The 144179-nt window shown below is 41.9% G+C and overlaps 2 protein-coding genes and 2 long non-coding RNA genes across 7 annotated transcripts in view; 2 read left to right on the plus strand and 2 right to left on the minus strand.

Moving 5' to 3' along the window:
- Positions 1 to 23203: 23203 nt before the first annotated feature.
- On the plus strand, positions 23204 to 89000 carry LOC106593699 (globoside alpha-1,3-N-acetylgalactosaminyltransferase 1). Of its 3 annotated transcripts, XM_045690175.1 has the most exons (12): positions 23205 to 23490; positions 26849 to 26903; positions 27005 to 27040; positions 30237 to 30242; positions 66551 to 66628; positions 66921 to 66956; positions 79601 to 79735; positions 82536 to 82587; positions 82858 to 83013; positions 83411 to 83535; positions 87756 to 87918; positions 88123 to 89000. In XM_045690175.1, exons 1-12 carry the CDS (start codon positions 23481 to 23483, stop codon positions 88321 to 88323), a joined length of 1053 nt encoding a protein of 350 aa, XP_045546131.1. In that variant the 5' UTR covers positions 23205 to 23480; the 3' UTR covers positions 88324 to 89000. The 3 variants fall into 3 exon arrangements, with proteins under 3 accessions (XP_045546130.1, XP_045546131.1, XP_045546132.1); XM_045690176.1 differs by lacking the exons at positions 23205 to 23490; positions 26849 to 26903; positions 27005 to 27040; positions 30237 to 30242 and adding exons at positions 48120 to 48414; positions 63407 to 63461; positions 63559 to 63594 and having other exon boundaries at positions 66557 to 66628; XM_045690174.1 differs by lacking the exons at positions 26849 to 26903; positions 27005 to 27040 and having other exon boundaries at positions 23204 to 23490.
- Positions 89001 to 108997: 19997 nt separating this feature from the next.
- LOC106563764 (uncharacterized) lies at positions 108998 to 114277 on the minus strand. Its single transcript, XR_001319312.2, has 2 exons — positions 114034 to 114277; positions 108998 to 109951 (listed from the first exon to the last, which is right to left on the minus strand). It is a non-coding gene; the product is annotated as an uncharacterized lncRNA (long non-coding RNA).
- A 15-nt stretch (positions 114278 to 114292) lies between these two features.
- LOC106593431 (globoside alpha-1,3-N-acetylgalactosaminyltransferase 1) overlaps positions 114293 to 144179 on the plus strand; it is a 43527-nt gene continuing 13640 nt past the window's right edge. For both annotated transcript variants that reach the window (XM_045690177.1, XM_045690178.1), the window contains exons 1-9: positions 114293 to 114592; positions 123792 to 123846; positions 123950 to 123985; positions 131667 to 131738; positions 132026 to 132061; positions 136882 to 137016; positions 139356 to 139407; positions 141221 to 141376; positions 141998 to 142122. In XM_045690177.1, the coding sequence (XP_045546133.1) occupies positions 114583 to 114592; positions 123792 to 123846; positions 123950 to 123985; positions 131667 to 131738; positions 132026 to 132061; positions 136882 to 137016; positions 139356 to 139407; positions 141221 to 141376; positions 141998 to 142122 (677 nt within the window). In that variant the 5' untranslated portion in view covers positions 114293 to 114582. The remainder of the gene's footprint in view (positions 114593 to 123791; positions 123847 to 123949; positions 123986 to 131666; positions 131739 to 132025; positions 132062 to 136881; positions 137017 to 139355; positions 139408 to 141220; positions 141377 to 141997; positions 142123 to 144179) is intronic.
- On the minus strand, positions 125470 to 130033 carry LOC106563766 (uncharacterized). The gene is made up of 3 exons (XR_006757716.1): positions 129485 to 130033; positions 126527 to 126584; positions 125470 to 126416 (listed from the first exon to the last, which is right to left on the minus strand). It is a non-coding gene; the product is annotated as an uncharacterized lncRNA (long non-coding RNA).

Genomic DNA, 144179 nt, shown 5'->3' on the forward strand with positions numbered 1-144179 from the left:
CACACACGCAAACTGGGGTAAAAATGTGGGGGTGAAATGGTTTTCATTCATGTTTTGTATTATGTTTTAATCTCCAAATCTCTGTTGGAATCCAGTCTGTCTGCTCACTTTTGATAATGGTGTTTTCCTGCTAATTGATTGCATTTTGGAACATTTGCGCTTATAGCCTAGTGCCATGTAGTCAAGTCTACACATGAACTAGTGTAGCCTACAGCCATATGGCCTAGCCAGATCAGGACCTAACATAAGGATAACTCAGAGTATGCTATTCTGTTCTTCTGAAATAGACTACATTTTCTTTATATCATGTTTCTTTAGACCTGTCTAAAATAAATAATGGATTTATTGTGACGGTGTAGGCTATATTACATGGATTTATTAGACTTTTTTAAAATGTAGATGTTCCGAAGGTCTGCATCAGTGGTGTCACGGGTACTTAGGGCAGGAGGAAGGAGTAGAGTCAAATGCAGGAGATATCGTCCAGTAGCTCGAAGTTTATTCACACCCACACACTAGGTGATCAAAAGGCACTGGGAGTGCACAATACCCAAAAGGGAAACAGGTAATCCACAAAGGGAAAATCACGCACACTAGTTCATTTAGCAGACAAGATTTGCTTAGAATTCCTGGGCATTATTTTATATTATTGTATAGTATGAAGAATACAATTGAACAAAGCTGAATAAAATAGAAAGGATATTTTCTCCAAATGACTTGAGGGAGGGCTCACATACGATCTATTCTCTGTTGAGCGGTTAACAAAGAAACTGGTCCTCCTATATGCTTAATTTAGAGTTATTAATGCAACTGTAGTTGTGATACAAACATTGGGCTAGATGTTTTGATTTTTAATACATTCTTAGTCTGCATGAATTGACTCTAAAAATGATTTGAAAAAAGTTGCATAAAAGGCATGAGCTCTGCTTAGTTTTTTTGCGCAGGCTGTACACACTTCATCAGTCTCTCATTCACAATTTGACAAGCACTTGATAATGCCTAGCATTTCCCGGTGGCATCCCCTTTGTGTGGCCGTAATGCCCCCTAATAAAAGGTATGCCTTTTGCTACCAGTGGCTGTTGTGCCCTTGGGCTGAATATAATAATTATAAACCCCTTCTCTCGCCTGCGTGCTCCGAACCATCTCGCACTCACATGGCTCTCTGTCACATCTTTTCACAGGCTAGAAGGGAAGACAGACACATTGGATATTGAAGATATAGGAAGAACTGTCCACATTTACTTTCCCTCAGCCAACAAAATGAGTAGGCCTAACAAACAGCAAAAGCACTAGCCTATGTCAATCTACTATCCCCCATAGTACAAAAGTTCACCTATTCTATTCTGTGCAAAAATAAATATTCCAAATATAGTCTGGGACAGTTGTGGAATGCGATAGATACCAAATTAATACCACCACTAGCATCAAAAAAACTTTTTAAGCAATGAGGGTGATGCAACAGTTTAGCTTAAAATGTTGATAAACTATTAGGCAATTTTTCACATTATAAGCAGAGCAAAGCATGGCACTAGGCTATAAGCGCAAATGTTCCAAAATGCAATCAATTAGCAGGAAAACACCATTATCAAAAGTGAGCAGACAGACTGGATTCCAACAGAGATTTGAAGATTTAAACATAATACAAAACATGAATGAAAACCATTTCACCCCCACATTTTTACCCAAGTTTGTGTGTGTGTGTGTGTGTGTGTGTGTCTGGCTGTGTGTGTTTAGAGCTGTGGCAGTCATGAAATTTTGTCAGATGGTGATTGTCACGCAAATAACTGCCAGTCTCACGGTTATTGACCGTTAATTAACATAAACACGTTTAACACACGCAAACTGGGGTAAAAATGTGGGGGTGAAATGGTTTTCATTCATGTTTTGTATTATGTTTTAATCTCCAAATCTCTGTTGGAATCCAGTCTGTCTGCTCACTTTTGATAATGGTGTTTTCCTGCTAATTGATTGCATTTTGGAACATTTGCGCTTATAGCCTAGTGCCATGTAGTCAAGTCTACACATGAACTAGTGTAGCCTACAGCCATATGGCCTAGCCAGATCAGGACCTAACATAAGGATAACTCAGAGTATGCTATTCTGTTCTTCTGAAATAGACTACATTTTCTTTATATCATGTTTCTTTAGACCTGTCTAAAATAAATAATGGATTTATTGTGACGGTGTAGGCTATATTACATGGATTTATTAGACTTTTTAAAATGTAGATGTTCCGAAGGTCTGCATCAGTGGTGTCACGGGTACTTAGGGCAGGAGGAAGGAGTAGAGTCAAATGCAGGAGATATCGTCCAGTAGCTCGAAGTTTATTCACACCCACACACTAGGTGATCAAAAGGCACTGGGAGTGCACAATACCCAAAAGGGAAACAGGTAATCCACAAAGGGAAAATCACGCACACTAGTTCATTTAGCAGACAAGATTTGCTTAGAATTCCTGGGCATTATTTTATATTATTGTATAGTATGAAGAATACAATTGAACAAAGCTGAATAAAATAGAAAGGATATTTTCTCCAAATGACTTGAGGGAGGGCTCACATACGATCTATTCTCTGTTGAGCGGTTAACAAAGAAACTGGTCCTCCTATATGCTTAATTTAGAGTTATTAATGCAACTGTAGTTGTGATACAAACATTGGGCTAGATGTTTTGATTTTTAATACATTCTTAGTCTGCATGAATTGACTCTAAAAATGATTTAAAAAAAGTTGCATAAAAGGCATGAGCTCTGCTTAGTTTTTTTGCGCAGGCTGTACACACTTCATCAGTCTCTCATTCACAATTTGACAAGCACTTGATAATGCCTAGCATTTCCCGGTGGCATCCCCTTTGTGTGGCCGTAATGCCCCCTAATAAAAGGTATGCCTTTTGCTACCAGTGGCTGTTGTGCCCTTGGGCTGAATATAATAATTATAAACCCCTTCTCTCGCCTGCGTGCTCCGAACCATCTCGCACTCACATGGCTCTCTGTCACATCTTTTCACAGGCTAGAAGTGAAGACAGACACATTGGATATTGAAGATATAGGAAGAACTGTCCACATTTACTTTCCCTCAGCCAACAAAATGAGTAGGCCTAACAAACAGCAAAAGCACTAGCCTATGTCAATCTACTATCCCCCATAGTACAAAAGTTCACCTATTCTATTCTGTGCAAAAATAAATATTCCAAATATAGTCTGGGACAGTTGTGGGATGCGATAGATACCAAATTAATACCACCACTAGCATCAAAAAAACTTTTTAAGCAATGAGGGTGATGCAACAGTTTAGCTTAAAATGTTGATAAACTATTAGGCAATTTTTCACATTATAAGCAGAGCAAAGCATGGCACTAGGCTATAAGCGCAAATGTTCCAAAATGCAATCAATTAGCAGGAAAACACCATTATCAAAAGTGAGCAGACAGACTGGATTCCAACAGAGATTTGGAGATTAAAACATAATACAAAACATGAATGAAAACCATTTCACCCCCACATTTTTACCCCAGTTTGCGTGTGTGTTAAACGTGTTTATGTTAATTAACGGTCAATAACCGTGAGACTGGCAGTTATTTGCGTGACAATCACCATCTGACAAAATTTCATGACTGCCACAGCTCTAAACACACAGCCAGACACACACCCGCAGCCCAGCGAGAAAATAAATCCTCCAATATAAAAACGATAGAGAAGAAACAGCCACAGCGTAAACCCGCTGACAAACAAACAATCCCGCACAACACACAACCCCAAAGGAACAAACTAAATACCCCCCCACTAATGACAGAAATGACAACAGGTGCGGACCTAGACAGACAAAACACAATGAACACAGAAACACAGATCGGTGGCAGCTAGTAGACCGGCGACGACGACCGGCGAGTGCCGCCCGGCCGAGGAGGGGCACCGTTTTCTGTGGATACTGTGACAAGTGGCTTGTAGGCTATGGGTGGAAGCCACGAGATGCTAAATGCGTTTATGTTAATTACACTACATATTACGTTCTCCCCTCGGGTGTAGCTCGTCTGAGGAGGAGACGTAAATGCCTGGGCCTAAACACACCAGGTAATACAGATGAAAAGGGAAGAAATGTGGGGTGCAATGAGCGATAAATAAATCAGACCACAACCAGAACTCAATTTTAACCCTCAGGGGATGTTTAGTGAATTAGTTAAATAAACAATATAACACACCCATAAATAATTAATAAGAAACAAAACAACCACAACCAGGGAAGGTAAGAGAAGGGAAATGTTTGGGATCGGGGTCCAAGTAATGAAAATAAACAAAAGGTCCCTCCTCTTCTACACACCTAATCCTTCCTAACACATTCTAAACCCTAACCCACTGTCCTACCTGGTTCCAAGAAAAATACAAGGGTGACACCCGCCCGGCTAACCTAGTGTATAAAACAATGGGTTATCTACGTGAGAATGTACACCCATGGGCAGATCTACCTTTTCCCTTCTCCAGGACCTAGGTAGGGTGGAGCGCCTCAGGAGGACAGGCTGAAACACAAGGAAATTAACACAAATAATCAAACAAAAAACAAGTGTCCTCTCTCTCTCTCTCCCTCCTCTTCTCTCACGGCAAACAGATATCCTCTCTGTAATCAGCTACAGCCACGCCCACCATCGTTAGCCGCAACTCGGTACACCTGTAATGCCCAAGACAAACACACTAGCAGGGGAAAAAATGGGGAACAAGAAAAACGTAACACGTAACACGCCCCCCCCAAAAAGAGTAAACCCCTGGGTTTATGATAAAACCCTTACATACATATATATATTTTTTTACAACAGCAAAGTTATCAATGCCTGGTGCTATTAGTATTTTTTTAATTTTTTACTAGGCACGGGACAAAGCATCCGCAACGATGTTTTCCGAACCCTTTATGTGCTGAATTTGTAAATTATAACCCTGTATAACCAACGCCCAACGCATAAGACGTTGGTTGTGGTTATACATGCGGCTCAAGAAAGTTAAAGGGTTGTGGTCTGTGTATACCACAACAGGCAACACACTGGAGCCAACATAAACTTCAAAAAATTGTAGGGCAAATAACAGCGCCAGGGTCTCCTGTTCGATAGTGGAATACCTTGACTGACAGCTGTTGAATTTTCGAGAGAAGTAGCAAACTGGGTGATCTAGACCATCGTGTTCCTGTAATAGTACAGCACCTGCACCCACTGAACTGGCATCCACCTCCAACTTAAATGGTTTCTGGAAATCAGGGGCAGAAAGAACAGGAGAAGTACACAATAGTGCTTTTACAGAGTCAAAAGCAGATTGACACTCAGCGGTCCACTCAAAGGATACTGAAGGACTGAGTAACCTAGTCAGTGGGGCTACAACTGTTGAGAAATTCCTACAAAATGTACGATAATAACCCGTCATGCCTAAAAATCTGCGTAATTCTCGGCGAGTGGCAGGGGCAGGAAACCGGGTGATAGCATCCACCTTAGCTGCTACGGTACGCACCTGACCCCGACCTACCTCTTTACCCAAATATGTAACAGTTGCCTTTCCAAACTCACATTTGGCTAAGTTAAGGGTCAAAGAAGCGTTGGCCAAGCGTGCAAACACAGCCCTCAATGTGCTCAGGTGATCAAGCCAGGTAGTCGAATGAACAACCAGGTCATCCAGATATGCAGTACAATCAGGAACATCAGCCAACACAATATTTACCAAACGTTGAAACGTGGCTGGAGCATTCCTCATTCCAAAAGCCATCACTGTGTACTGACAGAAACTGTCAGGAGTTACAAAAGCAGACACCTCAGAGGCACGAAGGGTTAAAGGCACCTGCCAATAACCTTTTAACAAGTCAAGCTTAGTAACATACGCAGCCGATCCAATGGTGTCTATACAGTCATCCATGCGAGGTAAAGGGAATGAGTCAGGTATAGTAACATTATTCACTTTCCTGTAGTCAGTGCAAAATCTTTGAGTCCCGTCAGGCTTTGGAATCAGCAGACAGGGGGAACTCCAAGGACTGCCACTGGGGATTGCCATCTCATTTTCCAGTAAATAAGTTACCTCTTTCTTCATCACTCCTCTCTTGATTGAATTCACACGATAAGGGTGCTGTTTGATTGGAGCAGCATCACCTACATTTATATCATGTTTCAACACATTGGTACGACTGGGAACATCCTGAAAGAGACTTGGAAAATCAGTGATTAGTAACTCAATATCAGATCTCTGCTGATCATTCAAATGCAACAAATGGGTTGGGAGAGACGCCACCATCTCAGAATTACACAAACGAGCACACTGCTCAGGAGTATTCCGCATCACCAAACCGTCCTCATCATTTAGGCTGACTCCTGGGTGAGTAACCAGGCTCACAGAAGCAACAGAGGATACAACAGGTTTTTCACTGGTAATGGGAGACTCGGTACCACCTCTAACAAGATAGGCTTTAATCATGTTAATGTGACATACCCTAAATGGTCGTCTACGGTCTGGCGTTTTGATAACATAATCAGTATCACTGAGTTTTCGGTCCACTACATATGGGCCAGAGAAACTGGAAGAGAGACACGAGCCGGGTACCGGCAACAACACCAAGACTTGGTCACCTGGTTGAAAAGAACGAAACACAGATTTAACATCAAAATGACGTTTCATTTTCTTTTGTGTGGAAGACAGATTTTCTCTGGCTACAGCACAGGCGTCATGCAACCGCTCCCGGACTTGACTAACATAGTCTAGTACATTAGTAGAGGACCCAACTGAATCATCAGCCATAAGTTGTTCTTTCAGTACCTTGAGAGGGCCTCTCACGGTATGACCAAAGATTAGCTCAGCTGGGCTAAACCCAAGAGACTCCTGTACGGTCTCCCGAATAGCAAACAGCACGTAGGGCACCCCCTCATCACAATCTTTTCCTGTGTCCATACAGTATTTACGCAACATAGCTTTTAGCGTCTGATGCCAACGTTCCAGCGCCCCTGACTCTCCGGGTGATAAGCGCTAGACATCTGATGGGACACTGACAAGGACTTCAACACACTTCCAAACAATTTTGATGTAAAATTTGTGCCTTGATCTGTCTGTACAATTTTTGGAAATCCAAAGGTAGAGAAATACTTAATCAGCGCCTTCACAATTGCCTTACTTGTGATTTTACGCATAGGAATCGCCTCTGGGTACCTTGTAGCAGTGCACATTATTGTTAACAAGAATTGATTACCCGACTTAGTCCTGGGCAAGGGACCAACACAATCAATGATTACCTTCTCAAACGGCTCTCCCATGACCGGAATAGGGCAGCGAGGAGCCGGGGAAATTACCTGGTTAGGCTTCCCCACCACCTGGCAAGTACTACATGTACGGCAATAGCGAGCCACATCCCGTTTCATTCCCGGCCAGAAGAAATGACGGAGGAGTCGGTCGTAGGTTTTAGTCACCCCTAGATGACCAGACCAGGGAATATCATGAGCTAGGGACAACACCTTTGTCTGAAACGGGGCAGGAACTACAATCTGGCTAACGGAACTCCAATCATTTTCTAGGTCAGCACGGGGAGTCCATTTTCTCATCAGAAGCCCCTTCTCAAGGAAATACGTGACACCTTTCCTGTTTTTGTCACTCAAAGGTAACATGGAGGAAAAACATTTGGCCAAGCCCACATCCTCTATCTGGGCAGCTATTAGCTCCTCCCGAGTAACTGGCAACCTTAAACAGTCCACCGAGGAAGCCATTGTCTTGTCTTTATTTCCATCATCATGATCAGAACTCACTGGGAACACAGGAGTAGAACACTGAATATCTTCCCCATTCAACATAGGTGCAAGCACAGAGTCAGCTAAGTCTACCATGGTACCTAAGCAACGTGACTGCGCCCGCGTAATGGCACACGCTGGAAATGCGTCGGGAAACGTAGTTCCCAAAACATCAGCACTTAACTGAGCATCAGGCTTGTCTAGTACTTCTAACACAGGCACAACTTTGCCTCCTGCTAGATCGTTACCCATGATTAGGTCAACCCCATGTACGGGAAGCTCGGACTGTACACCGATTCTGAAATATCCACTCACTAGATCAGAAGTCAAATGGACAGTATGTAACGGAACAGGCACACAACCCATTTCGATCCCCCTCAATAATACACTAGAGCCACAATAAGACTCTTCTGACCAAGGCAGAACACTCGAGAGAATTACAGACTGAGCCGCACCAGTATCTCTCAATATCAAAACTGGCTTTTGGTCTCCAGAATCATCTGTCAGGGAAACAAAGCCTTTAAATATGAACGGGTCGTACGTTTGATCAGGACGACTTAGTACAACTTCAGGACTCTCCTTTACAGAGCTCTTATTGGTTACTTTAATCAAACCCACACTTTTATGGAGTTTAGGGGTTGAAGCTGGTGACTTGTGTTTTAGAGACATACATTCTGAAATTACGTGTCCTACTTTATGACAGTAAAAACATGCGCGTTCCTCCTTTTGATTCAGCCGTGTACTTCCTGAGTAACGGGGTGAATAGTAGACAGAAGAGGATACAACCGGTCTAGTCTCACTACGGTGTGTGGGAAACACCGTTTTATGTGTTAACACAAATTCATCTGCAAGCACCGCGGCGTCAGATAACTTTAACACTTTCTGTTCATTAATGTATACAACCAACCGCTCTGGGAGGCTGTTTTTAAATTCTTCCAATAACATTAATTCACGAAGACCTTCAAAGTCATTGATTTTACTCGCTGAGCACCATTTGTCAAAGAGAGACTCCTTCTCTCTAGCGAATTCAACAAAAGTTTTTATAGAGGATTTGGAGTGCTTTCTAAACTTTTGTTTATAAGCCTCTGGCACAAGCTCATACCCACGGAGCACAGTAGCCTTAACTATGTCGTAATTAAGACTATCAGCGAGAGAAAGAGTACCCAATACCGCCTGCGCTTTACCGGACAATTTACATTGGAGTAGAAGCGGCCACACGTCCCTAGGCCAATTCAAAGCCACTGCTATGCGTTCGAATGCACAAAAGTAAGAGTCAACCTCAGACTCACGGAATTGTGGAACTAAAGCAATATGCCGGCTAATGTCAAAGGTAGAGGCAGATCCTGGGGTGGAAAACACACCATTGGAAATGGCAGGGACAGCGGCCAGCCTCGCCATCTCCGCCTCTAATTCCAATTTGCGCATTTCGAAGTCCATCTGCCTTATCTTAAGGTCCTTTTCTGCTTCCAACTCCAGTCGGCGCATCTCCAACTTGAGATGTAGCTCATCCTTTCGGATTTGTGCTCGCTCTTCTGCCTCCATCTGCAAATGTATAGCCGTAGGCACAGGAGAAAGAGGGTCAAATCGAGGCAAGGTGTCCGGGGATTTATACTCGACCTCATCGTCGGGCCTAGTCGGGGTACCCAGAGCATCCACCACCTCTCCAACCGTAGGCCGAGGCAAAACCAACACCTGCTTTTCCATCAGTGCCGCTAATACCAATGCCTTTACCTCCGCCTTAACAAAACCCCTAGGCACGGAGATATCGAAATGGTCTGCCAAAGTCTCTAAATCCACTCTCCTACAATTCTCAAAACCCTCCCACGTTGGGTTATCCAGAAAAAACTTCAGGTTAAAGTTGGCCATATTCTAAATCCAGCACCTAACTACTACACAGCACTAAACACTACACCAAACACAACAACCACCCAATCCACCTTTACTACCCTAGTGTGCAGGCACAAGCTGGATCAAAAATATCCCGGATGAGCCCCCCATATTACGTTCTCCCCTCGGGTGTAGCTCGTCTGAGGAGGAGACGTAAATGCCTGGGCCTAAACACACCAGGTAATACAGATGAAAAGGGAAGAAATGTGGGGTGCAATGAGCGATAAATAAATCAGACCACAACCAGAACTCAATTTTAACCCTCAGGGGATGTTTAGTGAATTAGTTAAATAAACAATATAACACACCCATAAATAATTAATAAGAAACAAAACAACCACAACAAGGGAAGGTAAGAGAAGGAAATGTTTGGGATCGGGGTCCAAGTAATGAAAATAAACAAAAGGTCCCTCCTCTTCTACACACCTAATCCTTCCTAACACATTCTAAACCCTAACCCACTGTCCTACCTGGTTCCAAGAAAAATACAAGGGTGACACCCGCCCGGCTAACCTAGTGTATAAAACAATGGGTTATCTACGTGAGAATGTACACCCATGAGATCTACCTTTTCCCTTCTCCAGGACCTAGGTAGGGTGGAGCGCCTCAGGAGGACAGGCTGAAACACAAGGAAATTAACACAAATAATCAAACAAAAAACAAGTGTGTGTTTCTTTCTTTCTTTCTTTCTTTCTTTCTTTCTCTTTTTCTCTCTCTCTCTCTCTCTCTCTCTCTCTCTCTCTCTCTCCTCACACGGCAAACAGATATCCTCTCTGTAATCAGCTACAGCCACGCCCACCATCGTTAGCCGCAACTCGGTACACCTGTAATGCCCAAGACAAACACACTAGCAGGGGAAAAATGGGGAACAAGAAAAACGTAACACGTAACATAGGCTATGGGTGGAAGCCACGAGATGCTAAATGCGTTTATGTTAATTACGGTCAATTACCGTGAGACTGGTAGATATTTGCTTGACAATCACCATCCGACAAAATGTCATGACCCCACAGCCCTAAACACACAGCCACACACACACACCACAAACTAGTTTAAATGTTTTAAATTCACCCTGCATGTTTTAAATTCACCCTGCATGTTTTAAATTCACCCTGCATGTTTTAAATTCACCCTGCATGTTTTAAATTCACCCTGCATGTTTTAAATGAACCCTCCATGTTTTAAATTCACCTTGCATGTTTTAAATGAACCCTGCATGTTTTAAATGATCCCTGCATGTTTTAAATGAACCCTGCATGTTTTAAATGAACCCTGCTTTTTTAAAATTAACCCTGCATGTTTTAAATTAATCCTGCATGTTTTAGAGTTGCAGCTCTGGTTATTAATACAGTTTTTTACAATCACGTTGGCACTAATTTCAGAACCTTGTTGTCATTTTTCAAAACTCTTGACACAAAACTGAAAACGGCCATCACTTGTAACACAGGCTGTCCAATGTTAAAAACATTGCATTGTGCATTTATATCTTTAAAGAAACCTTGCACTTGCAGAATCATTGGTTCAAATAACAAATGTATCATGAAATATCATAGGAACATTTATTTAGATCACCCACACACAAGATACCAATAGTTTCACTGTGTAATTGTTCGTACAGTCATTAAATATTGTAGTATAAAATATGTGATACATGTTTCATTATGGTACTACACATAAATACATCACTGTAAAAGGACTAGTAAAGAGAATACTACAGACACGTGGAATCATTGAATAAAATCTGACATTTATTGATGAAATACAATAAAATCACAAAATCGGTTTCTTTGAATCAAAGCAAAAATATTTAGCTACAAAAAAGAAAAAACTACAGTAAAACATCAACTGCAGTGTTCCTCACCTGGCTTACGGTAAAAAGCAAAACAAAGGCTGGTTACTGTACTTCTATATTTTCATCAAACCCGTCTTGTGGATTTGGCCATAGGTTCTCATCCACATCACAATGGATGTTTTCATTAGCCAAACATCTTGGGAAGAATCTTCGGGCATGGCGAATCCAGGCCTGACACTGGTCTGCCGTGATGTCATTGCATGCGTCATCCATGGTCTGGAGAAGGGTGGCTTGTTCATATACCTTCCACCTCCACGTGGAGAAAAAATCCTAAATTGGGTTAAGGAAAGAGTATGGGGGTAAGTACAGGGTGATAAATTGTGGATGGGCCTGAAACCATGCTTGCACCATTTGAGCATGGTGAAACCTGACATTATCCCACACAATGACATAGGTCATGCCATCAGCTCTACAGACCTGATTTAGCTCATCAAGGAAGGTTACAAGGAGAGCTGCATTATATGATCCAATACGAGGTCTGTGTCCCACCACACCATCTTCTGATATAGCCGCACACATGGTGATGTAATAGCCTCCAACACTCTACTCAGCAAATTGGATGTAGTCTATCACAGTGCCATCCGTTTTGTCACCAAAGCCCCATATACTACCCACCACTGCGACCTGTATGCTCTCGTTGGCTGGCCCTCACTACATATTCGTCGCCAAACCCACTGGCTCCAGGTCATCTAGTAGTCTTTGCTAGGTAAAGCTCCGCCTTATCTCAGCTCACTGGTCACCATAGCAACACCCACCCGTAGCACGCGCTCCAGCAGATATATTTCACTGGTCATCCCCAAAGTCAACACTTCCTTTGGCCGCCTTTCCTTCCAGTTCTCTAATGCCAATGACTGGAACGAATTGGAAAAAAAATAAAAAAATAAAATAAAATAAAAATAAAATAAAATAAATCACTGAAGCTGGAGTCTTATATCTCCCTCTCTAACTTTAAGCATCAGCTTTAAGAGCAGCTTACCGATCACTGTACCTGTACACAGCCAATCTGTAAATAGCACACCCAACTACCTCATCCCCATATTATTACTTATCCTCTTGCTCTTTTGCACCCCAGTATCTCTACTTGCACATCATCATCTGCACATCTATCCCTCCAGTGTTAATGCTAAATTGTAATTTTTCGCCTCTATGGCCTATTTATTGCCTACTGCCTTACTCTTCTACATTTGCACACACTGTACATAGATTTTTCTATTGTGTTATTGACTGTACGTTTGTTTATGTGTAACTCTGTGTTGTTTTTGTCACACTGCTTTGCTTTATCTTGGCCAGGTCGCAGTTGTAAATGAGAACTTGTTCTCAACTGGCCTACCTGGTTAAATAAAGGCGAAATAAATTAAAAAAATAAAAAAAATGTTGGCCCCACGTTGTCCAGGTCCTTGGATGGTTACCCGCTGGCCAATAAAATTCCGACCTCTCCTCCTTGTCTGGGCCAGGTTGAAGCCTGCCTCATCCAAAAAGAGGAATTTGTGATGGTTTTTGTCAGCATCCAGCTCCATCACCCTCTAAAAGTACATTTTGGAAAGAGAATTACTGATTGCAACGATGTAGAATTTTGTGGGAATTTTTCACAACAGGCATCTTGAAACTGAACATACCTGAACGTACTCAGTCGCTTCACTCTGTCTGCATCTCTTTCAAAAGGCACACGGTATAGCTGTTTTAGAGACACCTGGTGCCTTTTCAGCATGCGTGCAATAGTCGGCAAACTTATGGCTTCCACATTGTTGAACATGTCGTCATTGTCCAAGATGTGCTGCCGAATTTCTGTAAGGCAAATATAATTTCTGACCCGAACCAAATTGGCCACAGCACGCTCTTGTTGGTCATACAGAATTTTGCCTCTGCCTAGTCTCAATTCTGCAGGGAAAATTACAGTAAGAACACATTTAGTCACATCACCTACTCTGTGGTACACATTGGCATGCATTTGACAATTAAGAGTAGCCTAATGTTTAGTGCATGCTGAAGACTTACCGGTTCTCATTGAGGAAAGTTCTGATGATTGAGGCCACGGTTGATCTTCTGAGGTTTGGTTGAATCATTGTGGCTGCCTCAGTCATTGTCATGCCATGATTTACGACATGGTCTACAACTATTGCTCGGATTTCATTGGACTCTTTGCTGTTGCTGCCACTGTCTTGGTCCGTGGCCTTGTCCTCTACCACGTTCCCCCACATCTCTCAAACGAGGTCCACGACCACCTCTCAAAAGGGGTGCTTGTCCCCTGCATTCCTTTGACCACCACATCTTCCTCGTCTTCCTCCTCCCACTGCTTGACCTCTATTGTGACCTGGATCACCTGCCCGCTCCATGTTATCGCTATGTTGTTGTAGGTGGATACCACTCATTTCACTATATACTCGTACCACAATGTGAAATCAATCACCAGTAACGAGTTGGCAGTATTGGAAAAGCAATTACAAGGGCCTGCATACATACCCTCACCAGCCACTTCATTAGGGAGACCTGCGTGTCAACACACATAGCCTGCTCCTTTGAACAGCAAATCATGTGGCTGCCTGCAACTCAATACATAAAGTATATAGAGTAGAGAACTTTAGTTGTTGTTAGACCAAACATTAGAACAGGCAAGATGCGTAATCTAAGCAACTTTGACCGTGGTATGAATGTTGATGCCACACATGGTTGTTCCAGCGTCTCAGAAACAGCTGCCTTCCTGGGATTTTTACACACTACAGTCTCGAGAGTTTACAGAGAATGGTGCAATAAACAAAACACATTCAGTGAGCGGCAGTTCTGTGGGCAAAAACACCTTGTTAATGAGAGAGGTCAGAGGAGAATATCCAGACTCATTCAAGCTAACAGAAAGGCCACAAATGCTCAAATAACAGCTGTTTAAAACAGTGGTGTGCAGAAGGGCATCTGTTAACGTACAACACCGTCAATAATTCAGGCTGTTGTGGAGATAGGTGTTCCTAATTAAGTGGCTGGTGAGTGTACAGTAATGTCAAATCTGAAAACATGGTCTGGAAAAATGGTACATGGGACCATAGAAACAGTGTCTGATAAAGAAGGATGATGAAATATTACATCCATAGATAATGTAACCCAATTGGTTCACGTTCCATGGTAATTGGTGTCAATTGATCTCGTTATCCTGAAACTTTCATGATCTAAACATGGAATATTGTTCATCAGTTTCCATAAAACTATGCATTAAGAGTAATGCAACAGTTACTTATCATTTTGAGCAGTTGTATCAATTCATAGTAATGTAATGAATAGACAGTCATCTCAGGCACTCAATCCTAATTGCTCTGGATAAGAAGCTTCTGTTTAATGACAAAAATGTAAAAAAATGCCCACAGACACATTGCATGTGGAAATACATATATTGACTACCCCATCCTGACTACCCCATCACAACTTCAAGCATTCTCACTGGTTATACTGTAGATGTCATGCCCAGACATGGACTTCTCATCCTAACTAACCCATCACATAAACGCCCACCGTTTAACCATAGACCCCAATACAATAGCCCCTTGATCAACACAACAGTCTCTGTCACCCCACCAACACCTTTCACAACCCCCCTGATTTGATTGGTTAAGGAAAATGGTATAGGCTTCATGCCCAGACGCAACCCTGATCTTGCATGTCCAGACCTGGAGCCCACATCAGCTGGCCTCCCCACCAATACAGGGGCGGCATATCTACACACAGACACTAGGACCCCTTATCACATCCACAATACTGTAATCAGAACAGTGGGGTGTGATGTTTACATAAAACAATGTGATATGCCCCGGCCACTCACTGGGTGTGAAATTAAAATCCTAGCCACTCAGAACGATGGGTGTGATATTTACATACAACAATGTGGTAATGCCCCGGCCACTCAAATCAAATGTTATTTGTCACATGTGCCGAATTCAAGGTGTAGTAGACCTTACAGTGAAATGCTGAATACAACAGGTGTAGACCTTACAGTGAAATGCTGAATACAACAGGTGTAGACCTTACAGTGAAATGCTTACTTACAAGCCCTTAACCAACAATGCAGTTTTAAGAAAATACAAAAAAAGGTACGAGATAAGAATAACAAATAATTAAAGAGCAGCAGTAAATAACAATAGCGAGGCTAAATACAGGGGGTACCAGTACAGAGTCAATGTGCGGGGGGCACCGGTGTGGAGGTAATTGAGGTAGTATGTACATGTAGGTAGAGTTATTAAAGTGACTATGCATAGATATTATCAGAGAGTAGCAGCGTAGAAGGGGGAGAGGGGCAATGCAAATAGTCTGGTATTAAAGTCCTAGCCACTCAACAAGGGGAGTGGTGTTCATCAATCAACGAGGTGTGAAAAATAGTTTGACATAAACCACTCTATAATAACTACTGACCTGTATGTGCCACAACATTCCGGGCATCTGGGCTAAGGTAGTGGCCTACAGTGCTCACATATCCTGTCTGCGTGCCAAATGTCACCCTTTTCCCTAGTGCCCGACTTTTGACCGGGGCCCATAGGGCTAGGTATGGAATAGGGTGTAATTTGGGATATCCGCACTGTTTTGAAGCATCCTCCCTCTCTCTCCCACACACCAAAACACGCTGTGAGAATGTTTCCCACCACATGACGTGAGACCATATGACGCAAACTGGTCCCATAGACTAGATGTAACATAGTAAATGTAAATCTGGGACATTGAAATTAGTATGATATGTTACGTTTGGTATGGTTACATAAGACAGAGGGTTACTAAAGGCAAAAACGAAAGTATGGTGGTTGGTCGGGGTGGGAGTATAACGCAAACTTCTAGCGGTTGCGAGTTTGAGTCTCATCACAGGATAATTTTTGCATTTTAGCTAATTCGCTTTTCAACTACTTACTGCTTTTTAGCTACTTCGCAACTACTTAGCATGTTAGCTAACCCTTCCCCTAACTCTAACCTTAAAGGGGAATTTCACCCTGGCTCTGCCACGGCATATAGTCATTACTATATTAATAACATTACGTTTTTATCATAAACATCACAATTATCCAAACCGCATGCTAGAACTAAAACATTTTAATTTCACTGGTAGAATCTGGAAGTTTTGATCCCTGTGTATTCATCTGCTCATAGTGAACCACAACGTCCGGCATTCATAGCGAATGCTGATGCCTCCCGCTAAGTAGAGGGGTCGTGCCCACAAACTTGAATAATGGCATTAAATACTTCAGAACATCTCTAGGCTTGATTTCTTTGAAGTGTTTGTTTTTCACTAATGTTTGTCATCATAATTACAAACAAGTACGAAAATAAGTTATTGTTCACCGTTCTACCTACCAAAGATTCACCTCGATTCTGCCAGTGGTTTACAATTATCAAGATTGATGCGGTGACAAAAGATTATCAGAGGGATTTTCAGGCTGAACTGATGGGGAATCCATTTTGACGACAGCTGAGAAGTGACGCAATACCATAGATTATTTTCCTTTTTTTTCTCCAAAAATAAATAAATTTAAAAAAATGCTATTTTTTTGTCCATTAAAATAACATCAAATTGATCATAAATACAGATAAGACATTGTTAATGTTGTAAATGACTATTGTAGCTGGAAACAGCAGATTTTTTATGGAATATCTACATAGGCGTACAGAGACCCCTTATCAGCAACCATCACTCCTGTGTTCCAATGACACATTGTGTTAGCTAAGCCAAGTTTATAATTTTGAAAGGCTAATTAATCATTAGAAAACCCTTTCGCAATTATGTTAGCACAGCTGAAAACAGTTGTTCTGATTAAAGAAGCAATAAAACTGGCCTTCTTTAGACTAGTTGAGTATCTGGAGCATCAGCATTTGTGGGTTCAATTACAGGCTCAAAATGGCCAGAAACAAAGACTTTTCTTCTGAAACTCATCAGTCTATTCTTGATCTGAGAAATGAAGGCTATTCCATGCGAGCAATTGCCAAGAAACTGAAGATCGCGTACAACGCTGTGTACTACTCCCTTCACAGAACAGTGCAAACTGTCTCTAACCAGAATAGAAAGAGGAGTGGGAGGCCCCGGTGCACAAGTGAGCAAGAGGACAAGTGCATTAGTTTGAGAAACAGACGCCTCAAAAGTCCTCAACTGGCAGATTCATTAAATAGTACCCGCAAAAAAACAGTCTCAACGTCAACAGTGAAGAGGCATCTCCGGGATGCTGGCCTTCTAGGCAAAGTTGCAAAGAAAAAGCCATATCTCAGATTGGCCAATAAAAAGAAAAGATTAAGATGGCAAAAGAACACAGACACTGGACAGAGGAACTCTGCCTAGAAGGCCAGCATCCCGGAGTCGCCTCTTCACTGTTGACTTTGAGACTGGTGTTTTGTGGGTACTATTTAATGAAGCTGCCAGTTGAGGAATTGTGAGGCGTCTGTTTCCGGACCGGTGATTAGTATTCCGGCGACGTCGCGAGCCGGAGGGGGAGGAGCAGGAGTAGACGTGACAGTACCCTCCCTATGAGGTGCGGCTCCTGCCGCAGGACGACGCCGACCAGGAGGGTGACCCCGGGGACGAGGAGCGGGTCGATCTGGGCAGCGAAGGTGGAAATCTACAGATGATGTTGGGATCCAGAATGTCCTCCACCGGAACCCAACACAGCTCCTCAGGGCCATACCCCTCCCAGTCCATCAGATACTGGAGCCAACCCCCACGATGTCAGGAGTCCAGCAGAGATCTGACAGCATACGCTGGACTGCCCTCCATGTCCAGGGGGGGTGGCGGGGTGTCGTGGGTGACAGCATCAGCTAGGGGACCAGGAACCACCGGCCTGAGAAGGGAGACTTGAAACGAGGGTGAGATACTGTAGTGACTGGGCAGTTGTAACCTGTACGTCACCTCTTTGACCCTCCGGAGAACCTTGAACGGCCCCACAAACCGGGGGCTCAGTTTCTTGCAGGGCAGGCAGAGTGGGAGGTTCCTGGTAGAGAGCCAGACACGATCCCCAGGGTGGAACACAGGGGTCTCACTGCGATGGCGGTCTGCATGTTCTTTTCGACGATGGACGGCGCGCTGGAGTCTCACATGAGCGTCACTCCACACTTCTGGAACATCAACCGCAAGAGCCTCGGTCTGGCCCAGAGTCCACAGAGTCAGGGCCGGCTGAAAACCCAGAACACACTGGAAGGGAGTCAAACTTCCGCCTGCCCTGCAAGAAGTTGAGCCCCCGGTTTGTGGGGCCATTCAAGGTTCTCCATATAGGTTACAGCTTCCCAGTGACTACCGTATCTCATGTCGAGGGAGGTGCTGTCTGATCCCTACTGGACTCCCAACGTCATGGGGGTCGGCTCCAGAACGTGGTGGACTGGGAGGCGTACGACCCAGAGGAGTGGTGTTGGGTTCCGGTGGAGGACATTCTGGACCCCAACATCATCCGTGATTTCCATCTTCGCCCCCCAGACCGGCACGCTCCTTGTCCTCGGGGCTGTCCCTCTGGCCGGTGTCGTCCTGCGGCTGTAATACCCAAGAAGGCTCGAGGCTGTAATCGCTGCCAAAAGTACTGAGTAAAGGGTCTGAATACTTATGTAAATGTGTTTTGTTTTTTTTACTGTTTTTGCTTTGTCATTATGGAGTATTGTGTGTAGATTGATGATAAAAAATGTTTTACATACATTTTAGAAGAAGGCTGTAACGTAACAAAACGTGGAAAAAGTCAAGGGGGTTGAATGTACTGTATACTAGCAGACAAGGCCGTGGTTTTGGTTGGAAAGCTTGCTGATGACAGTTTGAGGGAGTTGGAGATTGGCCCTTCTGTGGGGATAGGGGATGTTCCTCTGTGGTTACTCCTGGGTCCTGTTGTTAATCTAACGAAAAGATTGGTCAGATGTCAGTGATATAGGTTAACAACAGAGAATTTGAGAGGTTGGAAATCCTGCTCATCGCTCATGGAGCGGAGCACACTGGTGCTGCGTGTGTTTCCTACCACTCCTCACAGGAAAAAACACTGCTGCTCCAAATTCGCTCCATTCATTAAAATCACAATTTAACCAACACCCATCTATTTCTGTGACTACCTGGGCCTACCAATTTGTTTTTAAGTGTTGAAACCAATGAAAAGTATTTGAATAAACATGAAAAGGTGAATGTAAGAAGCGAACATCATTTCAAATAGGCTACATGTAACATTATACAGCATATAAACACTCTAAATAGGTCAGGAGCCAGACAGGGAGCCCAAGAAGGAATGGAAATGAATTATTTAGGCTATATTATTTACATTATTTTAAGTCTAGAGCCTACAAAGGATTACATTGTGAAGGATTTGAGAGTGCGACACAATAGGCTGGTAGGGACTTAAAGCACTCAGCATTTAAACAACATTCCTTTGTATTAAATCATAATATTATATAAATTAAGCATATAGGCTGTGACTTACTTAGAATTAAATACAAATTAAACGAAAAATGTCTTATTAGTGCCTTTTGAATTCATTTTTAGAAACACGAGTTTGGCCAATCTGTGGCTTCAGGCTCTTGCATTTAGTTCATGGATGTCATGTCTTGACCAGTAAAGGGGTTATTTGTTATTGTAGTTTGGTCAGGACGTGGCAGGGGGTATTTGTTTTATATGGTTCGGGTTGTGTGTTTATGTAGAGGGGTGTTTGGTTTATGTATTCCGTTTTTTTTTGTAATTGTTCTATGTTAGTATATTTCTATGTTCTGTGTAGTCTATTGTAGTTCTATGTTTAGTTTATTGGGGTTGGACCTTCAATTGGAGGCAGCTGGTTATCGTTGCTTCTGATTGAAGGTCCTATAATTAGGAGTTTGTTTTCATGGGGTTTTGTGGGAGGTTGTTCGTTGCATAGCTGTGTGTTGCATGCAAGGCTGTCGGTCGGTCGGTCGGTCGGTCGGTCGGTCGGTCGGTCGGTCGGTCGGTCGGTCGGTCGGTCGGTCGGTCGGTCGGTCGGTCGGTCGGTCGGTCGGTCGGTCGGTCGGTCGTTTTTCTTGTTTTGTTCAATAGTGTTCAAATAAAGTGAATATGAGCACTCAACCCGCTGCGCCTTGGTCCATCCACCACAACGAATGTTACAATGGAGAGCCGGGCAGCAGTGGAAAAGATCCTCTCCACACTTGCAGAGCCACTGGGGATGCTAAACACCCTTTTGGCCACTCTTGCCAGGCTGGGCAGAGATGCAGAGTTGTTTTTTTGTTACTCTATAGGTAGGCCTAAAGGTTTTTAGGAAAAATAACCCAATCAAAACAGAAAGCTCCTTGAACTTGGGAATATGCCAGGCCTATTGGGCTAAAATCAATAAAAACGTTTTGTATAGATAATAGAACGAAAATGAACTAAACGTTTAAGATATCATATGTTTTGTTTATAAATACTTTGCTACAATGACACATTTAGTTATCTACCCACCTCGTTCCTTTATTTTAGCATGTGCATGTAGCAGGCTTTTGAGATACGTGTCTTTTCAGATTCCACAATGATTCTTTAGTTGTGGACACTAAATCACTGCACTCTGTCTCTTGCTCTTGGTCCTCAGTTTGTAAGTCAACTTCATTTAGCACCTGCGTGCTTTTATCAGTTCCTTAATGAAAATATTTAGCGAACTCCATGACTGTAGCTAAAGGAAGGGTCTATAGCAGCACACAAGTAGACTACACATGCATGCTTGGACAAGGATTGCCCTGAACTCATGAAGTGAGCGCCACTGCAGCAAAATTGGAACAGGCGAGAAAGCAGATGCTCCAGCCTTTGGGAATCTCGCTCCAGTCAAATTGGGCACGGTCACATACTCTGGTTGACAATTACATTGGTATAAGTTTTTATGCATTTTTACTGCTTTTCACAGATGGATCCAAGGACCCAGATAGTAGGTGCACAGGAGCAGATGTTTATGTTCCTGAATTTTATGTGCAGATATGTAGAATTCTAGCAGATGTATAGTCAGTTGAACTGTTGGTGATAGTAGTTGCCCTCCAACGGTGGAGGACGTACAACCTGTCAGAATTATAGTATGCTCAGATTCCCTGTCTGTATTGAATATATAATCTGGTAAATCTAATAGGAGTGACCTACTATAGGCATACTGGAGGTATTCATGTTATTATGTATATATCAACGAGCTCTTGCTGCGGGTGATTCCCTGATCCACCTCTACGCAGATGACACCATTCTGTATACATCTGGCCCTTCTTCGGACACTGTGTTAACAAACTTACAAACGAGCTTCAATGCCATACAACACTCCTTCCGTGGCCTCCAACTGTTCTTAAACACTAGTAAAACTAAATGCATGCTTTCAACCGTTCGCTGCCCGCATCCGCCCGCCCGACTAGCATCACTACTCTGGACGGTTCTGACTTAGAATATGTGGACAACTACAAATACCTAGGTGTCTGGCTAGACTGTGAACTCTCCTTCCAGACTCATGTTAAACATCTCCAATCCAAAATTAAATCTATAATTGGCTTCCTATTCTGCAACAAAGCCTCCTTCACCCACGCCGCTAAACATACCCTCGTAAAACTGACCATCCTACCGATCCTCGACTTCGGCGATGTCATTTACAAAATAGCCTCCAACACTCTACTCAGCAAACTGGATGCAGTCTATCACAGTGCCATCTGTTTTGTCACCAAAGTCCCATATACCACCCACCACTGCGACCTGTATGCTCTAATCAACTGGCCCTTGCTACATATTCGTTGCCAGACCAATTGGCTCCAGGTCATCTATAAGTCTTTGCTAAGTAAAGCTCCGCCTTATCTCAGCTCACTGGTCACGATAACAACACCCACCCGTAGCACGCCTCCAGCAGGAATATCTCACTGGTCATCCCCAAAGCCAACACCTCCGCCTTTCCTTCCAGTTCTCTGCAGCCAATGACTGGAACGATTTGCAAAAATCGCTGAAGCTGGAGACTTATATTTCCCTCACTAACTTTAAACATCAGCTATCCGAGCAGCTAACCGATCGCTGCAGCTGTACATAGCCCATCTGTAAATAGCCCATTCAATCTACCTACCTCATCCCCATATTGTTTTTATTTACTTTTCTGCTCTTTAGCGCACCAGTATTTCTACTTGCACATCATCATCTGCATATCTATCACTCCAGTGTTAATTTATTGCCTTACCTCCTCACACCATTTGCACACACTGTATATAGACTTTCTTTTTTTTTAACTGTACATTTGTTTATTCCATGTGTAACTCTGTATTGTTGTTTGTGTCGCACTGCTTTGCTTTATCTTTGCCAGGTCGCAGTTGTAAATGAGAACTTGTTCTCAACTGGCCTACCTGGTTAAATAAAGGTGAAATAAAAAAATGTTAACAAATTATTGAGAATTGAGAGACTGGGTGTAGTAGTGAGATTCTGCTGGGTCCCAGACCATTAAGGTGTGGAAGGTAATGAAAATGTGGACCAGTTAGCCAAAAGAGCTTAGATTTAATTGATATTAATGTTCCACTGGGTAGAGGTGAGGCCAAATGTAAGATCAGAGCCTTTTTGACAGATGTGTGGCAGAAGACATGGGACTCTGAGCACACGGGATGGCATTTATATGCCCTCCAAAAAAAGGTTGGTGGACCAAGATTCAAAGGTCAGTTAGTAGGGCTCTTTTTAGTTCCTCAGAAGCATTGAGTTAGGTGGGAGGATTTAGAAATGTGGAGCTTATGTTGTAAACAGTGATGACCTCACACTCCAGCACAGTAGGTGGCGTCATACACCTTTTAACATTTGGTTGCAGACTGCCATTATATCATAGAAGAAGAAGAAGAAGAAGAAGAAGAAGAAGAAGAATCATCATCATCATCATCGTCATCAGAGGAACGTGAAGGAACCTCCCTCCAACCGTGCTTGCACCAATCCAATGCTTCCTACAGTGCCCGAGGGGGACTGAACAAGTGCACACTTCGGGAGAGATGAAACGGTGGGAGCTCATTGGAAATATTTATTTGTATAAAGTGACAGTTATAGATAGCCGCTGTAGATTTTTCTATAGAGAAAACTGGGACCACTTGATTCTCAGGAGCATCAGTAAAAATGATACAAAGTGAGTACAAATCAATTGAAAAATAAATACTTAATGTCCTTACATGTAGATATTACTCGCCCAGATCTGCTAGGGCGAGTAAAATGGTCAGAGTGAGGTGTTCTCTCATTTGTGTCTGGAAGTAGCTAGCAACTGGCCAACTTTAGACAGTTAGCTTGGGTGCTTGACTGCCGTTGTGAAGTCAGAACGCTCGGATCAACCCTTCTCCTCGACCGGAGCGTCCGGTGCCCTCTGAACGCTCAGAGAGCAAAACGCTCTTAATTTACGAATGATCTAGAGTGCACTCTGACACACTGGAGGCAATTTACGAACGTACCCTTAGCTATGACCAGAGTTGTGCATTTGTAAATTGCCTCCAGTGTGTCAGAGTGCGCTCTGGGTTGTTCGTCGGTTGTGTTCCCTAAATCTAATCTGGAGTGCCAGAGTGCGCTCTGGGTTGTTCGTACATTCAGAGCGTTGTCAGATTGTCCATTAGTAAATTCAGAGTGTTTCTGTGCTTCTACATCCACATTGCTTGCTCTTGGGGTTTGGGGCTGGGTTTCTGTATAAGCACTTTGTGACATCTGCTGATGTAACAAGGGCTTTATAAATACATTTGATTGCTTTGATTGGTTTCGCTCTCGTAGCGTTCACATGTTCCAGAAGCCATTTCTGGGCAAAAAATGCATTTTGATTTAAAACAAAATTACATTCAAATGCCTCTCGTGTGAAGTGACATACGGTTAGTTTCCTGAATCGAGTCACACATGTACTTAAGCTTTTATGTACCAAATACAAATCTAAAGTTCAATGAGTTTCCATTATTTATAAACACATCAACATTAATTTGGATGCTACCATGATTAAGGATAGTCCTGAATTAATCGTGAATAATGATGAGTGAGAAAGTTAGACACACAAATACACTACCTGACCAAATGTTTGTGGACACCTGCTCATTCAACATTTCATTCCAAAAATCATGGGCCTTACTATGGAGTCGCCCCCCCTTTGCTGCTATAACAGCCTCCACTTTCCTGGGAAGGCTTTCCTCTAGATGTTGGAACATTTGTTGTGGGGACTTGCTTCCATTCAGCCACAAGAGCGTTAGTGAGGTCTGGCACTGATGTTGGGCAATTAGGCCTGGCTCACAGACGGCGTTCCAATTCATCTCAAAGTTGTTTGATGGGGCTGAGGTCAGGGCTCTGAGCAGGCCAGTCAAGTTCTTCCACACTAATCTTGACAAAGCATTTCTATTTGGACCTCGCTTTGTGCACGGGGGCATTGTCATGGAAAGGGCCTTCCCTAAACTGTTGCCACAAAGTTTGAAGCACAGAAACTGTCTTGAATGTCATTGTATGCTGTAGCGTTAAGATTTCCCTTCACTGGAACTAAGGGGCCTAGCCCGAACCATGAAAAACAGCCCCAGGCCACTATTCCTGCTCCACCAAACTTTACAGTTGGCACTATGCATTTGGCAAGTAGCGTTCTCCTGGCATCCACCAAACCCAGATTTGTCCGTCGGACTGGCAGATGGTGAAGCGTGATTCGTCACTCCAGAGAACGCATTTCCACTGCCCCACTGAGTCCAATGGCAGTCCGACTGACTGTGACGTTTCTATTGGCCACAAAATAATCAGAAACTTTTGTGACTACATTAATACACATATAAGAGAATTTTTCCCCAATACTTTTGGTCCCCTAAAATGGTGTGACTATGTACAAAAAGTGCTGTAATTTCTAAACGGTTGACCTGATATGGATGAAAATGACCTGATATGGATGAAAATATCCTCAAACTAAAGCTGACAGTCAGCACTTTGTCCTCACTGTTTTATTTCAAGTGCTGGATTAAAGAGCCCCCCACAAAGAAATGATCAGTCTATAATTTTAATGGTAGGTTTATTTGAACAATGAGAGACAGAATAACAACAAAAAAATCCAGAAAACGCATGTCAAAAATGTTATAAATTGATTTGCATTTATTATTTAACGTTTATTTAACTAGGCAAGTCAGTTAAGAACAAATTCTTATTTACAAGGACGGCCTACACCGGCCAAACCCAGACGACGCTGGGCCAATTGTGCGCCGCCCTATGGGACTCCCAATCACGGCCGGTTGTGATACAGCCTGGATCATGTCCAATCAATTGAATTTACCACAGGTGGACTCCAATCAAGTTGTAGAAACATCTCAAGGATGATCAATGGAAACAGGATGCACCTGAGCTCAATTTCGAGTCTTATAGCAAAGGGTCTGAATACTTACGGAAATACAATTTCTAAAAACCTGTTTTCGCTTTGTCACTATGGGGTATTGTGTGTAGATTGATGAGATAAAAAAACCCTGATTTAATCAATTTTAGAATAAGGCTGTAACGTAACAAAATGTGGAAAAAGTCAAGGGGTTTGAATACTTTCCGAATGCATTGTATATGGCTCTGGCTATGTGAAACAAGTGTTGGACGTGCCTCACATGACTAAGCATTTAAGAAATTTTTACGCCTAACTGGTTCCAACGGCCCCAGGGGCATGCGTGGGTTAGGTGTTGAATGTCATAAGACAGGACAGCATGTTCAGGATGTTGCTTGTCTCAAGAAAATAATCATAAAAAAACTCAAAGTTAAAGTTTCTTGTTATTTTCATATTGAAATATGTGTAAAAATCTATATTCCCTGTGGTGAATCTGTAGATCTCCCTGTACATGTAAAGTGAGGCCTTTTGGGCAGCACTCGGCTTCAGTATGCTGTTCATTCAGAGAGTAACCAGGTTTCCATCCAACCTTTTTTATGTGAGTAAAGGCAGGCACAATGTAAACAGAAACATTTTCAGTAAACTTTCCTAATTTCGACAACCAAATATGCTAGAAAGCTGTTGTGGTCTATTCCGTGCCTGCACTCATTAAAAGCATTAAAATATTATGAAAATCCTGAACACCTAATAAGGCTATCAATCAATGTTGTTTTTGTTCTCCTGCTCTTGATTTAGGGAATCAAATATCTTCAAATAATATTTTTGCAGGAATCTCCTTTGTTTTATAGATGTGTGGATACCCTAGTTCAATAAGACATTATACCATCTCATTGTTGAATAGTCGTTTCTGATTGGCTTGAAGAGCATTCTAGTCAGCTGTACAACTGAATGCATTCAACTGAAATGTGTCTTCCACTTTAACCCAACTTTCAGTTACTGGCCCAACCTCCTACCCACCAGGCTACCTGGCTGTGTGTGTGTGTGTGTGTGTGTCTATCTGCATTACATTGTATTGCATTATAATTACTATAAAATATAGTTACAGTACTTCTTATTTAGCAGAAATTACTTTCCCTTCATCTCATATTGTTGGTGGTTAATGACAGTTTTTTTTCTTCTTCTCCAGAACGTGAACACTTGCTACTTGCTTTAGTAATGGCTGGGGGAATGGTTCTCTGCTGGTAATGACATTTTAGAAGCTGTAGCCTACACTGGAACCTTTTTTGTTTTTCTTGTCATCGCTATTGTTGTTGTTTCATTTTTTTTATTCTCCTCATCAAAGGCTTGCGCATCGTGAGAAGACATCTGTCTCTCTCAAGTAAGAAAACATGTATTACGATGCTGGGTGAAAGCTGTGCTGTAAGGTGTGGCTAAAGCTGTGCTGTAAGGTGTGGCTAAAGCTGGGTGAATGCTGTGCTGTAAGGTGTGGCTAATGCTGGGTGAAAGCTGTGCTGTAAGGTGTGGCTAAAGCTGGGTGAATGCTGTGCTGTAAGGTGTGGCTAAAGCTGGGTGAATGCTGTGCTGTAAGGTGTGGCTAAAGCTGGGTGAAAGCTGTGCTGTAAGGTGTGGCTGAAGCTAGGTGTGCTCTACCAACTGAGTCACATAGGTGTTCCTGTGGTATGGTAACCCAGATGACACCCCTTTCTCTTAATTATTTATTTAGTTTCATATACAGCACTAATTTAACATAGTGGTGGTCCTGTGTTGCTTAGTTGGTAGAACATGGTGCTTGCAACGCCGAGTATCATGGATTTGATTCCCGCTGGGCCACCCATACAAAAAAATAAATGCATGCATGATTGTTGTCGGTTTGGATAAAAGTGTCTGCTAAATGGCATATATATTATTTAAATTTTAGTCATTTAGCAGACGCTCTTATCCAGAGCAACTTACAGTACTGAATGCATACATTTTTCCATACTGGTCCCTGTGGGAATCGAACCCACAACCCTGGCATGGCAAACACCATGCTCTACCAACTGAGCCACACGGGACCATCCTGGTCTTATCCATTTACATGGATAAGACCAGGATTACTCAACTATGGACTGGAATACTCCACTCTGCCTCTAAGATGTCTACTTAGACACAGTCTTCTGCTTAAACAGAATTATCTCTGTTTTATTACATTTGTTGTCATTTAGCAGACACTCTTATCCAGAGCAACTTACATAATTATTTTTTTCATCTCTCTGTGTTTCAAACATTTCCTTAAATTTGCAAGAGGCTGAATGTATCTCACCGGAGAAAGCATCGGAGCAAACGAAACAGCAGAGCTCTGTCTCAGTATGTGTAGAGCATCTATCTGATGCTGTCTGGTCAGAAAGAGAATGACATTGTTGCCGCCCATAGCATTGAATGCAAGCATTTGAGCCAATCAGCGTTGAGCTAAACTGAGTGAGCACCAAAAAAATTAAAAAGTGTAAAGGAAAGCCAGTTTGGATTTGTCTTCAGACACAAGCCAAATGTCAGAAAAAAACGTAAATTGTTATATCTTGTTGTGTTGTCCTCTGGTGGCTAGCTAGCTATAAATCGGCCCTTTCCTGCATTAGCCATGGATGGAGATAGGGATTTGGACTTCTGGTTTTACTTAATTCTCTGTACGGGCCAATAATTATTACGGTGATTTTGATCCAACCATAAATTAATACATTGTGCCCCTGGCCTAAGAGGATGGAAGTTCAACATGTAGTTACATGTAGAATCCTAATGTTGACTAGCTGGCCTGGTGTATCGTTGCCCCTGAAAGGAAGTTAGGCTAGCAAGCAAGTATTTTAGCCAGGTAGCCTAGGACAACAAAAACTAAAAGTGTGTACTGTATGACAGAGTTATAGAACATTTAGGCAACATGAAAGAGAGGATGGCATTGGCATTTCTCTACAAGTAGGGTGAGTCAACATGTTTATTCTACTTGCACGAATGCACACACACAGACAGAAATCAGTCCCAAGGACAGCCACATCATATTTAGCTAACGTTGATCGGACTAAATAGTTTTTGGTATATTTTAGTTGTCACTGTATTGGACTAAGCAGAGGTGATTAGATGATGTTGAAATGTTGAAGTTGAAATAGTGGAGGCAGCGTGTTTTCTTCGCGACTCTCCGTGGTTTTAAATCAATTGTCACGCCCTGATCTGTTTCACCTGTCCTTGTGATCGTCTCCACCCCCTCCAGGTGTCACTTATTTTCCCCAGTGTATTTATCTCTGTGTTTCCTGTCTCTCTGTGACAGTTCGTCTTGTATGTTTCCAAGTCAACCAGCGTTTTCCCGTTCTCCAGCTTTTTGCATTCTCCTTTTTCTAGTCCTCCCAGTTTTGACCATTGCCTATTTCTGGACTTTGTACCCGCCTGCCTGACCATTCTGCCTGCATTGACCACGAGCCTGTCTGCCACTCTGTACCTCCTGGACTCTGATCTGGTTTTGACCTTTTGCCTGTCCACGACCATTCTCTTGCCTACCCTTTTGGATTAATAAACATTGTAAGACTCCAACCATCTGCCTCTTGTGTCTGCATTTGGGTCTCACCTTGTGCCTTGATATCAATAATTGTTTAGTAGTCCGAAAACGTTGGAAACATTACCTTGCTTGACAATAATGTAGGTAACAGGCCTACATTTCCGTTCCAATTTTCTGGAAGCTTGCTTCAGGGCTGGGGTATTTTCTGTATACCAGGGAGCTAGTTTCTTATGACAAATGTTTTTTGTTTTTATGGGTGCGACTGCACCCATAAACTGGTTAAATTTGGTTAAATTGGTTAAAACTGGTTAAATTTAGTTCCTCAGTCAGGTGGTTAACTGATTTTTGTACTCTGACGTCCTTGGATAGGTGGAGGGTGTCTGGAAGGGCATCTAGGAATCTTTGGGTTGTCCGAGAATTTATAGCTTGGCTTTTGATGATCCTTGGTTGGGGTCGAAGCAGATTATTTGTTGCGATTACAAACGTAATAAAATTGTGGTCCGATAGTCCAGGGTTATGAGGAAAAACATTAAGATCCACAATATTTATTCCACGGGACAAAACTCGGTCCAGAGTATGACTGTGGCAGTGAGTAGGTCCGGAGACATGTTGGACAAAACCCACTGAGTCGATGATGGCTCTGAAAGCTCTTTCGGAGTGACTTTTCCATGTGAAGTCACCAAAAATGTGAATATTATATGCTATGACTACAAGGTCCGATAGGAATTCAGGGAACTCAGTGAGGAACACTGCATATGGCCCAGGAGGCCTGTAAACAGTAGCTATTAAAAGTGAGTGAGTAGCTGCATAGATTTCATGACTAGAAGCTCAAAAGATGAAAACGCAGTCTTTTCTTTTTTGTGAATTGAAATTTTCTAGCGTAAATGTTAGCAACACCTCCGCCTTTGCCGGATGCACGGGGGGTATGGTCACTAATGTAACCAGGAGAGGCCTCATTTAACACAGTAAATTCATCAGGCTTAAGCCATGTTTCAGTCAGGCCAATCACATCAAGATAATGATCAGTGATTAGTATTGACTATAACTTCCCTGGAAGTGAGGGATCTAACATTAAGTAGCCCTATTTTGAGATGTGAGATATCTCAATCTCTTTCAATAATGACAGGAATGGAGGAGGTCCTTATTCTAGTGAGATTGCTAAGGCGAACACCGCCATGTTTAGTTTTGCCAAACCTAGATCGAGGCACAGACCCGGTCTCAATGGGGATAGCTGACTCCACTAAGACTCCACTAAGCTGGCAGGCTGGCTAACAGCCTGCTGCCTGGCCTGCACCCTATTATCATAACACATAGGTTGTAATATGGCTTTTTTAATGGATTGGCTTCCCCAGTTATTTTACCCATGTGCTGCTACTGCTGCTCACCCAGGACCAGGCCCTAATCCCCGAGACTCGGAAAAGAAAAAGGCAGCATAAGAGAGGCCGACGTGCGGGCACCCTGACCAAACTACTTCGGCAAGTTAATAAAGTGCCTCCACCCTCCATTTTATTGGCAAACGTACAATCACTGGAAAACAAATTGGACAAGCTCCGTTCAAGACTATCCTATAAACCGGACCTGAAGAACTGTAATATCCTATGTTTCTTTTCTGAGTCGTGGCTGAACAGGGACATGGATAATATACACTGAGTGTAAAAAACATTAGCAGCACCTTCCTAATGTTGCACCCCGTTTTGCCCTCAGAACAGCCTCAATTCGTCAGGAGATGGGCTCTACAAGGTGTCGAATGCGTTCCACAGGGATGCTGACTCCAATGCTTCCTACAGTTGTTTTAAGTTGGCTAGATGTTCTTTAGGTGGTGGACACTATTGATCGTGAAAATCCTAGTAGCGTTTTTGACACACTCAAACCGGTGCGCCTGGCACTTACTACCATACCCCGTTCCGCCCTAATTATTAATTTACAAAGTATACAGGACTCTTATTCCAAAAATATGTGACCCGGAAGTACGTAGTTATTCTTGCCTGCATCATAGCGGTAAGTGATACATAGATCGAGCTGTAAGAACATCTCTAATGTTTGTTTGCGGATGGCGATAATATTATAGAAGAGCCACAATAACAACACAGCTCACTTGCCTTCACAGCAAAGAAGTAAGTTCACTTCATTGTATTACTCAATACGTTGCAAGTGTAAGCTACATGTGTTACAAACAATACGTCAAGAAACAATAATGAAGCAGCAAGTAAGTGCTTGTTTGAGTTAGCAGCGAAACTCACCTGAAAGTTTGTCTGTAGGGTACTAGCGGGTAGTTAGCTCCGCTGTGGTAACTGGCCTCCACCCTGTAATTCACAGTAAGACCACAAGATGTCACCAAATTATTTCCCCAACACTTTCCCTGGCTGCCACTGCTCTTGCTCAACAAAAAATGTCCTCTGTGTCATCACAACTTTTGGAGATATTTCAACAAAAGATTTTTGAAAATTTGAAAAAGTTGTAGTTATATTCCAATGAAGTTAGAGCTATAATTGTTTTTTAAATATACAAGTAGGAAATCCTTAAGATAAATAATACACTTGTTAAGAGAGAAAAATGTAGATAATTGTTTTGTAAAGTAGTAATATGTTGGATGAGGGTGTCGCAGAGCATAAGAGAGTTGCCAAATCAATGTTACACTGAATTAATTAAATAGGTTATTGTTATTAAATGTTGTATTCCAATGTTATTTAATGTTATTAGTTATATTCCATTCTAATTTTATATTCCAATTAATATATATTTTTTAATGAAGTAAAAACAACTATTAAAAACCTTTGGCTCCTGAATGTCATTTTAAAGAATGCTGGGATTTCATATTTAGTGCAATTGTACATAATGGATTGTATGGAAAAGGAACAACAAAGAAATAACAAAGAAAATGAATGTGCAGGTGAGTTAAAAAGAGGGACTTTACATCAGATCTTCTCATAGTGCTAATATTAATGGTGACATGTACAACACCATCTCCCCCCCCATATTTTATATAAATAATTAAAATAAGACAACTAGATCAAGAATTTCTTAATCCCCCATTATTATTAATGAGAATAGTACACATAACAATAACACAATATTTTAGTTGTCAGTGTTTATTATGATTTTAGTGGCAAAGCAGAATTTAAAAAAATCCAAGTATGAGTTAAACTCCCAGCAGAGCCCCAAGTATAATGGCTATATCCTCTGGCGTGTTGATGTTGATGTGTTAATGTTCTCCATATTCACAGCCATAATGACTTTGCAGTACATGGTGATTGAACAGTTTTCCTGTTATATTCATCAGAGGTGTAGGGAGGGTGAAGTCTGTTAATCCCCAAAATTGTAATTAAACAGATGATTAACAAAACATGCACATGATAGTATTCAAACCTTGGTTTTTGTGGTGAATGTGAATTAAAAATAAAACTGTTTTATTAATGGGTTTCATACACATACCTTGTTGATAATGTAGAGGCCTTGAAGAGGTAATGGAGGAGGATGGTAAATGTGATCTGAAAACATACCAATACCAATTGACATACATTTGTATGCCTCTTCTGTATAGGTACAGACACAAACTTGAGCAGTTCAGTCATCTGCACCCAATACAGCTAGCCTTCAACATATTGTTATAGCCTACATATCATTACCTCTTTGTTGATTCATGTCCATTGAATTGTGTCCATTTTCGTTTTTCAGTTAAGTGCCTGCACCTGCTGTTCTTTCAAATTCAAATCCAAATGTTTCAGTTGGGCAGTTAGCTTCCTGCAAGAACCCCCACCAACTAAGGAGGTTCCTCGATGAAATTCACCTCCTATGGGGTTCTTGGAAGAACATTTTGGGGGCCATTTTCAGTGCCAAGAACCCTAATGTTCTTCGAATAACTTTGAGGATCTTAGAAGAACCCTTGTTGAACCCCTCATTTTTAAGTGTAGGCTACCCCAGAGTCCCCCAGGTCACTCCCTTCTCGGGCTCACATTTTGTTCTGGCACCTTCCATTTTACAAATATAGCAGTGGGAAAATAATCTAAAAAGAAAGGTCCATCTGAAGACCTCTTGTATTGCCAAACTTCCCACAATGGCAGTAAATATTTTAATGAATTCAACAACACATAATTTACATTTACATTTACATTTAAGTCATTTAGCAGACGCTCTTATCCAAAGCGACTTACAAATTGGTGCATTCACCTTATGATATCCAGTGGAACAACCACTTTACAACAACCCAGACCACTGCCAAGTCGGATGCTACAGTGAGGGAAAAAAGTATTTGATCCCCTGCTTATTTTGTACGTTTGCCCACTGACAAAGAAATTATCAGTCTATAATTTTAATGGTAGGTTTATTTGAACAGTGAGAGACAGAACAACATTAAAAAAAACAGGAAAAATGCATATAACATTTTTTATAAATTGATTTGTATTTTAATGAGGGAAATTAGTATTTGACCCCTCTCAATCAGAAAGATTTCTGGCTCCCAGGTGTCTTTTATATAGGTAACGAGCTGAGATTAGGAGCACACTCTTAAAGGGAGTGCTCCTAATCTCAGTTTGTTACCTGTATAAAAGACACCTGTCCACAGAAGCAATCAATCAATCAGATTCCAAACTCTCCACCATGGCCAAGACCAAAGAGCTCTCCAAGGACGTCAGGGACAAGATTGTAGACCTACACAAGGCTGGAATGTGCTACAAGACCATCGCCAAGCAGCTTGGTGAGAAGGTGACAACAGTTGGTGCAATTATTCGCAAATGGAAGAAACACAAAAGAACTGTCAATCTCCCTCGGCCTGGGGCTCCATGCAAGATCTCACCTCGTGGAGTTGCAATGATCATGAGAACGGTGAGGAATCAGCCCAGAACTACACGGGAGGATCTTGTCAATGATCTCAAGGCAGCTGGGACCATAGTCACCAAGAAAACAATTGGTAACACACTACGCCGTGAAGGACTGAAATCCTGCAGCGCCCGCAAGGTCCCCCTGCTCAAGAAAGCACATTTACATGCCCGTCTGAAGATTGCCAATGGACATCTGAATGATTCAGAGGACAACTGGGTGAAAGTGTTATGGTCAGATGAGACCAAAATGGAGCTCTTTGGCATCAACTCAACTCGCCGTGTTTGGAGGAGGAGGAATGCTGTCTATGACCCCAAGATTACCATCCCCACCGTCAAACATGGAGGTGGAAACATTATGCTTTGGGGGTGTCTTTCTGCTAAGGGGACAGGACAACTTCACCGCATCAAAGGGACGATGGGCGGGGCCATGTACCGTCAAATCTTGGGTGAGAACCGCCTTCCCTCAGCCAGGGCATTGAAAACGGGTCGTGGATGGGTATTCCAGCATGACAATGACCCAAAACACACGGCCAAGGCAACAAAGGAGTGGCTCAAGAAGAGGCACATTAAGGTCCTGGAGTGGCCTAGCCAGTCTCCAGACCTTAATCCCATTGAAAATCTGTGGAGGGAGCTGAAGGTTTGAGTTGCCAAACGTCAGCCTCGAAACCTTAATGACTTGGAGAAGATCTGCAAAGAGGAGTGGGACAAAATCCCTCCTGAGATGTGTGCAAACCTGGTGGCCAACTACAAGAAACGTCTGACCTCTGCAGTCAGAGTAAATAAGGTACCAATTTGGACACACCCATAATATGGGCTCAAGGTCCAGACCTATGATAGGCTAACGGCAAAGATTGTCTTTTATACTGACAAGATAGTGACCTCTCTAACAATGGAAATACATGTCCACAAAGATGGAAGGCAGGTGGGAGGAGGCAAGATCAGGTGACTAAATTCAACAGGCTTTCAATGATCTCCATACAAAAAATTATCACTTTGTGGACTTATTTTCGTGGACAGATATTGGGTGGGTACACCCTCTCGCTTCACCTCTTCATCTCTGCTAAAGGCAGTAAAACACAAACTTTCTTGTATTCACGCGTCCTGTTTCCTATTAATATGTTAACTATTAAAGGTTCCGAGGGATGAGTCACAGATCCCTATCTGCTGTTCTGGAACAAAAGATCACAGTTCAGGGTACAATTTTCTTCCTGATGTTTTCTCCTTCAGGCAGTACAATAGAAAATATGTCAGTATGCGGTAGATAAGGAGGTCTTTTGAACATACTAAATTGGACATTTATGGTCCAATTTGCAAACAACAGCACAAAATACTGAATCTATAAGATCTATTATTATTATTATTTTGATTATTACTTAGAACAAACATTTTGAATGTATTACCGGAGTGTGCTTATTAAAGTACTGCGTCTAACTTCACTCACTATTACAGAGAAGGGATGGTGGCTGAATGAGGAAATGGGTAATATTGGCCATACATTACACCATTTTAAACTGCGATTTTGCAACAATTTGGGATCCACAACAAATTTCTGGCATCGCAGGTAAATCGTATAGTCATAGGCTCCGACCAAGACGTCGTAAGTCACAATGTGAGCAGGTGAAAGACTTGTGTTACAATGAGCCCGTTCTCCTTTAGGTCCTCCCACCAGCCGCCTCTGGTCTAAAGACAGGTCTCAATGTGAGCATATCAGGATGACAACATTATGTAGACAATTCGCATAATGTGAGTGCTCCCAAGATGTCAATATTTTTGTTGTTGTCTAATGTATGCCTAGCATAAGTCAATTTGTCAAAATGATACAGCTCAATTGCAAACATCTTTGTGGTGGACTGCATGTTGTCCACATCGTAGGGTTACACCTTTAACCTCATACTAAATTAGTCCACCTCGTAGTAAATTGGATGCTGGATGAGTTGATGTCAATGCATAAATCACATCAGAAGACCATTTTTGAGGTCTGGATTTTGTAGGGCCTGGACCACAACATATGCATGAAGGAATAGCCTACTGGAAACAGACTTTGTCTCAATTCCAATAACCCCCCCCTCCGCCCCCATGTTCCATTTCGGCAATCCCGCGAGCCCTTTGGAGTGGAAGTTCTGTTCCAATTCAACTTTGAATTCAAGAATTCAACGTAGTGCGTTTTCAATAGATTTTATTTTTATTCAACTATAGAATTTACACATCGTATAATGAAAACTAGGTGCAATTAATGGGCTGTGTCAAGTTACAAATAACAAACACACCTCGAATGTCAAAATCGCAATGATTGTATTGAGCACTGGAGCTGAGTACCGGCACCCAGTAATGCTGCGTAGGTAAACAGACTGGGGAAGCCAAGCCAGAAATAAATATCATACCACAACCTATGTGTTGTGATCATTTAGTTGTTTGCTCTATAACCTGTTAGTTCATATGCCTTGCGACCGTGATATATATATTTGAAAAAAATTAAATGTTACCTTTATTTAACTAGGCAAGTCATATAAGTCCACAAAGCATATTGTATGTAACAAACAGTTACATGATCTACAGCATGGTCAAGCAAGTGAATGTTTCTGACTTTTCTGGACTACTAAACAACAAATGATTTAGAACCATGGAGGGTTATCGCAAGTCACAAAGAAAACAGGAGCTGCTTCCACTATTCCAGCACCATTTCAACTTCAAGATTTCAACATCATCTAATCACCTATGCTTAGTCCAATACAGTGACATCTAAAATATAGGCAAAATGATTTAGTCCGATCAACGTTAGCTAAATATGATGTAGCTGTCTATGGTTCTGATTTCTCTCTCTCTCTGTGTGTGTGTGTGTGTGTGTGTGTGTGTGTGTGTTACGTGTGTTTGTGCAAGTAGAAAAAACATGTTGACTCACCTTACTTGTAGCGAATAGCCAATACCATCCTCTTTCATGTTGACGGAATGCTCTATGACTCTGTCGTACAGTGCACGCTTTTAATTGTTGTTGTCCTTGGCTACCTGGCTAAAATGCTTGCTCGCAACCTTAACTTCCTTTCACAGGCAGCGTTAGCTAGCTACATACTGAACTTCCATCCTCTCAGGCCAGGGGCACAATGTATGAATCGGCGTTATAATCATTGGCCAGTACGGAGAATTTTCAAAAAGTCCAAATCCATATCTCCATCCATGGTTAATTTAGGAAAGGGCCTATTATAGCTAGTTAGCTAGCCATCGGAGGACAACAACACAACAAGATGCAACAATTCAAGTTGTTTCTGTCAATGATGTATTCATCTCCATGTGATGTGGTTGGAGTGAAGCCAAATCCAAACTGGCTTCCCTTGACACTTTTTTTTTTTTGGTTCGCCAGGACCATTTACAGTTGAGCTCACTCAGTTTAGCTCAATGCTGATTGGCTATTATTTTATACTTTTTTTTATCAAGGGAGGCCAAATTCCCTTGCATTCAGTGTGTCCAAACTTTTGACTGGTACTGCATATCTATAAAAATGTACACTTTAATACCGTAGTAGTTGTATATGTTCGGTGAAAATCCCTGCAATAACTGTTCTCTGCTCTCACTGCTCTCACCCTGATATTGGCTACACTAGCAATCTGCTTCCCTTGCTGTCCTGCGGTACACACACTGTGCCCTGGCTTATAGCGCATATTCCCCCCATTGAGCCGTAGAGTATCACAGTGACATCCAGATTGTTACTACCAATATTACAAGTTATTTTTCATGTAGGCTGCTTTCCTTCTTCAAATAAAATCGAGTGGTCTGGAAACAACTACGACGCTAATATTTGCGTAAACTTTTCATAATTGTTATCTGTGGGTGTCACTGAATAGGCTGATACCCAATTTCATGGACCCAAGATTCATAGGTAAGGCTGTACAGTGCATATTGTTATGCCCCCAATACAATTATGTAGTCTAATTACATCCACAGTGCAATTCTGAAGTCTAATTACATCCACAGTGCGATGGTGGACGGGACACCGATCCCGAAGAAGTTTTCAAGGTGTCATCTCTGGTGTTTCGTTGGACATAGAGGCTGTGTGGTTAAAGGTATCATTTAGACCCTTTACTCAGTACTTTGTTGAAGCACCTTTGGCAGCGATTACAGCCTAGAGTCTTCTTGGGTATGACGCTAAAAGCTTGGCACACCTGTATTTGGGGAGTTTCTCCCATTCTTCTCTGCAGATCCTCTCAAGCTCTGTCAGGTTAGATGGGGAGCGTTGCTGCACAGCTATTTTCAGGTCTTTCCAGAAATGTTCAATCGGGTTCAAGTCCGGCCTCTGGCTGGGCCACTCAAGGACATTCAAAGACTTCTCCCAAAGCCACTCCTGCATTGTTTTGGCTGTGTGCTTAGGGTCATTGTCTTGTTGGAAAGTGAACGTTAGCCCCAATCTGAGGTCCTGAGCACTCTGGAGCAGGTTTTTATCAAGGATCTCTCTGTACTTTGCTCCGTTCATCTTTGCCTTGATCCTGACTAGTCTCCAAGTCCCTGCTGCTGAGAAACATCCCCACAGCATGATGCTGCCACCATCATGCTTCACCGTAGGGATGTTGCCAGGTTTCCTCTAGATGTGACGCTTGGCATTCAGGCCAAAGAGTTCAATCATGGTTTTATCAGACCAAGGAATCTTGTTTCTAATGGTCTGAGAGGCTTTAGGTGCCTTTTGGCAAACTCCAAGCGGGCTGTAAGGTGCCTTTTACTGAGGAGTGGCTTCCGTCTAGCCACTCTACCATAAAGGCCTGATTGGTGGAGTGCTGCAGAGATGGTTATCCTTCTGGAAGTTTCTCCCATCTCCACAAAGGATGCTGCAGAATGTTTTTGGTACCCTTCCCCAGCTTCTTTCGACAACATGACATGGTTTTTGCTCTGACATGCACTGTCAGCTGTAGGACTTTATATAGACAGCTGTGTGCCTTTCCAAATCATGTCCAATCAATTGAATTTACCACAGGTGGACTCCAGTCAAGTTGTAGAAACATCTCAAGGATGATCAATGGTAACAGGATGCACCTGAGCTTAATTTCGATTATTTTCAATACTTATGTAATTCATTTATTTCAGTTTTTTATTTGTAATACATTTGCAAATATTTCTAAAAACCTGTTTTTGCTTTTTCATTATAGGTATTGTGTGTAGATTGATGAGGAAAAATGTAATTTAATACATTTTAGAACAAGGCTGTAATGTAACACAATGTGGAAAAGGGGAAGGTGCATGAATACTTTCCCGAAGGCACTGTATTCACTACATGGAACAACAGATAGTCCCCCCCAAAAAATCTACAGGAAGTTTTTTCTGAAGTGTCTGGTTTGATATCTGAGAGATATAAGAAAGATCAGGAAACATTTTCTTATTACCATTTTTTTTTTACATGTACAGTATTTAAGTAGTTGAACATGTTATTACTCCAACCTCATAAAAGTGACAAACTGACACGTTTTCATTATCGTAAAAAACAACTTTATATGGAAGGAGTGCCTTTGATTTGATGGCCTGCACATGCGCAGCTCGGCGCAAGACGATGACGTGATTCTGCGCATGAGCTTAGGGATATCTGGGATTTCTATTGGAGAATCAGATTCTGCCTATATTCATACTGTACTGTCTTTTGGTTTAAAATTGCTTCAGGGTAGATGGATGCCAAAAATACTAGGATGGAAGTAAATGTAAGTAATTATAACTCCATAATAAATCATCCCAAAAATGTACTGTTTAGAGGAATATATTAGTTGATGTAGAGAAAAACGATTCTGCATATTTTTTTCCCCACAAAGTTAATTTATGAAAATGTCTATAGATGGGTTGGTTCTTTAGCAACATGCGCAACTATGGAGTAAAACAGATGGGGTTGGCTTAGATGAACATGTACACTATATTTTGTATCCAATGTTTGTTGAAATCATACATACATTTGCACAATGAGCACTTGTTGTCTCTCAAATACATTGTTACAGTTGTTGGTTAGCTAACTAGAGATTTTTTGTCGTATTGGCATCGGCGTGGCATCAGTCAAAACACCTAAAAACAAGACATGGTATCAAGAACAAGATGAAACTAGCTGAAACGAGTCACTTACAATTCCCCACATGGAAGTTTATTGTCATTGTTGGTAGCTATCTGGCCATCCAGAATCCCAACAACTCAAAGACTTCTGCCCCATTGAAGCGTGCTTCTGCCCCATTGAAGCTAGCTGACTAGCTAATTTTAGCCAGCTAGCTATATTTAGCTCGTTTTTATGGGAGTTTTGACATTTGTATAAATTGTAATTCATGTTGTTTCATGTTTTAGGGACTCCTGAGCAAACCAGGCTGTCATCTTGTGAAACCCAGTGGATGTAAAGAATCTAGCTAAAGCATTTACTGCGAATTGAATGTACGGTTTTCTTGCGGTTCATTAAAAACCTCTTGAACTGAATGGGAAAATGTAGATTTCTGCCTAAATAGACATACCCAAAAGTAATTATTTTTTCATGAGATGGCCATAAACTATATCTAGTAATGCTGCATAGTTCTAGAAACATCTGGAACTCCCCTTTCTGGAATGTTTTTTTTATTATAAATGGCTGAGGTTTGTCCCCATTTCATATAACGAATAAAATAATATTTTCTGCCAAGTCTATTCTGAGTGACACAGAGACACCATTGGAATGTCTACAGACTCGTTACAACTTTAGCTTTACGTACAACGGGATTTCGTACCTCTGTGACCAAAAGAAAGTGGCCATGTTTAACTTCCACTAAATCATTTATATTTTTCATGTTTCACCTGAGAATATTACAGCGAGATGAAACCATGATTGCTGGAATCACTAGATTGTCCCCTTTAATATGCTTTATCCCAGGCTGTGCTCAGTCACTCAGAGGGATAGAAAATCTATTGTTTGTCGGGATGGGACAGAAATGTGACACATCACTCCTAGAGCGTTTGTACACCAAAATGCCATTCAGAACCGATCCAGAACCACTCAAAGTCCCCTAAATAGGAGATTTAACATCTAAGAGATTTAAAAAATATATTTCAAGTCAATCACTTGTCATTGTTCTTTATTGTAGTAACGTTATAGATTGACGATATTTGCCATGCAATGCAGCTGAAGTAAAGTTGCTCAGGGATTCTTGAAAGTCGAGACAATCCTTGTTCAGCAGGGAAACTTTTTTTATATTTTGAATATTATTAATTCCCATGATGACCCGGGTATGTCCTTGTCTGGAGCAAAATATCACAATTTCAAACTCTCAGAAAAGGGTTTAAAATTGTAAAAAATAGCCAATAATTGATATTAACTAAAAAGGAATGTTATGTAGTTTGAAATAGCCCTATGTGACTTCAAATAATATTTCTCTGAAAACTGTGATTCCAAAATGTTTTTTCTAAAATCCCAAATTAATCAGGAATGAGCAGGGTCGGCTATTCCATAAGGACCCTTCTTCAAGCCCTCTTGCCTAGGCAAGTCAGTTAAGAACAAATTAGAATTTACAATTACGGCCTACCCAGGCCAAACCCTAAGCCGAATGACATTGGGCCAATTGTGCGCCGCCCTACGGGACTCCCGATCATGGCCGGTTGTGATACAGCCTGTGATCGAACCAGGGTCTGTAGTGATGTCTCTAGCACTATGATGCAGTGCCTTAGACCGCTGCCTCTTGGGAGTCCCTTACATGTAGTGTAACAAGACTACTCCTGGTTTGTAAAGTTCTCTAATTTTGATAGATTTACAAACAATATTGAAGCCACCATGGTCACAACCATAAACTGTCAAGTCAATCTTCCTGATAGATTAAAAGAGAAAATGAATTTTGGTTAAAATATGTTCTTTTTACTTTGCTGTTAGAGTCTGAGGAAAAACAAAATTGCTACTTTGTATACCACTTGAATGAAGAATAAAAATACATTTTGTTAACTCTGTAAAACATACATTCTGTACGATTTTTGTCTAACAGCGTTGAACGTTCTGACAGAATGGTTAGGTTTTTATTGGGGATTTTCAAATGAATAATTTCCCATATTTTACAATTTTTACATCAACTTACCAACATTACGACCAGGAATACAACTTTCCCGAAGCGGATCCTCTGTTTGGACCACCACCCATGACAATGGATCTAATCCCAGAAGCCGACCCAAAACAATGGCGCCGCAGAAGGGGCAGACAGAGCGGCCTCATGGTCAGGCTCCGTAGACGTGCACATCGCCCACCGCTCCCGAGTGTACTACTCGCCAATGTCCAGTCTCAAGGTAGACGAAATTCGAGCAAGGATTGCCTTCCAGAGAGACATCAGAGATTGTAACATTCTCTGTTTCATGGAAACATGGCTCTCTCGGGATATGTTGTCGGAATCAGTTCAGCCACCGGGCTTCTCCATGCATCGCGCAGACAGAGATAAACACCTCTCTGGGAAGAGAAAGGGCGGGGGTGTATGTATGCATCATGATTAACGACTCATGGTGTAATCATAACAACATACAGGAACTCAAGTCCTTCTGCTCACCCTACCTAGAATTCCTTACAATTAAATGGCGGCCATATTACCTCCCAAAAGAATTCTCATCAGTTCTGCTCACAGCTGTGTACAATCCTCCTCAAGCAGACACCACGGCGGCCCTCAAGGAACTTCACTGTACTCTGTGTAAACTGGAAACCATATATCCTGAGGCAGAATTTATTGTAGCTTGGGATTTTAACAAAGCAAATTTGAGAACAAGGCTACCTAAATTCTATCAGCTTATTGATTGCTGTACTCGCGGGGATAATACACTTGATCACTGCTACTCTAACTTTTGCGATGCATACAGAGCCCTCCCCGCCCTCTCTTCGGCAAATCCGACCACAATGCCATCTTGCTCCTACCGTCTTATAGGCAGAAACTCAAATAGGATGTACCAGTGACTTGAACCATTCAACGCTGGTCTGACCAATCGGAATCCACGCTTCAAGATGATTTTTTTCACACGGACTGGGATATGTTCCTGTCAGCCTCAGAGAACAGCATTGATCTGTGAGTGAGTTTATAAGGAAGTGCATTGGAGATGTTGTACCCACTGTGACTATTAAAACCTACCCTAACCAGAAACTGTGGCTGGATGGCGGCATTCGCACAAAACTGAAAGTGCGAACCACCGCATTTAACCATGGAAAGAGGTCTGGGAATATGGCTGAATATAACCAATGAAATTATTATAATTAAATCAAGACACCTAGACATAGCTTTTTAAAATTTGTATAATATGTTTATTATTTTCCAATAAAAAATGTATTAAAAAAGACAGCAATACAAACATTGACATTCATTGTACTGTTGAATGGGATGGCCAATTTAGAGGACAAAACAAAACTTAACTCACACATACACAAAATAAAACAAAATCCTATTAGGTGGTGCATGTATAAGAAGACGGCATATAGTCATTACAAGCAGTGTAGTTAACCTCTTCATTATAGGGGGCAGTATTTTCACGGCCGGATGAAAAACATACCAAAATTAAACTGCCTACTTCTCGGGCCCAGAGTCAAATATGTGCATATTATTAGTATATTTGGATAGAAAACACTCTGAAGTTTGTTTGAATGGTGTCTGTGAGTATAACAGAACTCATATGGCAGGCAAAAACCTGAGAAAATTCCAAGCAGAAAGTGGCCTGTCTGAGAATTTGTAGTTCTTCTTTCTAGTCCCTTTCGAAACGACAGTATCTGGGGGGTTACGTAGCACTTTCTAAGGCTTCCATTGGCTCTCTAAAGCCTTCAGAAAGCGGATTGAGGCATCTCCTGTCTCTGGGCAGAGTATAGTAGCTCAGTTTCTCAGTGGTCTGCCAGGTCTCTAAGAGATTGGATATGCGCGTTCACGAGACCACACTGTTTTTTCTTTTCCTCTTTGAATGAATACAGTATTGTCCGGTTGGAATATTATCGCTATTTTACGAGAAAAATACCATAAAAATTGATTTTAAACAGCGTTTGACATGCTTCTAAGTACGGTAATTGAACATTTAGAATTTTTTTGTCTCGAATTGCGCCCGCGCGTTACCCTTTGGATAGTGTCCTGAACGCACGAACAAAACGGAGGTATTCGGACATAACTATGGATTATTTGGAACAAAAACAACATTTCTTGTGGAAGTAGCAGTCCTGGGAGTGCATTCTGAAGAAGATCAGCAAAGGTAATACAATTTTTCTAATACTAATTCTGAGTTTAGTGAGCCCCGAACTTGGCAGGTGTCTGAATAGCTCACCGTGATGGCTGAGCTATGTACTCAGAATATTGAAAAATGTGCTTTCGCCGAAAAGCTATTTTAAAATCTGACACAGCGATTGCATAAAGGAGTTCTGTATCTATAATTCTTAAAATAATTGTTATGTATTTTGTCAATGTTTATGATGAGTAATTTAGTAAATTCACCGGAAGTTTGCGGTTGGAATAAATTTTCTGAACATCACACGCCAATGTAAAAAGCTGTTCTTTGATATAAATATGAACTTGATTGAACAAAACATGCATGTATTGTATAACATAATGTCCTAGGAGTGTCATCTGATGAAGATCATCAAAGGTTAGTGCTTCATTTAGCTGTGTTTTGGGTTTTTGTGACATATGTGCTTGCTTGGAAAATTGCTGTGTGATTATTTTTGGCTGTGTACTCTCCTAACATAATCTAATGTTTTGCTTTCGCTGTAAAGCCTTTTTGAAATCGGACAATGTGGTTAGATTAACGAGAGTCTTATCTTTAATTAAAATGGTGTAAAATAGTCATATGTTTGAAAAAAAAATATTATTGCATTTTTGAGGTTTTTGTATTTCACGCCACGCTCTTCCATTGGATATTGGCAAGGCGTTCCGCTAGCGGAACCCCTAGATGTAAGAAGTTTTTAGCCAAAAATAAATATTGAGTGGAGTACAGCACAGAGTAGCAGCAGATCGTCAACCCAGTTATGAAGCGGGACTAGACCATTTATCTAGGATCGGCTGCCGTATTTTGTAAAACAATGGACTTCTATTGGAGGTATTGTATCGTATCTTTTCCATATGTATTACATTCCCTAAAACCCGTAACCACATTTCAAAGGAACGTACAGTCTCCAATTTCCAAAATTGCAAGATGAGCCTTTTGGCTAATAGAGTACAAAGAGAGACAGCCTTCCCCTCCTGGTTATTCCCATCAACTGTACCAAACAGAGCGATCAATGGGTCTGGGGCTAGAACTCTATTGAAGGCTTTAGATAAGTCATCAAAAATGAGAGCCCAGTAAGCATGTAACTTAGGACATGTCCAAAATCACTGGGTCAACATCCCCTCATTCTGCTTGCACCTCTCACACAGTGGCGAGGTGTCCGGGAATATTTTATGCAGTTTCACTTTTGAGTAATGTAACCTGTGTATCACCTTAAACTGAACAAGGTTGTGCCTGGCATTCACTGAACTGTGGTTTATATTCCTGAGAGTTTCTACCCAGTCCTCATCTGAAATTTCTGAACCAAGTTCTTGTTCCCAAGCCCTTTTAATAGTGTCTGTGGATAGCTCTATGTGGGCCTGTAGCACATCATACAGTCTAGAGACCGACCCATTTGAATGGTGTTTGACAAGGATCAGGCTATCTAATGTAGGATTATTTGGCTTAATGCCATACTGTGGATATGTGTCCTTAAGAAATTCCTGATTTGGAGGTATCTGAAAAAATGTGTTGTTGGCATGTTGAACTTTCCCTGTAATTGTTGAAATGAAGCTAACTGACTATCAATGTATAAATTACCAATTGTTGTGAGCCCCTTCTCCCTCCACTGTGAAAACACCATATCATCCAATGCAGGGTGGAAAGCATGATTCAGGCAAATTGGGCTGTCAATATATACAGTGGGTATGTTAAGAAAATATCTCATCTGTTTCCAGATCCTAAGAGTATGACAAATGACTGGATTAGAGTCATAAGTGGCTTTTTTCACATATGATGGACTATTAACAAGTGCAGGGCGTGAGGAATGTTGACAGGAGGCCTGCTCAATCAAAAGCCATAAAGGCATATCCTTCTGTCGCATCCCAGTTAAACTTTCCCTCCAGAAAGACACAATGTTCAGATTAGCAGCCCAATAATACAGTTTAAAGTGAGGAAGGCCAAAGCCCCCCTCTATCTTGTACTACATAAATACTTCTTTGAAATTCTGGCTGCCTTGTTATCCCATAAAAATGGAATTACTATTGAATCCAGTTTCTTAAAATAGCTTTGTGGTATGAAATTGGGTAGACATTGGAAGAGGTAAAGAAACCTGGGCAGGACAACCATTTTAATAGCATTTATATGACCAACCAAGGAGATAGGCAGAGTTTTCCAAAAATCTATATTTTGTTTAAGCTAATAAATGTTCATGTCCAAATTCACTTTCAATAGCTGATCAAGGTCTCTTGTCACTACAATGCCAAGGCTTGTGAACTTGTCCATCACTGTTCTAAATGGGGTAGATTGCAGAAATTGCATATCCACAGGCCCGTGATATCGGCATCAAATCGCTTTTTTGCCAGGTTATCTTGTAGCCAGAGAAGGAGCCGAATGTATTTATCAAGTTAAGTAAGGGGGGAATAGAAGTTTTAGGCTTGGATAAAAACAATAGACATAGCTTTTAAGTATTACTTACTAAAAAAAATCTAAATAAAACTGATTAAATGGATTTTAACACACTTGTGTGAAACCCTATGCCATAATCTTCTACCGAAGTACTGGCACCCCTGGTGGCCAATTACACCATGGGGTAACGCCCCTTCTCTAAAAACAACATTTCATGAAATACCTCAAAAAGTGTCAACTGTAGCCATTTATTTACCTTTATAGTTTATTCACCTCAGCATGACCTTCATCCACACACTCATTTTTTCCCAAACGTTGCTTTTAGACATTGTTCTTCGTTACCCCGTTGTACCCTACAAATTAATGCAAGAATGACTTGCAAAACAGGCACTGCACTCCTGAACTCCTGGACTCAGTCCTCTACTACTGCTGCTGTTCTACCGTTCTATAGGGCCGGTTTACCAAACACAGATTAAACCTAGTCCAGGACTAAAAGTCATTTCCCATGTAGATTCTTCACTGAAAGAGCTTTTTAGTCCAGGACTAGGCTTAATCTGTGCCCGGGACACCGAACCATTCAAATCAAATGAAATCAAATGTTATTTGTCACAAACACATGTTTAGCAGATGTTATTGCAGGTGTAGCAAAATGCATTGAGAACAACAACCCATTAGATTTGAATATGGGGTCCCATGTGACTGAGTTGGTAGAGCATGGAGCTTGCAACGCCTAAGTTGTGGGTTCGATACCCACGGGGACAAATACAAAAAAATATGAACATGTACAGTATTTACTCGCTACTGTAAGTCTCTCTGGATAAGAACGTCTTCTAAAATGTAAATGTAATGTCAGACACGACCACAGATGTCAGAGATAAATGTAATTTAATGTAGAAAATCAGAACTGACATAATTAATGCTTTAGCACTCCCCGGTGAGTCCAAAAATATGTATTGTATGCGGAAGATCGGCTTTACAGCGTGATTGAAAATTTAAAGGCGATGTCCCTGCTTTAGCGGAGCCTGCTTTCCGCTCAATCGGTACGCTTCAGCGTTACATATTGAATAGAGCCCTACAACTCACAAAGCACTATATAAGAAGCATTTGGTGCTCGGTCTGATATGCGCTTTGGAACACCTGAGTAAGGTCCACTCCCTCTACTGGCGCCGTCGTGACCTTGACCACTGCATTTGTTTACCGAGATCCCCTTACTTTCAATCAGTTCAATTATTTGTTTTTCAAGGACTGATGCACTTTGTACAGTCACATTCTTGAAGCCCAGGAAACAAATGCTTAGCTTCCAAGTACATGTGGAATTTAAAACGTTTTATTAATTACTTTTAGAGGGTTACTGTCAAAATAATGTATTAAATAAAAAATGTGACATCGATAACAGGCGCACGGGCCCCCAGAGCTCTCGCCTTGCGGTGTCTGGTACGCCCAGTGCCTGCTGAGTGTTATTTACTGTTATTTACAACCCAGGACCAGCTGGGTTGGTACCACTTCCAAATAGAAATGCACAGTCTTAATAGAAGACATGGGCTCCATAATGGTATTTTACCCTTTTCCAGAAGTGTGCACTGGCACACTCCCCGTCATGGATTTCAAATTAACTGACTGGTGTGAGGTTTGAGGAATATGAGGAACCTCCCTCCAGCCATGCCTGCACCAATCCAATGCTTCTAAATGCATAAGGGAAAGTGAACAAGTACACACTTCTGGAGAGAGGGAACGGTGGGAGCTCAATGTATATATTTATTTGTATAAAGCGACAGGTATAGATAGCTACTGCAGATTAACCTTATACTATACAGACAACTGGGACCAGGTGATTCTCAGGAGCATCAGTAAAAATGAAACAAAGTAAGTACAAGTCAATTGATTTTTTTAAATTTAGATATCCTTACATGTAGATATGATAAGTGACATGTTTTAGCAGATAAGTTAGTGAAGAAAAGTTTGAGTGAGTGTTTTTATCTATCTAATTGAATGTATTTTATTAAATCTCTATTACATTCATGTATTGAGGTCAGTGAATAGGCTATTTCATAAATACATGACTGTTCACCCTATTGACTGCTAATTGGGTATCAATAACACGTATATAACACGTATATAATATATAATTAAATGCATATAATCTTATAATATGTACATAATAAAACGTATATATTATACAATAAAATACTTTTGAGGTTTGGTGCAAATAGGCACCACGTGGGCGTAAACCTTTCAACGAGCATATAGCCTATTCTACGCTTAGTTGGGATCAGGCGTAGGGTGATACGCACAGAAAATAATAGCAATCTATATTTTATAAAGTATATAAGTATTGTGTTAATATTTCACAAGTCGAGTTGCCTATGCGCGTGTTAATAGTAAAATAATACACTTGATTTATGCTACATGCTAAATGTTTCTGATCAGTGATGCATTAGCAAACGAATAGATTAGCTACCTCGTTCCTCCATTTATTTGCCCAGCCGGAGATCAAATAACGAAATATACAGACGAAATATTTCAGTGAAACAAAATCACATTGATTGATGATCAGACAGGTGAAGGGCTTTTGGTCGGGATAGGCTACTACGTGAGTGAATGGCAAAATAATCCACACTTGTAACAGCCTAGTAAAGGTCGCTGGCCAGCAACCATCATTATGAAGCGTCAAATCTCATGAACGTGCATTGTTTACACCGGATTTAGCCACGACCAGAGTCATACAGTGAGTTCCAAAAGTATTGGGACTGTAGGTTACACCTACCGAATAAAAATATAAAGTTCAATGTGTTTCCATCGCATTTTAAACTCTACTGATGGCTTTGACACAAAACATGTGGGATGCATGCCAGCAAAGCCACTACACAACACAACACTAAACAATACATGAATTGCACTATAACGGTGACAAACATTTCCCACAAACTGTTTGGGCCTACATAAAGCTGTCCCGACAGCAGAGTCCCAACAGCAGTCCCAACACCTTACCTCTGCTACACTTCATTTACTGCCTTTTAAAAAAACATAGCTGATATGGCTGACTTGCATAAACAAATGTGGTTTCGACTGACTATTGAGATGTACACACTATGGCATAAGGGGACGACAAGCGGATAAGAGGCTATCCAGAATTTCGATTAAGACATTAATGAGTGAGCTAGGACGGACATAGTCAATATAACTATTCATTTAGCACTTTTGAAATGTACAGCTACAGAATTCAGAACATGGGCCGTTCTTACAGTGTTCTCCCTGTACACCAGGTCAGAACCTTAGGATAAATAAAGTGGGCATGTAAGCAGACAATGAAAGCTCTTACAATATTCGATGATTACATTTCTCAAAAACAGGTTATAGGCTACATGTGCACCACCAAGTCAGAACAGTAGGCGAAATTAAGAGCTGAAAATAGATACAATTATTAGGGTGAGGCACATGGGCTACTAACAGCTTACTACACAACATACATGTAGTATTACTTTCTTAGCTACAGTATACATATCTCCCTGGCATATTACATCCTTTATGCAGCAGCATACAATACATTTTTTGGACTCACCTTGTTGTGTTGTGTTCACTTGAACAGGAAGGTGGCGTGGCGGTCCTTCGTGGGTAAATTTTTGTCATCAAAGTCTGGCATTCTCTGTATTTAGGGTGCTTTCAAGACAACTGAGAACTCAAGAGAAAAAAAAGGTCAAATCATGATGACGTAAGTGATCTTCAGGTAGCTCTAGAAAGAGGCCTGAGTTACCGATTTACAATAAAAAGTTGGATTAAAGTTCAAAGCGTATTATCCAAGTCGTAGCACGTTTTTCCCGAGTTCGCAGTTGTCTTGAACTCACTAAAGTCAGATTTTGCAGTTAAGAGTTAACAGTTGTTTTGAGCAAGACACAAATCATGCTTCATTGACAGCAATGTTGAATGTTTATAATTTTAAACTAGGAAAAGAGACCCTTGGGACCACACAGCCACTCCACTGAATAGCAGGCTAATGATTGCTTTGCAATTATTACAGTTAGCCACTGATTCCTTCCAAACAACTCATAGTTGAATTTGCAACTTGTTGTGTAATGTTTGTCCAATGGCTGATGAGCACCAATGTTTTATCTATAATTTCTCTTCATTATTTTTCTTCATATGTCAAGGACTAAAAAGGATTTGCCAGTAGTTTGTCGACTTCATTGACTGCTAGCTAAGATTTTGTAAAGTATGACGTAATTTTATCTGTGGTCAATGACCTTGAGCCTTCTTGGATGAACACTTCTAATGTAACTCTATGGCAGCACCCAAGGGGCTTGAATTTTCGAGCTCTACCCTTAGACTTTGCGGTGATGTAGTGTCTCCATGAGTGACGGAACACTGAGCCAATCACGGTGCAACGCTTCATATTTTCTGCTGGCTTACCTCACCACCACAGATAGCACTGAGCTAGGCTGAAATATCTGCATTTTGGAGAAAACTCAAGAAAACAAAAAGAGACCATGTTTGTATGCGGCTTTATGACACAATACAACTATTTACGAAAATAATATGAAATACAACCAAAACAAACAGCAAATGGGTCTAACAATTTTGTAGAGTCACAAGCTTGATGTAATCTTTGCATGCTAGGAATATGGGACCAAATACTAAACTGTTGACTACTTTAATACACATATGTTTTTATTTTACCTTTATTTAACTAGGCAAGTCAGTTAAGAACAAATTGTTATTTACAATGACGGCCTAGGAATAGTGGGTTACCTGCCTTGTTCAGGGGCAGAACGACAGTTTTTACTTTGTCAGCTGGGCGATTCGATTTAGCAACCTTTCGGTTACTAGCCCAACGCTCTAACCACGAGGCTACCTGCTATATATGCCTAAGTGAGTTTGCCCCAATACTATTGGTTCCCTAAAATGGGGGGAATAGGTACAAAAAGTGCTGTAATTTCTTTATGGTTCACCGATATCATGAAAATACCCTCAAATTAAAGCTGACAGTCTGCACTTTATTCTCATAGTCTTTGTATCATATTATATCCAAAGTGCCGGAGTACAGAGCCAAAATAACAAAACATGTGTCACTGTCCCAATACTTTTGGAGCTCACTGTATATGACTCTGGCTAAGAGTCTTATTTTTCCTTTGTGCAACAAGTCGGACGTAGCTACACCCAAGTTAACATTTAAGACCAACTTGTTTACGCCCAGCTGGTGCAACCGGACCAGGGGCTGCATGGAGTGCTTCATTTGTAAATCGGGATGTGCACGAACAAAAATGAGCGCGAGGGTTGGGGGAGTTCTGAGGTACCAGAATGCATGAGAAAAAAACCCCTTTATAATAAAGCATTGCATGCATATGATCGCATTTGCGTAGTGGCAAAGAGCAGTAGAGTAGAGGCACTTACAGAAGTTGCACACATGGGGTCCATTTTTAGTAGTCTAAAGTCCGGGGAAAATGTGGCTTTTTTGAAGCCCCTTTTGTGCAATTCTAAGTAATTTTACATGACTGGAGACATTAGTCGATTTAAAAAAAAATACTGCACAAATGATCGAAATGGCAGGCTACTTTGACACTGACGAACTGAGAATCTTAGATGAATAAAAATGACCGTGTCTTGAATCCATTAATAGCCTAGGTGGGTGGAGACACATATTGTAGGCTACAATATGAGGAAATTATAGTCCTAAAAATGGTTTCCCGCATTTCCCTCATAAATGTGAAGAAAAAAAAATCTCTGATTTACCCAATGATGTGCAGCTCACCCGCTGGTGATGGCGGATGCGCTCATGCCAAAAATCCTATCTTTCTCTTATTTTACTTTGTAAAACAATATTTGGAAGTTGATAAAATATGTTAGTAGCCTACAGCACAGAGTCTTCTCTTTTCAGAAGTAGCCATTTGCTTTCCAACCTGTGTTTTCCCTCAATTGTATTTTAAATATTGCGAAAAGCCTGTTTTGTCTGCATGCTGTTGTTCACTGACAGATTTGCAACGCGGCCCGGACTCTAGACTATTCCTTGTTATCGGGCTACAATCCACAGCTATGCTATTTTAAAAGAATCTATTTATCCTCTGCCGCTAATTTATATGCCTTCTCATATGCCTATATGCCTTCTGAACAGACAGTAGTAATTCTATAACGTTGGCAAATGTATTTACATTTATTAGGGGTGCTGCAGTTTCTTCGCGTGGCCATGATTCTACAAGGAAATAAATGATGATGTACAACGCTGGAGAGATAAGAGTTGCAGGCTCATGTCTATCAGAGCAGAGCGAGAGATCATAGAAAGTAAATCTCATTCTAGTTATGTGATAGATACAGGCGCGCTTCTAACACAACCACGGTCACCCGCTGGTTGTACATGTAACCGATGTGAAATGGCTAGTTAGTTAGCGGTGGTGCGCGCTAATAGCGTTTCAATCGGTGACGTCACCCGCTCTGAGACTTGAAGTAGGGTTGCCCCTTGCGTTGCAAGGGCCGTGGCTCTTGTGGCGCGATGGGTAACGATGCTTCGGTGGGTGTCAGTTGTTGATAAGTGCAAGGGTCCCTGGTTCGAGCCCAGGTTGGGGCGAAGAGAGGGACGGAACCTATATATACACTGTTACATACACATAGGCCTACAGTAAATTATAATGTTGCGCAAATCATAAACCTATTCAAATCAACTCGTTGAATATTAGACCCGTAAGGAAAATCTACTTTTTAACATTACTTTTTTTGTACGTTTTTAAGAGGGAACACAAATTAACTTTGATCGCAATTAATTTGTGACAATTATATTTCATGCCACGAGTGTTACCGAATCCGGCCAAAAAGGATTAAGCACTGGCTGCATGCATGGGTTAGGTGTTTAATGTTTGAAGATTGTATAGCCTATTCAGCATATGGCTTGCAATTGAAATACTTGTTTCAGGAAAATATAATTTTCAAAATAAAATTATTAGAGTTTTGTTTTTGTCTTTTTGAAATATGTGTAAAAATCTATATTCCCTGTGGTGAATTAATGTAATGTAATTAAAGTAATGTCTTTTGAGCAGTACTAGCTGTATATAGTATGCGCTAAGCTATTGTTGCAGACAGTAACCAGATTTCCATTCAACCTTTTTATGCAAGTAAAAAGGCCCGATGCAAACATAATTATTTTCGGTAAACTTTCCAAAATATGTAAGACAAGTGTCGGTAAAATTCATTATATAATATTACAATTAATTATGCCAGAAATGTAACGCTTTTATGCTCAAATATTCATAAAAGAAACATGATATTGAAAAGGGAAGTAACTTTCACTGGGGATGGGGGTCATGTCCCCCACATTCTGAAATTGCATTTTTGTCCCCCCCCCCAGTTTTATCATTGCAATGTGATACAAAAAGTGGCAATGATGTGCTTAGGACCAGGCAAACACCTCAGAACGGTCGGGTAGGCTGTTTGGAGTGTTCACACGGATGGATTTAGGACCATATGGACACCACAGAGCGGGCTGAAAGGCTGTGTGAAGGCAAAGCTTCTGGAAGGCTGGTTGGCCCAGCATAGGAGAGTTGAGCACAGTTCACTGCGTACATACAGTGCATTCGGAAAGTATTCAGACCCCTTTCCCTTTTTCCACATTTTGTTACATTACAGCCGTATTCTAAAATGTATTAAATACATTTTCCCTCATCAATCTACACACAATAACCCACAATGACAAAAAGCTTACTGGTTTTTAGAAATTTTTGCAAATGTATTACATATTAAAAACAGAAATACCTTATTTACATAAGTATTCAGACTCCTTGCTATGCGACTCAAAATTGAGCTCAGGTGCATCCTGTTTTCATTGATCATTCTTCTACAACTTGATTGGAGTCCACCTGTAGTAAATTCAATTGATTGGAAATTATTTGGAAAGGCACACACCTGTCTATATAAGGTTCCGCAGTTGACAGTGCATGCAAAAACCAAGTCATGTTATCGAAGGAATTGTCCGTAGAGCTCAGACAGGATCTGGGTAACAAAACACTTCTGCAGCCTTGAAGGTCCCCAAGAACACAGTGGCCTCCATCATTCTTAAATAAATGGAAGAAGTTTGGAACCACCAAGACTCTTCCTAGAGCTGGCTGCCTCTCTCTCGGGGGAGAAGGGCCCGATGGTCACTCTGACAGAGCTCCAGAGTACCTCTGTGGAGATGGGAGAACCTTCCAGAAGGACAACCATCTCTGCAGCACTCCACCAATTAGGCATTTACGGTAGAGTGGCCAGATGGAAGCCACTCCTCAGTTAAAGGAACATGACAGCCCGCTTGGAGTTTGCCATAAGGCACCTAAAGATTCTCAGACCATGAGAGACAAGATTCTCTGGTCTGATGAAGCGTCACGTCTGGAGGAAACCTGCCACCATCTATCACAGTTTCTGTGTTATTTGATTGTTGTTTCCTTAGGTTACTGCTGGAGGGCACCCTTACCCTGTTTTCTAGTTTCCAGGTTATCCTGATAATTACTTATTGGATTCACCTGTGTTCAATTACCTTCTCTGTTCACTTGGTTGCCTTGTTTTTTAGCTTCCTCAGTTGGCCTGTATCTTTGCTTAGGTTTCATGTTTTATTATTGTGCTCTTGTGCTGTTGCCTTGTTTCTGTTAAGATTCTAAGTAAAAGTTCTGGATTTGCCCTTACCTCTGCTTGCTGTGTTTCTCTGCACCTGGGTTCGAGGTTGTGCTAGCATTATTGTTACACCATCCCTACAGTGAAGCATGGTGGTGGTGGCATCATGCTGTGAGGATGTTTTTCAGCGGCAGGGACTGGGAGACTAGTCAGGATCAAGGGAAAGATGAATGGAGAAAAGTACAGAGAGATCCTTAATGAAAATCCGCTCCAGAGTGCTCAGGACCTCAGACTGGGGCCAAGGTTCACCTTCCAACAGGTCAACAATCCTAAGCACACAGCCGTGGCAACACAGGAGTGGTTTCAGGACAAGTCTCTGAATGTCATTGAGTGGCCCAGCCAGAACTCGGACTTGAACCCGATCAAGCATCTCTGGAGACCTGAAAATAGCTATGTAGCGAAGCTCCCCGTCCAACCTGACAGAGCTTGAGAGGATCTGCGGAGAAGAATGGCTAGAAACTCCCCAAATACAGGTCTGCCAAACTTGTAGCGTCATACCCAATAAGACTCAAGGCTGTAATCGCTGCCAAAGGTGCGTCAACAAAGTACTGAGTAAAGGGTCTGAATACTTATGTAAATGGTATATTTCAGTTTTATTTAAAAAAAATGCAAACATTTATAAAAACCTGCTTTTGCTTTGTCATTATGGGGTATTGTGTATAGATTGATGAGGGGGAAAAACTATATAATCTTTAGAATAAGGCTGTAACGTAACAAAATGTGGAAAAAAATCAAGGGGTCTGAATACTTTCTGAATGCACTGTATCTGTTGCGCTCTTTCACCGAGTTGTAAAAGCAAGCAGATCAGAAACTTGCTTCTAGTTAGTTGACTGATGTAACTGGCAGGGTAAATGCTTTTTAACTTAACATAAAACTACTAAACTAGATTTTATTCGCAGTGCAGGGCTAGTATTGTAACTGACATGTAACGTTAACGAATGTATAATCCGCTCTCGACTGTGGTGAATGAATTAGCTATGCTAGCTAGTAGCTACTACTGTCAGGTCAGCTCTAACCTTTAGCGGTCTGTCAGATAGCGATATGAGGTGGCTATTATTACTATCTAACAGTAGTTGTTTGTAGGGATTTTTTTTTAGCCTTTGTTTTGTCCCGTTTCAACAATAGTAAATAAACTTGGCTAGCTTTTGCAGGTTGACGTTCCATTAGAGAGAGCTGGCCAAAGTTGGCTAATATTCTTAGATGTTATTTTTGCCTCAATCACACTAGACCAGAATGAAATGATCAAACCATTAGCCAAATGATTGAAGATTGATATTCTGATGTTTTTTTCAGTGTAATGTGAGTTTTTATTAGTCAGTATGGAAATGTAACGCTATTGATCTGTCAGTTTCCCGAGCTAATTTCCTTTTCACACTGACATAGTAATAAACAGTTCAAATGGTACAGGCTTCACAGTCATGATAAACTGTAGAGGTCTGCTGCAGGACCGATTTCTTCATCCCTCTCCTGCCTGCACCCACAGCTTTTCATACCACACTCTGCCCGCACCCGCTGGCTTTCTGTCTGACTCCCACCAATATGCTAGATGTACAGTCGTGGCCAAAAGTTTTGAGAATTACACAAATATAAATTTTCACAAAGTCTGCTGCCTCAGTTTGTATGATGGCAATTTGCATATACTCCAGAATGTTATGTAGAGTGATCAGAGGAATTGCAATTGATTGCAAAGTCCCTCTTTGCCATGCAAATAAACTGAATCCCCCCAAAACATTTCCACTGCATTTCAGCCCTGCCACAAAAGGACCAGCTGACATCATGGCAGTGATTCTCTCGATAACACAGGTGTGAGTGTTGACGAGGACAAGGCTGGAGATCACTCTGTTATGCTGATTGAGTTCGAATAACAGACTGGAAGCTTCAAAAGGAGGGTGGTGCTTGGAATCATTGTTCTTCCTCTGTCAATCATGGTTACCTGCAAGGAAACACGTGCCGTCATCATTGCTTTGCACAAAAAGGGCTTCACATGCAAGGATATTGCTGCCAGTAAGATTGCACCTAAATCAACCATTTATCGGATCATCAAGAACTTCAAGGAGAGCGGTTCAATTGTTGTGAAGGCGGCTTCAGGGCCCCCAAGAAAGTCCAGCAAGCGCTCGGATCGTCTCCTAAAGTTGATTCAGCTGCGGGATCGGGGCACCACCAGTACAGAGCTTACTCAGGAATGGCAGCAGGCAGGTGTGAGTGCATCTGCACGCACAGTGAGGCGAAGACTTTTGGAGGATGGCCTGGTGTCAAGAAGGGCAGCAAAGAAGCCACTTCTCTCCAGGAAAAACATCAGGGACAGACTGATATTCTGCAAAAGGTACAGGGATTGGAGGAGGACTGGGGTAAAGTCATTATCTCTGATGAATCCCCTTTCCGATTGTTTGGGGCACCGGTAAAAAAGCTTGTCCGGAGAAGACAAGGTGAGCGCAAACAAAAACCCACAAATTCTGACAAACTCCAAGCATTGACTATGCAAGAATGGGCTGCCATCAGTCAGCATGTGGCCAAGAAGTTAATTGACAGCATGCCAGGGTGGATTGCAGAGGTCTTGAAAAAGAAGGCTCAACACTGCAAATATTGACTCTTTGCATCAACTTCATGTTATTGTCAATAAAAGCCTTTGACACTTATGAAATGCTTGTAATTATACTTCTGTATTCCATAGTAACATCTGACAAAAATATCTAAAGACATTGAAGCAGCAAACTTTGTGAAAATTTATATTTGTGTCATTCTCAAAACTTTTGGCCACGACTGTAGTTTGAAGAGAGCAGAGTAGGAGGGACTTGCACTTTCTCTTGAGCTATTTTTATAGCCTACTTTTTAGGAGTGGGAAGATTTTCTGTCATGGTTCCACCTGTCACCAGAGGACGGCAGAGACCGTCCTAGAGACATTAACGACACTCAGCTGTGTCCTATTTACTCATGATTTCCCTGTTAAAAGAGTTGTGTTTTCTGTTGTCCTTTGCGGAACCTTGAACTATGTGCCGTGTGCATTTGTCTCCTGAGTGAGTTTTCGAGACTTAGTGTTTGTTGTTTTCCCAGTGTTACTGTGATCCTTCTGTTACCGTTTCTCAGTAAATTATTATGTTTATCCTTAACCGCTGATTCCATGTCTGATCTCTTCTCTGCACCTGGGTCCAACCTCACCATGTCACAGCAAGCTTCAGCCCACAACATGGACCCAGCAGAGATCACCCAGATCAAGAATGTTGTAACCCACCAAGGAGCACTGCTGGGGCAGCAGCAAGAACAACTCTTTCCGATATCAGAAACCCTCCAGGCACTTAATGACTCCCTACAACCAAGTGTCTTCACCCAGTGCTACAAGGGTCGCCGTAGTTCCTCCAGGGAACCTGCACCGGGAACCCAAGATCCCAGCCCCCTTCGCGGTGTGACGGCCACCCGGGAGGATGCAAGGGGTTCCTTACCCAGTGCTCTCTGGTGTTCGAGCTACTGTTCTCCTCGTTCCCCACCAATCGGGCCATGATCGCCTACATAATCTCTCTACCCCTGGCGTGGGAAACAACGGTGTGGGAACAGCAACAACCATCCTGCAGCTCTTTATTAGCTTTCACTGCTGAGCTGCAACGACACTAAACAATACAACACTAAACAATACATTAATTGCACTAAAACGGCGACAAGCAGTGCCCACAAACTGTTAGGGCCGAAATAAAGCTGTCCCAACAGCAGAGCTTTCTTTCCAGCACAATGGAGTGAATCCTTACCACCGCTACACCTGGCAATCAGCGAAACAATTCATTCAGCCTTATTTACTGCCTTTTTATAAAACATAGCTGATATGGCTGACTTGCTTAAACAAATGTGGTTTCTACTGATAATTGAGATGTACAAACTATGGCATAAGGGAATGATGAGCGGATGAGGCATTCCGTAATTTCGATTAAGACATTAATGAGTGCCTCGACGACAGACGTAGTCAATATAACGACGTGTTCTGCACTTTTGAAATGTTACAGCGACAGAATGCAGAACATGGGCTGCTCTTACAGTATTTTCCCTGTACACCAAGTCAGAACCGTAGGATAAATAAAGGGGGCATATCAGCAGACAACGAAACCTCTTACAATATTAGATGATGACATTTCTCAAAAACAGATTATGGGCTTCATGTGCAGCACCAAGTCAGAACAGTAGGTGAAATTAAGATGTGAAAATAGACCAAATTATTAGGGTGAGACACAGGGGCTACTCATAGCTTACTACACAACATACACTGAGTATTACTTTCTTAGCAACAGTATACATATTTCCCTTGCATATTACATCATTTATGCAGCAGCATACAAGACAATTTTGGACTCACCTTGGCTTGTTATGTGCTCACTTAAACATGGATGTGGAGCGGCGGTTTTGTCATCAAAATTTGTCATCAAAGTCTGGTATTCTCTGGATTTATGGTGGGAACTCGGAAAAAAAAACACACAGCCACTCCACTGAATAGCAGACTACTGGTTGCTTTGCACGGCTTGCAGTTAGTCACTGATTCCTTCCAAATGACTCATCGTTGAATTTGCGATTTCCAACTTGTTGTGTAATCTTTATGTCCAATGGCCGATGAGCACCGATACATTTTATCTATAATTTCTCTTCATTTTTTCTCTTCATATGACAAGGATTAAAAAATATTTGCCAGTAGATTGTCAACTTGATTCATGATGATGACTGCTAGCTAAGACATTGAAAGTAAGATGTTGACATGATCAGTCCAATCAAAGCTACTGTACATATAACGTGATTTGACGTCATTTTATCTGTGGCCAATGACCTTGAGCCTTCTTGTAAGGACACTTGTAATATAACTCAGAACCCAAAGGGCTGAAATGTTGGATGTCTACCCTTACTAAGGACATAAACTTCACGATGACGTAGTGTCCCCATGAGTGACAGAACACTGAGCCAACCACAGCGCAATGCTCCTATTTTCTGCTGGCTCGCCCCACCACCACAGATGGCACTGAGCTAGGCTGAAACCCCTGCATTTTGGAGCTGCCTTACTCAAGAAAACAAAACAGAGACTGTGTTTGTGCGGCTTTATTAACTCAATGATATACACTACCGTTCAAAAGTTTGGGGTCACTTAGAAAGGTAATTGTTTTTGAAAGAAAAGCAAATTTTTTGTCAATTAAAATAAATTAAATTGATCTGAAATACAGTGTAGACATTGTTAATGTTGTAAATGACTATTGTAGCTGGAAATGGCATATTGTTTTATGGAATATTGTGGTGGAATATTGACTCAGAAATATAACACTCTTACTAGATCTTGTGAATTCAATATAGACTTTAAGACAAAGTAGCAAAGCCGAGCCCTTCCATGAAAAATACTAAATTCTCATATGACAGAGTCCTGCCTTTATAGTATTCTGCCTTTTCATAACGTATAGAATCCCCTCCCTCTATATGAAAATAGCTTTCCTTGACCTTTCTCCATTATTCTCTCTCCATCTCAGTTCTTGCTTGTTAACGCCCACATCTGACAGCTGTATAGGTTATAATGGTAGCAGGACCTGGTCATATATCTTCCATTCCTTATATTGCTATTCTGTCTTAGCTCTTCAAACTGGACAGCTTAGATGCTGCTAATCATGGAAATGAAATCATCGTCATGAGTTTTGCTCCCACAATATCTACATAGGTGTACAGAGGCCCATTATCAGCAACCAACACTCCTGTGTTCCAATGGCACGTTGTGTTAGCTAATTCAAGTTTATCATTTTAAAAGCCTAATTGATCATTAGAAAACCCTTTTGCAATTATGTTAGCACAGCTGAAAACTGTTGTACTGATTAAAGAAGCAATAAAACTGTCCTTCTTTAGACTAGTTGAGTATCTGGAGCATCAACATTTGTGGGTTCGATTACAGGCTCAAAATGTCTAGAAAACAAATAACTTTCTTCTGAAACTCGTCAGTCTATTCTTGTTCTGAGAAATGAAGGCTATTCCATGTGAGAAATTGTCAAGAAACTGAAGATCCCGTACACTGCTGTGTACTACTCCCTTCACAGAACTAACAAAATAATGCAATTTTTTTGTGAGGAAACCATAAGTAGAGTTGAAAATGCTTTGGAAACCCATTTAACTTGTATTTTTATTGGGTACATGGGAATTTAACCGCAAAATATATTTTTATCTGCACTACATCATCTCTCACAGTCTTTTATCAGAAACAAGTCAATTTGACAGAAACACATCTCTTGTGGGAAAATGTGCACATTGTTTTAATGGGGATTTTAGAATATTTGCATGAAAATCTGTAGCCAATTGGATGGAAACCTAGCTAGTGTGGGTGTGCTTGCATGGGGCGAAAGTGACATTTTGGGTCAAAATAAAGAGCATCTTGGTTATTTATTTTAGATCAAAAGAAAGCTGTTGAGATTAGATCTATTTGGTGCCTTCACTCATTGAAAACATTCAAATATTAGGAAAAACCTGAACAACTACTAAGGCTATCAATCAATGTTGTTTTTGCTCTCCTGCTCCTGATTTACGCACCTGTCTGTCTGTCTGTCTGTCTGTCTGTCTGTCTGTCTGTCTGTCTGTATTATATTGTATTGCATTATAATTATATTGTTATATAATATACAGTACCAGTCAAAAGTTAGGACACAACTATTCATTCAAGGGTTTTTCTTTATTTTTACTATTTTCTACATTGTAAAATAATAGTGAAGACATCAAAACTATGAAATAACACATATGGAATCATGTAGTAACCCAAAAAAGTGTTAAACAAATCAAAATATATTTTAGATTTTAGATTCTTCAAAGTACCCACTCTTTGCCTTGATGACGTCTTTCACACTCTTGACATTCTCTCAACCAGCTTCACCTGGAATGCTTTTCCAACAGTCTTGAAGGAGTTCCCACATATGCTGAGCACTTGTTGAATGCTTTTCCTTCACTCTGCGGTCCAACTCATCCCAAACCATCTCAATTGGGTTGAGGTCGGGTGATTGTGGAGGCCAGGTCATCTGATGCAGCACTCCATCACTCTCCTTCATGGTCAAATAGCCCTTACACAAGCTGGAGGTGTGTTGGGTCAATGTCCTGTTGAAAAACAAATGATAGTCCCAGTATCGCAAACCAGATGGGATGGAGTATCACTGCAGAATGCTGTGGTAGCCATGCTGGTTAAGTGTGCCTTAAATTCTAAATAAATCACAGACAGTGTCACCAGGCAAAGCACCCCCACACCATCACACCCCCTCCTCCATTCTTCACGGTGGGAACCACACATGCAGAGATCATCCGTTCACCTACTCTGTGCCTCACAAAGACACGGCGGTTGCAAGCAAAAATCTCAAATTTGGACTAAGGACAGCTTTCCACTGGTTTAATGTCCATTTCTCATGTTTCTTGGCACAAGCAAGTCTCTTCTTATTATTGGTGTCCTTTAGTAGTGGTTTCTTTAAAGCAATTCGATCCTGAAGGCCTGATTCACACAGTCTCCTCTGAACAGATGTGTCTGTTACTTGAATTCTATGTAGCATTTATTTGGGCTCCAATTTCTGAGGCTTTTAACTCTAATGAACATATCCTCTGCAGCAGAGTTACTCTGGGTCTTCATTTCCTGTGGCGGTCCTCATGAGAGCCAGCTTCATCCTAGCACTTGATGGTTTTTGCGACTGCCCTTGAAGAAAGTTCTTGAAATTTTCTGGATTGACTGACCATTCATGTATTAATAAAGTAATGATGGACTGTTGTTTCTCTTTGCTTATTCGAGCTGTTCTTGCCATAATATGGACTTGGTCTTTCACCAAATATGTCTATCTTCTGTATACCACCCCTACCTTGTCACAACACAACTGATTGGCTCAAACGCAAATTAACATTAATTGAAATGCATTCCAGGTGACTACCTCATGAAGCTGGTGGAGAGAATGCCAAGAATGTGCAAAGCTGTCATCAAGGCAAATAGTGGCTACTTTGAAGAATCTCAAATATAAAATATATTTTGATTGGTTCAACACTTTTTTGGTTACTGCATGATTCCATATGTGTTATTTCATAGTTTTGATGTCTTCACTATTATTCTACAATGTAGGAAATATTAAAAATAAAGAAACTCTTGAATGAGTAGGTGTGTCCAAACTTTGACTGGTACTGTAGTTACAGTACTTCTTATTTAGCAGAAATTACTTTTCCTTCATCTCATATTGTTGGTGGTTAATGACAGTTTTTTTTTATTCTTCTTCTCCAGAACGTGAACACTTGCTACTTGCTTTAGTAATGGCTGGGGGAATGGTTCTCTGCTGGTAATGACATTTTAGAAGCTGTAGCCTACATTGGAACCTTTTGAGTTTTTATTGTCATCACTATTGTTGTTTCATTTTTTTATTCTCCTCATCAAAGGCTTGTCTTCTCACGATGCGAATCTGTCTCTCTCAAGTAAGAAAACATGTATTACAATGCTGGGTGGAAGCTGTTCTGTAAGGTGTGGCTAAAGCTGGGTGAAAGCTGTGCTGTAAGGTGTGGCTAAAGCTGTGCTGTAAGGTGTGGCTAAAGCTGGGTAAATGCTGTGCTGTAAGGTGTGGCTAAAGCTGGGTGAATGCTGTGCTGTAAGGTGTGGCTAAAGCTGGGTGAATGCTGTGCTGTAAGGTGTGGCTAAAGCTGGGTGAATGCTGTGCTGTAAGGTGTGGCTACATTAAGCTGGTGTTTCTGTAAGGTGTGGCTAAAGCTGGGTGAATGCTGTGCTGTAAGGTGTGGCTAAAGCTGGGTGAATGCTGTGCTGTAAGGTGTGGCTAAAGCTGGGTGAATGCTGTGCTGTAAGGTGTGGCTAAAGTTGGATGAAAGCTGTGCTGTAAGGTGTGACTGAAGCTGTGCTGTAAGGTCTGGCTAATGCTGGGTAAAAGCTGTGCTGTAAGGTCTGGCTAATGCTGGGTGAAAGCTGTGCTGTAAGGTGTGGCTAAAGCTGTGCTGTAAGGTGTGGCTAATGCTGGGTGAAAGCTGTGCTGTAAGGTGTGGCTAATGCTGGGTAAAAGCTGTGCTGTAAGGTGTGGCTAAAGATCTGCAAATTTGTTGGATGCATTAGCTGTTTGTTTTAATTGTGTTTCAGATTATTTTGTGCCCAATACAAATGAATGGTAAATAATGTGCTGTGTCATTCTGGACTCACTTTTATTGTAAATAATTTATTGTAAATTAATGTGGATGCTACCAGCAAATGCATCCAACACATTTGTGGAGTCACAAGCTTGATGCAATCATTGCGTGCTGTGAATATTGGACCAAATACATAACTTTATATTGCTTTAATACACTTAAGTGAATTTGTCCCAATTTTTTTTGCTCCCCTAAAATGGGGGGGATTATGTACAAAAAGTGCTGTAGTTTCTAAATGGTTCACTCAATATGGATGAATTTAAAGCTAGACAGTCTGCACTTTAACCTCACAGTCATTGTCTAATTTCAAATCCAAAGTCTTGAAGTATAGAGCCAAAGGAAGAAAACATGCTGCACTGTCCCAGTAATTACGGAGGGCACTGTAAACCCAGTAGATAATACCAGGGTTACTGACCTTCAGTGCCTTCGGAAAGTATTCAGACCCCATTACTTTTTCCACATTTCGTTGCGTTACAGCCTTATTCTAAAATGTATGTAAAAGAAAATCCTCAGCTAGCTACACACAATACTCCATAATCACAAAGCGAAAACAGGTGTTTAGAATTTTTTGCAAATGTATTAACTAATAAAAAACAGAAATACCTTATTTACATAAGTATTCAGATCCTTTACTATGAGACACGAAATTGAGCTCAGATGCCTGTTTCCATTGATCATCATTGAGATGTTTCTACAACTTGATTGGTGTACACCTGTGATAAATTCAATAGATTGGAAATGATTATGGAAAAGGCACACATCTGTCTATATAAAGTCCCATCGTTTACAGTGCATGTCAGAGCAAAAACCAAGCCATGAGGTCGAAGGAATTGTCCGTAGAGCTCCGAGACAGGATTGTGTCGAGGTACAGATCTGGGGAAGGGTACCAAAAAATGTCTGCAGCATTGAAGGTCCCAAAGAACACAGTGCCCTCCATCATTCTGAAATGGAAGATGTTGGGAACCACCAAGACTCTTCCTAGAGCTGGCCGCCCGGCCAAACTGAGCAATCGGGGGAGAAAGGCCTTGGTCAGGGAGGTTACTCTGACAGACCCCTAGAGTCTTTCAGAGTTCTCCTTCTGGAGAACCTTCCAGAAGGACAACCATCTCTGCAGCACTCCACCAATCAGGCCTTTATGGCCAGACGGATGTCACTCCTCAGTAAAAGGCACATAACAGGCACCTAAAGACTCTCAGACCATGAGAAACAAGATTCTCTGGTCTGATGAAACCAAGATTGAACTCTTTGGCCTGAATGCCAAGTGTCATGTCTGGAGGAAACCTGGCACCATCCCTACGGTGAAGCCTGGTGGTAGCAGCATCATGCTGTGGGGATGTTTTTCAGTGGCAGGGAGACTAGTCAGGATCGAGGGAAAGATGAACAGAGCCAAGTTCAGAGAGATCCTCGATGAAAACCTGCTCCAGAGCGTTCAGGACCTCAGACTGGGTCAAAGGTTCACCTTCCAACAGGACAACGACCCTAAGTACACAGCAAAGACAACGCAGGAGTGGCTTCGGGACAAGTCTCTGAATGTCCTTGAGTGGCCCAGCCAGAGGCCAGACTTGAACCCGATCAAACATCTCTGCAGAGACCTGAAAATAGCTGTGCAGCAACGCTCCCCATCCAAGCTGACAGAGCTTGAGAGGATCAGCAGAAAAGAATGGGAGAAACTTCCCAAATACAGGTGTGCCAAGCTTGTAGCGTCATAATCAAGAAGATTCGATGCTGTTATCGCTGCCAAAGGTGCTTCAACAAAGTACTGAGTAAAGGGTCTGAATACTTATGTAAATGTAATATTTCTGTTTTTAAGTTAATAAATTAGCAAACATTTCTAATAACTTGTTTTTGCTTTGTCATTATAGGATATTGTGTGTAGATTGAGGGAATACTTTTTTTAAATTTTGTTTTTAGATTAAGGCTGTAATCTAACAAAATATGGAAAAAGTTAAGGGGTCTGAATACTTTCCGAAGGTGCTGTATTTACTGGAATTCTCCACTCTGCCTCTAAGGTGTCTACTTGTACAGGTGCTTAGACATAATTATCTCTGTTACATTATATTTTTACATTTTGAAGATGCTCTTACCCATGGAAACTTACAGTAGTGAGTGCATACATTCTCATAATTATTCATACTGGTCCCCCGTGGGAATCAAATCCAAAACCCTGGCGTTGCAAGCGCCATGCTCTACTAACTGAACCGCTCTTTCTCTGTTTTCTTTCTCTGCTGTCTGTCTGTCTGTCTGTCAGTGAGGGTCCCAGTGAGTATGTGGAGGGGTTAACATGGCACCAGGTGCATCACCAGGCTGTGCTGAATCACAGGTGAGTGAGTACGTGTGGGTACTGACTGTACACACCTGCTGAACCTGCACCGTACTGCACTGTACTCTTTATACTATTAATAACTTTTCATTACTTCATCAACCAACCATAGCCTGGTCCCAGATCTGTTTGTGCAATCGTGCCACTCCTTTTCATCCCAAACATGACAAGAAGTGGCATGATGGCACAAACAGACTGGTACCCCAAGCAAGTCTTAGCCTTCAACATTTTATTATTATCTCCGTGCCAGTCTGTTTCTGCAAAAAGTAAACCTGCTCCCCGTGTTTTTCAGATTACAGAGTAAGCAAGCCAAGCTTATGGAACCAGTGTAAGTGGCAGCACATGCAGACGACAGCATTACAATAGAACTTTATTCTATTGTTTGAATTCTAGATTATATTATAAACCGAGTGGTTCGAGCCCTGAATGCTGATTGGCTGAAAGCCACTGGTATAACAATTTAATTTAATTTTTACTGTTCTAAATACGTTGGTAATCAGTTTATAAAAGCAATAAGGCTCCTCGTGGTTTGTGATGTATGGTAAATATACCACGACTAAGGGCTGTTTCCAGGCACTACGCGTTGCATCGCGCTAAAGAACAGCCCTTAGCCGTGGTATATTGGCCATATACCACATCCCCTTGTGCCTTATTGCTTAATTACTGTATACCATTATGGTAAATACTATGTAGTACATACTTGCTTTATAACGTACTTCATAATGTCTTTTCATGAAGTTCTACCACTATTGGATGTTTATCTTGATGATTATGTTAAGTGACTTTGGGTGTTTCAAATCAAATCAAATTTTATTGGTCACATACTGTGTTTAGCAGATGTTATTGCGGGTGTAGGGAAATGCTTGTGCTTCTAGTTCCGACAGTGCAGCAATATTTAACAAGTATTATCTAACAATTTCACAACATATACGCAATACACACAAATCTAAGTAAAGGAATTAAGAATACATAAACATATGGACGAGCAATGTCAGAGCAGCATAGATACAGTAGAATAGTATAGAATACAGTATATACATATGAGATGAGTAATGCAAGATATGTAAACATTATTAAAGTGACATTATTAAAGTGACTAGGGTTCCATTTATTAAAGTGGCCAATGATTTATTCTAATTAAAAACAAATTCTGAAGGCAAGGGTACACTAGCTTTCTTACATGCTAATATTGTTATCATTCCGCCCACTCTAGGGCTTAAACAATTTAAGCTACAAACACGAAACCCACTTTTAAATGTGCAGACGCCCAAACTTAGATTGCTTTAGAAAAATATTTGTGATTGCATTCATACTTTTTGTACTACAACAATATCTAACCCTCAAACTACCAACTTTTATTGCATACCTTGATTACGAACAGTGGTCATTTTTACCCCAAGAAGAAACTATTGGAAAAATCAACAATCAAAGCAAAATATCTACTTATTTCTCATCAAAATATCATTAGACTTGTAAATAATGTTCTCTGAAATAAAAATGATCAAAATGTGCAGCTTTTGCCAAACTACCATCCACATAAGTACTAAAAAGCTAATTTACTATAATTTGATCAGCCCCACCCATCTCTTTAAGGATTCACATGTTAGACCAGAGTGAATAAGGTAGAGTAGTAAACAACTAAAGATTTCAAGACGAAGTGGTGAACATAGTAGCAAAAAGTAGTAGTAAAATACACTATCTATTACTGTGGCTATATCCTAATTTGACTTTCGTGCAGGTCATGTTGTTCTTCACATTACCGTCTCTGGTAAACACACTATCTCAAATAAAATAAAAAGTTTATTTGTCACATGCACAGGATACAGAAGGTGTAAATGGTACAGTGAAATTGATACTTGCAGAGTGGAGTCATTTGTTTAGATATATAGATGGCCAGACAGCTAGCTAGCTAGCTAAACAATGAACCATAATAACAACTCATACCACCGTGCATGAATCTGCAGGTAGCTAAAGCTAAACAAATCAGTTTAGTGTTAGCTAGCTAGTTAACAGTCTATAACTTGCAATGCAAATAGCTTTCTGAGATACAAATAATATTACTGCACAGATCATACACGTAACGTTAGCTAGCAAGCCAGCCAGCTAACGTTAGCTAGCTAACAGTATGCTTAAACTTGCAATGAAAACAACTTTCTGACAAAATTTGAAATGTATAATATCTGAAAATGTTAACCGTGTACATGGATAAATGTGTGAGTGCAGTAGCAATACTTTTTCTGTTTTCATGACATCTTAAAAAAAACTGGTAGAAAGGATTATCCACACATACTGAGCAGCTGATGTTGTAGACAGAAGCATGCTACATGGCAGACCAATCCGAACTCATCCCTCGGCATGTCGAGCCCACCCATTATCTTAGCCAATCATGGCTAGCAGGAGGTTCCTGTATTTTTCAGTGGCTCAACCAACTAGGCTCGTAATTGAACTATTTTATTTGTATTTACAGATGGAAAAGACGTTTGTTGTTAAGGCACGTGAAAGTTCACATATTCCAGAAGGCATTTCTGACAGAAAATGCTTCTACTGTGACGTGCAACATATGCCTAGCTTTTTGAAACGGGTCACATATGTACATGTAAGTTTGGTTTGGTTATTGATTGAAGTAATATGTGCTGTACATGTAGGTAGTCGGTGAAAAGCAGAGACTCCAGGTAGCCATTTAATTAAGTGTTCAGCAGTCTCATGGCTTTGGGGAGAAGCTGTTCAGGAGCCTTTTGGTCCCAGACTTGGCACTCCGGTACCGCTTGCCGTGCGGTAGCACAGAGAACAGACTGTGACTTGCGTGGATGGAGTCTTTGGCAATTTTTAGGTCCTTCTTCTGACACCACCTGGTATAGAGGTCCTGGATGGCAGGGAGCTTGGCCCCAGTGACGTACTGGGCTGTACTCACTACCCTCTGTAGCGCCATGCGGTCAGATGCCGAGCAGTTGCCATTCTAAGCAGTGATGCAGCCAGTAGTCAGGGGGCCCATGCCAAATCTCGTCAGCCTCCTGAGGGGGAAGAGGCGTTGTTGTGCCCTATTCACGACTGTGTTGTTGTGTTTGGACCATGATAGGTCCTTAGTGATGTGAACACCGAGGAACTTGAAGCTCTCGACCGTCTCCACTACAGCCCCATCAATGTGAATGGGGGTGTGCTCGGCTCTCCATTCCTGTGGTCCACGATCAGCTCCTTTGTCTTGCTGACGTTGAGAGAGAGAGAGAGAGGTTGTTGTCCTGGCACCACACAGCCAGGTCTCGCATCGTCGTCGTAGGCTTACCACCGTCGTGTCGTCAGCAAACTTAATGATGGTGTTGGAGTTGTGTGCAGCCACGCAGGTGTGGGTTAACCTGTTGGGGGTAGGGGGCAGTATTGACACGGCCGGATAAAAAACGTACCCGATTTAATCTGGTTACTACTCCTGCCCAGTAACTAGAATATGCATATAATTATTGGCTTTGGATAGAAAACACCCTAAAGTTTCTAAAACTGTTTGAATGGTGTCTGTGAGTATAACAGAACTCATATGGCAGGCAAAAACCTGAGAAGATTCCTTACAGGAAGTGCCCTCTCTGACAAGATCTTGTTCTTCTTGTCTCTGTTTATTGAAGACTGAGGATCTTTGCTGTAACGTGACACTTCCTACGGCTCCCATAGGCTCTCAGAGCCCGGGAAAAAGCTGAATGATATCGAGGCAGCCCCAGGCTGAAACACATTTACGCTTTTGGCAAGTGGCCGATCAGAGGACAATGGGCTTAGGCGCGTACACGAGTCGACCCTGTGCTTTATTTTCTTTCCTCTTTTTACCTAAACGCAGATTCCCAGTCGGAATATTATTGCTTTTTTATGAGAAAAAATTGATTTTAAACAGCGTTTGACATGCTTCGAAGTACGGTAATGGAATATTTAGAAATGTTTTGTCACGAAATGCGCCGTGCTCGTCACCCTTCTTTACCCTTTCGGATAGTGTCTTGAACGCACGAACAAAACGCCGCTATTTGGATATAACTATGGATTATTTGGAACCAAACCAACATTTGTTGTTTAAGTAGAAGTCCTGGGAGTGCATTCTGACAAAGAACAGCAAAGGTAATCCAATTTTTCTTATAGTAAATCTGAGTTTGGTGAGTACCAAACTTGGTGGGTGTCAAAATAGCTAGCCTGTGATGGCCAGGCTATCTACTCAGAATATTGCAAAATGTGCTTTCACCGAAAAGCTATTTTAAAATCGGACACCGCGATTGCATAAAGGAGTTCTGTATCTATAATTCTTAAAATAATTGTTGTGTTTTGTGAACGTTTATCATGAGTAATTTTAGTAAATTCACCGGAAGTGTTCGGTGGGAATGCTAGTCACATGCTAGTCACATGCTAATGTAAAAAGCTGGTTTTTGATATAAATATGAACTTGATTGAACAAAACATGCATGTATTGTATAACAATGTCCTAGGAGTGTCATCTGATGAAGATCATCAAAGGTTAGTGCTGCATTTAGCTGTGGTTTTGGTTTTTGTGACATTATATGCTAGCTTGAAAAATGGGTGTCTGATTATTTCTGGCTGGGTACTCTGCTGACATAATCTAATGTTTTGCTTTCGTTGTAAAGCCTTTTTGAAATCGGACAGTGTGGTTAGATTAACGAGTCTTGTCTTTAAAATGGTGTAAAATAGTCATATGTTTGAGAAATTGAAGTAATAGCATTTCTAAGGTATTTGAATATCGCGCCACGGGATTCCACTGGCTGTTGACTAGGGTGGGACGCAAACGTCCCACCTAGCCCAGAGAGGTTAAAGCATTTCATGGCTACAGATGCGAGTGCTACGGGCGATAGTCATTTAGATAGGTGTTCTTGGGCACAGGGACTATGGTGGTCTGCTTGAAATGTAGATGTTACAGACTGGATCAGGGAGAGGTTGAAAATGTCAGTGAAGACACTTGCTAGCTGGTCAGCTCATGGTCTGAGTACGAGTCCTGGTTATTCGTCTGACCCTGCGAGCTTGTGAATGTTAACCTGTTTAAAGGTCTTACATCGGCTACGTAGAGTGTGATCACACAGTCGTCCGGAATATCTGGTGCTCTCATGCATGGTTCGGTGTTGCTACAAACACCAAACGTTGAAATTTGCAGACTGACTCAAATTAGATTACATAAACACAGCTTTGTCCTACCATTCATATACATTTAGTTGGTAAAAATGTATTATTTTCCCTCGACTCCAACCCTATTCGATGCATTGGGTGGAGCTATGTTTACATAAGGGTGATAAAAAAAAAATTAAATCACAAAAGCTCTGAGGAAGGCCTTGAGGCCGATATGTGAAGCTTATTAAAGAGCAGTGATACTATCAAGAGCAGTGATATTATCAAGAGCAGTGATACTATCAAGAACAGTGATACTATCAAGAACAATGATACTATCAAGAGCAGTGATACTATCAAGAACAGTGATACTATCAAGAACAGTGATACTATCAAGAACAGTGATACTATCAAGAGCAGTGATACTATCAAGAGCAGTGATACTATCAAGAGCAGTGATACTATCAAGAGCAGTGATACTATCAAGAGCAGTGTGCAGGTTTTATTTTTTCTCATATTTTTCATCTGTTACCATGGCACTTAATGAACTAATGAAACATTTATCTTTGGTTATTAAACCTGCAGACAAGGGGGGTGCTGTGGTCGTTTTAGACTATGAAAAATACAAAGCAGAGATTCAGAGACAACTCAGTAATGAACGTTTCTATAGAAAACTGAGTGTTGATCCCACACAGGTGTTCCAAAGGGATATATTCTCTAATCTGGACCTATTAAATAACCTTATCTCAAAACCATAATATAAATACATTTGCTGCAAATGTGCCACACGTCCATGCTTGTACATTTTGCCAAAATTACACATCTAAAACACCAACAAGCTAATTATCCAGGCAGACCAGTGGTGGCAGGAATAGGCTCAATGCTAGAGCCGTTGTCGAACTTTGTAGACACTTTTATTAAAACTAATGTGCAAGCATTGCAAGACTATAGACTTCATAAACAAAATGTTACCAATAACGGGTTTAGCAGAAGACTGTATTTTGGTCACATTAGATGTGCAGAGTCTATATACCAGCATTCCCCAGAGAGGGGGCTGGCAGCCCTTGCTCACTATTTAAGAGACAGAGATACTAACGAATATCCACCAACAACTTTTATTCTAGAGCTGGCTGAATATGTTTTGACGTATAACTATTTCAGGTCTGATAATGAATTCTATCTCCAAACGAATGGAACATCGATGGGCTCCACATTCGCTCCGAGCTATGTTAACCTTTATGTGGGTCTTTTTGAAGAACGTTTTGTTAATAATGAAAACGAACATCCATTTTTGAATAAAGTGTTATCGATATATTGACGACATGTTTTGAATATGGGGAGGAACGGGAAAGGAGCTGATTTTATGGCATTTCTCAATAACATTGACCCCAATCTCAAATTCACTATTGAATGTGACACTAAACGTGTTCATTACCTCGAAATGTGGATTGATAAATCAAATGGAACCCTGTTTACAACTCTGTAAAGAAAAGAAACGGACAGAAATACTCTATTACAGGGGGACAGCTTCCATCCTGAGCCATTAAAAATAGGACTTCCAAGAAGCCAGTTTTTCAGACTGCGCCGTATATGCCACTCCACAGAGGATTATCTAGAAAAAGCAGCGGAGATGCGCACTAGGTTTCTAAGAAGAGGCTATTCTCCACAATGTGTGGATGAAGCTCTTAATTTGTCATTGGGGAAAACACGAGACGAACTGCTACAAAAAAAGACCGATTAGAGCTAAAGAACACTGAAATGTTCACAAACACATATACTTTGAACTCGTGAAAAGTGGGAGATGCTGTCAAGAAACACTGGCATGTTTTATCATCGGACCCAGTTTTGCCAGCTGAATTTCAGAATCCACCACCTATTGTATATAGGAGGGGTCGCAATTTACGTGATAAATTGGTCCATGCCAACTGCCAGCCAGAAAAGAAAATCAGCCAGGCTCTTTTACGCCCTCTTCCAAATGGTAGCTATAAATGCAGAGGTTGCGCACAGTGCAACAATGTGATGAAGTGTGAATGTTTCTGCCACCCTCATACAGGAAAACGGTTCCAAATAAATGACATTATTATGTGCTCCACCACCCATGTTATCTACATTATTAAATGTCCATGTGGGCTGTGCTATGGAGGTAAAACCTCTCGTTCTCTCAAACAGATAATCAGTAAACATAAAAATTCAATTTGGAGAAACGACAGGGATTATCCAGTCGCAGTACATTTTAATGACCTAAAACATGACATTTCTACCTTTGTGATTTTGTGGCATAGAGAAAGTTAAGATATCAGACGGGAAGTGATATAAATAATACTCTGAGCAAAAGAGAATGTTTTGGGTTTTTCACCCTCATTGAGATGTACCCAATGATTTATGAAAACTTGCTTGGATCATGTCCTCATTGCGGTTTTACAGACGTGTTTACCGTAAATTCCAGACTATAAGCCGCAACTTTTTCCCCAGGCTTTGAACCCCGCGGCTTAAACAATGACGCGGCTAATATATGGATTTTTCCCGCTTTCAATTATTTTTTCTCCAAAAAAACATATTCTGTGACGTGCTCATTTTTTTTGGTGGCATGAAGCTTTCATTAGACCAATGAAATTGCCGAACGGGTTAAGGTCAAACAACTTTTTTGTTTACTGTTTAGATTAAATCGAGCACCTCAAACTTCCCATCATTCTGATTACGTAGTCATTTTGTCACCCTCATCATGGCAAAGACACGGAGAAATGCATATGATGCAGCTTTCAAGTTGAAGGTGATTGATCTTGCTGTTGGAAAAGGAAATAGAGCTGCTACACGGGAGCTTGGTCTTTATCTAGACCATGGGTGTCAAATTTGGCCCGCGGGGTAATTATATTTGGCCCACGAGACAATACCAAATTACTACTAGAGCCGGCCCGCCGGTATTATACAGCGCATTCACCGCTAATACTACGAATCCCATAATGCTCTGCTGTTGTTTTCGCGCGCCAATCAGGACAGGACCCAAAAACGCCCTCTCCTCTGTGACAGTAGTCATAGCAACATAGACGCTACAACTGTCAGCGCGCTATCCCTTCCCAAAAATGGCGAAAAGAAAGGCAGAAAACAGCTTTCTGGACAAGTGGGAGGCAGAATATCTGTTTACATATGTAAAAGACAAACCTGTTTGTCTTGTTTGTGGAGTCAACGTGGCTGTAAGTAAGGAGTGCAACATTAGACGACACTATGAAACAAGGATTTCTTCAGCTCAGAGCCTGAGCCCAGACATTGATGAACTAGCATCCAAGAAGAGATGCCAGGTATCTGGCTTGGGCACATCAGATTAGATCAGTGTGCAATAATTAACGTTTTCTTTGTGCACTTTTTCTTGCTACAAGGCATGGGCTTGAATGGTTGATTGATTTATTATCATTTTATTTGTAAAATTATTAGCCAGTGGAAAAAGTTTATTTTGGTATTTAAATCAGAAGGCTGCAAATAGAAAAGAGGCATACGATTTTTATTTACATTTTATTTATTTAATAAATGAATGCCATTGATGTGTTTTTTCATTTGAAATTCGATTTTGCATGTCTCCAATATTAAATTATATATTGTATGGTAATAAGCGATGCTTGTTCCATATTCAATGTTAAAGCAAAACTTGTTTGGGTCCATATTAAAAGGTTCATTTGTTCAATGTTGGCCTGCGACTTTGTTCAGGTTTTACATTTTGGCCCACTGGGTATTTGAGTTTGACACCCCTGATCTAGACGTTCCGCTAGCGGAACACCTGCTCCAATATCCAATGATGGGCGTGGCGCGAATTACAAATTCCTCAAAAATACAAAAATGTCAATTTTTCAAACATATGACTATTTCACAGCATTTTAAAGACAAGACTCACCTTTATCTAACCACACTGTCCGATTTCAAAAAGGCTTTACAGCGAAAGCAAAACATTAGATTATGTCAGCAGAGTACCCAGCCAGAAATAATCAGACACCCATTTTTCAAGCTAGCATATAATGTCACAAAAAAACAAAACCACAGCTAAATGCAGCACTAACCTTTGATGATCTTCATCAGATGACAACCCTAGGACATTATGTTATACAATACATGCATGTTTTGTTCAATCAAGTTCATATTTATATCAAAAACCAGCTTTTTACATTAGCATGTGACGTTCAGAACTAGCATACCCCCCGCAAACGTCCGGTGAATTTACTAAATTACTCACGATAAACGTTCACAAAAAACATAACAATTATTTTAAGAATTATAGATACAGAACTCCTTTGTGCAATCGAGGTGTCCGATTTTAAAATAGCTTTTCGGTGAAAGCACATTTTGCAATATTCTGAGTAGATAGCCCAGCCATCACGGCTAGCTATTTAGACACCCACCAAGTTTAGCCCTCACCAAACTCCGATTTACTATTACAAAAGTTTGATTACCTTTGGTGTTCTTCGTCAGAATGCACTCCCAGGACTGCTACTTCAATAACAAATGTTGGTTTGGTCCAAAATAATCCATCGTTATATCCAAATAGCGGCGTTTTGTTCGTGCGTTCAAGACACTATCCGAAGTGTAAATAAGGGTCACGAGCATGGCGCATTTCGTGACAAAAGATTTCTAAATATTCCATTACCGTACTTCGAAGCATGTCAACCGCTGTTTAAAATCCATTTTTATGCCATTTTTCTCGTAAAAAAGCGATAATATTCCGACCGGGAATCTCCTTTTAGCTAAACTGAGGAAAGTAAACAAAGCATGAGGTCGACTCGGGCACGCGCCTGAGTCTCACAGTACTGTAACCAGCCACTACCCAAACGCGCTACTTTTTTTCAGCCAGAGCCTGCAAAGCCACGATTCAGCTTTTTGCCGCCTTCTGAGAGCCCATGGGAGCCGTAGGAAGTGTCACGTAACAGCAGAGATCCTCTGTAATGGATAGAGATAATCAAGAAGGGCAAGAAATTGTCAGACAGGGCACTTCCTGCATGGAATCTTCTCAGGTTTTGGCCTGCCAAATGAGTTCTGTTATACTCACAGACACCATTCAAACAGTTTTAGAAACTTTGGAGTGTTTTCTATCCAAAGCTAATAATTATATGCATATTCTAGTTTCTGGGCAGGAGTAATAATCAGATTAAATCGGGTACGTTTTTTATCCGGCTGTGAAAATACTGCCCCCTAGCCATAACAGGTTAATGAGTCGATGATAAGACGTTGGAAACAGCAGCGTGAGGAATTGACTCAGTGCAAAAAGACAACTAAAGCTTACTGCTAATTTTAGATTTTTTGTTACAAGCCGTGTTTTGTTAAAGCCTATTTATTTTTGTTACAAGCCGTGTTTCGTTAAAGCCTATTTATTTTTGTTACAAGCCGTGTTTCGTTAAAGCCTGTGTAAAGTTCATTTGTTTCAATGTACCGGTAGGCACCTGCGGCTTATAGACATGTGCGGCTTATTTATGTTCAAAATAATAATTTTAAAAAAATTCAGTGGGTGCGGCTTATATTCAGGTGCGCTTAATAGTCCGGAAATTACGGTAATATTTTACATTTACATTTAAGTCATTTAGCAGACGCTCTTATCCAGAGCGACTTACAAATTGGTGCATTCACCTTATGATATCCAGTGGAACAACCACTTTACAATAGTGCATCTAAATCTTTTAAGGGGGGGGGAGGGGTAGAAGGATTACTTTATCCTATCCTAGGTATTCCTTAAAGAGGTGGGGTTTCAGGTGTCTCCGGAAGGTGGTGATTGACTCCGCTGTCCTGGCGTCGTGAGGGAGCTTGTTCCACCATTGGGGTGCCAGAGCAGCGAACAGTTTTGACTGGGCTGAGCGGGAACTGTGCTTCCTCAGAGGTAGGGGGGCCAGCAGGCCAGAGGTGGATGAACGCAGTGCCCTTGTTTGGGTGTAGGGCCTGATCAGAGCCTGAAGGTATGGAGGTGCCGTTCCCTTCACAGCTCCGTAGGCAATCACCATGGTCTTGTAGCGGATGCGAGCTTCAACTGGAAGCCAGTGGAGAGAGCGGAGGAGCGGGGTGACGTGAGAGAACTTGGGAAGGTTGAACACCAGACGGGCTGCGGCGTTCTGGATGAGTTGTAGGGGTTTAATGGCACAGGCAGGGAGCCCAGCCAACAGCGAGTTGCAGTAATCTAGACGGGAGATGACAAGTGCCTGGGTTAGGACCTGCGCCGCTTCCTGTGTGAGGCAGGGTCGTACTCTGCGAATGTTGTAGAGCATGAACCTACAGGATCGGGTCACCGCCTTGATGTTAGTGGAGAACGACAGGGTGTTGTCCAGGATCACGCCAAGGTTCTTAGCACTCTGGGAGGAGGACACAAGGGAGTTGTTAACCGTGATGGCGAGATCATGGAACGGGCAGTCCTTCCCCGGGAGGAAGAGCAGCTCCGTCTTGCTGAGGTTCAGCTTGAGGTGGTGATCCGTCATCCACACTGATATGTCTGACAGACATGCAGAGATGCGATTCGCCGCCTGGTTATCAGAAGGGGGAAAGGAGAAGATTAATTGTGTGTCATCTGCATAGCAATGATAGGAGAGACCATGTGAGGATATGACAGAGCCAAGTGACTTGGTGTATAGCGAGAATAGGAGAGGGCCTAGAACAGAGCCCTGGGGGACACCAGTGGTGAGAGCGCATGGTGCGGAGACAGATTCTTGCCACGCCACCTGGTAGGAGTGACCTGTCAGGTAGGACGCAATCCAAGCGTGGGCCGCGCCGGAGATGCCCAACTCGGAGAGGGTGGAGAGGAGGATCTGATGGTTCACAGTATCAAAGGCAGCAGATAGGTCTAGAAAGATGAGAGCAGAGGAGAGAGAGTTAGCTTTAGCAGTGCGGAGAGCCTCCGTGACACAGAGAAGAGCAGTCTCAGTTGAATGCCCAGTCTTGAAACCTGACTGATTAGGATCAAGAAGGTCATTCTGAGAGAGATAGCAGGAGAGCTGGCCAAGGAGGGCACGTTCAAGAGTTTTGGAGAGAAAAGAAAGAAGGGATATTGGTCTGTAGTTGTTGACATCGGAGGGATCGAGTGTAGGTTTTTTCAGAAGGGGTGCAACTCTCGCTCTCTTGAAGACAGAAGGGACGTAGCCAGCGGCTAACATCTTTCATGTACACAATTGATACTATCAAGAGCAGTGTGCGGGTTCCTTCTTTTTGCTCATTTCATTCAACCGTTACCATGGACCTGCAAAAAAAAGATAGCTCAGATGTGCAAGAGCCTTTTGAATTTAACTTCTGCATAAATTAACATAGGTTTGAATAACAACCATGTGAATACAGTGGTAGATTTTCAAAATGGTCCTGCTCCTTGGCCATTTAAGCTACAAGACCAACTTTAAAAACATCCAGGCTATCCTGAAGTCAAATTCGTTGAAACCTTTTATAAACTTTAAACAATGTTAATTTGCATAAATTATCATATAATTTCATGGATTCAATGCCAAACATAAGAACACAGTGGTAGACACTTTTTAATGCTACTGCTACCATTCCAGCTACATAACAACGTTATAAATGTGCATAACTTAGTATTTAATAACCACCGTCAATAACTGTACCTCTTGAACTGTGACGCTGGACACCAAAACAACATTCACATGTTCAGGCTATCCTATCCTATCAACCAACAAATCAATCAATTAATGTTTTCATTTACCTACTTTTTCAACTATAACCAGTCACTAGAATTTCTACTGCAGTTACTACCACTACTATAACTTACTGCAAAACCATAAATACTTTAAAACAGGTTAGTAAGCACACACAGTTTCTTCAGGAAACGTAATTTCCAAATTATTATTACTGTTGTTTTTGCTATTATTATTATTATTATTATTATTATTATTATTATTATTATTTATTATTAATATTATTACTATTCAGGAGGACTGACGTGCTGACTGTAACCCCATGGCTGGCTCCTATAGTCTGGGAGGGGACCTTTGACCCCCTGGTCATAGACGAGGCCTTCAGGTCCCACAACCTCACCATCGCTACCACTGTGTTTGCTGTAGGGAAGTAAGTCATTGATTCCATGTGTAGAAACCTGTTGCCAAGGCAATGTTTACATCACTTCCTATGTGTGTATGTATCACCTACAAGAAATGTCAAGACTGCTGCCACTAACACAAGCATGCACCTATTCACATACATTCACCTCACACCTATCCACATGCATTCAACTCACACCTATCCACATGCATTCACCTCACACCTATCCACATGCATTCACCTCACACCTATCCACATGCATTCAACTCACACCTATCCACATGCATTCACCTCACACCTATCCACATGCATTCACCTCACACCTATCCACATGCATTCACCTCACACCTATCCACATGCATTCACCTCACACCTATCCACATGCATTCAACTCACACCTATCCACATGCATTCACCTCGCACCTATCCACATGCATTCACCTCGCACCTATCCACATGCATTCACCTCGCACCTATCCACATGCATTCACCTCGCACCTATCCACATGCATTCACCTCGCACCTATCCACATGCATTCACCTCGCACCTATCCACATGCATTCACCTCGCACCTATCCACATGCATTCACCTCGCACCTATCCACATGCATTCACCTCGCACCAATCCACATGCATTCACCTCGCACCAATCCACATGCATTCACCTCGCACCAATCCACATGCATTCACCTCGCACCTCGCACCAAACCCTAACCCGGACGACACTGAGCCAATTGTGCGCCGCCCTATGGGACTCCCAATCACGGCCAGTTGTGATACAGCCTGGAATTGAACCAGGGTCTGTAGTAACGCCTCTAGCACTGAGATGCAGTGCCTTTGACGCACAGTCTGGTGCGAGCGATCCCAGCCCCTTGCAAGTGCCGTGCTAGATCGGGCATCCAGCCTGGAAGGAGGATGCCTGCGCAGCGCATCCGGCCACCGGTGCGCCTCCTAGGCCCAGGCTACCCTACGCCTGCTCTACGCACGGCAACCATCAGGCCTCTGCACAGCCCAGTTCGCCCTGTGCCAGCACTCCACCCGTGCAGGGCTGCTATTACTATCCAGCCAGGACGGGTTGTGCAGGAGGTGGGCTCCAGACCTCCAGTGCTTACCCATGGCCCGGTGTATCCAGTTCCTGCTCCTCGTACTGGCCCTGAGGTGCGTGTCTCTAGGCTGGTGCCTCTAAAGCCAGCACCACGCACCAGGCCTCCAGTGCGTCAGCCCAGTCTAGTACGTCCTGTTCCCGCTCCTCGCACTAGCCTTGGGGTGTGTGTCACCAGTCTGGTACCTCCACTACCAGCCCCACGCACCAGGCCTCCAGTGCGTCAGCCCAGTCCAGCTCGTCCTGTTCCTGCTCCTCGCACTAGCCCTGTGGTGCGTGTCCTTAGTCTGGCGCGTCCTAAGCCAGCCCCACGCATCAGGCCTTCAGTGCGCAGTCCCCGTCCAGAGCTTCCGACGACAGTGCCCCGCCCAGAGCTTCCGGTGACAGTGCCCCGCCCAGAGCTTCCGGCAACAGTGCCCCGCCCAGAGCTTCCGGCGACAGTGCCCCGCCCAGAGCTTCCGGCGACAGTGCCCCGCCCAGAGCTTCCGGCGACAGTGCCCCGCCCAGAGCTTCCGGCGACAGTGCCCCGCCCAGAGCGTCCGGCGACAGTGCCCCGCCCAGAGGGTCCGGCGACAGTGCCCCGCCCAGAGGGTCCGGCGACAGTGCCCCGCCCAGAGGGTCCGGCGACAGTGCCCCGTGAAGAGAGTCCGGCGACAGTGCCCCGTCCAGAGCGTCCGGCGACAGTGCCCCGCCCAGAGCGTCCGGCGACAGTGCCCCGCCCAGAGCGTCCGGCGACAGTGCCCCGCCCAGAGCGTCCGGCGACAGTGCCCCGCCCAGAGCGTCCTGCGACAGTGCCCCGCCCAGAGCGTCCGGCGACAGTGCCCCGCCCAGAGCGTCCGGCGACAGTGCCCCATAGAGAGACGGCCCACTGTCCGGAGCCAGCAGAGACGGCCCACAGTCCGGAGCCGAGAGAGACGGCCCACAGTCCGGAGCCGATAGAGACGGCCCACAGTCCGGAGCCGAGAGAGACGGCCCACAGTCCGGAGCCGAGAGAGACGGCCCACAGTCCGGAGCCGAGAGAGTCGCCCTACAGTCCGGAATCGGCGCAGCCAGCGACGCGCTTCAGCCCGAGGTCTACAGCGACGCGCTTCAGCCCGAGGTATTCAGCGGGGGTGGACAGGTTAGGTGGGGGACTAAGGCCAGAGCCTGAGCCACCTCCACAGTAGGAGGATTGGGGAGGGGGGGTGTAGCACGGGAACCGTCGGTGACGGTAGCCACCCTCCCTTCCTTCCTTCCCTCCCTTTAGTTTGGGTTTATTTTTGTGTTTTGTGTCGGTGCATCCGGGGTCTGCACCTTTTGGGGGGGGGGGTACTGTCACGTCCTGACCAGTATAAGGGGTTATTTGTTATTGTAGTTTTATTGTAGTACTGTGTGTTCGTTCGTTTTCTTGTTTTGTTGTTTCGTGTCTCAATAAAAGTTAATATGTGCACTCAACCCGCTGCACCTTGGTCCACTACATACGACGACCGTTACAGACCGATGCGCCACTCGGGAGTCATCAAGGCAAAGGATGGCTACTTTGAAGAATCTCAAATATAAAATATGTTTAACTCTTTTTTGGTTACTACATGATTACATATGTGTTATTTCATAGTTTGGATGTCTTCATTATTATTCTACAATGTTGAAAACATTAAAAATAAAGAAAAACCATTGAATGAGTAGGTGTGTCCAAACCTTTGACTGGTTCTGTATATGTTTTTCATCTCTATTCTTCCTTACAGATACACTCGTTTTCTCCGTGACTTCTTAGAGTCAGCTGAGAAGCACTTCATGGTGAGAATCCAGAACTATCTATCAAATCGATTGACTGTTATTGTATAAAGAAGGTTCTGGGATGATGAGGGAATAATAATAATGATAATAATTCAAATAAATGCCGTTTAGCATTCTGGACCCATATTTATAAAGAGTACTGTAGGAGTGATTATTTAGGATTAAATTAAATGTAATTATATTTAAAATTAATTAAATGTAACTCAATTTGTTACAAATTCCATCAAATTCAAATAGTTTTGAATGAAATGTAATTCCATGTGATTCCAGGTGGGGCTGGATGTGCACTACTATGTGTTCACCGACCTGCCCGGCGATGTGCCTAGCAACATTACTCTTGGTGTCGGCAGGCTGCTCAGCATCGTGAAGGTGATGAAGTTCGACCGCTGGCAGGAGATATCCCTCCGCCGCATGGAGCTCATCCAGGTCACACTTTATTCATATTATTATTACATTATGAGTTATTTAGTTTATTATTAATAATAACTATTCATATTATTATGAGTTTATTAGTAGCAGCAGCAGTAGAAGTAGCAGTAGTAGTTCCCTATAGATGATCTACAGATGACCCAACTATCAACAAAATATCAACTGTTGATAATAGGCAACAGCTTTGTAGAGTTACAGTTAAGAGGATATGCCTACTAGTGCATACTAGTTAATTTAAATGTTGTTGACAGTAGATTGTATGGACTGTGTATTTATCATTTTAACCCTGCCTGCAAACAAAATTTACATCTGAGGACAATCAACTTTGATTGATTGATTTGATTGATTGATTGAAGTTCTACTGAACGTCCACCAACCATCTATTTGTGAGCAGACTGCCATTGAGGATCACATCCACCGGGAGGCGCACTACATCTTCTGCCTGGATGTAGACATGAGGTTCCATGGCCGTGTGGGGTCCGAGGCGCTGGGGAGACTGGTGGCCGCCATCCACCCCTGGTAATGCTTACTTAAAGGGCCAGTCAAAAATGGTACAACCAAAAATCTGTATTTTTTTATGTAAATGGTATGTTAAAGAAGGACACCTTTGTGATTTCACTTGTTTTTGATAAACGTACCCCAAACAACAAATCACTTCCTCATCCTCGTTGTGCAGTATGAGGGCCCTGAAAAAACATGAACAAAGACTTCAAAAACATCCAAATATATCATTTTAGAAACGTCAAAGCTCTCAGAATATTGATGCAGGTCTTTAGATGTTGTTCACATGAAATTGTGTCATTACGAACTTTATCCGCAACGTTATATTCCATTTTGTCGATCACACCTCTCCATCCATTCTACAGGTAAATGCCAAAATAAAGGAAACATTTGAGTAAATGAGGGATACAAAGTGTATTGAAAGCAGGTGTTTCCACACAGGAAGTTCCAAACACTTGTAGACTCTGTGCCTAGGCGCCTTGTAGTTGTTCTGGCTTTTCGTGATGGCCTTATTAGGACAATATGTTGGTGTGTCCTTTATTTTGGCAGTTACCTGAAGCAGCAGGCTACACAGGCAATGGAACAGCTGGATAGAGGAAATGGCTTGAGTCGCACAAAAGGGAATGTAACGTTGTGGATAAAGTTTGGAATGACACAATGTCATGTGTACAACATCTAAGATCTGCATGACTACTTGGTACTGTCCATATGTAGCTTGTTTTTTGTTGCAGGTTCAGGAATGTCTGAATAATTGCAATATTTACTTGGAGCTAACCCTGCATATAGCACTGCTGGGGGATTTGAAAAGTCATAGTCATTCGATCAATAATATAATAATTCTCTTAGCAAAAAACAATTTACAATCTTCAAAAATTATGAGAGTATAAAAAAGGTTAAGAACTTTTGTGAAACGTCACAGCACAGTTGGAAAATATATACGGCAAATATAAAACTGGATGGTCTTCAGAGATAGATGGGAGGGGTTGAGGGTAGATGACGGATTGGACTAAAAGCAAACAAAAGATATCTAAAGGTAAAATATACTCTGTGTCATAGTCGTGTTTGTAGGTGGCAGGAGAAACCAACTTGGTTAAACTGGAGTATTTTAATTAACAAAAAAACTAACTCCAAAACCAAAGTACACAAATAACATGGGTAAAAATAACCCGTCGCACACCGATACAAAATACACGCGTACATAACTCAAACAATCACCGACAAGGACATGAGGGTAAACACAGGGTTAAATACACAACATGTAACGAATGGTATTGAAACCAGGTGTGTAGGAAGACAAGACAAAACCAATAGAAAATGAAAAACTGATCAATGACGGCTAGAAGACTGGTGACGTCGATCGCCGAGCACCACCCGAGCAAGGAGGGGCATCGACTTCGGCAGAAGTCGTGACAGTACCCCCCCCCCGACGCGCGGCTCCAGTAGCGCGATTCGGGGACGACCCGGAGGACGAGGTGCAGGGCGATCCGGATGGAGACGATGGAACTCTCGCAGCAGTAAAGGATCTAACACATCCTCCACCGGAACCCAGCATCTCTCCTCCGGACCGTACCCCTCCCAGTCCACAAGGTACTGAAGGCCCCTCGCCCGACGTCTCGAATCCAGGATGGATCGAACGGAGTACGCCAGGGCCCCCTCAATGTCCAGAGGGTGCGGAGGAACCTCCCGTATCTCAGCCTTCTAGAGCGGGCCAGCCACTCCAGGGCTCTCCTGGTGAGGCACGAGACGAGGGTGAAACTCTTCTCAAGGTCAGTTGGAACTGGGTGGACCGTGGCCAGATAAAGTTCTAATTGGAGTAGGAAACCCTGGCAGTTGGCAGCACTTCCGTCGTAACCCTGAGGCATGGCTAGACGGATGCCACCGGGTTCAGGTTGACAAGGGGCACTCCGGATAGACCCCGGTTGGGCTGGTGGAGATGAATTCCCTGTCTCTCCCAGCGGTCCATATTCTGGACAACGCGATCCATGGCGGCGCACAGATGGTGTAGCTTCTCCGCATTTTCCTGGATGTGCTCCTCTAGATGTGACGCTTGGCATTCAGGCCAAAGAGTTCAATCTTGATTTCATCAGACCAGAGAATCTTGTTTCTCATGGTCTGAGAATCCTTTTGGGTGCCTTTTGGCAAACTCCAAGTGGGCTGTCATGTTCCTTTTACTGAGGAGTGACTTCCGTCTGGCCACTCTACCATGAAGGCCTAATTGGTGGAGTGCTGCAAAGACAGATATCCTTCTGGAAGGTTCTCCCATCTCCACAGAGGAACTCTGGAGCTCTGTTGGGTTCTTGGTCACCTCCCTGACCAAGGCCCTTCTCCCCCGATTACTCAGTTTGGCCAGGCAGCCAGCTCTAGGAAGAGTCTTGGTGGTTCTAACCTCTTCCATTTAAAAATGCTGGAGGCCACTGTGTTCTTGGGGACCTTCAATGCTCCAGATCTTTGCCTCGACACAATCCTATCTCGGAGCTCTATGGACATTTCCTTCGACCTCATAGCTTGGTTTTTACTCTGACATGCACTGTCAACTGTGGGACATAAATATAGACAGGTGTGTGCCTTTTCAAATCATGTCCAATCGATTGAATTCACCACAAGTGGACTCCCACAGAGTTGTAGAAACATCAAGGATGATCAATGGAAATAGGATGCACCTGAGCAAAATGTTGAGTCTCATATAGCAAAGGGTCTGAATACTTATGTAAATGTGGTATTTATGTTTTTATTTGTAATAAATTTGCAAACATTGCTAAAAAAAAACGGTTTTTGCTTTGTAATTGTGGGGTATTGTGTGTAGATTGGTGAGCATAGTTATTTGTATTCAATTTTAGAATAAGGCTGTAACGCAAGAAAATGTGGAAAAAGTCAAGGGGTCTGAATACTTTCCGAAAGCACTGTATATATTTACAAAAAAAATATGGAGGATTGGAAATTATATAGACAATTACATTGATGGAAACTACAAACTATCTGCAATTTCAAAGATGATCTACCCCCTCAAAAAATGAAAAAATACCTGCATGACTCAATTTCATGTGTACAACATCTAAAGACCTGCATCAATATAGTGAGAGCTTTGCCGGTTTTTGAGCCTTCGTTGATGTTTTATCAGTGCCCCCATACTGCATAACGAGGATGAGTAAGTGATTTGTTGTTTTAGGGTAAGTTTATCAAAAACAAGTGAAATCACAAAAATGTGCTTCTAAAAAATACCTTCTCAAAATATAAATTTCTGCCTAAATATTGTAGACATATCCAAAAGTAACTGTTTTTCATAAACAATAACTAGTAATTCGTGTAATTCTTCATAGTTCCAGGAAGGTCTGGAACTCACCGTTCTGGTAAACATAATTATAAATTGCTCACTTTTAAGGACACAAGCTCAAGTACATAGTTCAAAATTATTAAATATAAAAAAAATCATATGGTTTGTTTTCCATATTTAACAACAGTGGAAGATGACTGAAAGGCTTTATAAATATAGTAACAATCAAATTATAAATGACTTACTATAAGATTTCACCTTTCTTATAAAAACGGTAAAATGATTATGATTGTATTTAGTGACAGTACAATTTTGGCCCCATTTCATTTAACTGACGACAGATCATTTTCTACCAAGAGTCCTCTGAGTGACAAAGAGACACCATTTGAATGTGTGCAGACTCGTTAAAACTTAAGCTTTACTTACAAAGGGATTTGGTCCCTATGTGACCACGAGAAAGTGGTCGTGTTTCAATTCTACGAAATGATTTAGTATTTTTTCCATGTTAAAAGAGCTCTAAATCCAGCTGAGAATATCACAGTGAGATAAAACCGTATTTGCTGAATTCAGTAGACTGTCGGCCTTTAATATACCGTCTCCCAGGCTGGGCTCATCGCTCAGAGGCAGATGAAATCGATTCTTTGGATAGGCCAGAAACTGTGACATGGAGTATCAACAGGATTTTCCATCTGTTGCTACTCTACAGATAGTTTATCCATCTGTTGATAAGCAACTGCTTGCTAACGTTACGGTTAGGTTTAGAATAAGGCTAAGGGTTGAGGTGAGGCTAAGGGCTAAGTTCAGGGTTAGGGCTAGGGTTAGTAGATAGTTAGTTAGTTGAAATGTTACTGATAGTACATTCGTAGGTGCTCTACAGACTATCCAAATAAAGTTTTACCGTGACCTTAGTTAGGGTATGTTCCTGGTTAAATAAAGTATCAATACAAAATTGTCTTGTATCTTGCAGGTTCTACATGTACCCCCGGAGCAAGTACCCCTACGAGCGGCGGACTGTCTCCACAGCCTCTGTACCCCAGGACCAGGGAGACTTCTACTACCAGGCCAACATATTCGGAGGAGCGCTGGAGGATGTTCACAGGCTGACCAAGACGTGCAGGGAGCACCTGGAGGTAGGCACTCATGCACTCAGGCAAGCACTCACGCACTCAGGCAGGCAAACGCTCACTTACTTACTCACTCTCTCAACCCCCCCTTCCTCCCGCCACTCTTCCCCTTCCTCCCTCTACCTCCCCTCTTCTCACCCTCGCTCTTCCCCCTTCTCCCCACCCTCTCCCCTTATCTCCCCCCCTCTCTTCCCCACCCCCTCCCTTTAGGTAGATAAGTCTGTGGGTGTGGAGGCTGTGTGGCAGGAGGAGAGTCACCTGAACTGGTACCTGGTGAAGAATAAGCCCACCAAGCTGCTGTCACCTGAATACGTGTGGGACGACGCTAGAGGAGGGAAAGCCAAGGAGATTAAACTGGTCCGCTTCTCCTCTGTCATCAAGAACAAGGCAGAGGTCAGGGAGAACCCATGAGAGGAGAAGAGAATGTTGCTGGAATGGATAGCAGAAATGTTTTACGAGCTCCTGATCAATTCTGCTGGTTTGTGTGTTTTTTTAACACTGATCTTAACTTTTTATTTTATATAATGTTTCCGCTATCGTTTCCTATGACCGAAAAGATGTCTGGATGTCCTTTGGGTGGTGGACCATTCTTGATACACACAGGAAACAGTTGAGCGTGAAAAACCCAACAGAGTTGCAATTGTTCACACACTCAAACCGGTGCGGCTGGAACCTTCTACCATACCTCGTTCAAAGGCATACATAATCCATGTTTCAATTGTCTCAAGGCTTGAAAATCCTTCTTTAACCTATCTTCTCTCCTTCATCTACACTGATTTGTAGTGGATTTAACAAGTGACATCAATAAGGGATCCTAGCTTTCACCTGGATTCACCTGGTCAGTCTATGTCATGAAAAGAGCAGGTGTTCCTAATGTTTTGTTTAATCAGTGTATAGCTGGTTCTTCTTTGCATCGGCAGGACAGAAAGGTTGCGTTGGGGAAGCTTTGGGGAAGGGTTGTGTGTGTCTTTGTTAACAACAGCTGGTCTGCCATCTCTAATATTAAGGAAGTCTCAAGGTTCTGCTCGCCTTAGTTAGAATACCTCATGATAAGCTGTAGACCGTACTATTAAACTCTCTTCCATCAATTTCTTTCGTAGCTGTCTTATTTACCACCACAAACTGATGCTGTGACACTAAGGCCGCACTCAATGAGCTGTAAAGGGCCGTAAGCAAACAAGAAAATTCTCATCCAGAGCGGCTGTTAGTGACCGGTGATTTTAATGCAAGGAAACTGAAATCTGTTTCACCTAATTTGTAGCTGCATGTGAAGGAATGTGTGTGTGGTGTCAATATGCGTCTGTGTTTGTGTTGGATTGTCATTGAGTGTCAGTATCTGGTTAGAGTCCAGTTAGTGTAAATCGAGCCTGTGCAAGAAAGTCGGTTAAAAAAATAACAATAAGGGGGTCGATGCAAATACAGTGAGGGGAAAAAAGTATTTGATCCCCTGCTGATTTTGTACGTTTGCCCACTGACAAAGAAATGATCAGTCTAAAATTTTAATGGTAGGTTTATTTGAACAGTGAGAGACAGAATAACAACAACAACATTCTGAAAAACACATGTCAAAAATGTTATAAATTGATTTGCATTTTAATGAGGGAAATAAGTATTTGACCCCTCTGCAAAACATGACTTAGTACTTGGTGGCAAAACCCTTGTTGGCAATCACAGAGGTCAGACGTTTCTTGTAGTTGGCAACCATGTTTGCACACATCTCAGGAGGGATTTTATCCCACTCCTCTTTGCAGATCTTCTCCAAGTCATTAAGGTTTCGAGGCTGACGTTTGGCAACTCGAACCTTCAGCTCCCTCCACAGATTTTCTATGGGATTAAGGTCTGGAGACTGGCTAGGCCACTCCAGGACCTTAATGTGCTCCTTCTTGAGCCACTCCTTTGTTGCCTTGGCCGTGTGTTTTGGGTCATTGTCATGCTGGAATACCCATCCACGACCCATTTTCAATGCCCTGGCTGAGGGAAGGAGGTTCTCACCCAAGATTTGATGGTACATGGCCCCGTCCATCGTCCCTTTGATGCGGTGAAGTTGTCCTGTCCCCTTAGCAGAAAAACCGCCCCAAAGCATAATGTTTCCACCTCCATGTTTGACGGTGGGGATGGTGTTCTTGGGGTCATAGACAGCATTCCTCCTCCTCCAAACACAGTGAGTTGAGTTGATGCCAAAGAGCTCCATTTTGGTCTCATCTGACCACAACACTTTCACCCAGTTGTCCTCTGAATCATTCAGATGTTCATTGGCAAACTTCAGACGGGCATGTGTATGTGCTTTCTTGAGCAGGGGGACCTTGCGGGCGCTGCAGGATTTTAGTCCTTCACGACATAGTGTGTTACCCATTGTTTTCTTGGTGATTATGGTCCCAGCTGCCTTGAGATCATTGACAAGATCCTCCCGTGTAGTTCTGGGCTGATTTCTCACTGTTCTCATGATCATTGCAACTCCACGAGGTGAGATCTTGCATGGAGCCCCAGGCCGAGGGAGATTGACAATTCTTTTGTGTTTCTTCTATTTGCGAATAATCGCACCAACTGTTGTCACCTTCTCACCAAGCTGCTTGACGATGATCTTGTACGCCATTCCAGCCTTGTGTAGGTCTACAATCTTGTCCCTGACATCCTTGGAGAGCTCTTTGGTCTTGGCCATGGTGGAGAGTTTGGAATCTGATTGATTGATTGCTTCTGTGGACAGGTGTCTTTTATACAGGTAACAAGCTGAGATTAGGAGCACTCCCTTTAAGAGTGTGCTCCTAATCTCAGCTTGTTACCTGTATAAAAGACACCTGGGAGCCAGAAATCTTTCTGATTGAGAGGGGGTCAAATACTTATTTCCCTCATTAAAATGTAAATCAATTTATAACATTTTTGACATGCGTTTTTCTGGATTTTTTTGTTGTTATTCTGTCTCTCACTGTTCAAATAAACCTACCATTAAAATTATAGACTGATCATTTCTTTGTAGGTGGGCAAACGTTCAAAATCAGCAGGGGATCAAATACTTTTTTCCCCCTCACTGTAAGTTGATGAAATTGTTGTAGATATATTCCAATGAAGTTAGATCTATAATTGTTTTTTAAATATACAAGTAGGAAAGCCTTAAGATAAATAATGCACTTGTTTTAAAGAGAAAAATGTAGATCATTTTTGAGTAAAGTAGTAATATGTTGCATGAGTGTGTTGGGAGCAACTCGTCCCCCCCCCCCTTTACTAGGGGGTTACTGGCCCCTGGGCCTAGTTACCCCTTTATGGTTATGAATGTGTTTCTACCTGTTATTTAGACAATGACTGGCCCAATCAGTTCTAGTTTATGCTAACTTGCTAGCTAGCAACTTCACTAGCAGTAAATGCTAGCTAGCTAGCTAGTTATAATAAACTGTTAGGAGTGCTAGCTAGCAACCTTACTACCAGATCGTCTGAGGTAAAATACATTAAAAAGATAACGTAACTTAATTGCAGTTATAAATGTTTCCACTAGTGACTGATAGCTTTACAGCTAATGTTACTTTATAGCCTTTTAGCTATTTTACACAGCATTGTATGTCATATAGCTAGATATCTCGATACGTTTTGAAGAGAGAGCTTTTCAATTGTCATCTCTCCCCCTGTTTTCAGTCACAGCTGGGGACTGGATTAGGTGTGAGCAGTGCAGGATGTGGGCTCATGAGTGGTGCTCCAATTTTACTTGGGACAGCTTTATTTGTGACTTATGTACAAATTAGAATCGTGCAATAGCAGAGCATAAGATAGTTGCCACAAATGTCACACTGAAGTAATTAGTTAAGTTATTGTTATTAAATGTTCTATTATGTTATTAGTTACAGTATATTCCATTCCAATTTTATATTCCAATTAATATTTAAAAATTTTTTTAATTAAAAACAACTATTGAAAACCTTTTGGCTCCTGAATGTCATTTTAAAGACTGCTGGGATTTAAAGACTGCAGTTACCCCGGTACTTAAAAAAAGCCCCTTTTCTAAAAACAACATTTCATGAAATAACAAAAAATGTGTAAACTGTGGCCATTTATTTCCCTTTATAGTTTATTCGCCTAAAGCATGACCTTCATCCACATACCAATTTCTTTCTAAACGTTGCTTTTTTTGTGTCAGCAATTAGATATTGTTCTTAGGGGGGGCTAGCTACCCCCTAGTACCCTACTTTTTGAGGGGGGAAATGGCCACCACATCTTCTCTTCCAGAGGAGGACCTCACCTGTCCTGTATGCCGAGACATCTTCAGAGACCCAGTCATCCTGTTGTGTAGCCACAGCTTCTGTAAAGACTGTATACATGGCTACTGGAGGGAGAGAGAAGTGAAGGAATGTCCAGTCTGTAGGAAAAGATCAAAACTCAGTGATGCACCCCTCAACCGGGCTTTGAAGAACCTCTGTGAGGCCTACTCGAAGGAGAAAGCAACTGCAGGTGTCCTCTGCAGTCTGCATGGGGAGAAATACAAACTTTTCTGTCGGAAACATTTATGTCCCAATAGAATAAATGACCATGACATTTAGTTTTTTCCTAAAAAAGTAACAATTATTGCACACCACTGCTTAGTGTAGGTGCTGCTGCCCTTTAGAGAAAATGTTTTCTCAGTAAACTGATATATTTTAGCATTTTCCTGTTTCATTCCAGGCGTCTGTGCTGAAGCTCCTACAGAACAAACTGGAGGTCCTTGAGGCAGACAGTCGAAATTGTGACGTAACGGCAGATACTATCACGGTAAGAAAGCTGAGCGACTTTTGGCTTTTATGTTTCTGTAGTAGAGTTTCCCTCAGCCAGCAGATTTGACCCTACTTGCTTACTGCTACACTAGGGTCGGACAGGCTTCCTGTGTAGATTAAGACACTGCAGAGCTGGTGTGGGATATGGCTCCCAAAATGTACTTCAGTCTAGAGTTTATAAATGCGTTATACTCCGAATTGTCTTATTATCCCAACTGTTACATTGAGTAGATGGTACGACTGATGGTTTTTAAGTAAACTGCTGTTTTTGTCCTGATCCTAACTAGCATTAGCCACAGAAGCCATCGTGGCATGGCACGTTGTGTTCCTTAATCTTCTTTGAGGTTTTATGGCAGACTAAAACCTACTGGTGTTTTGCCACCACCTACTGTATGGGTTACTGATACAAAACTATTCCTTTGCGGGAAAGGGGAGGGGCAAGAAAACCATACATCATACAAATAATTAATCAAAAAAACATCCCACTCCTTCAGTCACCATTCAAATCATATCCCTCTCACAGGGGCCTGCGAGGAGAAAGCATTCATCGACGGGATTCCTTGTAATGCCACTGCTGTAAAATCCCAGAGCCCTCAAAAACACCACATTCACAACGATGACCGTTTTCTCAGATTTCCTATTTGTGCTGTCCAGTTGATAACCAATGAAAATAAACACTAGGGTCATTCGGTGTGCACCAACCAGTTGATCCAATTCGTCACGTATATCCTTCACATTCGCTTCTAGCATCACCCCAGAGATGACACCCTTGATAGGTTCCCTGCATTGAAGATCCACACACGACACATTTCCAACCTATATCTTCTAGAGGTGCTGAGCACTCTCCTTCTGTTCCATAGATGCGCAGAAAACCAAAATAATCACATTTCTCGTTTCTCTCACCGATGCCACCTTATCCAACGCATCCACGATTTTTATAGACTTCAAACTGACCTCCCAGTCAAAATCCAAAATCCTGACCAAAAACGAATCAGAACTATGGTTGGATTTACTAGATTCCACCACCACTTTACTTCTCTTTTTTCCTTTTGTGTTCACCACTGTAATGCAATTATTCTTACTCATCTCCACTCAACATGCCATCTGATTCAAACAGAACATTCACTTGCGCCATTTTCACTTCCAACATGACATCTCCGGCCCATTGCTTTGAACAGGTCCTAGTTTTGTCGCACATAGACTCACTGTTCAGTAGTGTGGTCAGGTGCCACAAAGAGGGACTTGGGAAAATTGCAGTTGTCTCAGAACAGGGCAGCACGGCTGGCCCTTAAAAGTACACAGAGAGCTAACATTAATGACATGCATGTCAATCTCTCATGGCTCAAAGTGGAAGAGAAATTTACTTCATCACTACTTGTTTTTGTAAGAGGTGTTGACAAGCTGTATGTACCGAGGTGTCTGTTTAAAATACTAGCACACAGCTCGGACAGCCATGCATACCCCACAAGACATACCACCAGAGGTCTCTTCACAGTCACCAAGTCCAGAACAGACTATGGGAGGTGCACAGTACTACATAGAAACATGACTACATGGAACTCTATTCCACATCAGGTAACTGATGTAAGAAGTGGAATCAGAAAAAATAAATAAAAATAAAACAGGTAAAAATATACCTTATGGAACAACGGGGACTGTGAAGAGACACACACAAAGTACAGACTCATGCATACGCACACAGTGTGATATTGTTATATGGTGGTATTAAACATTTTGTATTGTAGATATGTAGTGGTTTAATAATGTTATATGATGTACTGTTTTATCTTTTGTTTTATATGTGATGTAAGTGCTTTAATATGTTTAGACCCCAGGAAGATCTAATGGGGATCCCTAATAAATACAACTCCAAAACAACAAAGTAGCTGGTAGACTGACACTGTTATTCCAAATGGCATGAGGACAAAAAAATTGACAATTTTCCGGAAAACTAGAAGTCGTTCAATCTTCTTGGTGTGACCGATGGTATAATTCGCAGTACAAGGCCTTTTTTCATCCTTGGGTTGAAGTATGTTTTCTGAGCCATATCTCCCACCGACTCTGCGGTGTCTTAACCTAACCAGGAAGCCTGTCCAAACCTAGTGCAGCTGTAAGCAAGCGGGTCGTATCTGCTGGCTATGTTTCCCTTAGTTCCCTGGATTTGGGGATGAACCGTATGACCTTAAAGAATAACAATAGTAGAGTTACAAAATTCCCTGGTTTGAGGATTACCGGATTTCCACCTTATTTCCTCTCAATTCCAGGTATCTTCCATCCAGGATTTCTGGTAAACTGGGGAATTTTGTTAAAGTTACCCAAATGTTCCAAATGGCATCCTATATTCCCTACAAAAATCACTGGGGACCCCGGGGCCGGTAATTTGACCATGTTAACAAGTTTAGATAGTTTAGGTTCCAGCTAAGATAGCAATCTAAAAAAAATTGCTGACATGGGATAATTGACTGACTATCAGTGACTGACAGAAGAGAGAAACTGATGCACAACCACATTTGGAAATTGCACTTTGTGTATTCTACTATTCTAACTCACAACAGTAACTTGAGACCCTACTGACTTCCTAAAAATAAAAAACATTTTGTTGAAATTGATCAGAAGGCCTTCAAAAGGAGGCCCGCGGTCTGCCAGTTGCCCATCCCAGGTTTATGATTATACTTCATTTACATCTGTGGTCGTGGTGTCTGACATTTAAATGTATCAGGGTTTTATTCTCAATGGGTCGGTTTCCCAGACACAGAATAAGCCTAGTCCTGAACTAAATAGCTCTTTCAATACAGAATCTCCATGGAGAATGCTTTTTTTGACCTGGACTAGGTTTAAACTGTGACAGTGTCTGGGAAACTGGCCCTAGTCCTAGAGTGGTATAACAATAACAGTGGTTGAGGACAGTCCAGGAGAGCAAGCAGTTCACACAGACCTACAGTAGGGGGAGACATTGTCCTGCTGTACTAGGACTGAACCCCACAAACCTTTAAAAGGAAATAGGTCATACAAACTCTATATTTGGGTCATATTACAGCAGGGGTGTATTCATTAGTGCACACCGTAGTAAAACATTTTGGAACAAAAACAAGTGTTTCTCATTGGACAAGTTTAGATGAATCCCTCCTTGTTTTGGCTGTTTGCTTCCTAGTGAATACACTGCAGTCTTATGAATGAACACAGAACATGTTGAATGTTGACTAAATTCATTCAGTGTAGAGGAAGTAACACAGATCAACAATAGTCTATTTATGCAGCAGTAGCCTGTAGCACAATGAAATTTGACAAAGAGCTATGCAGATTCACAGCATGCAGAACACCATCGTAGAGGAATAATCATGGGAGCAGTTTTAAGAAGAAAACATTTACAGAACCAAAAGAAGAGGATGAGAAGATGAGACTGGTAAACAGAGGCCCTGCCTGCAGCGTGTCCTTGTGGAGGCAGTAGTCGCACACTCCCAACATCTGTAAGATTTGGTTCTGGGTTTTGAGATCAGGGAGGCAGGTTTTGTGATTCTGTTGGTAGGGGAAGTGGTTGTTTGGTAGGGGAGGAATTGCATCTTGTGGATTTGCATGCAGGGACTGAGAGCGGTTGGTTAGGAACACAGTGGATGTAACATTTACTTATAGACAAAGCAGCAGCAGGAGAGGGAGAGGCAGACAGGGGTTACTACTGTGCCGTCATTCCTGTGGTTTTGCATGCAGAAAGGTGTTGGAGCTAAATGGAAACATGTTGTAGAATGTGACAGGTATTGACAGCTACTGTAGGTGCACATTATACTGTACAGACAACTGGGACCAGGTGATTATCAGAAACAGCAGTCAAAATGGTACACAATGGTTACAAGTCAATTAAAAAAATACACAATTAATGTCACTACATATAAATAGAAGTGATATGATTTAGTAGATAAGTGAAGAAATGTTTAAAAGGCGTGTTTATTGCATTATATATATATTTAACTTTATTTAATTTTAAATCTATTGTGAATTTATGTATTGATATCAGTGAATATTTCAGGCTTGACGTTTTACTCTCAACGATCTGTTTTCTACCACGAAACACCAGAAAATGGCCCAAAAAAGTAGAACCAACTCATCTGCTTTTACACTAGGATTTGACTATTAGATGTTTCATGTTTCTTTGAAAAAATATATTTTAAAGTGGTGAAATTGTTGACCAATTTGAAATGCATAAATTGAAATAAATCAGTTTATTGTTAACTTTATTGTCTCTTAAGATCAGTAACCCTTGTTTGATGAGAGACATGAGAACTGCAGGTTATGTTCTGTTTGCTGTTTTTCAGTGTTTGTGCCTGCTGCTGAATCTCATTCAACATCGACTTAATGGAACAGATTTGGAATATATATATATTTTCTCAATTGAATGGCAGGTGTACTGAACACATCTATCTGAACGAAAGGCTGTGAACAAATACACTACATCACCAAAGTATGTGGAGTTGGTCCCCCCTTTGCCGCTATAACAGCCTCCACTCTTCTGGGAAGGCTTTCCACTACATGTTGGAACATTGTTGCGGGGACTTGCTTCCATTTATCCACAAGAGCATTCGGCTTCCCAATTCATCCCAAAGGTGTTCAATGGGGTTGAGGGCATGGCTCTGTGCAGGTCAGTCAAGTTCTTCCACACGGATCTCAACAAACCATTTCTGTATGGACCTTGCTTTGTGCACTGGGGCATTGTCATGCTGAAACAGAAAAGGGCCTTCCCCAAACTGTTGCCACAAAGTTGGAAGCACAGAATCGTCTAGAATGTCATTGTATGCTGTAGCGGATTTTCCTTCACCGAACCATGAAAAGCAGCCCCATACCATTATTCCTCCTCCACCAACTTTACAGTTGGTACTACGCTTTGGGGCAGGTAGTGTTCTCCAGGCATCAGCCAAACACAGTCATCCATCAGACTGCCAGATGGTGAAGCGTGATTCATCACTCCAGAGAACACATTTCCACTGCTCCAATGGCGGCAAGCTTTACACCATTCAAGCTGATGCTTGGCATTGCGCATAGTGATCTTAGGCTTGTGTGCGGCTGCTCGGCCATGGAAACCATTTCATGAAGCTCCCAATGAACAGGTCTTGTGCTAACGTTGCTTCCAGAGGCAGTTTGGAATGGAACCCTGGAGTGAGCGTTGCAGCCGTGGATAGACAATTTTTACGCATTACACGCTTCAGCACAAGGGCTGTGTGGCCTACCACTTGGTGGCTGAGCCATTGTTGCTCCTAGACATTTCAATTTCACAATAAACAGCACTTACAGTTGATTTTGACAAACTGACTTGTTGGAAAGGTGGCATCCTATGAAGGTGCCCTGTTGAAAGTCATTGAGCTCTTCAGTAAGGCCATTCTACTGCCAATGTGTGTCTATGGAGATTGCATGGCTGTGTGCTAGATTTTATACACCTGTCAGCAGCGGGTGTGGCTGAAATATCAGGATCCACTAATTTGAAGGGGTGTCCACATACCTTTGTATATATAGTGTAGTAGTTATCATAGTAGAATAGATAGAAGCTCATCATATCAGAGCTGTAGCTCTGCCCACCTGTGAAATGGAGCAGAGCATTCTGGGCAATCTCGTGGTCAGAGGAGATTAGCTCCAGAGAACTCAAGTGAGATCGTTTCAGCCATACTGTTTTCTTTGCGTTAGCCAAGGCCAGTGTGCTTCCTTGCTGATATGCAAGTACATACATTCATCATGTGTATATGGCAGTAGACACACTTGACAACGCTACTGTCATATTTTATTGTTCTGCTATTTAAGTGTTTAATATGAGCTACCACTAGCTACTGTGAGCTTGCTAGCTCCGTTTTCAGTCTCATATCATTTCGGACATTTAGTCCTGTATTTGCATCCACCTCATGTTCGAACGCTTTATAAAACACGGAAGCCAAACGGGGAAACTATGGATACAACTTCCTTATCATCATTAATTTGTTCTGAATATGTGGACAACTAGAAATACCTAGGTGTCTGGTTAGACTGTAAACTCTCCTTCCAGACTCATATTAAGCATCTCCAATCCAAAACTAAATCTAGAATCGGCTTCCTAATTCGCAACAAAGCATCCTTCACTCATGCTGCCAAACATACCCTCGTAAAACTGACCATCCTACCGATCCTCGACTTTGGCGATGTCATTTACAAAATAGCCTACAACACTCTACTCAAGAAATTGGATGCAGTCTATCACAGTGCCATCCGTTTTGTCACCAAAGCCCCATATACTACCCACCAATGCGACCTGTACGCTCTCGTTGGCTGGCCCTCACTTCATACTCGTCGCCAAACCCACTGGCTCCAGGTCATCTACAAGTCTCTGCTAGTTAAAGCCCTGCCTTATCTCAGCTCACTGGTCACCATAGCAGCACCCACCCGTAGCACGCGCTCCAGCAGGTATATCTCACTAGTCACCCCCAAAGCCAATTCCTCCTTCACCCGCCTCTCCTTCCAGTTCTCTGCTGCCAATGACTGGAATGAACTACAAAAATCTCTAAAACTGGAAACACATCTCCCTCACTAGCTTTGAGCACCAGTTAGAGCAGCTCACAGATTACTGCACCTGTACATAGCCCATCTATAATTTAGCCCAAACAACTACCTCTTCCCCTACTGTATTTATTTATTTAGATCCTTTGCACCCCAGTATTTCTACTTTGCACATTCATCTACTGCAAATCAATCATTCCAGTGTTTTACTTGCTATATTGTATTTACTTCGCCACCATGGCCTTTACCTCCCTTATCACACCTCATTTGCTCACTTTGTATATAGACTTATTTTTCTACTATATTATTGACTGTATGTTTGTTTTACTCCATGTGTAACTCTGTGTTGTTGTATGTGTCAAACTGCTTGCTTTATCTTGGCCAGGTCGCAATTGTAAATGAGAACTTGTTCTCAACTTGCCTACCTGGTTAAATAAAGGTGAAATAAATAAAAAAATATGGGAGAAGCACTCAGAACCCACTAATTGTTATTTTACAGTGCCTCTCGTGGCATGACAAATAATTGTCAATGTTTGCAATGTAAAAACGATAATGAAAGCAATCAGGGTCAATTCAAGTTGACTCTTCTTTAATTCTCCTGACTGCCCCTTAAAAAACGTAATGTGAAAACAGTGCCTGATATTCTAAAAATGTATTCGTAAATGGTTTGCGGAATATTTTAGCCTATATAGACCAACGAGAAGCGCGCCTGTATCTATCACAGAACTAGAATGGGATTCACTTTCTATGATCTCTCCGCTCCCTGCTCTGATAGATATGAGCCTGCAACGTCCATCTCTCAAGCGTTGCACGTCATCATGTATTTTCTTAGAGAATCATAGCCGAGGGAAGCGTGATGGAGGTGCCGCAGCATCCTTTATAAATTGAAATACATTTGCCAAAGTTATAGAATTGCTGCTGTCTGTTTAGAAATAAATTAAATAATTCCCGATAATACACCTCGAGTAGGCCTATACTTGTTTTTGTTAATTGCCTAGCTTTGGATTGTCTGTAGCCCAATCACAAGGCATGGCTACAGTCATGAAGGCGCAGGCAAATCTGTCAGCGAACAGCATGCGCCCAAAACCGGCCTTTCGCGTCATTTCAAATACAACCGCGGGAAACACAGATCCTGTTGAAAAGAGAACACGAGTCTGTCTGTAGGCTACGAAGCTATCCACTTCCATGTCTCCACACACCTAGGCCGGGACTATTGATGGATTCAAGACAAGGTCGTGTTTATTGATTTCAGATTCTCAGTTTGTCAGTGTCAAAGTATAGCCTGTCATTTAGATAATTTGTGAGGTATTAAAAATATTCTGCTAAAGTCTCCAGTCATCTAAAAGTATGTAGAATTGCATGAAATGCGTTTATAAAGGCAACATTTTTTTCCAGGACCCTAGGCTAAAGAAAAATTCCCACCTGTGTGTGCGCGCGCAACTTCAGCAAGCGCCTCTCTCTACTCTACTGCTCTATGCCTGTACACAAAAGCAATGATAATGCATGCAATGCTTTATTATAATATATTGCCAACCTTAGTACAATGGTAGTAAATATTTGTATAAATTAAACACATAAGGAAAATAAACGTTATTAACATTACACCCTTTTGTGAATGGAATGGTTTCACCCACTAGTCTGCCCGCGAACGGCGTTGTTCTCTGATATAACATTGCGCGCAGCACGAGTTAGGTTGATGAAAACAACATTTTCACTTTGTATAGGCACCTGGTCTCTCCGCTACCTCGGATATTCCTCTTAAATCGTGTGCAGTCCCAGGAAAAGCCATACTACAAAAACTTGGACACTTATTTCGAAATATTTGAATTACTAATAGCTTAGAGGTGAGATGTAGGCTTGCTCTTTGTTTGCTGAATGTAAAATACTGGGGCGCGACTAACTTAACCTGGCAGGGGGTCCTCCCTCATATCTTTTGCGCTTCTAAAGCTAATTTCCTGCTTTCTACTAGGCCCATCCCCCCCCCCAAAAAAATCTCTGTCCACCAAGAGTAGTCTTTTCTTTTGACTGATCGCCAAAATTTTAAAACATGTATTTTTCCATATACAGACATATGTGTTTAAATAAAATCAACTGTATTTACTGAACTTGTCTGATGCATTGGGCACACCATTTGATTAAATAATGAAGACACAGGCTGCATTTCAAACTCATAAAAGACACAGCTTTGTCCACTTACCCTCGCCTTATGGCTTTGGGGGAATCCCCACGGACATACAGTTGAAGTCGGAAGTTTACATACACTTAGGTTGGAGTCATTAAAACTCGTTTTTCAACCACTCCACAAATTTCTTGCTAACAAACTATAGTTTTGGACAACCACTTTGTGCATTACACAAGTAATTGTTCCAACAATTTTTTTACCTACAGATTATTTCACTTAAGCACAATTCCAGTGGGTCAGGAGTTTACATACACAAAGTTGACTGTGACTTTAAATAGCTTGGAAAATTCCAGAAAATGATGTCATGGCTTTAGAAGCTTCTGATAGGCGAATTGACATAATTTGAGTCAATTGGAGGTGTACCTGTGGATGTATTTCAAGGCCTACCTTCAAACTCAGTGCCTCTTTGCTTGACATCATAGGAAAATCAAAAGAAATCAGCCAAGACCTCAGAAAATAAATTGTAGACCTCCACAAGTCTGGTTCTTCCTTGGGAGCAATTTCCAAACGCCTGAAGGTACCACGTTCATCTGTACAAACAATAGTACGCAAGTATAAACACCACGGCACCACGCAGCCGTCAGGAGATGTGTTCTGTCTCCTAGACATGAACGTACTTTGGTGTGAAAAGTGCAAATCAATCCCAGAACAACAGTAAAGGACCTTGTGAAGATGCTGGAGGAAACAGGTACAAAAGTATCTATATCCACAATATAACGAGTCCTATATCGACATAACCTGAAAGGCCGCTCAGCAAGGAAGAAGCCACTGCTCCAAAACCGCCATAACAAAGACGGTTTGCAACTGCACATGGGGACAAAGATCGTACTTTTGGAGAAACGTCCTTTGGTCTGATGAAACAAAAATAGAACTGTTTGGCCATAATGACCATTGTTATGTTTGGAGGAAAAAGGGAGAGGTTTGCAAGCCGAAGAACACCATCCCAACCGTGAAGCACGGGGGTGGCAGCATCATGTTGTGGAGGTGCTTTGCTGCAGGAGGGACTGGTGCACCTCACAAAATAGATGGCATCATGAGGCAGGACAATTATGTGGATATATTGAAGCAACATCTCAAGACATCAGTCAGGAAGTTAAAGCATGGTTGCAAATGGGTCTTCCAAATGGACAATGACCCCAGCATACTTCCAAAGTTGTGCAAAATGGCTTAAGGACAACAATGTCAAGGTATTGGAGTGGCCATCACAAAGGCCTGACCTCAATCCTATAGAAAATTTGTGGACAAAATTGAAAAAGCATGTGCGAGCAAGGAGGCCTACAAACCTGACTCAGTTACACCAGCTCTGTCAGGATGAATGGGCCAAAATTTACCCAACATATATTGTGGGAAGCTTGTGGAAGGCTACCCGAAACGTTTGACCCAAGTTAAACAATTTAAAGGCAATGCTACCAAATACTAATTGACTGTATGTAAACTTCTGACCCACTGGGAATGTGATGAAAGAAATAAAAGCTGAAATAAAATCACTCTACTATTATTCTGACATTTCACATTCTTAAAATAAAGTGGTGATCCTAACTGACCTAAGACAGGGAATTTTTACTAGGATGAAATGTCAGGAATTGAGAAAAACTTAGTTTAAATGTATTTGGCGAAGGTGTATGTAAACTTCCGACTTCAACTGTATTTGTGTCGGTCCAAATGATTAGTCAAGCAAGGGAAGTTTGCAACGTAAGCCCCTCAGCCCTCGTTTTCAATGGAGTTTGCGATTGTACAATTATGTTCACTTCGTGGCCTGTTTAGTGCATATAAAACAACAACATGCTACCGGTGCCTAAAAACACAATCGCCATGGGACGAACGAGTGACGAATTTCCGGGCAAGGGCTGTCCATTTAAAATTCATTCCTTCCTCCATTGCCCTGCAAGTGTATACTCGTCAGACGTAATGACACTTCATCAGAAGTGTCCACTTAATTTGAGGGCTGAGGGGATAGGGTGTGTGTCTAAAGTGTTTGGAATGCAGCCCTTGAGTAATTTGTCAGACCCGAAGTTAACATAATTGTACACTGCAAACTTCTTTAAAAAAAAAAAAACTGGGCTGAGGGGCTTATATTGCAAACTTCCCTTGCTTGGCTAATCATTTGGACTGACAACAAATATGGCCGAGGGGGTTCCCCCAAGGGCATAAGGCGTGGGTAAGTGGACAGGGTGTGTCTTTTATTAGTTTGAAATGCAGCCAAGACAGAGCCTGTCACGTCTACTCCCGCTCCCCCTCTCTGGTGCTCGATGTCGCCAGTTTACTCATTAATACGCACACCTGCCACCAGTTACGCACACCTGCGCTTCATGAGACTCACTTTGACTCCATCACCTTCCTCATTTCCTCCCCTATCTATATCTGTCACTCCCTTTGGTTCTTTCCCCAGGCGTTATCGGCTGCATTCCAAACACTTAAGACATATCCTATCCCCTCGCCCTCATTAAATGGACACTTCTGAGACGTATCATGACGTCTGACGAGAATATACTTGCAGGGCAAGGGAGGATGGAATTAATTTTAAATGGATCACCCTTGCCCGGAAATTCGTCACTCGTTCATCCCGCGATGATTGAATTTTCAGCCAACAAGTGACTATAGCCAACTATGTAATAATAACGTGCATAAAGCCAACAAATAAAAACATTGAAGCCTGCAGGTAGAAAGTATCCTGATTTAAAAAAATAAATATCCTACAAATCACATTGGCTACGCACGCCAATGAGCTCAGGACAGACACAGCTGTAGACTATTTTTTTGTGCATGGGATAAGAAGTACAGGTTTTTTGACATTTCCACTGGATCAGAGCATTGCATTTTTCCCTTTCATGCCAAGTGGTTATCGAAAGAGAGAGGGGTGGAAATATTGTTCAAATACTTTGAGTAACTATTGTCATTCTCAATTGATTCTTAGAAAAAAAAAGACTTCGTTTAATTGCTGTTTCAGGTGAAGGGAATTAACTTTGAGAAGCACCACAGCTCATTAGTAGTGGTGAGTTAAGACAATAAGAAATACTAAATCAGCCATTCCCAAATGGGAACATTTTATAGGTCTACATTTGTGCGCAGATCAGGTAGACTAGTCCAACTGCTATACGGTAATCAGGTTCGCGTCCTTACTCAACATTGACAGAAGCGTTTCAAACAAAAGACAATGAATAAATTGACAAATCTTGTAAATGTGATGAAAAACAAAAACGTGTTTCTCACAAGTGTAGCATAGGTTGTGAGTTCTGCAAGACACATATCCACTCCAACAATGAGACCAAACGGTAAATGACTAATATAATGAATGCATAGGGGGCGCCACAGCGCATTTTGGAAAAAATTCGTGCCCATTTTCAACGGCCTACTAATCAGACTCAGAAGCTAGGATATGCATATAATTAATACCTGTGGATAGAAAACACCCTAAAGTTTCTAAAACTGTTTGAATGGTGTCTGTGAGTATAACAGAACTCATATGGCAGTCAAAACCCCGAGACCGATTGAACCAGGAAGTGGAATTCTGAATTGTGGACTCAACTTCACGTCGTTGCCTATTATTCACACCGTGAGATATCGTTCATTGAGCACTTCCTATTGCTTCCACAAGATGTCGCCAGTCTTTACAAAGTGTTTTGAGCCTTCTACTGTCGAAACTCAGTGAATGAGACGCGTTGGAAATTGGTCACAGGGGGAGGGCCATCACCATTATGACGCCGGCGGCCCTGTCTACCCCCACCTTTGGAAACGTTTTGAAACACAATGAAATCATCCCCCTCGAATCTTATTGGCTCTCTTGTTGAAAAAGGCCCTGAAGATTTATGTTATACAACGTTTGACATGTTTGAACGAACCTAAATGGGAAAATAATGTTTTATTTCGAAACGCTGTGGCGCGCACGGCAGAGTAGTTGGATACAGCCTTCAGACGCGCTAACAACAGCAAGCTAATGGAACATACAGGATGGACTTTTTCGACCGAAAATACATCTGTTGTGGACCTGGGATTCCTGGAAGTGCTTTCTGATGAAGACAACTAAAGGTAAGGGATTATTGACAATATTATACAACATTAGATGTGATATGCGATTGTTCCAAGATGGCGCCGAGCTGTATTTACTAGCTCATTTTCTGAGTATCGCATCCCCTTTTATCGCTAAGTGTGATTACCCAGTAAAGTTATTTTTAAATCTGGTATGACAGGTGCTTTCAAGAGATATTCATCTATAAATCTTAGAATGACAATATTACATTTTAAACATGTTTTCGAATAGTAATTCAGTAAAATTGTAGCTCTGTTTCCCCGGATTGCATTTGACGGGAAAATAGTTAGTCAACGTCAGACGCCGATGTAAAATGCTGTTTTCATATATAAATATGAACTTTATTGAACAAAAGAATGCATGCATTGTGTAACATGATGTCCTAGGTGTGTCATCTGATGAAGTTTGTAAAAGGTTAGTGCTGCATTTAGCTGTTTTTGGTTATTTGTGATGCATGTGGTTGGTCGGAAAATGGCTATGTTGCTGCTTTTACGATGGACTCCTCTAACATAATCTAATGATTTGCTTTTCCTGTAAAACCTTTTTGAAATCGGACGACGTGGGTCGATTCAGGAGAGGTGTATCTATAAAACGATATGAGACAGTCCTATATTTGAAAAAATAAAAATATTACATTTCGTTATGCTAATGTCGCTAGGAGTTTTCCCTGGATTTTGATCCTGCTGACGGGACGAGACGCTGAAGAGGTTTTTAACAGAGGTTACCATAAACAAACATTTCAGATGAGGAATTAGGGGTAGATGTAGGGAGGGAGGGAGGGGGGCAAAAATGGAGTGGGAAAGAAGGCAGTATTTTCCAATAGTAGGCCTATCTTAATAACACCGGGCTACATTCTGACAAAATACACCATGAGTGAACTGCTAATGTGACTTTCTAAACGGTCGAGAATAGACCCAAACTGATCCAAATGGTTGCATGATCAGTACTAGGCTGTAGGCTATGCAGTTATTTCGACATGAAACAAAACAAAATGTTTGAGCGGTTATTCAAATGATCTTAAAATCACCACAGTTTACAGCCTATAGACAATACATGTGTACTCACTTGATAACAAAACATTCCTTATTGCACTGTGTTGCTGTTGCCCAGGTAAAATAATTTTCTTGTCTAAAAATGTAGGTTTAGGCATAATCAATAGTTGAGCTTTGTGTGCCGGGGATCACAGAGAGCAGTCTGGATCATCCTTATATATGGGATGAGGCTGGTTGTGTTCAAATACTATTTGGAATAATTTAAAATACTTTTATCTGGTCTTGATTGAGCTTGCCTGGCACAATGGAACAAATGGATTAGTCACAAGGAGTGCAAGCCTGCCTATCTAACCGTTCACGTGATTATGCGTATTAGGTGGAGGCACCGCATTTTTATATTTCACCTTTATTTAACCAGGTAGGCTAGATGAGAACAAGTTCTCATTTACAACTGCGACCTGGCCAAGATAAAGCAACGCAGTTCGACACATACAACAACACAGAGTTACACATGGAGTAAAACAAACATACAGTAGAAAAATAAAAGTCTATATACAATGTGAGCAAATGAGGTGAGATAAGGGAGGTAAAGGCAACAAATAGGCCATAGTGGCAAAGTGAATACAATATAGCAAGTAAAACACTGGAATGATTGATTTGCAGTAGATGAATGTGCAAAGTAGAAATACTGGGGTCAAAGGAGCTAAATAAATAAATACAGTAGGGGAAGAGGTAGTTGTTTGGGCTAAATTATAGATGGGCTATGTACAGGTGCAGTGATCTGTGAGCTGCTCGGACAGCTGGTGCTTAAAGCTAGTGAGGGAGATGTGTTTCCAGTTTCAGAGATATTTGTAGTTCATTCCAGTCATTGGCAGCAGAGAACTGGAAGGAGAGGCGGCCAAAGGAGGAATTGGCTTTGGGGGTGACCAGTGAGATATACCTGCTGGAGCACGTGCTACGGGTGGGTGCTGCTATGGTGACCAGCGAGCTGAGATAAGGGGGAACTTTACCTAGCAGGGTCTTGTAGATGACCTGGGGCCAGTGGGTTTGGCGACGAGAATGAAGTGAGGGCCAGCCAACGAGAGTGTACAGGTCGCAGTGGTGGGTAGTATATGGGGCTTTGGTGACAAAACGGATAGCACTGTGATAGACTGCATCCAGTTTATTGGGTAGGGTATTGGAGGCTATTTTGTAAATGACATCGCCGAAGTCGAGGATCGGTAGGATGGTCAGTTTTGCGAGGGTATGGTTGAAATGCTTCAACCATGGCTGGCGATGCACTCCTGAACTCAGTCCTCTACTACAGATGTTGTTCTACCGTTCTATAGGGCCGGTTTACCAAACACAGATTAAACCTAGTCCAGGACTAAAAGTCATTTCCCATGGAGATTCTTCACTGAAAGAGCTTTTTAGTCCAGGACTAGGCTTAATCTGTGCCCGGGACACCGAACCATTCAAATCAAATGAAATCAAATGTTATTTGTCACATACACATGTTTAGCAGATGTTATTGCGGGTGTAGCGAAATGCATTGAGAACAACAACCCATTAGATTTTAATATGGGGTCCCATGTGACTCAGTTGGTAGAGCGTGGCGCTTGCAACGCCAAAGTTGTGGGTTCGATGCCCACGGGGACAAATACAAAAAAATATGAACATGTACAGTATTTACTCGCTACTGTAAGTCGCTCTGGATAAGAACGTCTTCTAAAATGTAAATGTAATGTCAGACACGACCACAGATGTCAGATAAATGTAATTTAATGTATAAAATGAGAACTGACTTAATTAATGCCTTCGCCCTCCCCCGGTATGTCCCAAAAAATGTTTTGTATGCCTCTGCAACAGTGATGTGCCAGGGAGATATGTATACTGTAGCTAAGAAACTAACACTAAGTGTATGTTGTGTAGTAAGCTGTTAGTAGCCTATGTGTCTCCCCCTCAACTTAGCCTACTGTTTTGACTTGGTGGTGCACATGTAGACTATAGACTGTTTTAGAGAACTGTCATCATCGAATATTGTTCATTGAGAGCATTCATTTTCTGCTTATGAGCAGCTGTTATTTATCCTACTGTTCTGACTTGGTGTACAGGGAGAATACTGTGCTAAACGTGATGCCTGGATGAAGATGAACCCTGGAAAGACCATATATGACATTCCAGGCCTTGTCTAAAATAGCACTACCAGGTGCCACAACACCCACCAATGTACAGGCTGGGTTCAGGTGAACCAGTATTTGGCTATACAACCCTGATGTATTTCAGGAACGTGACTGCACCCTCACATGTCACTGATCGCCCTGCTCCAGCTGACAGACTGGCCTTGCCAGCTGCCTCCCAGGTCACCTCTTCAGCCACCACTCAGACCACTGTGCCCACTGCTATCCAGCCCCGCATCTCCACTGCTATCCAGCCTCGCCTCTCCGGCTGCCACCCGGGCCGCCTCGCCAGCCACTTCACATGGCACCTCCACACATGTATCAGGCTATGGCTGGGAAACACCTGATTACAACCCAGTTGATGTAAGCCCCAGGGACCAGGAAAATACAAGTGGTAGGAAGAGGAGAAAGACTGCAATTATTACCAAAACAAGCAAGCACTGGAAAAAGAGCATCAAAAAATTCAAGTGCTCAGAAGGCAAAGATATAAATTACATTTTTATTTTACCCTCTCTCAACCAAACAATAACTAGGCTAAACGTGTGTGTGCTATGTTCTTTCCAGCTGTTTTAGGCAGGTCCATTTTTTTTCTGCCAAGCAAAATATTATAATGTAATGTTGCCCTTATGGTCTCTAAGGCATTCAATAATTAGTTGCATGTCATGGTTTATGCACTTTTTCATTCTGTTACAACTAACCCAGACCATGGGGTGAATTGTAACACTTCACTCCTTGTATTTAATGTAATACCATTAACTTGCAGTTTGATTTACATATAACCACACCAATTTGTAAAGGACAGATGTAGGTACTTTGTTTACATTTGTGTATTCAAAACTTGATACAATCTGAGAAACTGACAAAGGTGAAGTGTTACAACCATTCCTGGTCTCCCCTATATAATTACAAAGATACATACACATTACAGAGATGGACATGAACAAATGCTCAACCTCCAGATGAGTAGAAAGGTGGTTTTAAGTACAATTCTTACAAGCTTGTTTGGCTGGTTATCACTTTTAATAAAAGTATTACTAGAACGTGGCAGGCAAAACGACAGGTCAAGGGCAGGCAGAGGTCAGTAATCCAGATCAGAGTCCACAAGGTACAGAACGGCAGGCAGTCTTGGGGTCAGAGCAGGCAGAGGGCAGTAATCCTGATCAGACTTCACAAGGTACAGAACGGCAGGCAGTCTTGGGGTCAGAGCAGGCAGAGGGCAGTAATCCAGATCAGAGTCCACAAGGTACAGAACGGCAGGCAGTCTTGGGTTCAGAGCAGGCAGAGGTCAGTAATCCAGATCAGAGTCCACAAGGTACAGAACGGCCGGCAGTCTTGGGGTCAGAGCAGGCAGGGGTCAATAATCCACGGGTGTGTGACAAGGCACAGATCGGCAGGCAGGCTCACGGTCAGGGCAGGTAGAATGGTCAAAATTGGGAAAACTAGAAAAAGACCAGCGCAAGGGGAAAACAGTTGGTGGGCTTGACAAACAAAATCAACTGGCAACAGACAGAGAACACAGGTATAAATACACTGGGGAAGATGGGCGACACCTGGAAGGGGGTGGAGACAAAGACAGGTGAAACAGATCAGGGTGTGACACTGGTAGCTTATTCTTGGGAGCCAGGCCAACCCATTGTGGAGCCTGGCCCATCCAATAAGAATGAGTTTAACCCCACAAAAGAGACAACTCCTCAGCACCCCCTCTGATGATCCAGCAAGTGAAGAAGCAGGATGTGGAGGTCCTGGGCTGGCGTGGTTACACATGGTCTGCGAGTTGTGAGGCCGGTTGGACGTACTGCCAAATTTTCTAAAATTACATTGGATGCAGCGTATGGTATAAAAATGTACATACAATTATCAGGCAACAGCTCTGGTGGACATTCCTGTAGTCAGCATGCCAATTGCACCTCCCTCAACTTGAGACATCTGTGGCATTGTGTTGTGTGACACAACTGCCTTTTATTGTCCCCAGCACAAGGTGCAGCTGTGTAATGATCATGCTGTTTAATGAGCTTTTTGATATGCCAAAACCTGTCAGGTGGATGGATTATCTTGACAAAGGATCAAAAGCGCACTAACAGGGATGTAAACAAATTTGTGCACAGAATTTGAGCGAAATAAGGTTTTTGTGCGTTTGGAAAATTTCTTTTTTTAAAAAAAAATTTCAGCTCATGAAACATGGGACCAGCACTTCATATGTTGCGTTTATATTTTTTGTTCAGTGTACATATCTACCTCAATCGCCTCGTACCCTTGCACATCGACTCAGTACTGGTACACTTATCGTTACTCATTGTGTATTTATTCTTGGTGTTTTCTTTCTATTATTTATATTTTTCTCTCTGCATTGTTGAGAAGGGCAGTAAGTAAGCATTTTACTGTCAGTCTACACCTGTTTACGAAGCATGTGACAATTAAAATTGGATTCATACAGTTAATCTCTTTCCATAATGTGTTGTGGCCGGCGATTAAAGATGTTGCTGAACTGCTGTATTTGAAGCGTCACTCCCTTCCTCCTAGTTTCCCAGATGTTGCCACGGCAATCAAGTTGTTTTTGACCATCCCTGTCACTGTTGCTTCTGAGGAGAGATTAGGGCTCTATTCCAACCGCTTTGCGGAAGACCGGTTTTACAGCGTGATTGAAATTTAAAGGCGATGTTCCTGCTTTAGCGGAGACCGCCTTCACGGTAAACTGCATATGTTGGCTCAATCGGAAATTACCATTACATTTCTATTTCGGAATCTTTAACGCATTAGCGCTCCATATTGAATAGAGCCCTACAACTCACAAAGACCTACCTAAGAAGCATTAGGCTCTCGGTCTGATATGCGCTTTGGAACATCTGAATAAGCTCCACGTAACCTCGACCACAGTATTTATTTACCGATATCCCAATACTTTCAATCAGTTCGATGATTTGTTTTTCACGGCCTGATGCACTTTGTACAGTCACATTCTTGAAGTCCAAGAAACAAATGCTTAGCTTCCTATTACATATGGAAATTAAAACGTTTTATGAATGACTTTTTGCAGGGTTACTGTCAAAATGATTAAAACTTTTTTTTTAAGACATTGATGAAAGGCGCATGTGTAACAGGGTTGGTTATGTTTCCACGTGCCTCTAAAGAAATGTATTTAATGTTCAAGCATTCTTATTGGTTGGTTCAATTCCCATGACAATAAGGCGTTTTGTTATTGGCTCCGTTTGCACAAAGGGGGAGATCGCGAAGGTCAGGTCTCCCCAGTATGAAAATGTGATGCAACGGGTAGGTCACGTTCTGAATACTGTATTCTATTTTTATATTTTACAGTGTGTACAAGTTTGCTGTACATTTCTGGTTTATACATGTTAGGGATTGAGGGGCTTTCTGGGATGTGCTTTGGTATATGATTGCTGTATATAAGTGTTAGCTAGCATGCACCGACGTAGTGGTCACAAACTCACTGCTAACACAGTTGTTTTCATGCTACAGATTTTACCATCGACAGCCATCAACATCATTAATCCCTGCACAACTAACGTGCTGCTTCCTATTTAACTACAGATAATAAATAATGCTCAACTGGGACCGCTGGCTGAGGTGATTTCTTTGAACAAAACACTGGCGAGTACGATTAACATCTGTTACACACGGATACCCAGATCTCTGGGCTCCCTCGCACCAGTACACCAGTTCCCAGTTAAATGTCCTTTACTGTGAAGTGGTACCACTACCATATACAACTTAGTCTTGGTCCAAACACTTAAAAGACATACCCTATCCCCTCAGCCCTCAAATTAAGTGGACACTTCTGATGACGTATCATGACTTCTGACGAGGGGCGAGGGAGTCCTAATAACATTTACATTTACGTCATTTAGCAGATGCTCTTATCCAGAGCGACTTACAAATTGGTGCATTCACCTTATGATATCCTGTGGAACAACCACTTTTACTCCCTCAAATTTTACTTTTAAGATCAATTGGATAAAACAATTCGTAAGAAGCCCCACTTCTATGTGGAATGTTATTCCCCATCATGTCTTCTCTACTTTTGGTGGCCTTAACTTCATGTTGGTTTGACATAATATTGACAAAGTTCCAGTGAAACTTTCTGCTTTTCATCGGCAGGTTTTCTTGTCATGGTCCTTCATTTAGGAGCATAATTTTTCTCCACACAGATATTATATATGGAATAATCGGGATATTGTATAAAAATACTTCTTTGTTATTAGAATATTGGTTCTGAAATAATATCCTATTGGTAAGCCAACTTGTAAATGCAGAGGTTTTTTTAAACGTAGTTATAAGGAATTCTTATCACTTTACAAGGTCCCTGTAACACCTAAAGATTTTGTAATTGTTTTAGATGCCATTCCCTCAGGTGTTACTTTATTATTCAGGAACGTGTCAAGACCTGACTCTCAGAGCCTACCTTCCGCTGAACCTGTTGACTCATCAGTACGAAAGATTTGTTTATCTTTTGGTCCATTCAACAACAGAGCGATACGAACCTTGTTTTAGCAGGATGTTGTATCTATACCTTATTGGAACGGATTTATTGATAATATTTATTGGAAAAAAGTTTGGATGTTGCCACACACATACCTACTTGTTAACAAAATTAAAGTGTACTTTAAAATTTTTCATAAATATTATCCTGCCAACCACTATATGAAGAAGTTTAAAGGAAAACAAACTCAAATTGCTCCTTTTGTAATGACCACCCAGAAACAGTGTTGCATCTTTTTTGGCATTGTATTCATTTAAGAAAACTGTGACAAGACATCAGTAGATTTATAATTGAACACATTTATGAAGATCTTACACTATTGTGGAGAGATGCACTGCTTGGACTCTTTACCTTCGATAGAAATAAGCTGAAACATTTTTATGTAATTAATTTCATTATTCTTTTGGCCAAATTTCATATTCACAAATGTAAATTTACAAACAAAACACCACATTTTCTAACCTTAAAAATAAATTGAACAATATTTTAAGACAATTAAATACTCTACTAACAAAAAAGCTGTTAGAATTATAAGTGTATGTATGTCCCTTAAGGTCCTTGTGTAATGTGATATTGTACCCCCTAGCCAAATTATCCTTTGTATATTATTTATATATACTTGTGTTCCCACATGTACTTCCTGTACTCCCCGTGTTTGTTAATATTATTATTATTATTATTATTTGTTAAATTGACGAGGAAGGAAGGATTTATAAATGGTCGGAAATTCGTCACTCATTCATCCCGCGATGATTGTTTTCAGCCACCGGTAGCTTGTGGGTGCTTTATATGTGCTACAGTCAATTATGAGTGCATGTCTACTTACATTAAATATATAATTATTAATATACACCTACTGTATAATAGCTAGCAAATTAATTAGCTAACTAACGTTAGCCTGCCTAGCTGGAACTTCTGAAGAAGGAAAATGTTTTATTTCTACAATTTCCAAAAGCTAACCAAACAAAAACAATTACTTTTTACGTAGTAGCAACATTGAACTTATTTGCATTCGTTTTTACTTACACTTGTATGTTGACTTCTCCATTGATGTCGTTTTTAAGTTTTCGCAGACTTTTCTTATGGGGAGTTTCGGGACACGAAGTGAACATAATTCTACACTCGCAAAGTCGACTAAAAACGAGGGCTGAGGGGCTTACGTTGCAAACTTCCCTTGCTTGGCTAATCATTTGGACCGCCCGCCAAGATGGCGAGGGGGTTCCCCAAGGGCATAAGGCGAGGGTAAGTGGACGAGGGTGTGTCTTTTTAGTGTTTGGACCGTAACCATAGACAGGCTCGCATCATATAACAATATTCTACCCTTTTGCACACCCCCCGCTCGTGAATTTTAAATGAACTTTATGGTGTGAGAGTTGAAGAATATAGTGGAACCTTCCTCGCACTAATCCAATGCTTCTAAATGCGTAACGGGGCGTGAACAAGTACACACTCCTGGAGACCGGTGTGAGTTCAATGGAAATATAGATTTAGTATAAAGTGAGGTATAGATAGCTATATGCACCTTATACTATACAGACAACTTGGACCAGGTGATTTTCAGGAGCATCAGTAAAAATGATACGAAGTGAGTACAAATCAATTGAAAAATAAATATTTAATGTCCTTACATATAGATATGATACGTTTGAATAGATAAGTTAGTGAAGAAAAGTTTGAGTGAGTGTTTTTATCTATCTAATTGAATGTATTTTATGAAATCTCTATTACATTCATGTATTGAGGTCAGTGAATAGGCTCTTTCGGAAATACATGACTGTTCACCCTATTGACTGCTAATTGGGTATCAATAACACGTATAATACTAAATATATATAATATTATATGTACATAATACAACTTAAATATTATACAAGAAAATATATTTCAGGTTTGGTGCAAATAGGAACCACCTGGGTGTAAACCCTTCAATGAGCTACACCTGGCCGTATAGCCTATTCTACGCTTAGTTGGCATCAGGCGTAGGGTGATACGCACAGAAAATAATAGCAATCTATATTTTCTAAAGTATATAAGTATTGTGTTACTATTTCACAAGTCGAGTTGCCTATACGCAAATCAATAGTAAAATAATACACTTGATTTATGCTACATATAGCATGCTAAATGTTTCTGATCAGTGATGCATTAGCAAACGAATAGATTAGCTACCTCGTTCCTCCATTTATTTGCCCAGCCGGAGATCAAATAACGAAATATACAGACTAAATTTTTCAGTGAAACAAAATCACATTGATTGATGATCAGACCGGTGAAGGGCTTTTGGTCGGGATAGGCTACTACGTGAGTGAATGGCAAAATAATCCACACTTGTAACAGCCTAGTAAAGGTCGCTGGCCAGCAACCATCATTATGAAGCGTCAAATCTCATGAACGTGCATTGTTTACACCGGATTTAGCCACGACCAGAGTCATAGTGATTTCCAAAAGTATTGTAGGTTTCCATCCAATTGGCAACATATTTTCATACGAATATTCTAAATTCCGCATACGTTTGTTGTTGTTTTGCCATTATACCACTAGTGGTGTGTTTCCACCAAATGGACTTGTTGCGGATATAAATGACGTGGCACACACAACATGTAGCCTACCGAATAAAAATCTAAAGTTCAATGTGTTTCCGTCGCATTTTCAATTCTACTACATTAAGTAGCAAATGTGCCCACACTGGTCTTGGCACATGGCTAGAGTGCAACAGTTTGCAGATACAGTGCAGGTCTACATGATGAGATTGTGTGGATAAGTGTCAACCGGCAGTCAAGCATCGATCATCATGTCACAAGAATAAGACCCTCGATATTAATGGGAAAGGAGCATGAAGATCACCGTGCACTTTCACCACCTTCATCATAAGTATTTAATCTGTAGCCTAATAAACTGCATGGTTTCCCGAGTCATTGTGGGAGGAGCAAACACCGTATCATCGCGTGACTCCAACTTCACTAAAATATATATTTTTATTTTATTTAACTAGGCAAAATAAAAAATATATCTTAGTAAAGTTGGAGTCACAATCTCATCATGTAGACCTTAAGAACAAATTCGTATTAACAATGACGGCCTAGGAACAGTGGGTGAACTGCCTTGTTCAGGGGCAGAACGCAGATTTTTACCTTGTCAGCTCGGGAATTCGATCTAGCAACCTTTCGGGTTACTGGCCCAACGCTCTAACCACTAGGTTACCTGCCGCCCCATGACGAGAATTATATCAATATTCGATGCGTGAATAAACAGTGTGCCTATTCTAAAATAATGTGTAATCACCAGCGGTTGGATTGATCAGTCCATATATCATAAAGACCAGTTTTGGATGTAAAAATGCATCAGGGATCTGATTATAATACCCCCCTAGGATCAAAGGAAAATAACCGAAATCCAATATTATTTTGTTAAATTGAAGGAAGAAGCCTGGGTCCTCTTCATTCGGAGCTTAAATATTTTGTCCTGAAACCCTTACAAGTAAAATCAAGATTTGCCCCTATTTGTCCTAACTCTTTTTCTACTTGAACATGTATACTTTTGGAAAATAGAATACACATCTTTTTTAATTAATTAAAAAAAATTTTTTATAGTAAGCATTGCCCACCCATCTGTCTCCCACCCAAGAAGCATCCTTTTCCAGCAGGTGGGCATCTTCGAGCATAATTACGTCTGAATGTTTTTGTTTAAGATAATTCAATACCTTCCGTCTTTTAGAACATGAACCTAATCCGTTCACATTCTACTACGTCATTTTAATTACATTGGTCATTATGTCTGAAAGGTAGTAAACAGGGACGTCACTAAAGATTCATGGATAGGGAGGCTAAGCCTCTTTTAGGGGGGTCTGGCCATACTCCCCCAGGAATTGTTTTAAAGCCCCCAAAACGTATTTTCATCATGTATTTTTAGAGTAACAACGGGTGTAAAATCGATCAAAATAAGGTTATTTTTGGTCAAGGTTGGCTAAAAGTATACCTGTCTCATAGTTTGTGTTAGACACTGATCTAATATGACTTACTTAAATTCTATCCAAATAAAGAAATTAAAGCCCACTCTGTCCCCATCCATCCAACACCAACAAAAGGCACAACAATGGCTGTACGATCTAGCCAAAATACTTTTGGGATGTTATTTTGAGAGAGGGAGGGAAATGTGAGGACATGCAGGTTATATTATACCATTAGAAAAACATCTTTATTTAAATTTGTTGCTCAAAATTAACGCAATAATTCAGACACATGGAAAATCTTAAACAGTATCTAACCTCAACTAATGAGCTAAATACGATTTTAAAAACTGAAAAATAATTAGGAATAAAATCTGATAAAGTAAGATTCCAAACAAATATTACAACCTATATTACAGAACGTCTCCTCCTGCTTCTCTCTTGATGTTTATTTTGTGGGTGGACGCATCATAGTGTACCTCCTATTTTTAAAGGTGGCAAAGCGGTCAATAACACTATTGTGGCTTAGTGGCCCAAGCACTTCACCCTCAATGGACATGGCTGCAAGACTTGCAAGACTTTTCTGACCCATTGTCTTACGCAACCAGGAGTGCAGCTGGCGCAGTGCACTAAAGGACCTTTCACAGGAGCAGCTGATCACAAGAATTGTGAGGACAACCTGAATGATTTCTTCAGAGAAGGAAACATATCATCAGCCAGGAGGTTATGCACAGCAAGCATATCTTTGGGAGGACATCCAGCCTCTCTTTTCCGGGCAAGAAAGTTACTGGACACCAACATCTCTTCTGTTTTAACATCAATACCATAGTGCTTGGCAAACTCAGTTAAGCATGATGTATCTAGGAAGTTTTTTGAGTTGGGGCTGCATGCCTGTATGCCTTTGAGCAGACCTGCATCTACAGTCGAGAATCGCTGGTCAAGCTCACAACCCATCCTGTCCAAGCAAGGGAGCAACAACTCTGTTTTCATTGTTTGGGAACATGACAATTCTGTGCCTAAACCCAAGGAGGTCTCCACCACAAAATCTCCCATTTTCCTTCGTTTGCACTTTCTTGCTGCATCTGCCTCTGGAATATTGTGAATTTCACAAAGTGCTTTGGTTCTGTCATAAAGATCTGTGGCAAATGCATCTGTGCGTTTGCCGATCAGTGTGTCACATACAGCTTGTTTGCCGAAACAAGCTTTTGCCAGGTCTACAGTCTCTTTCTGGAGGAACTTGGGTAGTCCCTCAGTTATAGGAAGAAGGGACTGAAACATCAGTAGAAAACGTATGAAGCTTTGCTCTCAGACCAACAGCCATGGGGGATCCAATGGCAGAAAGACAATCAAAAATGGCAGTTCAAGTGTCCAGGACTGCATTTATGAACCGCAGCTGGCGTGCCCAGCGAGTGTTTGAGAGCTGTACAAGTTCAGCTGATGCTATTCCAAGTTTGGACTGAGCTTCTTTGAACTTGTGGTGATTAATGCAGGAAAACTCAAATCAGTTTTACCTAATTTCTATCAGCATGTTAAATGTGCAACCAGAGGGGAAAAAACTCTAAACCACCTTTACTCCACACATAGAGATGCGTACAAAACTCTCCCTCGCCCTCCATTTGGGCAAATCTGACCATAATTCTATTCTCCTGATTCCTGCTTACAAGCAAAAACTAAAGCAGGAAGCACCAGTGACTTGGTCAATAAGAAAGTCGTCAGATGAAGCAGATGCTAAGCTACAGGACTGTTTTGCTAGCACAGACTGGAAAATGTTCCGTGATTCTTCCGATGGCATTGAGGATTACACCACATCAGTCACTGGCTTCATCAATAAGTGCACCGATGATGTCCCCACAGTGACTGTACGTACATACCTCAACCAGAAGACATGGATTACAGGCAACATCCGCACTAAGCTAAGGGTAGAGCTGCCGCTTTCAAGGAGTGGGACTCTAACCCGGAAGCCTATAAGAAATCCCGCAATGCCCTCCGACGAACCATCAAATAGGCAAAGCATCAATACATGGCTAAGATTGAATCATACTACACCGACGCTCATCGGATGTGACATGTCTAGCAAAGTATTAGACTACAAAGGGAAGCACAGCCATGAGCTGCCCAGTGACACAAACCTACCAGACGAGCTAAATTACTTCTATGCTCAATTCGTGGCAAGTAACATTGAACCATGAGAGCACCAGCTGTTCCGGACGACTGTGTGATCACGCTCTCCGTAGCCGACGTGAGTAAGACCTTTAAACAGGTCAACATTCACAAGGCTCCGGGGCCGGATGGATTACCAGGACGTGTGCTCCGGGCATGTGCTGACCAACTGTAGCCATGAAGTGCTTTGAAAGGCTGGTCATGGCCCACATCAACACCATTATCCCAGAAACCCTAGACCCACTCCAATTTGCATAACGTCCCAACAGATTCACAGATGATGCAGTCTCCATTGCACTCCACACTGCCCTTTCCCACCTGGACAAAAGGAACACCTATGTGAGAATGCTATTCATTGACTACAGCTCAGCATTCAACACCATAGTGCCCTCAAATCTCATCACTAAGCTAGGACCCTGGGACTGAACACCTCCCTCTGCAACTGGATCCTGGACTTCCTGACGGGCCGCCCCCAGGTGGTAAGGGTAGGTAGCAACACAGCCGCCATGCTGATCCTCAACACGGGGGCCCCTCAGGGGTGTGTGCTCAGTTCCCTCCTGTTCACGCATAACTGCATGGCCAGGCACGACTCAAACACCATCATCAAGTTTGCCGATGACACAACAGTGGTAGGCCTAATCACCGACAACAATGACACAGCCTATAGGGAGGAGGTCAGAGACCTGGTCGTGTGTTGCCAGGACAACAACCTCTCCCTCAACGTGATTAAGACAAAGGAGATGATTGTTGACTACAGGACAAGGAGGACCGAGCACGCCCCATTCTCATCGACAGGGCTGTAGTAGAGCAGGTTGAGAGCTTCAAGTTCCTTGATGTCCACATCACCAACAAACTAACATGGTCCAAACACACTAAGACAGTCGTAAAGAGGGCACAACAAGGCCTATTCCCCCTCAGGAAAATAAAAAGATTTGGCATGGGTCCTGAGATCCTCAAAAGGTTCTACAGCTGCACCATCGAGAGCATCCTGACTGGTTGCATCACTGCCTGGTATGGAAACTGCTCGGCCTCCGACCGCAAGGCATTACAGAGGGTAGTGCATACGGCCCAGTACATAACTGGGGCCAAGCTTTCTGCCATCTAGGACCTCTATCAGGCGGTATCAGAGGAAGGCCCTAAAAATTGTCAGACTCCAGCCACCCTAGTCATAGACTGTTCTCTCTGCTACCGCACGGCAAGCGGTACTGGAGCACCAAGTTGAGGTCCAAAAGGCTTCTTAACAGCTTCTACCCCCAAGCCATAAGACAACTGAACAGCTAATCAAAGAGCTACCCAGACCCCTCTATTACGCTGTTGCTACTCTGTTTATCATCTATGCATAGTCACTTTAACTCTACCTACATGTACATATTACCTCAACTAACCGATGCCCCCACACATTGACTCTGGTGAGGAAAGCAGTTTTGAAGAGCAACCAGGCATCCTCTACTGACGGGATGAGGTCAATATCCTTCCAGGATACGCGGGCCAGGTCGATTAGAAAGGCCTGCTCACTGAAGTGTTTTAGGGCGCGTTTGACAGTGTTGAGGGGTGGTCGTTTGACCGCGGACCCATTAAGCACGCAGGCAATGAGAGAGTGATCGCTGAGATCTTGGTTGAAGACAGCAGAGGTGTATTTAGAGGGCAAGTTGGTCAGGATGATATCTAAGAGGATGCCCATGGTTACGGATTTAGGGTGGTACCTGGTAGGTTCCTTGATAATTTGGTTTGCGCTTAGTGGGATGTTCATTTGTTTTTCAACAGGACAATGACCCAACAAACCTCAAGGCGGGGGGGGGTGGAGTGCTGCATCAGATGACCTGGCTTCTACAATCACCCGACCTCAACCCAAATGAGATGGTTTGGGATGAGTTGGACTGCAGAGTGAAGGAAAAGCAGCCAACCAGTGCTCAGCATATGTGGGAACTCCTTCAAGACTGTTGGAAAATAATTCCAGGTGAAGCTGGTTGAGAGAATGCCAAGAGTGTGCAAAGCTGTCATCAAGGCAAAGGGTTGCTACTTTGAAGAATCTAAAATATATTGTGATTTGTTTAACCCTTTTTTTTGGTTACTACATGATTCCATATGTGTTTTGATGTCTTCACTATTATTGCACAATGTATAAAATACAACAAAAAAAAAGAAGAAAAACCCTTGAATGAGTAGGTGTGTCCAAACCTTTGACTGGTACTGTAAGTATTCAGACCCTTTGCTATGAGACTCAAAATTGAGCTCAGGTGCATCCTTTTTCCATTGATCATCCTTGAGATGTTTCTGCAACTTGATTGGTGTCCACCTGTGGTAAATTCAATTGATTGGACATGATTTGAATTGATTCGACATGATACACACCTGTCTATAAAAGGTTCCACAGTTGACAGTGCATGTCAGAGAAATAAACAAGTAATGTTGCAAAGGAATTGTCCGTAGAGCTCCGTGACAGGATCTGGGGAAGGGTACCAAAATATTTCTGCAGCATTGAAGGTCCCCAAGAACACAATGGCCTCCATCATTCTTAAATGGAAGAAGTTTGGAACCACCAAGACTCTTCCTAGAGCTGGCTGCCCGCCAAACTGATCAATCGGGGGAGAAGGTCCTTGGTCAGGGAGGTGACCAAGAACCCAATGGTCACTCTGACAGAGCTCCAGAGTGCCTCTCTGGAGATGGGAGAAACTTCCATCAGGATAACCATATCTGCCGCACTCCACCAATCAGGCCTTTATGGTAGAGTGGCAAGACTGAAGCCACTTCTCAGTAAAAGGCACATGACAGCCCACATAGAGTTTGCCAAAAGGCACCTAAAACATTCTCTGGTTGGATGAAACCAAGATTGATCTCTTTGGCCTAAATGCCAAGTGTCATGTCTGGAGGAAACCAGGCAACGCTCATCATCTGGCCAATACCATCCCTATGGTGAAGCATGGTGGTGGCAACATCATGCTGTGGGGGTGTTTTTCAGCGGCAGAGACTGGGAGACTATTCAGGATCGAGGGAAAGATAAACAGAAAAAAGTACAGAGAGATCCTTGATAATCTGCTCCAGAGCGCTCATGACCTCAGTCTGGGGCAAAGGTTCACCATCCAACAGGACTTCCTAAGCACACAGCCAGGACAACGCAGGTGTGGCTTCGGGATACGTCTCTGAATGTCCTTGAGTGGCCCAGCGGGGCCCGGATTTGAACCTGATCAAACATCTCTGGAGAGACCTGAAAATAGCTGTGCAGCGATGCTCCCCATCTAACCTGGCAGAGCTTGAGAGGATCTACAGAGAAGAATGGGAGAAACTCCCCAAATACAGGTGTGCCAAGCTTGTATCGTCATGGGGCTCCCGACTGGTGCAGCGGTCTAAGGCACTGCATCTCAGTGTTAGAGGAGTCACTACAGACACCCTGGTCGAATCCAGGCTGCATCACATCCGGTCGTTATTGGGAGTCCCAAAGGGCAGTGCACAATTGGACCAGCGTCACCCGGGTTTGGCTGGTGTAGGCTATCTTTGTAAATAAGAATTTGTACTTAACTGACTTGCCTGGTTAGATAAAGGTTAAATAAAAAAATATGAAATACCCAAGGAGACTTGAGGCTGTAATCGCTGCCAAAGGTGCTTCAACAAAGTATTGAGTAAAGGGTCTGAATTTTTATGTAAATGTGATACTTCAGTTTTATAAAAAAATAAAATAAATAGCAAACATTTTAGAAAAACCTGCTTTTGCTTTGTCATTATGGGGTATTGTGGGTAGATTGATGAGGGGGGGAAAAAATAAGGCTGTAACTAAATTTGAGAAAAGTCAATGGATCTGAATACTCTCCGAATGCACTGTATCTGTTGCGTTCGATCACCGAGTTGTAAAAGCAAGCAGAGCAGAAACTGGCTACTATTTAGATGACAGATGTAACTGGCAAGGTAAATGCTGTTTAACTTAACAGAAAACAACTAAACTAGTGTTTATTCGCAGTGCTGAGCTAGTATTGTAACTGACATGTAACATTAATGTTTCATCCACTCTCGACTGTGGGGAATGATGTGGAGATCATCCGTTCACCTACTCTGCGTCTCACAAAGACAGGGTGGTTGCAAGCAAAAATCTCAAATTTGGTCTCATCAGACCAAAGGACAGATTTTCACCGGTCTTAAAGTAATGATGGACTGGCGTTTCTCTTTGCTTATTTGAGCTGTTCTTGCCATAATATGGACTTGGTCTTTTACCAAATAGGGCTATATTCTGTATACCACCCCTACCTTGTCACAACACAACTGATTGGCTCAAACGCATTAAGAAGGAAAGAAATTCCACAAATTAACATTTAACAAGGCATACCTGTTACTTGAAATGGATTCCAGGTGACTACCTCATGAAGCTGGTTGAGAGAATGCCAAGAGTGTGCAAAGCTGTCATCAAGGCAAAGGGTGGCTACTTTGAAAAATTTCAAATGTATTTAGATTTTTTTTAACACTTTTTTTTGGTTACTACATGATTCCATATGTGTTATTTTATAGTTGATGTCTTCACTATTATTCTACAATGTAGGAAATATTAAAAAATAAAGAAACTCTTGAATGAGTAGATGTGTCCAAACTTTGACTGGTACTGTAGTTACAGTACTTCTTATTTAGCAGAAATTACTTTTCCTTCATCTCATATTGTTGGTGGTTAATGACAGTTTTTTTTCTTCTTCTCCAGAACGTGAACACTTGCTACTTGCTTTAGTAATGGCTGGGGGAATGGTTCTCTGCTGGTAATGACATTTTAGAAGCTGTAGCCTACACTGGAACCTTTTTTGTTTTTCTTGTCATCACTATTGTTGTTGTTTCATTTTTTTTTTATTCTCCTCATCAAAGGCTTGCGCATCGTGAGAAGACATCTGTCTCTCTCAAGTAAGAAAACATGTATTACAATGCTGGGTGAAAGCTGTGCTGTAAGGTGTGGCTAATGCTGGGTAAAAGCTGTGCTGTAAGGTGTGGCTAAAGTTCTACACATTTGTTGGATGCATTAGCTGTTTGTTTTAATTGTGTTTCAGATTATTTTGTGCCCAATACAAATGAATGGTAAATAATGTGCTGTGTCATTTTGGAGTCACTTTTATGATAAATAAGAGTATAATTGGTTTCTAAACACTTCGACATTAATGTGGATGATACCAGCAAATGTATCCATCAAATGTGTAGTCACAAGCTTGATGTAATCATTGCATGCTATGAATATGGGACCAAATACATAACTTTATACTGCTTAAATACACATAAGTGAATTTGTCCAATATTATTTTCTCCCCTAAAATGGGGGGACTATGTACAAAAAGTATTTAAAGGGGAACGGAAACACTATGATATAGAATGCCATCTAACTGTAACTGTAAATCGCCATATTGGCATTGTTGCGTCACAGGCAGGAGAGAACATTTTGGAACACCACAAAATGGCTGAATTTACAGAGTAGCTCAAAGTCTGAGAATGAGTTTATTACAGAGAATGAAATAATTGTTAGTTAGGGAGCCAATAAACCTACTGAAGCCGTTCATGTTTGAGCCGATCGTTGCCCCTGATTTAAAGAGTTCGTTCTCGTAGCAGTCGCAACACAGATATGCCGCCTGAAACACCTCAGCTAGAGGGTTGGCGTAGGCAAACACAAACTGGCGTGAGTGGGGATACTGCCAAGTAATGGCTAGACTAGGAGTGTGTGTGTTGTAGAGAGATGGTGGCGATACAGTACAAAATCACAATGGATGGTGGCTGTAAAACGTTTAAAAAATGTAATAATGTTAGTAGTGGGTTGGTGTTCCTATATATAGATAGATCCTATAAATATGTTTATCGTCAGCGCTGTTTGGCACTTTGGTAACACATTTACCTTTAGACGACCAGAGTTGGAATCGCAGACAGCATCATGATTAATGAAATCTCATTCTAACCAATAATGGGGCGTGCTCCTTATAAATACATTGTGATTTAGTTTCGGTATCAGAATCATTTGTATGATTTTGTTGGCAAAGCATACAGGCAGGCAGTTTATCGCTAGTTCACCCTATCGGCACAAGGGAGAATTGGACGAGGTGTACGGCGTCTCATCCCTGCATGTGCCGTTTCTTCCATAAGGCGCGCATAGCCAGAAGCAAAGGCACAGAATAAAAGTAATTTAGTATATCTAGCCTAAGACATAGACCTAATGCCTGGGTCGTTTGTAAAAATAGTGTTAGTTAGCTTGTCCACTATTACAACAGGTTCAAGTGTAACCAGATAAACTTGCTTTGAAGTGAACTACTTTCAGTGTGCACTAATCCCATGTCCCTGTCGCTAGAGTAGTGACTTCAACTAGCTTTGGCTGCCATCTATTGGAAATGAATGGTACACACACGGGCAACTAGTTGGCAGAGTCAAAGTAGATTTTAATAGTATGTCATTTAGCAGACACCTTTATCCAAAGCGAACTGCGTACATGGTAGTGGAAACAGATAATAGAAACAGGATTACAATGTTGATATCATGGATGGTCAGTCCTTGCATCTATAGCTCTGTCTATGAATTTGAGTGGTTACATTTCTCTAGTCCCATTTCTCAGCTTTTTACCGAAAGAGGAGCAGGGAGACACTTTTATTGTTTCTACTGCTGATTGCCACTTTAAGAAGTTAAGATGCAGATTAAATACACACCAAGATATGTTACAGATACTATAAACATTTCCGTCATTCAGAAAGTTAGTGAATACACAGCATCCAGCACAGCAAACAATCAACCAAATGTATTTTACAAAAGCCCTTTTTACATCAAAATAATAACCATAGTGGCTATAGAGGGTGCAACAGTTCAACACCTCAGGAGAAAATGTCAGTTGGCTTTTCATAGCTGAGCATAAATAGGTTGAGAGAGAGTCGGAACAGCAGAACCAATACAGAGTAGCACATCCATTGAAACAAGTAAAAAAAGAAATCTGGAAAAACAATTTCACTCCAATTCCCTTAATGGGTGGGTGTATCTTTTGAATTCACTGTTGAATGACCTGCTCCTTCTCCATTTTCAGAACACCAGCTCGCTCCCCCAAAGTGATTAATAGTATATCTTTAGTCGCACTGTGATGATTGTGATTCTGAGCTCTCAGGTTCATACAGCGAGTTCTGATCTTCACTGATCTCACTCTCCGTTAGCTCCATCTGTGGCGTATAGGGGCAGGACTCGGTTGTATACTGATGGTCGTCAGCGCAATCTAGCTGAGCTCTTTAGTGATGGTCCCAGTGGACCTCTTCTCCACCGCAGCACAGGAACAATCTGGCACCTAGGGGTCAGTTTGGCATGCTGTACTAACTGTTCTTTCCTGTTGGTAGAAAACAAGGCATCGATTAGGCTATAGTTATATTAAACAATCACTGCATATACTTGAAATAAGCAATAGCCTTAGAAATAACATTTATTTGCATGTATCACCTGCCTCCTGCACAGTCTCCTCCAGGATGAAAACATTTTCCGGGATGGAGATGTCATCCTGAAAACAAACAAAAGTTTTGTTAAGACAACTGAACCCAAATATATCAGTTGGCATTAAAAAGCTACATGTTGTATGCTTTGTCAACACACACACACACACACTGGAATGATCTCTTGTCCTATACAGACGTGGAAGCTGATAGTGAGGTTTTTCTATCCACAATCCAGGCTACAATAAATGGTTTCCTGAAGAAAATCAAATCCAAACCTGGCCAAAAGAGCACTCTTCCTTGGCTAAATGGAGAAATTTGGAAATTGATGAAAGAACGAGATTATGCTCTAAAAACAGCCCTAAAATCCAAATTAGAGCATGACAGACGTAGGTTTACCATGTTGAGAAATAAGGTGATGAAAGAAATCAGACAGGCCAAGGCAAACTTTTTAATTAACGTAATTGGTGAGGCAAAGGGAAATTCTAAATTGATCTGGGAGAATCTAAAAAAGTTAACAGGGAAAGACCATAGTAACACAGCAAAAAGACTAGAAATCATGGTGAATAACAATCTAACACAGGATGCAGTTGAAATAGCAATAGCCTTCAATTCCTACTTTATTGACTCTGTCAAGGTACTGACACTGAACCCCTCCACTGGTTTATTGGGCTCAGTGCTAGTGAATGACGCTCAACCTGTCTTCATCATAAGGGAGGTTTCTGAGTCAAAGGTGAACAAGGTGATTAGCTCACTAAAGAACTCTAAATCCAAAGATGTGTTTGGGCTGGACTCTACCTTTCTTAAAAACTACAAAGAGTCACTCATTGGCCCCATTACTAAGGTCACCAACACATCTATTGGTCTGGGGGTGTTTCCAAGGGTATGGAAGTCAGCCATAATAACGGCCATCTTTAAATCGGGCGACCCTGCTGATGTGAGTAACTACAGGCCCATTAGTATACTACCTGTAGTGTCGAAGGTTGTTGAAAAGTGTGTAGCAGAACAACTGATTTCCCACCTCAACAACAGCCCCTTCACATTACACTCCATGCAGTTTGGCTTCAGAGCGAAACACTCCACAGAAACAGCCAACTGCTTTCTTCTGGAAAATGTGAAGTCCAAGATGGACAAAGGGGGCGTTGTTGGGGCTGTGTTTCTGGACCTAAGGAAGGCTTTCGATACTGTTAACCATGAGATTCTCATCACAAAACTTTTCCCCCGATGCCTTGAGATGGATGAAATCATACCTTGAAGGCAGAACTCAGTGTGTCAGAGTGAGCAGTGAGCTGTCGCCCACTCTTAGCTATGATGTGGGCGTGCCCCAAGGGTCAATACTGGGGCCCCTCCTGTTCAGCTTGTACATTAATGATCTGCCTTCCGTCTGCACTGGGTCTGAAGTTCAAATGTATGCAGATGATACAGTGATATGTGCATGCAAACAACAAGCTGCACAAGAACTCACTACTGTAATGGTCCAGGTTACAAAGTGGCTCAGTGACTCGTGTTTGCATCTCAATGTGAAAAAAACAGTTTGCATGTTCTTCACAAAGAGGGCAACAGATGCTACTGAGCCAGATGTCTGTGTCAGGGGAGAAGCTCCAGGTGGTATCTGATTTTAAGTACCTTGGAATCATACTTGATTCCAACCTCTCTTTTAAAAAGCATGTAAAAAAGGTAATTCAAATAACCAAATTCAACCTAGCCAATTTCCGATTTATACGAAATTGTTTGACCACAGAGGTAGCAAAACTGTATTTCCAATCGATGATACTCCCCCACTTAACATACTGCTTGACTAGTTGGACCCAAGCTTGCTATACAACATTAAAACCTATTCAGTCTGTCTACAAACAGGCTCTCAAAGTGCTCGATAGAAAGCCCAATAGCCATCATCACTGTTACATCCTCAGAAAGCATGAGCTCCTGAGTTGGGAAAATCTTGTGCAATACACCGACGCATGTCTTGTATTCAAGATCCTAAATGGCCTAGCTCCCCCTCCACTCAGTATTTTTGTAAAACAGAAAACCCAAACATATGGCAGCAGATCCACAAGGTCTGCCACGAGAGGTGACTGTATAGTTCCCTTAAGGAAAAGCACCTTTAGTAAATCGGCTTTCTCTGAGAGCTTCCCATGTCTGGAATACACTGCCATCAGACACACATAACTGCACCACATATCACACTTTCACAAAATGCATGAAGACATGGCTAAAGGTCAATCAGACTTGTGAACATAATCCCTAGCTGTGTATTGCCGCTTTCCATGTTGTCTGTTGTCTGTAGCTTGTGAGGTGTGGAAACACTGTTGTTTTTATGGATTTTGTCTTGTTGCTTTTTGTTCTATGTTGCTCTGTCTGTATGCTACATCTTGCTTGTCCTATGTTGCTCTGTCTGTATGCTATGTCTTGCTTGTCCTATGTTACTCTGCGTGTGCTCACTGTTCAATGATTGTCTATATTGTAATTGTTTTTAATAACCTGCCCAGGGACTGCGGTTGAAAATTAGCCGGCTGGCTAAAACCGGCACTTTTACTGAAACGTTGATTAATGTGCACTGTCCCTGTAAAAATAAAATAAACTCAAACACACACACACACACACACACACACACACAGCAAATACAGGGACATTTATTTTTCAGCAAACATTAGCTATGTCTTCAGTCTAGCTAAATGAGGTGGATTAAACAAAACATTACAAAAAAATAATAATCTGTAAACGAAATGTATTACAGTACTTGACTGAGGTGGAAGCTAGCTACAGTAACTAATGTTACCTAATAACATGGGTACACGGATAAATTGTGTTTCAATTTTAGTTGCAGTTAGCAACGTTATTTGCTGTGAGGTGTTACACAAAACACTTCAGACGCAATTAGCTAGTTACCTTCAACTAGAGTTGCAACAAAGTTGTCTAGTGTCTAACACTAGCCTAGTCAACAACAGTCATGACTGGTTAGCGTTACCTCAGGCTCCATTGCATTGACTCGCATCGCCTCCTCCATTCAGTCACTTTTGCTTGACTCCAAAGTCAGCGATGTTGATGATGGTCGGTCAGTAACCCCTACACCATAACCCTCAATGTCAAATGGAGGCGCAAGCAGAGGGTTTCAATGTAGGCCAATGACTCCTTTCCATTCAGAAACTCCCGGTTGCCACATCGAAAGTGCCCTTCATCGTGAAGTCTCCCTCTGCGAGGTGATGTCTGCAGATCCTGCTTGCTCGAGCTGGCACGTCTTTCCTCTTCAGGACATGGAGCCACTTCTTCAAAAGTTGTGGGTCCTTGGGCAGCCGATGGTAGTTTACCGAGGGATTTTTTTGGGAGCCAATTCATACAGCCTGGCTCTATACAGTTCATGTTTGAATTACTACTTGTTGTCCACACCTAACCTCACTCTCTTCGATTCACCCTCCATGCGAAAACTCAATACCACAGACAATTTGCTGATTCCTACCAGTGACGTCATTACTATGGCAATTTAAAATGGCGCTGACCATAGCTCAAATAAACCTTGTTGACGATCAAAATACTAAATATAAAGATGTTTTTTTTTTTTAATGTTAAATGGACATGTTTAGTAATAGTGGATTGAATACATCTCTGCTTATATTTACTTCTTAAAGTGTTTCCATTCCCCTTAACCTCATAGTCATTGTTTGATTTCAAATCCAAAGTCTTGAAGTATAGAGCCAAAGGAAGAAAACATGCTGCACTGTGCCAGTAATTACGGAGGGCACTGTAAACCCAGTAGATAATACCAGGGTTACTGACCTTCAGTGCCTTCGGAAAGTATTCAGACCCCATTACTTTTTCCACATTTCGTTACAGCCTTATTCTAAAATTGATTAAACAAAAAAATTCCTCAGCTAGCTACACACAATACCTCATGATGACAAAGTGAAAACAGGTTTTAAGATTTTTTTGCAAATGTATTAACTAATAAAAAACAGATACCTTATTTACATAAGTATTCAGACCCTTTTCTGTGAGACACGAAATTGAGCTCATCCGATTTCCATTGATCATCTTTGATGTTTATACAACGTGATTGGTGTTCACCTGTTCCAAAATTTGTCCAATCAATTGAATTTACCAAAGGCACACACCTGTCTATATAAAGTTCCACAGTTGACAGTGCATGTCGGAGCAAAAACCAAGCCTTGAGGTCGAAGGAATTGTCCGTAGAGCTCCAAGACAGGATTGTGTCGAGGCACAGATCTGGGAAGGGTACCAAAAATAATTCTGCTGCATTGAAGGTCCCGAAGAACACAGTGGCCTCCATAATTCTTAAATGGAAGATGTATGGAACCACCAAGACTCTTCCTAGAGCTGGCCGGCAGGCCAAACTGAGCAAACGGGGGAGAAAGACATTGGTCAGGGAGATGACCAAGAACCTGATAGAAACTCTGACAGAACTCTAGAGTTCCTCTGTGGAGATGGGAGAAACTTCCAGAAGTACAACCATCTCTGCAGCACTCCACCAATCAGGCCTTTATGGTAGAGTGGCCAGACGGAAGCCACTCCTCAGTAAAAGGCACATGACAGCCCGCTTGGAGTTTGCCAAAAGGCACCTAAAGACTCTAAGACCATGAGAAATGAGAAACATAATTCTCTGGTCTGATGAAACCAAGATTGAACTCTTTGGCCTGAATGCCAAGCGTCACGTCTGGAGGAAACCTGGCACCATCCCTACGGTGAAGCATGGTGGTGGCAGCATCATGCTGTGGGAGATGTTTTTCAGCGCGATGGACTGGGAGACTAGTCAGGATTGAGGCAAAGATGAACGGAGCAAAGTACAAAGCGATCCTTAATGGAAACCTGATCCAGAGTGCTCAGGACCTCAGACTGGGTTGAAGGTTCACCTTCCAACAGGACAATGACCCTTAGCACACAACCAAGACAAAGCAGGAGTGGCTTTGGGTTTCAATGTCCTTGAGTGGCCCAGCCAGAGCCCGGACTTGAACCCGATCAAACATCTCTGGAGAGATCTGATAATAGCTGTGCAGCAACGCTCCTCATCCAACCTGACAGAGCTTGAGAGGATCTGCAGAGACGAATGGGAGAAATCCACAACCCTGGTGTTGCAAGCGCCATGCTCTACTAACTGAACCACTCTCTCTCTTCTTTCTCTGCTGTATATCTGTCAGTGAGGGTCCCAGTGAGAATTATGAGGGGTTAACATGGCGCCAGGTGAATCACCAGGTTGTGCTGAATAACAGGTGAGTGAGTACGTGTGGGTACTGACTGTACACACCTGCTGAACCGTACTGCACTGTACTCTTTATACTATTAATAACTTTTCATTACTTCATCAACCAAACATAGCCTGGTCCCAGATCTGTTTGTGCAATCGTGCCACTCCTTTTCATCCCAAACATGACAAGAAGTGGCATGATGGCACAAACAGACTGGTACCCCAAGCAAGTCTTAGCCTTCAACATTTTTATTATTATCTCCGTGCCAGTCTGTTTCTGCAAAAAGTAAACCTGCTCCCCGTGTTTTTCAGATTACAGGGCAAGCAAGCCAAGCTTATGGAACCAGTGTAAGTGGTAGCACATGCAGACAGCATTACAATAGAGCTGTATTCTATTGTTTGAATTCTATATTATATTATAAATTGGGTGCTTGGAGCCCTGAATGCACAAACTGACTATAACCAGAATAGAAAGAGGTGTGGGAGGCCCCGGTGCATAACTGAGCAAGAGAACTAGTACATTAGGGTGTCTAGTTTGAGAAACAGACGCCTCACAAGTCCTCAACTGGCAGCTTCATTAAATAGTACCCGCAAACACCAGTCTCAATGTCAACAGTGAAGAGGTGACTCCGGGATGCTGGCCTTGTAGGCAGGGGAATATGTAAAAAAAAAAAAATACACCACTTTCCAGGGGTGCAGTTACTTTATCACATGACTGTATATACAGTGCATTCAGAAAGTATTCAGACCCCCACTTTTTTAAAACATTTTGTTATGTTACAACCTTATTTAAAAATTCATTAAATAGTTTTTATTCCTCATCAATCTACACAAATACCCCATAATGACAAAGCAAGAAGAGGTTTTTAGAAATGTTTGCAAACCATAAAAAAAAAAAATGAAATACACTGCTCAAAAAAATAAAGGGAACACTTAAACAACACAATGTAACTCCAAGTCAATCACACTTCTGTGAAATCAAACTGTCCACTTAGGAAGCAACACTGATTGACAATAAATTTCACATGCTGTTGTGCAAATGGAATAGACAACAGGTGGAAATTATAGGCAATTAGCAAGACACCCCCAATAAAGGAGTGGTTCTGCAGGTGGGGACCACAGACCACTTCTCAGTTCCTATGCTTCCTGGCTGATGTTTTGGTCACTTTTGAATGCTGGCGGTGCTTTCACTTAGTGGTAGCATGAGATGGAGTCTACAACCCATACAAGTGGCTCAGGTAGTGCAGCTCATCCAGGATGGCACATCAATGCGAGCTGTGGCAAGAAGGTTTGCTGTGTCTGTCAGCGTAGTGTCCAGAGTATGGAGGCGCTACCAGGAGACAGGCCAGTACATCAGGAGACGTGGAGGAGGCCGTAGGAGGGCAACAACCCAGCAGCAGGACCGCTACCTCCGCCTTTGTGTAAGGAGGAGCACTGCCAGAGCCCTGCAAAATGACGTCCAGCAGGCCACAAATGTGCATGTGTCTGCTCAAACGGTCAGAAACAGACTCCATGAGGGTGGTATGAGGGCCCGACGTCCACAGGTGGGGGTTGTGCATACAGCCCAACACCGTGCAGGACGTTTGGCATTTGCCAGAGAACACCAAGATTGGCAAATTCGCCACTGGCGCCCTGTGCTCTTCACAGATGAAAGCAGGTTCACACTGAGCACATGTGACAGACGTGACAGAGTCTGGAGACGCCGTGGAGAACGTTCTGCTGCCTGCAACATCCTCCAGCATGACCGGTTTGGCGGTGGGTCAGTCATGGTGTGGGGTGGCATTTCTTTGGGGGTCCGCACAGCCCTCCATGTGCTCGCCAGAGGTAGCCTGACTGCCATTAGGTACCGAGATGAGATCCTCCGACCCCTTGTGAGACCATATGCTGGTGCGGTTGGCCCTGGGTTCCTCCTAATGCAAGACAATGCTAGACCTCATGTGGCTGGAGTGTGTCAGCAGTTCCTGCAAGAGGAAGGCATTGATGCTATGGACTGGCCCGCCCGTACCCCAGACCTGAATCCAATTGAGCACATCTGGGACATCATGTCTCGCTCCATCCACCAACGCCACGTTGCACCACAGACTGTCCAGGAGTTGGCGGATGCTTTAGTCCAGGTCTGGGAGGAGATCCCTCAGGAGACCATCCGCCACCTCATCAGGAGCATGCCCAGGCGTTGTAGGGAGGTCATACAGGCACGTGGAGGCCACACACACTACTGAGCCTCATTTTGACTTGTTTTAAGGACATTACATCAAAGTTGGATCAGCTTGTAGTGTGGTTTTCCACTTTAATTTTGAGTGTGACTCCAAATCCAGACCTCCATGGGTTGATAAATTGGATTTCCATTGATTCTTTTTGTGTGATTTTGTTGTCAGCACATTCAACTATGTAAAGAAAAAAGTATTTAATAAGATTATTTCATTCATTCAGATCTAGGATGTGTTATTTTAGTGTTCCCTTTATTTTTTTGAGTAGTGTATAAGATTTACATAAGCATTCAGACCCTTTACTCAGTACTTTATTGAAGCACCTTTGGCAATGATTACAGCCTCGAGTCTTCTTGGGTATGACGCTACAAGCTTGGCACACCTGTTTTTGGGGAGTTTCTCCCATTCTTCTCTGCATATCCTCTCAAGATCTGTCAGGTTGGATGGGGAGCGTCGCTGCACAGCTATTTTCAGGTCTCTCCAGAGATGTTCGATCGGGTTCAAGTCCGGGCTCTGGCTGGGCCACTCAAGGACATTCAGAGACTCATCCCGAAGCCACTCCTGCGTTGTCTTGGCTATGGGGGCGGCAGGTAGCCTAGTGGTTAGAGGGCCAGTAACCGAAAGGTTGCTAGATCGAATCCCAGAGCAGACAAGGTAAAAATCTGTCATTCTGCCCCTGAACAAGGCAATTAACCCACTGTTCCTAGGCTGTCATTGTAAATAAGAATTTGTTCCTAACTGACTTGCCTAGTTAAATAAAAGTAAAATAGGGTCGTGTCCTGTTGAAAGGTGAGCCCCAGTCTGAGGTCCTGAGTGCTCTGGAGCAGGTTTTCATCAAGGATCTCTGTACTTCAGCATTCATCTTTCTCTTGATCCTGACTAGTCTCCCAGTCCCTGCTGCTGAAAAACATCCCCACAGCATGATGCTGCCACCACCATGCTTCACCGTAGGGATGGTATTGGCCAGGTGATGAGCGGTACCTGGTTTCCTCCAGATGTGACACTTGGCATTCAGGCCAAAGAGTTCCATCTTGGCTTCATCAGACCAGAGAATCTTGTTTCTCATGGTCTGAGAGTCCTAACCAAGGCCCTTCTCCTCCGATTACTCAGTTTGCCCGGGCGGCCAGCTCTAGGAAGAGTCTTGGTGGTTCCAAACTTCTTCCATTTAAGAATGATGGAGGCCATTGTGTTCTTCGGAACCTTCAATGCTGCAGACATTTTTTGGTACCCTTCCCCAGATCTGTGCCTTTTTACACAATTCTTTCTTGGAGCTCTACGGACAATTCCTTCGACCTCATTTCTTGGTTTCTGCTCTGGCATGCACTGTCAACTGTTGGACCGTATATAGACAGGTGTGTGCCTTTCCAAATCATATCCAAGCAATTGAATTTACCACAGTCGGACTCCAATCAAGTTGTAGAAACATCTCAAGCATGATCAATGGAAACAGGATGCACCTGAGCTCAATTTCGAGTCTTATAGCCAAGGGTCTGAATATTTATGTAAATTACATATTTCTGTTTTATATTTTTTTTATACAATTTGCAAACATTTAAAAAAAGAAAACAAAGCAAAAACGTTATGGTGTGTAGATTTTTTTGGAACAAATAATTTGTAGACTGCAAATTGACCGCAAGAAGCCCAAGCAGATATCATGTTTGACTAAAACACAATCATTTCAAACCTTGCTTACATTTGTATACAATCATGTGTTGCTCTATTATGCATGGGAATACCTGGGATCAGATTTCTTAAATTAAAATCACTTGGCGCTGATTTCCAGTTCTTTTTTTACGGTATTTTATGTCCAACAATGAAAGTAAAATAATATATTGATTTATTTATTTTTGTTAGAGAACCTGCTGGCCAAATTCGGCCCGTGGGCCACGAGTTGGGGAACCCTGTTCTAAGGTGCAGGGTTTACTAACCGGGTGGTAGCCGGCTAGTGACAGTAACTAAGTTCAGGGCAGGGTACTGGATGGATGCCGACTAGTGATGGCTGTTTAACAGTTTAACAGCCTTGCCATAGAAGCTGTTTTTCAGTTTCTCAGTCCCAGCTTTGATGCATCTGTACTGACCTCGCCTTCTGGATGATAGCGGGGTGAACAGGCTGTGGCTCGGGTGGCTGAGGTCCTTGATAATGCGACATCCGTACCTGGTCAAGAATGTGTTATTGTCTGAAGCTGGGAAACTGGTAATTTGTTTTTGTCCATACAATCTGAGCTGCTCAACCAGTCTCCACCTAAGCATCAAGCATGAGGTTTTTCTACCTCCAAAAGCTCCAAACAAACTTCAAATTTCCATTCAATAACCCACTAACAGTAACAGTAACTCTTGAACTGTTCAAGCGTTCCATTTATCTATACCTTTTCAACTATGACCATTTAAAATGTACATCAATTAACATAGGTTTGAATAACAGCCATGTGAATACAGTGGTAGCTATTCAAAATGGTCCTGCTCCTTGGCCATTTAAGCTACAAGACCAACTTTAAAACGTCCAGGCTATCCTAACCTTTAAATACTATAAACAATGTACATTTTCATAAATTATCATGCAATTTCATGGATTCAATGCTATTTTAGCTGCCATTTCAACTACAAACATTTTCAAAACGTTATAATTATAACTATTTAAATGTGCGTAAATTAGCATATAAACCCACCAACAATAATTGTCACTCTCGAACTGGGAAGCTAGACACCAAACCAACTTTCACATGTTCAGGCTATAATTTCTTATCAACCAACCAATCAATCATTCAATTAATGTTTTTATTTACCTATTTTTTCAACTATAACCAGTCACAACCATTTCTATTGCAGTCGCAACCACTACTATAACTTACTGCAAAACCATAAATACTTTAAAACAAGCTAGTAAGCACTCATATTTTCTTCAGGAAATTTAATTTTCTAATTATTATTATTACTGTTGTTATTATTATTACTACTATTCAGGAGGACTGATGTGCTGACTGTAACCCCATGGCTGGCTCCTATAGTCTGGGAGGGGACCTTCGATCCCCTGGTCATAGACGAGGCCTTCAGGTCCCACAACCTCACCATCGCTACCACTGTGTTTGCTGTAGGGAAGTAAGTTACAGATTCCATGTGTAGAAACCTGTTGCCAAGGCAATGGTTACATCACTTCCTATGTGTGTATGTATCACCTACAAGAAATGTCAAGACTGCTGCCACTAACACAAGCATGCACCTATCCACATGCATTCACCTCATGTGTTAATATCTTTGGTTGATGTTATCTTCATCATAACCTCATTTTATGTTGCCTGTCTGCATTATTCAAACCGTTCGTAAGTGGGGTTGTTTGTCAACTGGCATCTTATTCCCTATGCAGTGCGCTACTTTTGACCCGAGTCCTATATAGAGAATAGGTTAATGTTTGGGACACGCACTATAACTCTACATGGACTTCATATTTCTGAATAAGGCCATCTCATGTCACAAGCATGCAGTCTGTCTCTAGCTGTGTCTTTTACATACATTTCCCCCTGCAGGCACACTTGCTTGTCCTACCTGAACGTTTCACATTATTCATTATTTACAACCTGAATGTTTCACCTTCTTGTTTTCTCCATGTCTATTTTTTTTATCCATCATTGAAGATGTAGTAACTTTAATCATTTCACATAGATGTACCAGTCAAAAGTTTGGACACACTTACTCATTCAAGGGTTTTTCTTTATTTGTACTATTTTCTACATTGTAGAATAATAGTGACGACATCAAAACTATGAAATAACACGTGGAAACAAAAAAAAGTGTTAAACAAATCAAAATATATTTAATATTTTACATTCTTCAAAGTAGCCACCCTTTGCCTTGATGACCGCTTCATGAGGAATGCTTTTCCAACAGTCTTGAAGGAGTTCCCACATATGCTGAGCACTCGTTGGCTGCTTTTCCTTCACTCTGTGGTCCAACTCATCCCAAACCATCTCAATTGGGTTGAGGTCAGGTGATTGTGGAGGCCAGGTCATCTGATGCAGCACTCCATCACTCTCCTTCTCGGTCAAATAGCCCTTACACAGCCTGGAAGTGTGTTGGATCATTGTCCTGTTGAAAAACAAATAACCGTCCCAGTAAGCGCAAACCAGATGGGATGGCGTATCGTTGCGGAATGCTGTGGTAGCCATGCTGGTTAAGTGTGCCTTGAATTCTAAATAAATCACTGACAGTGTCACCAGCAAGCACCCCCACACCATCACCCCTCCTCCTCCATGCTTCACGTTGGGAACCACACATGCGGAGATCATTCCTTCACCTACTCTGCATCTCACGAAGACATGGCGGTTAGAACCAAAAACCTAAAGTTTGGACTCATAAGACCAAAGGGCAGATTTCCACCGGTCTAATGTCCATTGCTCGTGTTTCTTGGCCCAAGCAAGTCTCTTTTTCTTATTGGTATCCTTTAGTAGTGGTTTCCTTGCAGCAATTCGACCATGAAGGCCTGATTCACGCAGTCTCCTCTGAACAGTTGATGTTGAGATGTGTCTGTTTCTTGAACTCTGTGAAACATTTATTTTGGCTGCGATTTCTGAGGCTGGTAACTCTAATGAACTTATCCTCTGCAGCAGAGATAACTCTGGGTCTTCCTTTCCTGTGGCAGTCCTCAACAGAGCCAGTTTCATCATGGTGTTTGATGGTTTTTGTGACTGCACTTGAAGAAACTTTCAAAGTTCTTGACATTTTCCGGATTGACTGACCTTCATGTCTAAGGATCGTCCCTTTTTTCAATTTTCACCTAAATTGACATATCCAAATCTAACTGCCTGTAGCTCAGGACCTGAAGCAAGGATATGCATTTTCTTGATACCATTTGAAAGGAAACACTTTGAAGTTTGTGGAAATGTGAAGTGAATGTAGGACAATATAACACCATTAGATCTGGTAAAAGATAATACAAAGAAAAAAACATGCGTTTTTTTGTAATTGTTTTTGTACCATCTTCCAGCCCAGGCACAATTTAGATTTGGGTCACTAGATGGCAGCAATGTATGGGCAACGCTTTAGACTGACCTAATGAACCATTGCATTTCTGTTCACACTGTTGTATCAAGACTGCCCAAATGTACCTAATTGGTTTATTCATAACTTTTCAAGTTCATAACTGTGCACTTTCCTCAAACAATAGCATGGTTTTATTTCACTGTTATAGCTACTGTATATTGGACAGTGCAGTTAGATTAACAAGAATTTAAGCTTTCTGCCAATATCAGATATGTCTATGTCCTGGGAATGTTTTTGGTTACTACATGATTACATATGTGTTATTTCATAGTTTGGATGTCTTCATTATTATTCTACAATGTAGAAAATAGTAAAAATAAAGAAAAACCATTGAATGAGTAGGTGTGTCCAAACCTTTGACTGGTTCTGTATATGTTTTTCATCTCTATTCTTCCTTACAGATACACTCGTTTTCTCCGTGACTTCTTAGAGTCAGCTGAGAAGCACTTCATGGTGAGAATCCAGAACTATCTATCAAATGGATTGACTGGTATAATATAAAGAAGGTCCAGGGATAACAATAATGTGTGTGTGTGTGTGTGTGTGTGTAATATATATATATATATATATATATATTACACACACACAGTGCTGCTTGAAAGTATGTGAACCCTACAAGGCTGGTCATTATTTAGCTATAAAATATTAAAATAAACATAAAATCCTTATCTAATCCCCAATTCGTAATAAAGACATTCCAAGTAAATGCTTGACTGTTGGGATAAGGTTCTTTTGGTGGTAGGCAGTGTTGGGTTTTCGCCAAACATAGTGGTGTTGATTGTGACCAAAAAGGTCAATTTTGGACTCATCAGTCCAGAGAATGGACTTTCAGAAACCTTCAGGTTTGTCGAGGTGGTCTCTGGCAAAGTTAAGACGGGCAGTTTGGTTATTTTTTGAAAGCAGAGGCTTCTTCCTAGCAACACTCCCATGAATGGCATTTCGATTCAGTGTTCTTCTTATTGTTGAACCATGCACAGTTATCTGAGATGCAGCAAGGGAGATGTTATGTTTGGGTTGGCTTTTACCTGATTTATTATTGTTCTTGTGGCACTTGGGGATATTTTGGAAGGGCGTCCACTTCTAGGCCGAGTTACTGTCATGTTAAATGCATTCCATTTGTAAATGATTTGCCTCACATTGGAATGATGGCACTCAAATCTTTTTGAGATGATTTTATAGCTTTCTCCAGACTGATGTCCTCTCACTATCCTCGTACTAGTTGAGTATCTGGAGCATCAGCATTTCTGGGTTAGATTACAGGCTCAAAATGGCCAGAAACAAAGGCCTTTTTTTCTGAAACTCGTCAGTCTATTCTTGTTCTGAGAAATGAAAGCTATTCCATGCGAGAAATTGCCAAGAGACTGAAGATCTCGTACAACGCTGTGTACTACTCCCTTCACAAAACAGCAGAGTTGCAAAGAAAAAGCCATATCTCAGACTGGCCAATAAAAAGAAAGACGGGCAAAAGAACACAGTCACTGGACAGAGCAACTCTGCCTAGAAGGCCAGCATCCCGGAGTCGCAAGTTGACTTTGAGACTGGTGTTTTGCGGGTACTATTTAATGAAGCTGCAAGTTGAGGACTTGTGAGGCATCTTGTTCTCAAACTAGACACTAATGTACTTGTCCTCTTGCTCAGTTGTGCACTGGGGCCTCCCACTTTCTATTCAGGTTAGAGCCAGTTTGCGCTGTTAGTCAACTAGTCTAAAGAAGGACAGATTTATTGCTTCTTTAATCACCACAACAGTGTCAGCTGTGCTAACATAATTGCAAAAGGGTTTTCTAATGACCAATTAGCCTTTTAAAATGATAAACTTGGATTAGCTAACACAACGTGCCATTGGAACACAGACGTGATGGTTGCTGATAATGGGCCTCTGTACGCCTATGTAGATATTCCATAAGGAAAATCTGCCGTTTCCAGCAACAATAGTCATTTACAACATTAACAATGTCCACACTGTATTTCTGATCAATTTGATGTTATTTTAATGGACAAAAACTTGCTTTTCTTTCAAAAACAAGGACATTTCTAAGTGACCACAAACTTTTGAACGTGTGTGTGTGTATCATTTAGAAGACAGTTTTAAAAGGAGTAAATCTGGACCCATATTTATAAAGACTGCTGTAGGAGTGATGATTTAGGATTAAATCCTCCTGCCCGTGTGATGTTATTCATTGGTCCAGATTAAATTAAATGTTATTACATTTAAAAGTAACACAATTCATTACAAATTCCATCCAATTTAATTGAAATGTCATTCCAGGTGGGGCTGGATGTGCACTACTACGTGTTCACCGACCTGCCCGGCGATGTGCCTAGCAACGTGACTCTTGGTGTCGGCAGGCTGCTCAGCATCGTAAGGGTGCCGAAGTTCGACCGCTGGCAGGAGATATCCCTCCGCCGCATGGAGCTCATCCAGGTCACACTTTATTCATATTATTGCTACATTATGAGTTATTTTAGTTTATTTTTCATGAACTATTCATATTATTAGATTATTATTATTATTATTAGTAGTAGTAGTGGTAGTAGGGCGGCAGGTAGCCTAGCGTTTAAGAGCGTTGGGCCAGTAACTGAAAGGTCACTGGTTTGAATCCCCAAGCCGACTACATGAAAAATCTGTCTGTGCCCTTGAGCAAGGCACTTAACCCTAATTGCTCCTGTAAGTCGCTCTGGATAAGAGCATCTGCTAAATTTTATTTTAATAAAAAATGTAACCTTTATTTAACTAGGCATTTAAATGACTAAATGTGAAAATGTCATAGTAGTAGTAGTAGTAGCTCCCTACAGATGTCCCAACTATCAATAAAATATCAACTGTTGATAATAGGCAACAGCTTTGTAGAGTTACAGTTAAGAGGATATGCCTACTAGTGCATACTAGTTAGTTTAAATGTTGTTGACAGTAGATTGTATGGACTGTGTATTTATCATTTTAACCCTGCCTGCAAACAAAATTTACATCTGAGGACAATCAACTTTGATTGATTGATTGATTGAAGTTCTACTGAACATCCACCAACCATCTATTTGTGAGCAGACTGCCATTGAGGATCACATCCACCGGGAGGCGCACTACATCTTCTGCCTGGATGTAGACATGAGGTTCCATGGCCGTGTGGGGTCCGAGGCGCTGGGGAGACTGGTGGCCGCCATCCACCCCTGGTAATGCTTACTTACTTATTAACTTACTTACTTTAAAGGGCCAGCATCCACCCCTGGTAAAACTTACTTACCTACTTACTTAAAGGGCCAGCGTCCACACCTGTTAATACTTACTTAAACACGTAATAGCTACTCAAAGGGGAAACAAATATTTAATCAATTTTAGAATAAGGCTGTAATGTAACAAAATGTGGAAAAAGGGAAGGGGTCTGAATAATTTCCGAATGCACTGTATATACAAAAGTATGTGGACACCCCTTCAAATCATTGGATTCGGCTATTTCAGCCACACTTGTTGCTGACAGGTGTATAAAATAGAGCACACAGCCATGCAATCTCCATAGACAACATTGGCAGTAGAATGGCCTTACTGAAGAGCTCAGTGACTTTCAACGTGGCACCGTCAAAGGATGCCACCTTTCCAACAAGTCAGTTTGTCAAATATCTGCCCTACTAGAACTGCCCCAGTCAACTGTAAATGCTGTTATTGTGAAGTGGAAATGTCTAGGAACAACAACGGCTCAGCCGCAAAGTGGTAGGTCACACAAGCTCACAGAATGGGACAGCCGAGTGCTGAAGCGCGTAGCGCGTTTAAATCGTTTGTCCTCGGTTACAACACTCACTACCGAGTTCCAAACTGCCTCTGGAAGCAACATCAGCACAAGAACTGTTCTTCGGGAGCTTCACGAAATGGGTTTCCAATGGCCGTGCAGCCACACACAAGCCTAAGATCACCATGCGCAATGCCAAGTGTCAGCTCGAGAGGTGTAAAGCTCGCCGCCATTGGACTCTGGATCAGTGGAAACGCGTTCTCTAGAGTGATGAATCACACGTCACCATCTGGCAGTCCGACACAAAGCGAGGTCCATAATGAAATGGTTTGTCGAGATCGGTGTGGAAGAACTTGACTGGCCTGCACAGACCCCTGACCTCAACCCCATGGAACGCCTTTGGGATGAATTGGAATGCCGACTGCCAGCCAGGACTAATCGCCTAACATCAGTACCCGACCTCACGAATGCTCTTGTGGCTGAATGGAAGCAAGTCCTCATAACAATGTTCCAAAATCTAGTGGAAAGCCTTCCCAGAAGAGTGGAGGCTGTTAAGGGGGGAGCAACTGCATATTAATGCCCACGATTTTGGAATGAGATGTTCGATAAAGCAGGTGTCCACGTACGTTTGGTCATGTAGTGTATTTTTTAATTGGTTATAAAAAATAAAACTTGTCGTTTAACTTGAACGTGGCAAAATGTAGATTTACGCCTAAATGGACATCCCCAAAAGTAACTGTTTTTCATAAGATGGCCGTAAACAATAACTAGTAATGCTGCATAGTTCTAGAAAGGTCTGGAACTCACCTTTCTGGTAAACATAATTATAAATTGCATAATACAAATATTATGAAAAATATTAAAATAAAATATATAAACTCATCCTGAAAAAGGGATGTTTCTTTTTTTTGCTAATTCGTAAAAATCCAAATAACTTCACAGATCTTCATTGTAAAGGGTTTAAATTCTGTGTCCCATGCTTCAATGAACCATAAACAATTAATGAACATGCACCTGTGGAACGGTCATTAAGACACTAACAGCTTACAGACGGAAGGTAATTAAGGTCACAGTTATGAAAACTTAGGACACTAAAGAGGCCTTTCTACTGACTCTGAAAACACCAAAAGAAAGATGCCCAGGGTCCCTGCTCATCTGCGTGAACCTGCCTTAGGCATCCTGCAAGGAGGCATGAGGACTGCAGATGTGGCCAGGGCAATAAATTGCAATGTCCGTACTGTGAGACGCCTAAGACAGCGCTACAGGGAGACAGGACGGACAGCTGATCGTCCTCGCAGTGGCAGACCACGTGTAACAACACCTGCACAGGATCGGTACATCCGGGCACAAACTCACTGTCGCTGGACCAGACAGGACTGGCAAAAAGTGCTTTTCACTGACGAGTCGTGGTTTTGTCTCACCAGGGGTGATGGTCGGATTCGCGTTTATCGTCGAAGGAATGAGTATTACACAGAGGCCTGTACTCTGGAGTGGGATCGATTTGGA

The sequence above is a fragment of the Salmo salar genome, chromosome ssa11 (genome assembly GCF_905237065.1).
Source record: "Salmo salar chromosome ssa11, Ssal_v3.1, whole genome shotgun sequence".
NCBI lineage: Eukaryota > Metazoa > Chordata > Actinopteri > Salmoniformes > Salmonidae > Salmo > Salmo salar.

What these genes read in the sequence shown, in the direction of transcription:
- LOC106593699 (XM_045690174.1), top strand. Translation starts at nt 23,360, where the DNA reads ATGAAACGGTGGGAGCTCATTGGAAATATTTATTTGTATAAAGTGACA. An exon ending in CAGGCTGTGCTGAATCACAG is followed by an intron (nt 66,629 to 66,920) that starts GTGAGTGAGTAC and finishes CGTGTTTTTCAG; the next exon opens with ATTACAGAGTAAGCAAGCCA. An exon ending in GCCAAGCTTATGGAACCAGT is followed by an intron (nt 66,957 to 79,600) that starts GTAAGTGGCAGC and finishes ATTACTATTCAG; the next exon opens with GAGGACTGACGTGCTGACTG.